Genomic DNA, 120,000 nt, shown 5'->3' on the forward strand with positions numbered 1-120,000 from the left:
GTTTTAGGAGACCTTTAGCATCAACCATCTGGACTTCACTCATCAGCACTCCCTTCAATCAGGAGGCAGAACTAATGAGGCAGTGGAGCTGGCTCTGTGCCCTGTGCCCTGTGCTCTGTGCTCTGTGCTCCCAGCCCTGTGCGCTGTGCTCTGTGCTCTGTGCTCCCAGCCCTGTGCGCTGTGCTCTCTGCTCTGTGCTCTGTGCTCTGTGCTCTGTGCTCTGCTCTGTGCTCTGTGCTCTGTGCCCTGTGCTCTGTGCCCTGTGCTCTGCTCTGTGCTCTGTGCTCTGTGCCCTGTGCTCTGTGCCCTGTGCTCTGTGCTCTGTGCCCTGTGCTCTGTGCTCTGTGCTCTGTGCTCTGGGCCCTGTGTGCTCTGTGCTCTGTGCCCTGTGCTCTGTGCCCTCTGCTCTGATCTCTGTGCTCTGTGCTCTGTGCTCTCTGCTCTGATCTCTGTGCTCCGTGCTCTGTGCTCTCTGCTCTGATCTCTGTGCTCTCTGCTCTGTGCTCTGTGCTCTGTGCTCTGTGCTCTGCTCTGTGCCCTGTGCTCTGTGCTCTGTGCCCTGTGCCCTGTGCTCTGTGCTCTGTGCTCTGTGCTCTGCTCTGTGCTCTGTGCCCTGTGCTCTGTGCTCTGCTCTGTACTCTGTGCTCTGTGCTCTGTGCTCTGTGCTCTGTGCTCTGCTCTGTGCCCTGTGCTCTGTGCTCTGTGCCCTGTGCTCTGTGCTCTGCTCTGTGTTCTGTGCTCTGTGCTCTGTGCTCTGTGCTCTGTGCTCTCTGCTCTCTGCTCTGTGCGCATGCTGATAGAGCAACTAAAAAGGAAGGTAGTGTGTTTATTTTAAGAAGAAAGAAAAATTCTCATCTCTGCTGATGATGTGTGAAAATACTCTTGGTGTAAAGACAACATTCCATTTCAGTTGCACACAAAGAAATATAGCTTTGTGTCAGTTCTCAGTTCTAGGAAGAGAACAAAACAGTAGAAAAACTATTTATACTGAAACATTTACTTGATGGCAGTGATGAACAGTTCCATTCAAAGCAACCTTCAGTAGCAAAGAGTCATTGTGTTGTTGCTGTGATGCCTGACCTTAGTGATGTCAGTGCTCCCACAGCATTAAAAGAGTGATATAAACTGCTGCAGTTGAGCAAAGGTCAAAGGTCACCTGGATTAGATTGATTTTCGAGAGAGGGTGGGGAGTGACGCGAGCTGTTTTATGTCTTAATGAGTTAACGTTAGACGTGGGGTAGGGAAAGTCTTTGGATGAGTCCCTGACACTCTAACTCCATGTTCAAACGTGGCCCCTGTGTGAGATTAATCTGATGGCAGGCATTATTGATGCAGCAAATCCCTTCAAGGCCTTCTCTGTGCCATCTTTTCACCCCCTCTTCCTGTGGGCCTTCCTGGTGGAATCAATGGGCCTTTGCTGGTGGTGAGCGTAGCTCAGAGCGGCGACACAAGGCCAACATGTGATCAGCACACTGGGGAGAGAAAGAGCCTTGCCTCTGGCTGAACCGTTTCACTTTCAGTCATGAGAGACACATGGAATGTGTGTGCAAAAACATACACACACACACGCGCACACGCGCACACACGCACACACGCACACACGCGCACACGCACACACACACACACACACACACACACACACGCACACACACACGCACACACACACACACACACACACACACACACACACACACACACACACACACACATACATTCACACACACTCACACACACTCACACACACATACATACACAAATAATGTTTTTCCTAAGAACTTCTGTAATCTTTTTTTAACTTGGCTTCATGTGGCCCATGATGTCATCCATTTATCATCTCATACTGTTGTAGTAATGAAACACACACACACACACACACACACACACACACACACACACACACGCACACACACACACACACTCACATACTCAGACAGTTACACCGATGTAATTAGAGTCAAGGAGTAGGCTTACAAGTAATTTTTTTAGCAGCTGTATTTCTTATATATGTTCTATGATGTCATACATTTATAACCACAAACATTACTTCAGTAGTCACACACAAACAGGCATGTGAACAAACACACACACACACACAAAGCCTCTTTGGAGGACTTAAAAGTATTTAAGTGTGATTTTACGTAGCTTTATTCACAGCCACAACTCAAGTTTGAAGACCGCAGCATGGGAGGGACAGATGTGTGAACGAAAGCTTATTTGTAAGTGCCACTTTGGTCCCCTTCTATCCTGTTTTCAAATGAGCCACAGCAAGCTCTCTTCGAGACGTATACCGTGTGCGTGTGTGAACACGTGAAATGGGAGTTCCCCTTTGCACACGGCCTGGCCACAAAAATCCTGCCTGGTACAGCATCAAAGAAGTGAGAAGTGACTAGAGGAAGATGACCAACCACTAAGAGATTGGAGCGTTTGCAGCCCTCTCATCTGTCTTGTTAGATCTCCAGCGCGCGGGCGCGGGGCGCGGGGCCTTTAAGAGCACGGGGCCCCCACAGGGCATCTCACTTACAGGAACACAGAACTTCACCAGTGATTTCATCGGTGGGGACCGTGTACAGTTTACAGTATTTTTAAGTGACCTTCAGTCTGTCTGCTATTTTGGCAGTGGCAAAAAATAACCATGATTTTCATTCTTCCCACTCCTCACCCCACACCCCCTCCACACACACACACACACACACTAGCCTATGTCCACTGGGGATCTCTGCCAAGTTACTGGACGGTAGACGGACAGACAGAGAGAGAGAGAGAGAGAGAGAGAGGAAAGGAGGCTGTGGTTTGGGAGATAGGATTACATGTTCCTGTCTGGCCTCACTGCTTTCCTGTCTTTTAGAGTGGTGATAAGTGAAGTCAACACAGTTGCTGTCTGAGCTGTTAAAAGGGCACAATGCATGGGCTTCTTTGTCTGTGAGGAATTTGTGTTTGTGTGTGTATGCATGCGGGAGGGGTATATGGCTGAGGTAAAATTGGGTTGTCTGTACTTGTTAACTTTAGTTTCCTGCCTGGAAGGGATGGCAGGTAAAGTACCCCAAAGTGTAATTCTTCTGGGCCAATTGAGGCCAGGTCAAGAGGATGGGGCAGTCTGGGTCTGACCTTTTTCCAGGTGTTGTGGAACATCTGGTTTAGATATGGTTTGGTTTATGTTTCAACCAAGATAGTAAAATCTCTGGAGGGACTTGCATGTTTAAACTGTCGGTGCATAATGGCCACAACCACCAGCTGAGAAGATAATAGAGTCTAGTAGATTCCGACAGTTACTGTGTAAACTAGGGTGCAGCCAAGCACTCCCATAATGACCTATTTTAGCAGGGGTTACTGTCCCAGGGTAGGAAAGTGCTGTAGACACAGGAAGTCATTGCAATTACAAATGCAAAAAATTCCCTTAACTTATATAAAGATAAAACAGAGATGATGGTATTAAGCGACAAAGAGGAATGGTAAGTTAGAGCTTATTTTAAGCTAAAACCCAAATATTTTAATAGGTTCATTCCCAGTGGCCTTGCTAAAGCATTGTTTGAGGAAGACAATAGAAGCCCATTTATGACCTGTCAACAGCAAAGTGAATCATTGCTACACAACATTACTCTATTTTCTCAGAGCCTACACTGGGAACTAGTTGTTTTCAGGACGGATCTTAACATGCTGCAAGTTGCTTATAAATAATTTTGTGGCTTATGGAATATATCTGCGGTCAACTTCACGAACACAAGCTTTATTATTGTTACTTTTGTATCCATTTCTTGTCAAAAGTGCTTAGACACACAGGAGACTTAAAGCATAGACTACAAACAGGAGCTTGCCATTTTTGTCTGCACATTAAGAGACCGTATCTTCTCACCAAAATCGCTGCATGACATGCAGCATTCCACCATTTCTTGTCTGAACAGCAGAAGACAACTCACATGTGTTTGGACTAGCTGCAGTAAAACATGCAAAGAGGCGTTTGTCCTCGCTCAACAGAATGAAAAGCAAATAAGTTCCAAAAAAAAAATGACCTGAGAAAGGGTGGGGCAGAGAAATGTCTATGTGTGTCTGTGTGTGTCTCTTCTCTTCTGTGTGTCTCTGTGTGTCTGTGCTCTTCTGTGTGTGTCTGTGTGTATGTGCTCTTCTGTGTGTGTCTGTGTGTCTGTGCTCTTCTCTGTGTGTGTCTGTGTGTGTCTCTTCTCTTCTGTGTGTGTCTGTGTGTCTGTGCTCTTCTCTGTGTGTGTCTGTGTGTGTCTCTTCTCTTCTGTGTGTGTCTGTGTGTCTGTGCTCTTCTCTGTGTGTGTCTGTGCTCTTCTGTGTGTGTTTGTGCTCTTCTGTGTGTGTTTGTGCTCTTCTCTGTGTGTGTCTCTTTGTGTCTGTTCTCTTCTCTCTGTGTGTCTGTTCTCTTCTCTGTGTGTCTGTTCTCTTCTCTCTGTGTGTCTGTTCTCTTCTCTGTGTGTGTCTGTTCTCTTCTTTGTGTGTCTGTTCTCTTCTTTGTGTGTCTGTTCTCTTTTGTGTGTGTCTGTGCTCTTCTGCATGCTCTTCTACAGACACCAGCATGGGGCTGAGTTAATTGACAAGAGTCTGAAATGGTAATTTGTGCTTAAAAGCTGCTGACCAGTTTGAATGAATAATTGAAGGGCTTTGAGGCTGGGGCTTGAGCCTGGCTTTGCCAGGGATCTGGGATGTCAGTAGTATTACACTGCTCCATCTCCCATAACCTCTTATGCCATGTAAGCATTTAGACGAATGCATCTGATAGCCTCCATATCCGGATGAGAGGCTCTTACAAACAACTCCTGTTTTATCCACTTATCTGTTTCATGTGCCAAGTATTATTTGTCATCATTATCTTCTAGTCCTAACTCCCTCTTTCCCTTTAGCAGAAGATTCACAGACAATAAAACCATTAAAATAGTCCATGAGTATGGCATGCTTTTGGAGCTGGAAGAAGCCAGAACTCCACAAAATGTCTGCTGCACGCAGACTGTAGGACTTACACATGCCACTGTGGGGTTGACCACAATGGTGATAACAGTCAGAGCTCATCTCCATGCTCTGGTGTCACATGGAAATTGTACCACAAACTATTTCCCTTTGGATCCCATTCATAGTCTACCGCAAAGTATCACTGCAAATACAGTATAGGTTCCTACTCTGTATGGGTGTTGGGGTTGAGCAGTTCAGGCAGAATGAGAATCAGAATGCAGTACACAAGCTGTCTTGCTAAATGACATGTTTAAAAGACTCGCCAGCCATCTATTATTCATCATATTTCCTCAATAAAGTGAGCTGGAAGGTTCAGGGTCACATGAAGGTCAATGGGCCGGGGATAAAGCAAGACTTGCTTTACTAATGAAGGTGGGCGAGGGCACAGCGGAGGAGAGGCTACCTGCTGAGAAGAGAACCCCTCCTTTATTTATTAACACGTTAACACTTTATTTATTTATTTGAGCTAAACCGTTCAAACTGATGCCATAGATCTTTGTGTGCACAATAATGGTGACGACTAGAAATGTTTTTTTTTTTTTTATCATGTCAGAAAAATTGTAATGTTTGGAAAGAGACATTCTGAATACATTCATAGATCTACTCTCCTTTAAATCAGGTGTGTGCCAGATATTAAAGATTGAGTTTCCTTTAGCTCCACACACAGAAACACTCATCACCATCAATACCCACACACACAGAATCAGTTAATGCTTCATTATAAACCCCAGTCCCTCACCCACTACTAAGGACCAACAACTGATCCATGAAATCCACGAGAGAGAGAGAGAGAGACCGAGAGAGACCGAGAGAGAGAGAGAGAGAGAGATAGAGAGATAGAGAGAGAGAGAGAGAGAGAGAGAGCGAGAGAGAGAGAGAGAGAGAGAGAGAGAGAGAGAGAGAGAAACAAGTCCTGGGTGTGCTCTTGCGTGGCGTGTTGAATATTTCATCGGCCTGAGACGACTGCGTAGGTGCAGGGCTGTGGAGTGCGGTGCGGGGCGATGACAGGATGTGGGGAGTTCTCCTGAGCCAGAGAGAGGGATTGCTGGGCCACGTCCAGGACGGGTTTGGCAGAGCGGGGAGCGAGCAGATGGGGGAGACAAGAGGGAGCCTCCACACCACTGGACCCCACAGGTTCAGAGTGAATCCATGCCTTTGTGGCCACCTTTGGGTGTGTGAGATTGTTTATGTGTGTGGGTGTCTTCACTTGTGGTTATGAAACAATTGTATTTATGTGTATGTACTGTATGTGCGTGCGAGAGGCCTTGTTTTTGAGAAAATATGTTGTGGTGACATAAGCACACATTTATGTTATATTTATTTACATTATTTTTGTGTGTATGTTAGAGTATGAATGTGTAAGTCTGTACGAGGCCTTGTGATGGATGAAATATGTCATATATATTGTATATATTTTGCATGGTATGCACTAGCGGTTTCACAGCTTTTTCTGTCTCTTTTGTGTACATTTGTTTTGCAAAGGAAGCTTTTAAAACCTTAACAGGCTAACAGAAAGTGGACATTGACAGAGCTGGAATGGAATGCAAAACGGCCATAACTAAAATATCTGAAAATACCGTTGTATTTTTTTTCATATGACTTTGAAATCCTGCCAAGCTTTGTGCTGACTACATAAGTGATCCTCAAAATGAGCGATGAGTCTATAGCCTGTCACCCTGTGGGATGATAAATGTGTGTGATTAATGTATCAGTAAGCATTATATATCAGAGCACTCTCCTGGTGGCTGTCCAAAAGATGGTGCTTTAGACTCTCATATACATTTGGGTTCTTGGAAACCCATCGTAAAATTGATGGGTGAGCCTTGTCCTCTCTCAAATTCAGATGAAGCCCTCCGACTTAATTAAAACTAAGAACACAACTAACAATAATAATTATAATAATGATAATGCATCTTATTTAAAAGCAACTCTCATGACACCCAAGGTCACTTCACATATACAACAAACTATAAAAAGTAATGTAACAATAATAATAATATTAGAGGAAAAACCAGTCAGACCTAAATCAGACCTTATATGCAGTCACTGCACGCTCTCAGCCCCAGACCTGCCACCGAGGTAAGATAAGTCACAGAGAGGCCCTAGCCTCTTGAAGCTAATGTGTCCATGGAGGCCTGCCGAAGAAGTGGAGTGATTCACATCTTCACCTGCGATCGCCTGGGAACTGCAGCTATGGCTAGAGCTTATCGTGCTAATGTGGTTATTTGTACATGTGGCAAATAATAATTTAAATTTAAATAATTTAAATTTGGCTCAGTCAACTGTCAGAAATAGGTCCATCCTCATGTCCCTTCCGCTGATTTACATGCACATGTGCTTTGTGATTTTTGTTGAGAAGCCTACTTCACTATCAGGCTCTTGCTGTGAGCAGTAGTCAATGTGTGTTTTACTAGCAGTAGGGATAGTGCCACCCTATTCCCCAAACATGAAGTTATTCCAGTTGCATCAAACCACAGGCCTGCATTTCCTCTCTAACAGTTTTCATCTCTCTGTCACTGATGAGTTTCTGTTTGGAGTGATTCTAGCTGATTCTCTGCACCTGACATGTGCAGCATCACAGATAATGAATCATGACTCACTTCTCTCCATGTAGCTCAGGCCTCCTCGGCTAATGGAAGGTGCCAGCACGGGGCATTGCTGACGTGAATGAGGAAATGAAAAAAAACGAACGCACGCCACTGGTGTTGCCTCAGCTGACTCCATCTTCAGCATTGTGCAATAATGGAACCAATAACGCACATGTCACAAATGATAACGAATCACAGTCATTCAAATGATGTCACGCAATTCATAAATCCTTTTCATCGACCAGCCTGATTGGTGTATTTCAGGACACATTAATTCCTACCTGAGAGCAAGAAAATGAAAATGTCGGCACAGGACTGACATCATTCCACGAGCCATTTTTCAGTCACTCTGAGAAGGGAGAGTTAAAGTTTCTCAGCCAAAACATGCTGTAAAGTTTCCTGCATGTAGGCCTGTCTGTAATCTCAACAGATGACAGAAAGTACGTCTTTCATTAAGCTACAGCTTAAAAATATAATCAAGTAATACATTAGTAAAAATATGCCCAATGACCATTTGACCTTTCCACATATAACCCTGAACACAGGCCAAATGTTGGCACTAATACCACACACAGATGTGAACTCTAAACCTCTGAAACACATCAGCATCACAGTTAAACAGGAGAGAAAGAGAGACGCGTGGAGCAGGGCGACAGACAGAATAGGGTCTGAGTAAGCCTTGTTTCTAGGCAATCTAAGGCCATCCAGACACCCAGGGGCTTTTCTCTGTCTTGCTGCCTCTCCCCACTCCTTCCTTTCACCCAAAAAAAGCATTACATAATCCTGCTTGACAGATCAGGCACTCTTACGCCATGCTGCCTGTCTGCTGTAGTTCATGGGTCCACTGTTCCTGGCTCCCGATGGAACTCATAGACCTGGCAGTCTCTCCTCTCCAAAGCGGTTCAGTTCCTCTCTCCATCCTAAGGTAGGTCACTTGATCTCACTCCTGGGGGCAACTCTGTGAAACGGTTAAGCTGTGCAGCTCTTATCCACTCCCATGCTGTTTGCTGTTCTTCTCACAGGGAGGGTTGTGAAGTGTATATAAGCTTTATGTACAGTGCCCCTAAATACATGGCACATACTGTGTCTCTGACATACTGAGCATTCGGGATCATTACGTTTACCATGCTGAGTTAAAGGAAATCATCTGTCGGAGAAAACATACAAAGCTCTGTGCAAGTAATGCTGAAACCATTTCACATACTATGACATGGTCCCATTCACAAGCACAACGTAAAAAGGTTAGGTGCAATTTTGCGGACAGTTTAAAGGTTAAAACACATCTTGCAAGTGCCAAGTGAACCGGATTTCAACGGCAAAATGAACAGTATTTGACAATAACAGACATACACGTTCTCGCTATTGCCAAAATAAAACGGTAACCAGGTGTGACCATGACCACCCTTAAAATGATCCAGGGAACCTCCCTGGCCAACCAACCAAGTCCTTAGCTTTTTTTTGTATGTATTTCTTATTCTCTGTAATCAGTTGTATGGTTCATTATGGTTATATTTAACTCTCCTAAATGTATTTGCTGTGATATGAATATAGCCTTAGGCACAGGTTTGCTAGCAGTGTCTGTTCTTTACACTAAACATGGGAAAGTCATTTATATCTGGCCGAAGCGAAAGACAAGTGACAGAGAAACACCTGTCTAACTGCTACATCACATGGCCACATTGCCAGTGTTCTACTGTAGTGACAGTTCTTGGTAAAGGCAACAAAAACAATTTCTTAAAGCCCCAAAGCACATGGGACAGACATTTTTAATAGGGGAGGTGTCTAGCTAGTATGTTTAATGGAATGTGATGTTTAAATGATGGAAAGCTACTTGAAATGCAATTTCAGTTGGGGGGGTTCTCAAAATCAGCAATTTGCCTTTATGCAGGAAGTGATCAAGGAGCCCCCCCCCCCCTCTCAAGCTGTCACAACTGTACTCTTGATAAGACTGGCATATCTCGAGTGATCCCTGTCTAATGATGGGGTTACGTGACACAGTGCTAAGGGGTCTGAGTACTGTCACCTACAGGGACTGACTGGTAGCCACAGGAGATGCTTGTATCCAGTCTGTTGTTTGTATGCTTGTTTTCAGCTCTCCTCATATAACATTCACATCAGTTTTACTGGATTTCAGTGAATTATATAGAAATGTACTATTTGCATTTAAATAACGCACTATTTGGTACTGATATCTATTACACTATCAACCTTTGCAGCGTGTATATTTCCTACTAAAATGTTTTAAGCAAACTGATGATTCATCAGATGGCTACACAAATGTCATCCTGGTGCATTAGTCAGCTTTTGAAAGGGCCATTAAAACATGGCATGGCAATCAATATTGCAATTTCCCTGTTTGAGAACAACATGTCTATCACCCAGCACAAGGTGAAATTAAAAGCTTAATGTGCATTGCAATCACAACATAAAGCAAACTCGACATGCAAACTGTCAGTGTCATTCAAATGTAATCTAGGGTTAAGGTATCCATGTCAGATATTTCCAAATACACCTTCAATGTTACACAAACATTTCCTTTAACATTGAAGCAGCAGTCTAGGAATTGAAAGAAAAACCAAACTGTCCCTTATTATGATAACAATAAAACTTGATGGCATCAATAGCACAGAGAAGGCCTAGGCATGTAGGCCTACAACATTTTATGGTTTCCTGTTTACAGGTCAATACCAGGCCAGGCTACTTCTACTACTACTACACAATTCAAAACACCCATGGTCAGTTCACTGCCCTTACCAGAACGGCATAATTACATTATACTTGTAGACCTGGGGTGAAAATGTCCAAGCCCCGAAAATGAAATTGGAGTTAAGAAAGAGAATTTCTAAACCCATAGAAAGCAGAAGATGTCCAAACCCGCCTTCGCTCACAGCGCTTGCGTAGGACTGGATGATATTTTGACGTACAACCGCTGGGTGGTGCAAAACATAACGCTCTCATTGGTCAACCTTTTACACGTTACGCCTTTATCGCTCAGTTGGTTGAGGGTTTTCCCCACATCTAAACGGATCCAGCCCTCTTGAAGCAAAAGGACTGAGCTTTGTACGGTTGGGTAAGTATTATGGCTTATAGTCTTTTACGAGTTTTAAATATCGCATCAAGGATAGGAAAGTTGAATATTATTCAAATTTCAGACAGAAAGAAACGTTAGTTTCTAAAATGTTGCAGGATAGGCATCTTTGGGTATCTTAGGATACGTCAGCTAACATTGGCTAGAATGATTAACCGACGATGCGTTAGCTGTTTGCATCAGCATTAGAGATGGCTGGACAATCTGCAGGACTATGATGGATTTTCTTAGCCACTCCAACAAAGCTCACGGTATTTGGTTGCTGCAAACTGTTTTAATTTACTTACATATATAAAAGTACCGTCGACCTAGTTAAATATCAGTCAGTGAATCATGCCTTTGGTGTATAACTCTAAAAGCAATCAGTTGGCCTGTCTGTCGCTCTGTTCGGGAGGTTAGCTAGCTAACGTCGGTGTTAAGCTAGGATAGCTATCATAGCTAGATAACGTAACCGAACGTGATTGGGTTGAACATTTTTTGATTTTATGGACGCAAAATGTACTGTCATTCTGACGGCAATCTTGACATGTTGGTGTTAGTTTAGACTGACGCCTCTATGGTAACCACATTCAGTTAAGCAACCAGCCAGCTGACGTTATACAAGATATGGTACGTTGGACTACGATTTATGAACGCAGTGTAGCCATAATTTGTCTAGATACATAGTGTCTCGAGGATGGAGTAAGTTATTGCGAGCCTGTCCTTAAGGTAGCTTGCTAGTTTCGCCTAATCCGTGCTTAATTGTGAACTCGTGGTTTAATTAGGATGGGCTCCTTAATTCAGTAGTTAACGCTAGCTGCCGCAGCTAAACAACGTTAGCTAGAGATGTCATCCTACTCATATTTTTTTTTCTTATCGGTCACTGACCGTTTTCAAGAAGCCCATTGTTTATGTCTTACAGCATCGTTATTATTTTCATTTACACTATTATAATGTGTAACGTCAATTGCTTCTGCGTCTATTGCATCGGATGTGTCAGCCAGGGTCCAAGCATTAACTCTTCATGATAACGTTAGCTTACGTGAGTTAGTCGAAAGCAGTACAGCCCACAAAGGTTGTAGATTATTGTAATGTAAGTTACGTGTTTCACAGACCTTGACTGCAATTATGTTTTCTTTACAGACACTCCAAGCATCTCAAGTCACACTCACGCCTTTCATGACAGCAAGCGCTAGCTAGCAACCACTTCTCTGGTTTGTGACACTCATTTGCACGCGTTCCCGTCATTCGCTTTGGACTTGTCAAAGCAGACTCGAAGACTCTAAAGGAGTAAGCCACTAAGGTAGCAACTTAGTTGAAAGCCATTCAACGATGGATAGGACGGAGCTGATTCAGAAGGCCAAACTGGCTGAGCAGGCAGAGCGCTACGACGACATGGCTGCATCCATGAAAGAGGTGACGGAGCTAGGAGTGGAACTGTCGAACGAGGAAAGAAATCTGCTTTCTGTCGCTTACAAGAACGTCGTCGGCGCGCGGAGATCGGCCTGGAGGGTAATTTCCAGCATCGAACAGAAGACCGAGGGCAACGAGAAGAAGCTACAGATGGTGAAGGAATACCGCGAGAAGGTGGAAACTGAGTTGAGAGATATTTGTAATGATGTGCTGGTAAGTAGTCGTCGCAACCCCCCCATTTTAGTTTTCAGAACTCTGTCTAGTGTTGAAATGCAGTTGCTGTTGGCTAGATGTTCTGTTGTGGTGTTATAGCTGCCGGAGCTGAGTAGTATATCTACACAGGGATTTGAACACAAATGAAGAGGGTCACAACCGGTTGTAAGTACGATTATAGGTCCTGTGAAATACACGGAAAATCAAACAAAGGAAATAGTCGTAGGACATGAGCAAAGGATGGAACAAACGAATTGCCGATTAAATGTAGAGGGAGGTGCTTAGCAGTAGATCACATAAGTGCTGTAGTCGGTAGCCTACTTCATACAACTGTAGGTCATGTGGGAGTGGTTGTCAGCAGAGTTGCTGAGGTGTTCCATTCAGGACTTTGACATTGCAGTGCTACTGGGCGTGATGCTTATCTGAAACCTGTGGAAGAGCTGCTGCCTCTATTGATTTTCCTCTCAGTGAGTGACGCAGTGGAATTACCAGCCCCCTTAACTGCTCTATCAATAACCTGCTGCAGCCAGGAAAACTACATTTCCCTTAACCTCTCTGGAAGAAGCTGGTGGCATCGCCTTTCCCTTCTGAGGAGGAAGATGTCGCGAAGTAGCTGATGAGACTCTACTCTCAGAGCCTGTGTGGTTCAACTTTGGATAACCTCTGAAAGCACACAATGACTGATAATAGAAAGGTGCATGGCACTGAAGCTAACGCGACTCTTGGCTGTTTAAATGCCATGTTTAATGAAGCTGAAGAAGCTGAGGGGCCCCACAGGGCGAGAGGACGAGAAGATTCGGTCAGCCGCCGCTCGTCTCCGAGGCAACGTTTTAATGAGTCACCCGTTGTTAATAGAACATGCTTAGTACCTAGGTGCTGCTTCCAAAATTCAGGATGTTTTGGGTGACTAACCCTGTATCTCTCCTGATGACGGAAAGCTTAGTGTCCCACTGTGTGATTTGCTTTGGTATTTGATGGAAGTCAGTGGGCTGCAAGAAACTGCTGTGTTGTGTTCTGAAGTCACACTCTCTTCTGTGGAGTCCCTGATCAGAAGATTACAGGTTTGATTGGTTACCAGCCTTGTTTACTGCAGGTTGCACCTTAACCAGTATGTAGGCTAACTAACACCTCTCCATATTATGTGACCTGACATGCACCCCCTATTGTCCACTCGCACACAAATATACTGTAATTCAGATATTGGAAGATGTATTGACAGGCTGTATAGATTGATCTTTCATGAATAGTATTGCACTCTAGTCTTTGGAGCCATCAGCTGTAGATTTCTTGTTGTGATCCTTGAATGAAGGTGTTTTCCATTGAAGCACACATCATGGCCGTTTAATGACGTGATCTATAATGCACAGCCACATGTTGGCAAGAACACTGCTGGAAATGGGTTGCTTCCTCACTTAAGCCCTACTTACAGCTGCTGCTGTGTGTGTGTCAAGATGGGGGAGGGTAGACCCACAGTCCTGATATCCTGTGTGTGTGTGTGTGTGTGTGTGCGCGCGCCTGTGTCTAAGACCGATATAGGGCATCTCGTTAGTCTCTTTCTCCTCATTCAGTATAGTCTAACTGGTGTTCAGCTGTGTTAGGATGGAGTACGTTTTGGCTGACCGATGACAAGCTAGCTAGAACTGACCAACAGACTGTCACATCATGCAAAGTGTTTGTGTTATGATGTTAAACAGACTAAATAGGCTAGATCCAACACTTGGTGATTTGTGTGTGGTTAAAAAAACCCATCTGTAAGCTTGACATGCTTTGGGAAGTTTGCATTGTAGTCTTAGTTCATTGCACTGTAACATAGCTGTGAGATGTAAAATTACAAACAGTGGTTTACGGCAATGTTAGAGGAAGGGTTTGGAATGCAATATATCAGATCAGGTGGCTAAATATGAGGCAGAGATAATTGATCTGTGAAGTGGCAACATGGCATTAAGTATCTTAGTACACCCCAGAAATGATCCAATAAAAGTCAAACCACCATTACTCTGAAAACTGGCACCCTCACATCATGCAAGGCAGGCGGCCCTCCTTTTGGACGAGACTCAATACTCCTATTGCTTGAGGTGCTGGTTTTGTGTGGCTCGTTTCTTCATGGTCGCTCATCCCTTTATGCTTTAGGAGAACTGGAATGTCACTCTGGGTTCGATTTCCCGCAGAGATGACTAGCGCTCCTGACAACGCTCCACACTTGTACACAGGGGAATCTCAGCTGCCATCTTGTGAGTTATTCCAGTACCTCAGAATAGCCCTCAGTTTCACCAAGTGGGCCAAATTTTGCACTCCACTTCCCAGTGTGCATTTCTGCTGTCTCAGACCACGCCCCCTACAGGCTGTCTGCAGCACTGTAGCCTATACACATAGGATGACCTAAAGGAGATCTTTGTTGTGTAACGAGGTTTTATACCTGCACATTTTTAACAGCTATTTCATAACTGCTGCAAATGTGTTCTCATCTAATGTACTGTATTGCACGGTACTGATGTCTTGTAATGGTCAACCTTCCAAAGGACTGAATGGGAGAGGTGAAACAGTAGTTGAGAAGTGTTGTGTACCAAATCCCTATTGGATAAAGCCAGACTGCTTGGAGAATAAATCACCAGACTGCTTGGAGAATAAAATCACTTTAGGATAGTATTATCAAACATCGAACTTTAATCTTTAATCTAAGCGATAGGCTAATATGTGATTCACTTTCAAGATGTTGGTGGTCAGCAAGTATACAGAAAATATGCTGTGAAAGCCAAGTAAACAAAACATGGAAAAACGTTTAAAAAAACATGCAATATACTTAATCAAGATAGCAATATTCAATATCTCAAAAAAAGCACCATCGCATCATGGCTCAATTGTCAGTACATGGTGGTGCATTTTTGATTTTCTGTTCCTTCTCAGCAGAAAGTCTGTGTGGGTGTTGGTGGCACAACTAAATGAACACACTGATTTCCACACTGAATCATATGGTCTGCCAAGGTCCTGGTCCTGGTGACTGTGATTGCACTTGTTAGAATACATTTCCCACAATACATTTGAAATGTAGTACATTCTGCAAAAATGTGCTATCTGTCTTCACCCTCAGTGATAAGTATCAAATCTGACTCTGAAGAAACCCCATCAATTGTCCACGAAGTGGGTTGAAAACTGCCAAATTTCTCAGCGAAATGCCTTTAGCCTGCTTGGGTTTGTGCGTGTTCGAGTGTGAACTTGAGGGCAGGATAAGACATGAATGACCGTGACCTGCATGAGCGCATGTGTGTTGCGTGGACCAAGAGTGAAAGAGCAGGTTGGGCTTTTGCGTCAGTGCTGCCCCTGGCAAGTGGGAACGGCCGTCACCTCCCTGCCCCAAGTTGCTAATCGGCATTAGCGGCAGAGGGCATGCGATCACACTGGCACTCACAGGATGTGCTCCCACACACACACACACACACACACACACACACACACACACACGTACTCACACACGGTCATCTGGGTTCAGTGCAGTACAACCGCGGAGCTCAGATTAAACTGGTGATGTCATCCCTCGCCCTCTCTCTCTCGTCTGTCACCCGCTCATATGGCAGCTCTTTCTTTTCCATCTCATCCTATCCTCCCTGCAGTTTATCTTCAGATATCCAGTTTGGTAGGACTTCATGATATTTAAGGCTCCTAAATAAACACGCTGGGTTACAGCTGAACAGTGTAGTGTAGGTTGGCAGCTGCAGGCTGCAGAAAAGTAGGTTAGACAGTGCAGGCAGGCTCTTGTCCCTCTGCAGCATAATTTCCACACCATCCTCTAAAAATGTGCCATGTAGTTACATTATCTTAGACTTGCCCCCACTGCGTTTGAATTTACTCATGGTGTGTTGTCATGGTATCCAAAAAAGGCACCCAGCGCAATGGGTGTTATTCCAACATGACATGTGATCCAGACAGACAGAGATTTGGAGAGGCGAGACCTTAAAACAACCTCTGGTCAAATCCTCGTTTTGTGTTACTATGGTTTGATGGAGGAGAGGAGATTAATGAGTGTGTGCTCAGCTCAAGTGAGGATGCAGAATGATGCACACTTCTGCTTTCTGGAATGGCTCAGGAAATGTGTTGATGGCGAGGTACAAACTGTCTGTTTCCCCTTTTCTCTTACAGGAGCTTTTGACCAAATTTTTGATTGAGAAATCCACAAATCCTGAGAGCAAAGTCTTCTATTTGAAGATGAAGGGAGACTACTACAGATATCTTGCTGAAGTTGCCACAGGAGATAACAGGAAGGGTGAGTTTACGCTCACAATCTAATGCTTGTTGTGCTACTTTAATCCATCATATATGAATATATATTTCGCATCTTATTTCTTTTACCATTTTCGTTTGAAATATTTGTTCTTGCATACTCAAAATAATATCAAGCTGTCTTCACACTGAGTAAGGAGTGTTTCTGACTCCCGAAGTGTCCTTCTAATAGCCCTCCTGGTTATTTTTCTGCATGTGTGAAGATGAATGTCTGGTTTCTGTCATTTCCTGTTTGTAATATACCGTACCTCATGTAATGTATTAACAGAAGATCTGTGATACTTTGTTGCAAAGCTGGTCATATTTGATCTCCATATCTGTAAATAAGTAACTTGTGACTCAAGTCTCAACATTGCCCTGTGGAAACCCTGGCTATATCCGCCCATCATAGAGGGGACTCCCCAAAGACTGCCCCACATCTTTAAAGTGACCTGTTCCTGCAGACACTCCCTCCCAAGCTATAATGGGAAACCTGTACTGTGTGTGTAATCTCTAAGTTTAAAGGCACACCCTGCCGTGTCTCTGTTTGTCCCCGCAGAGACGATAACCAACTCGCAGGGATCCTACCAGGACGCTTTTGACATCAGCAAGGGCGAGATGCAGCCCACACACCCCATCCGTCTGGGCCTGGCCCTCAACTTCTCCGTGTTCTACTACGAGATCCTCAATTCCCCAGAGCAAGCCTGCTCCCTGGCTAAGCAGGTGGGTGTCCCCGCTGAACGCAGGCCAAGTAGTTCAACAAAATGTTGGTACTCTGAGATTCTTCGGAATGAAGAGTGCGTTACAAATAAAATTAATTGTTATTATTAGTTGTTTTTTTTGGGTGAAGTAGTTTAGTGAGGTTAGTGTTTGCAGCTTTGGCTGTTGTAATGGAAGTGCTGGGATAGTTGTTAGAAATACTATTCTGGCGGCGATCACAAAAATAAATAACCTGTGATTTGAATTTCATTGTGACCGTTGCGCTGCATCAAGAAAATGTTCAAATTAAAATGTTCAGCATGGTCCGGATGTTTTAACCAATCGATACATTCTTATAAAGACTGGCATCCATCCCTTTCAATTATTTTGTGTGGCACATCGGAGCCTGGGGATGAACAAAGCCTGGCAAAGCCTGGTCTAACATGCATACAGAAGCTTTAAAATGTGACTAATGGGAGAATTATTCAGAGAAGTACAGTATGTGCTTTTCCATAGCTAAGTCTGGTTGAATATTGTATTTTCAGTTGCTTGAAATTGCCCTCATAGTGTATGTGTTCCAAACTGGCCCAAGCACACAAAGCCAATTAACCAGTGCTTATTCAGCTATGCAATCACATCACCCTTTTCTGATGTTGCTGAATAAAACCCTTTGAAAACAGTTGTGTTTCTATTCTAGCATAGGGAGTACGTCACGGCCCTAAGCCTACAGGCTTTTTCCATTTTCCTACGAACAATAACTTTGTTTGTGTGTTTGTTTGTTTTTCTGACACTCCTGGGTCCTCTGACTTGCCTGGCAAATGTTTCTTTGCAGGCATTTGATGAAGCCATCGCTGAGCTGGATACGCTGAATGAAGATTCCTACAAAGACAGCACACTCATCATGCAGCTACTGAGAGACAACCTCACAGTGAGTCCTCTGTTCTTCACCTTCTCTACTGGCTTAATGTTCTAGCGGAAATAAGGGACCCACACTATTTTCCCACAAACTATCTGGAATTAGGTTCAGGATAGGCATAGATTTCTTATACGGCTGAGTAGATGCTTATGCCTACACCACAACCAAATACTCACTTGGACTTCACAGCTTGGAGTTACGTTAAGTTTTGCCACTACAGGTGCCTTAGCGTGTACTCTAGCCCCACTACAGGTGTCTTAGCGTGTACTCTAGCCCCATTACAGGTGCCTTAGCGTGTACTCTAGCCCCACTACAGGTGCCTTAGCGTGTTATCTAGCAACTTCAAAAGATGCTGTGGTTGACTTGCCCCTCATAGCATCTTCCTCTAACTTCTTTAAAGAGACTAAGATTCACACACAGCTTTTTGTGACACTGGAAAGTGAGAAATACAAAATACACAAATACATCAGAAACGACTGATTTCTAATACAACGTCTGCATCACTCAATCACCCTTTAATTGCACTGCATACAGTCACTGTATTCTACTCAGTATACTAGCAACCTGGCTCACACATCTTTATATTGACTTGAGAGATTCCCCTCTAACAAGCAAACATAACATAACACTTGTGGTGTTAAAACAAGGTTGTATGCCTGTGAAAGTGTTAGGACTCAGTGTTAGGCCTCAGTGGGCCCATTCAGATGTAGTAACATTCAGGAAACTGAAGTAATCGTGGAGCCTGAGACTCCTGCAGCGGAGAAAATCCAACATGTTTGAGATTATCCGTCAGGTTGTTGAGTCAGAAGATGCATTATCACAGCATGGGGCTAAGTCTGTCCAAGTTTCCAGGGCCATTTGTGGCCGTCGTGGCTCAGTGCAACCAATTAAAATGCTCACTCGTTAAATTGTTTATTAAAGCAATGCTTTAAGATCCATGCTGATATCAGTTGAACAGTGCCATTAGGAGCTAGGGGGGTTTGGCGAAATAGTAGTTAATGTCAGGGTGTGATTGTGGGTTGATGACGAATTGGTGAAAGTTAGCGCTTTGGTGTGTAGAAAGTTGAATACTTGTTAAATAGTTTTCAGTACTTTGGATACATTGGAGCTATGAAAGTGTTTATGAACACATCTTTTGGTTGACTAATTTCCCCTGTGGATTGAACCCCCCCCCCACCCCCCCAGTCTCGTTCTGTTAATACGTGTCGACTCTAGTAAATGGCTCAAAATGTGTTTGTGACATGGTTTTAGAAGCTACCTGAATTTGTACTTTTATGTAATTACTTGTATTTGTTTGCTTGATCCATGTTTATGTTATGTGTTTTTTTTTTTTTTCAATTGTATTTGTTCATTGTTGTCCTCTTCCTGGTTAATATGCCTCCCTTTCTCTAGTTATGGACCTCTGACAACGCGGCTGACGAAGGTGAGGCCGGTGAGGCCGGAGAGGCAGGAGACGCAGGAGAGGCAGGAGAGGCAGCAGGAGACGGAGCCGATAACTAGGAGAACAAAACACCTCCACTAAAACCAGGAAAAAGAAGAAAAAAATAAACTTTTTACACATTCATCCCTTCATTCCTCGTTTCACTTAGGAATATTCTATCCATGGATACCCATAATTGAAGATGTGTTGGTGTGTGCTTGTGAGCATGCACAGTGCCTAGAAAAAGCAATCACCCCCCTTTTGAAAGTTTTCAACGTTCACTCAACAAAAAAAAAGTCTTTCTTGTCGAAGTGAAAACAGATCTCTGCAAAGTGATCTAAATGAATTACAAATATATTAAAAGGTTTGTTATTTTGGAAGTAATTACACCCTTTAATGAGTCACGTAAATTATGACTGGTTCAGCCAATTGGTTTTCGAAGTTATACAATTCAATAACCTCCTATTATATCACTTGTGTGCAGTCAATGTACTTCAAGGATTGTAGTATAAATACACCTGCATCTGGAAGGGCCAGCCACTGGTGAATTAGTATACTTGCAAAAAGACAAAAGAATGCGCCAAGCAACTTTGCAAAAAGGTTTTTGAAATGTGCAAGTTGGGGGAAAGAGACAAGAAAATGTCACTGAATATCTCTGTGAAGTACATTTAAATCCATTATGAGGAAATGGAAGGAATATGACCCAGCCGTAAATCTGTTTAGAACCGAAGCTCCTCAAAAAACTGCGTGGCTGTGCAAGAACTAGACTAGTGAGGGAAGCCACCAAGACAACTAGGATTTCTCTAATTGACTTACAAGCTTCTGTTGGGTGAGACTGGGCATAGAACCACTGCTGCCCTGGCTCTTTACCAGTCACAGCTTTATGAGTAGCCAAGAGAAAGCCACTGTTGGGGGAAAACGATCCTATGAAATCTTGACTAGTTTGCCAGAAGGGCATGTGGGAGATTCTGAAGTCAGGTGCAAGAAGGTTTTATGATCTGACGGAGTTACAGTTCGGTCTTGTAAAACAATAAAAGGCGAAAACTTTCAAGGGGGGGTGAATGCTTTCCATAGGCAATGTATGTGCATATTTGTGTGTATATGGAATTATTTTGTATGTTTTCCACCACTTGGCTTTTGTTATGATTATAAAACCTGAGTTAAATTGATATCTCCATTCCTTGAATTGTGTTTGCCCTGGCCCTCTTTATGTGCGGTCTTTGCTATAGAAAAGTATTATTAGATTTATGTAACGAAGATAATGACTCCATTTGATTTGAGGGCAGCAGGATGTGTGTGCATCATTTGAAATACCAATTGTTAAATGCAAGGTTGTGGCAGTCAATGGTGTGATATTGTAATTTGCCAACTTTTGTCCAGTCTTTCCATCGTCTTTTGAACTGTTGTTACATCAGGAGCTGAGACAAAGGTCTTCATAACTGTTATTGACCATTCATGCATCGGGTTTGAAACACTTGAGAAGCCTCTGTTCTTTGTGAGCTATAGTCTAACACAGTAGCAAGTCGCCAAGCCTTTCTCCGCCAAGCCAACATTCTTCATCCGCAGTAACAAGGTGCGTCCTTGAGGGACACAAGCACTCCTTTTGAGTAATGTTCACATCAATGTGTTTACATTGTCGCATGACTTAATAGAATTACATGATATGGTGGCGTTATATGCAGACCAAACTAAGATTAAATTAAACATATTTATATGACCTCATGCATGCTGGGTTTCAGTGTACACTGGAATGGGATCCAATTCTGCAATCACGAAATTCCCACTTTGGACTTAGTACTTTTCATCGCAGGTTTGTGCACTTGTACAAGGGTGTCTGGGTTGTCCAGTGCTTTGTCTATAGAGATTTGGACCACTATTGTGTATTTGCAAATCATTGATTGTAGTCCTTTTAAAGCCTTGTGGAAACGTAAATGCCCTACGCAAGTTATGTAACATACATAAAGATGACATTTTGTAAACCATGTCTTTGAAACACTTGTCATTTTTGGGTGGGTGGTCATGGAATTGTGCAAATGTCAATGGTGAGCTACTTACTAAGGGATCCAATAGCATAGGCTATAAATGGTCCCTCATTATAAGGTGTGATGACAGTTCAATATGTCTGTTGTCTCATCAGACTATCTTGGTTTAATTTATCACCTCAGCAAATAAATCTAGCGCAAATATCTGAAGGGTGAAATGGGTACAGGGCAACTATTAAAAATAGATGAACGAAGTACGAGGATTCGTTATGTACATACCCTCCTGTTTTAGGCGAGTTTACACTTATGTAAGCTTTGGTCACTCTGTCTGGCCCGATTTAAACAGCCAGAAAATTGGCTCAGCCTGCAAAAATACTTCTCACCCAGCACTATTGTGAGACACACTCGCCATAATGTTCTGAGATAAGATTATACAAACAGTTCATTTCCTATGAAGGGGGTTGGGTGCTCAAACTGACGCATGCCTAAACAGATTTTTTTTTTTTTAAAGTAGAGTAGTACTTCCGGGTGTGCAGTCGCTCGCGTCTGGGCTGACAACTTTGCCTGCATTTTCCCTAAGTTAATTCTTAAATTATTTATCAGCGAGGATTAATACATGCCAACAAAGCGTGTTTAATATATAATGTAGTTGGTTTCATTCTTCAAGTTCATTCATTGTTTTTTTTTTGCAAAACGTCGGCCCATGAGCGAACGAACTTTTTAGTTTGTATCAGGACGTCCAGATGTTGATGTTGATTGAAGCAGGCTGGTAATCCTGTGGACATCACGTAACAACTGCTCGGGATAAGCAAGCTGGGTACAAACATTATTCCGCAGCGCAAGCTTGGCCGCCATGGGTGTTTTTGTTTTTGTTGTATGTTATTTACTCTTTATGGGAGTGACTGCTCGAGGTGATGTTGAGGACCATGAACTAGGTGAGTTTGGATTAGCCGCTACGAAGTTGTTTTCATTGATTGTGAGCTAAATTACTCTAGTAACCCAGCCTATATTTAGATGATTTTGACATGATCAAGTAAGTTTACAGCTTTGCTTTATTCTATTTAATTATTTTTAACCTAAGAATGTACATCACATGGCTGGTAAAGTTGGACTTTTAACCTGTTGCTGTTATAGCAAACAGCTGCTGCTTTTTTTGTAACATTTAGCGTGTGGTCCTCCCCATCGCGTGTGCAATAGCTACTTCTTCACTGAAGAATAGACAAGAGATCTCAGTCAAATGTAGAACAGTGACTGTCCTTGACCACCTGTGTCACCTCCCCAGGCACCCTTAGTTCCCTGCTGTCCGACTTTGAGGTTCTGTCCATGTCTAGCCTCAAGCAACACTCGGTCCGAAAGCGAGATGTCCAGATGCACACCCATATGGAGAGGTTGCTCAGTTTCACGGCTTTGCAAAGGTTTGTCTTTTTGACCTAAATTTGAAAGCGAATTGGGCCAAGGACAGACAAAAGAAAAAAATCATCACTCAACCTTGGAGTGATGTCAAACACTCTAAGTTTTCTATGGATTTGTATCAGTCTCACTTGAGCAGACTGTAGCCTACTACTTCATTTTATTTTCCACCTTCATGATTCTATTTGGTGCAACACCATTTATTGTTTTTCCCTGTCTGCTTTTGTATTTAGGCACTTCAGGCTTTATCTGACAAGCAACACGGAGCTGTTTACTGCTGACTTCAGGGCTGTGGTTATGGATGAGAATGGGAATGAAGAACTTATCGAAGTGCAGAGACAGAACTTCTTCACCGGGCATGTAATCGGTGAATATCATACCTGTTCTATTTCTCTACAGCTATCTGCTGATTGTGAAAGCCTTCAAGCATGGTTCTTTAGGCTCGGCAAGTATTAACTCAGTAGGCAGTATGACCGTATAGACATTTTTGTGAACATGGGTCTATGGAAATCGTCTTGAGGTTGACTTGGTGACATTGTCTTTTGCTCCAACAAACTAAAAGAGAAGATGACCAGTTAACGTGTCTCTTACTCTTTTTTTTATACTTATTTTGACTTGTGACCACTGATCATTATGTCTGAATAAGAAGCAATTCAACAGAATATGCCTCAGTATACACAAGCCAACATTATATGTGTTACCACTTTCTGTAAATGGTGTTGTTTGCTTCATGCGTTAAATTAAGTACCTACTTCTCCAAAGGGGAGGAACACTCTCGAGTCCAGGCTCACATCGATGACAACGACTTCTCTGCCCATATCCTCACCCATGATGCCGAGTACAACATAGAGGTATGTCACCTATGTCAGCTTAGCCTCTTATTTAGTCTCTCAGGTTGACCTTCAGTAGACTTAGTGAACAGAAATGACATTGTTGTTGAAATTCCAACAAAATGTCAACAACAGTCAGGCCACTGATAAGATGCAAGAGAAATATATGCTGAGGATCAGATTAATGCCTATTATTAATATTGGATGCTAAGTGTGAAGAATAATTACAGGGCTCGACCATTTTGCAATTTGGGAAGGGTTGACACACTTCTTTTCATGGTCAGCTTGGTTTATTTTATGGCTATTATTTGTGCAGTTTTGGTCATGTTTCTGAATTAAAGTCATTTGATTCAGTGGTTGGGAAGACATGATAATACAATTTTAAAGTGAGAATTGTGGCCATGTTGTTGGAATTTTAAATACATCTATGAGTACATTGAAAGTCTCTCTCTCTTTATATATATATATACAGTATACAGCCGCGGAAAAAATTAAGAGACCACTTCAAAATTATCAGTTTCTCTGGTTTTACTATTTATTGGTATGTGTTAAAGTAAAATGTACATTTTAGTTTTATTCTATAACCTACTGGCAACATTCCTACCAAATTTCAAATAAAAATATTGTCATTTAGATCATTTATTTGCAGAAAAATGACAATTGGTCAAAATAGCAAAATTGATGCAGTGTCTTCAGATCTCGAATAATGCAAAGAAAACAAGCTCATTTTCATTTTTAAACTACACAATACTAATGCTTACACTTAGGAAGAGTTCAGAAATCAATATTTGGTGGAATAACCTTGATTTAAAATCACAACTTTCATGTGTCTTGGCATGCTCTCCACCAGTCTTTCACATTGCCGTTGGGAGACTTTATGCTACTCCTGGCGCAAGAATTCAAGCAGCTCGGCTTCTTTTCATGGCTTGTGACCATCCATCTTCCTCTTGATCACATTTCAGAGGTTTTTTTATGGGATTCAGGTCTCGAAATTGGGCTGGCCATGACAGGGTCCTGATCTGGTGGTACTCCATCCACACCTTTACTGGCCTGGCTGTGTGGCATGGAGCATTGCCCTGCTGGAAAAAACACTTCTCAGAGTTGGGGAACATTGTCAGAGCAAAAGGAAGCAAGTTTTTCTTCCGGGACAACGTTGTACTTTGCCTGGCTGAGGTTTGTAAAAGACCATAAGGATTGAAAAAGCGGACTGGAGGTTCTTCTAAGTTCGTCTTCTCTGATGAGTCCGATTTCACAGTAGGTGCAAGACTCTCTGGCTTGTAGGCCTCTCCAGGTCTCCGTCTAACCATCAGACGACCATGTGTTGGGCAAAGCTGAAAATTGGACTCATCAGAGAAGACGAACTAGAAGACCCTCCAGTCCGCTTTTTTCAATCCTTATGGTCTTTTACAAACCTCAGCCAGGCAAAGTACAACGTTGTCCCGGAAGAAAAACTTGCTTCCTTTAGCTCTGACAATGTTCCCCAACTCTGAGAAATGTTTTTTCCAGCAGGGCAATGCTCCATGCCACACAGCCAGGCCAGTAAAGGTGTGGATGGAGTACCACCAGATCAGGACCCTGTCATGGCCAGCCCAATTTCGAGACCTGAATCCCATCAAAAACCTCTGAAATGTGATCAAGAGGAAGATGGATGGTCACAAGCCATGATAAGAAGCCGAGCTGCTTGAATTCTTGCGCCAGGAGTAGCATAAAGTCACCCAACGGCAATGTGAAAGACTGGTGGAGAGCATGCCAAGACACATGAAAGTTGTGATTTTAAATCAAGGTTTTTCCACCAAATATTGATTTCTGAACTCTTCCTAAGTGTAAGCATTAGTATTGTGTAGTTTAAAAATGAATATGAGCTTGTTTTCTTTGCATTATTCGAGATCTGAAGACACTGCATCTTTTTTGCTATTTTGACCAATTGTCATTTTTCTGCAAATAAATGATCTAAATGACAATATTTTTATTTGAAATTTGGTAGGAATGTTGCCAGTAGGTTATAGAATAAAACAAAAATGTACATTTTACTTTTACACATACCAATAAATAGTAAAACCAGAGAAACTGATAATTTTGAAGTGGTCTCTTAATTTTTTCCGCGGCTGTAGATCAGCAATTTTGTGTTTATTGGGCAGTGAATGAGTGTTTAAACAGTCTGCTACTAGCTGCTAGTGTTTAAGAGTCATATACAACCTGTGGTTAGGCCTTGTTTGGTTTGGGGTAGTCCTAAAAATAATCAATATTATCAGTTAATAGGGCAAGTATTGCTTTGTGTGCCATCACATTGACATACTCAGGGGTTCAAATGTTGCCATTCCCAATCCGTATGTGACTTCCTCTTTTATTTCCCCCTTGCCTAAATGGCCTGTCACTGGTGTGGATACTATAAAATAATGCAAAGTGTGGAATGGAGAAGTGAAAGAAAAAGCTATCGGATTTCGTCAGATGCTGTATTAAAGAAAGACTGTTTCCTTGACGCCTAGTTCCTTTCTCTGTCCTCCCTCCCTGTTCTTTTTCCATCCTTTCACTGATTTCTGCTTTCTTTCATCCACTCTTTCATCCTCCTTTTCATCCACTCTTTCATCCACTCTTTCATTCACTCTTTCATCCACTCTTTCATCCACTCTTTCATCCACTCTTTCAACCACTCTTTCATCCGCTCATCCACGACTGTGTTGTCCCCTCCTTGACCCCCTCTCCCCCTTCAGCCCCTGTGGAGGTTCACTGCAGCGCCCGCTGATGACCGGCTGCTGGTCTACCGCTCGGAGGACATCCGCAACATTAGCCGGCTTGCCAATTCCAAAGTATGTGGCTACGTCAGCGGCAGCTCCCGCGACCTCCTTCCAGAGGGAGTACAGCTTCCCCACAGCAATGCAGCTGTAGAAGAGGAGGGTGAGAGACTGGCCATGAATCTAAATCTGCAGCCGATGGACAGAAGGAGTTTTCCAGCAGACTGTATTTAGTTTGGGCAAAATTGCAGTATGCATGATTTAGCAGGGAAAAGCACAGATGAATGTTGCAGGGTCAGGGATTTTGATAATGCAGTCCTATGGCACACAGTCGTACTTGCTAATGCCCCACCATTTTCTTATTAGCTGTTGTATGGTGAGTTAAGCTTGGCACCAACACTCCCTAAAGTTGCTAAACCACCACACTGTTTGATACTGTCTCAGAACACATTAGAAAAACACGGCAGGTGCATGACCACAACGTGAACACCTGTCCTCTTCTGCTGGTGGCCGACCACCGCTTCTTCAAGCACATGGGGCGGGGAGAGGAGAGCACCACCCTCAACTACCTGGTGAGAACAAGCTGACAGAAGGACACACAAGGCTGTCTTGTTCACAAATTGCACAATTAGGACTAATCATGTCACCTGAAATGAAAGTATAGACCTGATTAAAAAATGCCGGGATTATGACTTCTCCTGTGTTCTCTGTTCAGATTGAACTGATCGACCGTGTTGATGACATCTATAGGAACACATCTTGGGATGAGGAGTTCAAAGGTTATGGTGTTCAAATCCAACAGGTGAGGAGGACGGCTCAACCTTGGGCTTTGGCGTGCAAAACTAGATTTTAGATGAACACCTCTTCCTGTCAATATCTTCAATGTACCTTAATGTACCTCCACATCTATCATGCAAATGCTATGCTAATAATTCTCACTGTTGAGGTCCCTTTCATAACTGCTACTTACCTTCGGCCTTTACACACACACACACACACACACATCTTAGATCATTATCAACAAACAGCCGACCCCGGTAGCGGCGGGTGAATTCCACTTCAACATGGAAGGAAGTCCGGTGAAGGGCAAAGACGTGTGGGATGTGAAGAAACTCCTGGAGGTGAGTGTTGGGTGGAGGTTGAGGTTGTCAAATACATTTATAATCTTAAGTGTCCTTTACGTTTCTGTGAGGGAAAATGAGTGGAGAGAAGTTTGAACCTTGCGGATAGATCAACTATTCTAGAGCTCCAAGCGTTTTGACTGACCCAGTAGGTCCTTGTCATGCAACATTGTTGTATCACTGCTGTATTTAAAAATCGGGGCTCCAATAATCATCTCTCATCCTCTTTTATTTCTCTCTTGTTGTCTCACTCCAGCAATTCAGCAGAGACATTGCTGACAATGCGTCCCAGGTCTGTCTGGCACATCTCTTCACTTACCAGGACTTTGACGAGGGCACCCTGGGACTGGCATACGTGGCCCCCTCCAAACAGGGCTTTCCTGGGGGCTTGTGCTCTGAGAGTGAGCCCCCCTTTCTAACTTCTCACTTCGTGTCACTAATACACTTCCAGGAACTGCAACTGAATCCTGGATGTTTGTATTTGACTTGGATGGTTATATGTAGGATTGTTTGTGTCAGTGATACACTGAATCCTGGATGTTTGTATTTGACTTGGATGGTTATATGTAGGATTGTCCTTACTGCTATTTAATGTGCTGTTGGTAAGGTGTCAATTAAGAGATGATGTTAATGCTCATTAATATTTCCTGGAGTTTACATGATGCTATTTCATGTGACATGACGTTACTTTTTTTTATTCAGGAAGGCATTTCTGGCCTTGTGTTAAATCTTGTCTGTTATGCTTATGTTAACATTTTTTTTTTTATTGTATTGTATTATTATAGTTAGTTTCTTATATGTAGGCACTCTGAGATTCCTTTGAATGAAAAGTGCGTTAAAAATAAAATTAATTATTATTATTATTATGATTATTATTAATTGACTTAACTAAACAAGCCTCATGTGTTTTCAGAGTGCACTCCCTCATTAAGTGACCAGAAAGCCATATACCTCAACACTGGGCTGACTAGCACAAAGAACTATGGGAAAACTATACTGACGAAGGTAAGTTCATGAAATTCTTTCCGTACGTCTATGCTTCCACCGAGTCTGTAAACAGATGAGAGAAGCCACGTCTCGGCCGTAATGCATTTGATTACTCATTCGACTTGTTTACTCTAAACATTCCTCTCCCTCCTGCTTGCCTGAAGGAGGCTGACCTCGTCACCACTCACGAGCTGGGGCATAACTTTGGCGCGGTGCACGACCCAGACGACGTTCCATACTGCGCACCCCGTGATGACCAGGGAGGGAAATACGTCATGTACCCCATCGCTGTCAGCGGGGACCACTCCAACAACAAGGTGCTTCCCCCTGACGGCCAATGAATCCATCAGAAGCACTGCCAGCTGAATGTCGTATTTATATGCAGTCGTTAAGCAGATGTGTTTGTCCAAGTTTAATGTAGTCCAATTGGGGCATTAAGGGCTTCTGCTGGCCAATACCCTTGGAACTGGGCAACTAGGCTAGGCTTGGTTATATGCAGTGGTGTAGTGGTCCCTGGAGAAGTGGGTATACTCTTAATTGTTTTAAGCAGCCCATACAGCACAGGATAAACGCCCTGTTTTGAGAAGTGGGTATACTCAATGCTGACTGAAAAATAAGTGGGTATACTCCGTATACCTGCGTATATCCTGGACAACACCACTGGTTATATGAGGTTGAGGATGTTGGTGTCTTTAATGAATATTCTGCCTGTCCACAGCTCTTCTCCAACTGTAGCAAGATGTCCATCCTGAAACGACTCAGGGCAAAGGCGCCCTCTTGCTTTCGTGTGCGGAACAGCAGCGTGTGTGGTAACTCGCGCGTAGAGGATGGAGAGGAGTGTGACCCCGGACTTCTGCACCTCAGCAATGACCCCTGTTGCACTGCTAACTGCAAACTCCGGCCTGGGAAACAGTGCAGGTACTCTCAGCTTTGGTTTGCAATGATGCATGGAGTGCTTCACAGACACCACCATGTGGGACATTCCATTATTGTACTCACTCTCACTCTCTTTCTTTCTTTCCTTCTTTCTTTCTTTCTTTCGTTCTTTCTTTCTATCTTTCTATTTCTTTCTTTCTTTCTATCTTTCTCTCTATAACTCTCTCTTTCTGTTGCTCTCTCTGTCTGTCTCTCTTTCTTTCTTTCTTTCTCTCTGTAACCCTCTCTCTCTCTCTCTCTCTCTTCCTCTCTCCCCCTCAGTGACCGTAACAGTGCCTGCTGTAAAGACTGCGTGTACGAGAGAAAGGGGAAGGCCTGTCAGGAGCCCATCAATGCCACCTGTAAGGGGATGTCTTACTGCACAGGTAAGAGCCTCTCACCTCGCCCCGCAGACACAAACAGCATCTAGTCAATTCCAGGTTCAATATGTACTCGTGCCATTCTCACCCTCCAATCTACAGCTGGGGTGTAGCCCTGACCCTGGCACTTGTAGTGTGCTCACACACAATGTGGTTTGCCGGTAAGATGGATTAATACCATCAGTCGGTGCAGTATCATAACCGATAACTTGTCTGATTACTTTGGATTGGGCCCTCTAAGGCACCCAGTGCAACATTAGGGCATCAAAATGGAAATATTCTGGATAAGACAATCTTTATGATATTGACATGTACTTCACCATATTAGCACATTTGCATCATTATTTGATACTTTGGGAGTTAAAAAGAGCGCTGAAACTAGCCGCAAGAGCGTAGCCCTTTATTTATTGGTGCCACTAATAAATAAAGCAGGATTCCAGTCAATGGAAAAATGGCCTCTCCCCACCGGCGATTGTTGTTGTTTACGATTTTCTATCAGTTGTCACCACACAACGACGTCTCATCTTTGCTCCTTGAATGTCGATATGTAATGGAGTTATTGAAACTTACTACGTGTAAAAAAGACTAGAAATTGAATGTTTATTTTTCGAGTCTCAAGCCTATAAAGTTGCACTGGGTGCCTTTTAAGGGAACGACAGTGAGTGCCCTCCTCCAGAGAATGCTCCAGACGAGACGGTGTGCGTGGACAACGGCCAGTGTCTGAGCGGAGACTGCATCCCCTTCTGTGTGGCCTTCGCCAAGCTGGAGCCCTGTGCCTGCAATGGTATGCCTCTCCGACGATGACATTAGCTCATGACTGGGAGGAATCCTTAAATTGGTTTTTCCTATCATTTTGCGGTTATTTAATAGACCTCAAGAACAACACTCTTTTGTATTAAAGCCCACACACTTATCGTTATCATTAAGCTGCTATTGTAGGGTCAGATCTCATCCACTGACCTTTACTTAGTAATTCAGCTCTGTATCAATGTGATTCACTGTCTCCACCGCTTCCTTCCACTCTGTCAGCGACAAAGAGCTCCTGTAAGGTGTGCTGCCGGAATAAGAATGGGGTGTGCACCCCCTACCGCGATCAGAAGAGCCAGTTCCTGTTTCTGCGCAAAGGCAAACCCTGCACCGTGGGCTTCTGCGACGGGAACGTGAGTGACTTAGCTGCACTGGATTACACGTGTGAAATCTGGTCTGGTTTTCCTCACTGATAAACTGAGAGACGATGTTTGCCAAACGCCTTTCCTCAGAAGACGAACTTGCCAGGTCTTACAGCATTTCAAAGGGGGAGGCTGTTAGGGAAGGTATTTTGTGCGTGTTATTTGAAATGTTGTTGTTTGTTGTTTGTTGTTTTCCAGGGGAAATGCATGAAGCAGGTGCAGGATGTCATTGAGAGACTGTGGGATTTCATCGAAAAATTGGACATCAACACATTTGGTAGGTTTTGTGTTTAAATGGAAAGACTCACATTCAGGCCTACTTGTTCAATGTTTTAACTTTTTACTAATTCAAATCTGGTAATGATGACTAAAAAGAAAATCACCTTTAAGTGAATAAGCTTAATCTCACGATAATAAAATGAGAAAAATCCAGATTTTGATTTAAGGTGTCGTGGTATTTTTAATGCCATCCATTTCATGTACCCTAACGAGGTTTCCGAGGGATTTCTTTTGCCTCTCTCCACCTTCTTCGTTGTGCGTGGGGGCAAAATAAACTTAGGTCCTCTTCCAAGCAAGTTTGGAACAGTTCCAGTTGATTTTGAACTTTTTAACAAGAATGGGAGCATTCAGAGAATGCAAACCTCCGCCTTGTGACCTTGACCTTTGACCTTGACATCTGAAACTATAATCAATTATTGCTATTATATTAACCAATCTCCCCACAAAGTTTGATGGAAATCGGTCCATGCGTTTCTGCGTAATCCTGCTGACAAACAAACAAACAAACAAACAAACAAACAAACATACAGGGGCGAAAACATAACCTCCTTGGCGGAGGTAATAATTGCCTTAATGGTAGATATGGGCATTTTAGGGTGAGTAGCTATTTTTACTAGTTCACGAAGGTCAGCACACCTTTCCCTTTTGATTTGTGTGTTCTCGTATCTTTCTTATGTGGAAAACGAATTGGGGAATTTGGCCACTGTCTCGCTTCATATACCACAGTAAAAATGGAAGTCATGGATTACTGCTTGGAAGTTTCTGAACACTCTTGATCAACTTAAAAAGTCAAATATAAATGTTAGACTTTTGTTTATAAGAAACTCTAGGGGTGCCGATAATGGTTTTATAATAATTATTTGTTGATGAGGTATTTTTTTCTCAGTATAAATTGACTTAAAAGGTTGAATTTTCCCCATTTTTTCAGTCAGAGACTACGCTTATCTTTACCAATTGTGGAGGGGACTGTACGTCTACCGTAGTATCATGTAACAGTCTCATAACAGACTATTCCTTTTTTCTGTCTGTAGGGAAGTTCCTGGCAGACAACATCGTGGGTTCAGTGATCGCTTTCTCCCTGCTCATCTGGATCCCTCTCAGTATTCTGGTGCACTGTGTGGTGAGTCCAGAACATCAGAACCAGAACCTTCTCATGTACACATCTGTGACCGGTTACAGTGAGCTCATTCCAGGACTTAAAATACATTGTAATATTTATTCACTGAGACCAAACATTAGTTTGTAATTAGATTGATTAGTTAAATAGTACCTACCATCATGAAATAGTACTTACCATCACAGTTCATGTATCACAAGCTCTTGGCCTAAGCTCTGATCTGTGTGTTGTTTCACTTCCAGGACCGGAAACTAGACCAGCAGTATGAGCTGAAGACCAAGTCTCTGTTTTACCCCAGTGTAAGTGCCAAGTCTGTCTTTTCCCCCAGTGTAAAAATCACTCTGCACCTTGAAATGACTCATTGGACCAAGGATTTGAGCAAACATACTATAAGGTCAATGGGCAGTGGGTGTTCAGCTGGTCCTTATACATCTCTGTTCTCTCTCTGTCTTTTCTATCAGAATGCTGAGATTCTGAGCAGTCTGGATTCAGCCTCCTTGCGCATCTTCAAGCCTCCTCCCACCTTCCTGTCTGCCCCCCCCCGCTTCCAGGCCTCAGGGCCCCTGCAGACCAGCACCCCCCCGACCCTGAACCCGGCCCCCGTCCTGGGCCCATTTATCCCCGCGCCCGAGACCCCCCGCATGGCCACCATACAGGAGGACCCCAGCTACGACTCGCCGCTGGATGAGCAGGTCCTGGAGGAAGACTTCTCCTCTGGAAGCACGGCGGCGCGCTCCTTCGAGGACCTGACCGGGAGCTCTCCCGCCAGTGCTGTGCGCAGCGACAAATCCAAATCATTCCGGCTGCAGAGACAAGCACGCCTGAACAGCAAAGAGACAGTGTGCTAACAGGAGAGAGAGACAGAAAGAGGGAGCGACGGAGAGAAAGAGGGAGAGAGAAAGAGAGGTAGAGAGGAACAGCTGAGCTCCAGACTCAAAAGTACAAGTTAACTGCAACAGCCACAAGTAGAGACAGAGACAGCGACAGCTTAACTCTTAATAAGGTACATATTGTAGTGGAACAAGCGGGACTTGTGTCATAATGACGTTAGGGCTTAATACATACATCTGCTTAACAGTATACTTTGCCAGTCAGGCAATTCCAGCAGAATAGACATTTCATTTGTACCTAAATTGGAAACAGAGACTCATTTGGAATCATCCCACTCCCATATTGGAGATTATGTATTTACGTACTTTGAATTTTGAAACGTCATTTTGAAAATGCTGGTATTGCCAAATAGACTGTCTTGTAAAGCCACTCTGCTAAAGAAGGCCTTCAAGCACTGAGAAATGACATAGTATGAAAAATAACTGAGGGAATTTTATATTTTTTATATATATTTGTTTAAGACTGAACAATGGTTAAATGCTGTGTGTGAATTGCTGCTGCATTGAGTAGGTTGACTTTTGCTTTAACTCCAAAGCCATCCCAAGAGATGAAAAAACCCAGAAGCTGCTCTACATAGGGCTTTTTTAAACCGGTTTACAAGGACAGGTTCCATGGAATATCACTGGTTGCTCATTCTTAAAATAATATTGTGTTCACTGTCCCTACAATCCTGAACTTCTCCAAGTTGGACACAATGGTTACTGTGTCCTTTGTACTAGTAACAGTTAAGGTACTTTTGTTGTTCATTTTCATCTTAATATATCTAAAGTTATTTCAGCTTCGTCCAAAAATGATGGGTGTCTCTGTAGATATCAGTTCAAGCAGAGCCAAATAACCTTTATCCAATTGATTCAATATTCCAGTTGGTTTCAGTGCAGTTTGCCTCATCATGACAATGAAGGTGACATCAACCTGTATACGGTAATGTTTGTTAAATGTGGAGATGCTAGAACCCTGATACAGTTTCCTTTGATACGGTTTCTGAAGATATAGTTTCCTTTGATACAGTTTCTAAAGATATAGTTTCCTTTGAAACGGTTTCTGAAGATATACAGGTTCCTGTGATACACTTTCTGAAGATATACATGTTCATTTGATACACTTTCTGAAGATATACATGTTCATTTGATACACTTTCTGAAGATATACATGTTCATTTGATACACTTTATGAAGGTATACATGTTCATTTGATACTGTTTCTGAAGATATACAGGTTCCCATTGTAGTTTTCTCAGAAGATCTTAGGTATGTATTGATGGTGAGAACAAATTGACAATAGACACCCATTACCATTTTCCATCACAGCAGTAGAATACACTGTATATACATTTTTAATAGTTCTTTTTTTTTTTTTTAAGAAATCAGGGACCTGTCAAAACCTACCATCAGGACAGGCTAAAGCATTTTATATAGATATGACTTCAGGTATGAGTGCATTTTTAAGAATGTTACAATTTGTTTACTATGCTATATGAAAACACAAGTCATTGCCCTTCACAAAGATGTTTTGCACTTCAAGTGCTGCAATTTTCCCTTGAGGTTTTGAGGTTTATGATCAAAGTGCCTTATTTGTAAACGTATATAATCCAGTTCACAATATGCTTCATTTGTCCCCATGTGGAAACTTGTTTTGGACTCTGCACTGCCATATAACTATATTAATACGGGTGTATTTTGAAAGAGACAATCGCATTGCAACAAATCAAATGATTTGGATATAACTTTCTACTAGACAAAGACAAAGTGGCATTTACAGGTCAAACAATGGTCAAAGAAGGGCTAGACACATTTTGCAGGGTTATAAGTGCCTTATTAGAAACAACCCTATTGTCTGTGTACACTGCAGTTTTATGAAAGTTCCTAACACTTCAGAGGATCTGATAGTGAACCTTCACTGGTGTTATTCTCAATTGCTGATTCAGTTGTTTCAGAAAGTCGCAGACATCCCTTGTTTTGTAGGTTATATTTCTGCAAAACTGCTTTCACCGTTTCAAGTCTGTGACACAAGTAATGGAAATGCTTACATTCATGTGTTTCATATAACAGGTATGTGAATGTAGGAATAGACCACTTGTTTACTCCTAATTAGTCTCATTAGCAAAGCGGTTGAGAACCTTTAGTGGGGTCATATTTTTACACTTGGTTCCTTTCAAAACCCACTCATCACCAGCCGTTCAAGTGTTAGATACAGTGTTATGTGTGTGTGTGCACTGCCAGTAGATGTTCTTATAGCACCCGTGTGACTTTTCCAATAAAAAATGAATAACTCCTCATCTCCTTCTGGCTCACTGTGTGATGACGCAATAACAAATCCACCTGAATCCAAAAAAACGTAATATTTATTACACCAAAATAATCAATCATTTCACAATTTCAGTGTTTGAAAACCTACACAGTACAAAACAAATTTGAGTTGGAATGATTTCCAGTTCATACGGCCAGGCCATGCATTCAGAGCACGAGTTTATCACCACCTTATGTACTACATGCGCCTCCTCAGAAGACTCAATCATATTAACATCACCAAAGAGACTGCTTGGGCCCTATGCTTCCTTCAAGCTCAATAAGCTGGACATAAATGGCCACGTATACACGCTGAAATAAAAGGCAATAACCCTCCTCATGTACACCTACCATGATCTTTTACCATCAATTACAACAGTGCCCACGCTAGATGGGGTCAGCTGGTCCTTGGGTTGGTGTGTGTGTCTCTGTGTGTGTCTCTGTGTGTGTGTCTCTATGTGTGTGTCTCTGTGTGTGTGTGTCTCTGTGTGTGTGTCTCTGTGATAGCGTCCTTTCACATCGTTGGGTTCATGGCATCGTAGAGCCTTTGGACGGCCAGCTCCACCATCTCCTTGATAGACTCGTCGTCTGCACTGCCCTCCTCATAGTCTACCGTCTGCAGGTATGTGTGAGTGTGTTTGGGGAAGAGATGCATTATGAGACAATGGCAGAATTATTTGTTTGTTCACACAAAGGTACACGCACTAAGCCTAGCCAAAGCTAGCAAGATCCTCGTTTGCATTCACACTAGGGCTGAACGATTTGGGAAAATAATCATATTGCGATTTTTTCCCCCCGCCAAATAATGGATTGTGATTAAATATGTGATTTTTTAAATTTCATTCTCTTTTTCCCAACAGACCGTGATGAATGGTTTAAATATGACCAACACAATATAAGATACATTTAGTGTAAAATATTCTTTCCCACATTTTATATTTTTATTTAACTGCTCATTACAGAAACAAGAACAACAAATGAGTGGCTTTGCCACTGTGCATTTAAGTATTTTAACACAAGGCATGCACTGTGTGTAAAATGTAACATTTCATTTTTTTAGACAACGTTGTAATCACGGAAGTTGCGGTTAGAAAAATCGCGATTTTATCGCAAATGCAAATAATCGTTCAGCCCTAATTCACACACATCCCTGCATACACAAAACCAGAGAAACTAGCACATTCAGAGGCATACTATACAGACAACTTGGAGACTGGCATTTAAACTCAGGTGATTGGTTAAGCACTCGCATATCCTGTGAACACACACGTACATACATTTGTAGGAACACAAGTGAACAAAACCTTACCCGAGTCTCCAGGCTAATATAGGCCGTCTTCCCATCAACAGTCACTGATAAGTTTTTAGGGTCCTTGAAGTCCACACAGTCTTCTCCAAACATGTCCCTGAAGGGGAAACACGTTGGAAAATCACATCAGATTCCCATCATGGGTGTACAGGCCTGCTATTATCCAACAGCACTTAAATTACAAAAGAAAATGGTAATAAAATCCCCAAAAACTGTTTCTTGCATCATGATTTCACTTTTGTGACATCTGTTGTTGATCGTCTGCTTAATAAATGCTCGATTATGATCATGTGTTATCAATTAATTTTAAGCCAGAACTACATCACCAACTCTTTTAGAAATAAATAATCAACCAATCAAGGCCATAAATAGTAAATAAAAGGATCTATTATGCTTTTCCAGTTTTTCCCTTTCCCTCAGTGTTATATTATATTATATTTTTTTGTGCATGTTCACGGTCTGCAAAGTTACAAAAGCCAAAGTACACGCCAGAGGGACTCTCTCCCACAGACACACAATCTTTTCTTTGTTACAAGATGATTTTTCAGACAGAGAGTAGATAGAGATGTGCCGTATGAGGAAAACCATGTGTATGCATGTCAATTACGAACACTGAAAATGAGCATAATAGGTCCTTTTAACAAACAATAAAGCGACTAAACCCGGTCCTCGAAATTCATGTTGTTAGGGTAGATTGTCTCTTACTGGAACATAATCTCAAGCCTCCTCTGGTATTCTTCCACTTCCACAGCCTCTGGTTTGGACTCCATCACTGTGTTTGATTGACACATATTAGGGGACGTTTGCCAAAATGATCAAAGATGCTTGTAGAATAGGAGAGTACGAGTTTATAGGTCTGAAGTTTAGGGCAGTAACAGCGCCGTCTTTGAAAAGGCATGATCATCACACAGTCAACAACCAGCAGCTAGCAGTGGAGTGGCTAAAATGATTAATTACGACTCATATATCTTATAAAAAAAATAATCAACACTGACCTTTCTGTGCCTTGGGGTTGGACTGCACCTCCAGGACTACTGTAGTAACCGCATCAGCATACATGTCATTCAGGGGGTTGGCCACCCACTGTGGGACAGACAGATGGGGAATGAAGCTTAAGGCGGCTGCTTGGTTCTGCGTTGGTGTCACATTGTTGTGCAAAATGTACTCATAGCAATTCATGGTCCCTGAATGGTTGCCGGTGTTGCCAAGCAATTCACACCCAGAACAATAAGCTTGCGTAAAAAATGGCGCAAGTCTAGAAAAAGGGGCCGACGCATGCAAGACGTGAAAAGTCGCGCAAGGGGCTTGCGCGGCCTCTTGCGCTTGTGCTTACGTCTCTGACCATAAATCAGCCTTTACGGTGTCTGGGTGTAGCCTGCAGGGTTGTTAGAGAACATCCAAACCTTGCTCACCTCAAGTGTCACCATACCAGCTTCATGCAACAGTGTGATGTTCTTGAAAATTTTGAGTGTGGTCTTCTCGATCTTCTCCGTCTTCTCCTCAACCTCCTCCACATCTCCTAAAACACACCCACAGGCACACACATATAATGTGACATCTGCATTCACACAATTCAGGAGAACAACTTTGACATTGACCTTGACCTTGACCTTGAATAGCCTTGGCCTCTGTCATGTTAACGGATGCATGGTCGGCATCAGTGGTGTAGTCCAGGCTATACGCAGGTGTACGGAGTATACCCACTTATTTTCCAGTCAGCATTGAGTATACCCAATTCTCAAAACAGGGCGTTTATCCCGTGCTGTATGGGCCAGGCATGAAAACGGGTAAGGGGTGAAAAAGGTGAGGAGGATATTACCCCTCTGGGGGGGTCCGGGGGCGTGCCCCCCCTGTAAGTAAAATTTAAATATGCCATATTTTAAAGCGTCAATCTGATGCAGTTTGAGATGCTTTTTTTCCAACCTGGGGAGAGCTGGAGAAACTTAGCTTCAGCCATGAGTCAAAAAATATTTTGGCCTCCTTACTTAGTATTATGCAAGCCATTTCATGCTAGCCTGTCACTGGGTCTATCATTTACAGTATATGAGGCACAATGTGGTAAGGGCACCACAAATGGCTTAATGCATAGCCCCCATGAGAGATGCCGTAACTTAACTTGTCTACTCTTCCATCATGATTGACAGCCAATACAATGTTATGTAATTCAGATTTCAATACATTTTATTGGCGAGGCCCTTCGCGTTAATATTTCCATGCACTCGCATCATCCAGTTATTCAACATAATAAATCAGCGGCGAAAAAAACAATACAATCATATATTCTTTAGAAGTACTAAATGATGCAAAATGTAAGGATCTCTTTTCATTTATGGAATTCTTGTCAAGAAAATATGATTCTAATGTTTTTTTCGCCGCTGATTTATTATGTTGAATAACTGGATGTATATATTTAAATATATGTTAAGCTCCTATTAAAGTATCCATCTATCTACTTCCAGTGGCACTTGCTCTTGACTGCTTTGCCTCATAGCTTGGCGACTTGGCCTTTTTGAGCAGAGCATCACTGAAGCCTTCCATGTGACAAGAGTCCCCTTTGCAGCCATGCTCACCTTTCTTGTCACCAAAGTGCTTATCATGTCAGTGCTCAGGGTTGCACTGTATTGGGTCTTGTTTATGTTTTTTTTTAAATTATTTTTATTGATGCTTATTGACAAGACAACAACTTAAAGAATATCATACATTAAAATAATATAGCAGTACATTACAGCATTCATATACAAATGATAATGAACAATGACAACAGGAAAAAAAAATAAAAGCACATCACAAAACAAGGAGGAAAGAAATAATTATCCTTTAATAACCGTGTGGAGGAGACATAAGAGTCTATCATTTTTGTTGTTATTTTTGACCAAATGAAGAGATTTAAGAAGTGAATCCATTTCTAGCTTAAAGACATGGAAGGATTGGGTCTTGTTTATGGTAACGAGACTGAAAATGGTCATCTGACGTCATGATTGGTTTTATACCTGCAAGGCAGGTTGACTGGCTGAAATAGTAGGAATTATTTGCTACGTTAACAGTCTGTAGTCAAACACCTTTGCAATGGTCACTTTGCCCCAACAGAGCAATTCAAAGTTAGAACAGGGAGTCTCCGTGGCGTTTGAGTTAATGTAGCTAAATTATCTTACTCCATCAGTTATTCACACCGTAGCCGTCTCGTAACCAGGCTAATCACATCATTGCTAACTTTTTCATACTTGTATCTGAAGGTTATGCCCCTTGAAATGAATCTTCCCGTTAAGTTACCGAACACATGTTTTAACGTTTTATATGCTAACATTACGGTCACACACAAAAAATGCGTCCAGCAGGGATTCCAAAATTGTCCGGGATTTTGCCTCGTCGGATATTATTGTGTCTCTGGGTCTTTCACAAATGAGTTATTACGTCTTTACACGTTTTGGAAAGGGTATCACTTACGTTCCACCTTCTTGCGCGAGCTCTGTCATTGGTCAAACTTTCCCAGTGTTGACAGATATAATTCATTATCCTCCAAATACGATCATTTTGAGCCTTTGATATGATACGCAATTTACAATCTGGCAACACTGAGCACCTTGCCGCCGCCAGCACTAGTTCAGTACAAATGTACATGTCATCTGAATATGAAAAATATGTCCAACCCCCCCCCCCCCCCCCCCCCCACACACAAAAACAAAACTCATCGAATCTACACGATTCACGTAGGTCACCTATTTTGTTTTCAAAACGGCGAATTTCGCTGAAAGGTGAGTGATTCTCATGCCTGATGGGCTGCTTAAAAAAATTAAGAGTATACCCACTTCTCCAAGGACCACTACACCACTGGTCGGCATGATACGTTTTCTCACGACTTTAAACATCACTCTACTATTGGTGTCACCTCAGGTTTATGGTCCTATGCTGCTGCAGCTACTGTGCTGAAAGCGGCCTCGCTGCTTCATATTCTGTGTGTCTGGTGTGAAAGTACCTGCCAGATGACGCAGCTGGTTGACCAGGAGAGAGTAGGGGCCGGTGAAGGGGATGGCCTGGGTCTGCTTGACTGTGCTCATCGCCAGCTCTGTGTAGTCTGGGGAAAGAGACGGATAGAATGAACCAAAAGGTTTTCACGCACACCAAATTTTAGTGTTTTTTTTTAAACACACACACACACACACACACACACACACACACACACACACACACACACACACACACACACACACACACACACACACACACACACACACACACACTACACTTTCTCTCTCACACACACACACACACACACACACACACTCACTGGACAGGTCTGATGGTGCGAGGATGTGGTAGCTGAAGTTGCGTTTCACCAGAATGCCAGACACACGCTGGCCCTGTGCACACTTCTTATCAGCAAGGCAGCCCATCACCTGTGTAGCGACCAAGCATGGAGTCAGAAAACATGAGCACACACATGAGCGCGCACACACACACACACACACACAGTATCTCACAATTACACAAGCACACACACACACACACACACACACACACACACACACACACACACACACACAAACTCAGTATCTCACAATTACACAAGCACACAATTACACATTTACAGACCAACAAAGACAAACCAGATCTGAAGTCAGAATAGCCCAACACATATTCGTGACGGTTGCCATTCATACCATTCTCTCTTACAATAAAAAAAATGAAATGTAAATAAGAATGAAATCAACAGTTTGACCGTGTCCCTCACCTTGGCCAGCTTCTCTCCCCTGAAGTTCAGTGTGACAGCCTCTGTGTTGCGAGGGTTGTGCACCTCGATGTGCACCTCGTCGTTATCTTCATACTCTCTGATCAGAGCTGCTTTCAGACGAGCCATCTCATTCTGCTCCCCATGGACCAGGATCTGAACACACACAAAAATTCTTTCATTGCCGACCTCAAACAGCTGTTTACCCTGTTGTTAACAAAAAAATGTATGTCTTGACTACATAACCTTCTGTAAGCTCCCAGCACTTCAACATAGTCAGAGACCAAACCTTACCACATGTGGCGGTTTGAGGGCTCGGATGAACTCGCTGGTCTGCTGATAGTCTGTGTGAGCGGAGAAGGAGATGTAGTCCGTGGACATCTTCAGCTGGAGCTTCTGCCCTGACATGGTGGTGATCTCCTCTGGCTCCGACATGATGTGCTATAGGGGCCGGGGCCACAGTCACAGGGAAGGTCACATTTGGGTAATTTTCATCTGGTATTAAGCAAACACTAAGGAACTGAGGCGGTTGAGATGTAAACATCATGATGTATCATGAAGAATAAAAGATGTAAATAAAAGTTATCCGACACCCTGTCCCCTATGCAACCTGTGTCCCCCTGGTGGTGGTGCTGCATAAGCGTACGGTACCTTCGCCAGCGTTCCCTCCACACAGTAGCCAGCTATGATGACCCCGTTCCTCTTGTCCGTGCACCAGCTCTCAAACAGCTCCCTGGAGAGGCCACTCTGCATCATACCCGGGGACGCCATCACTACACTGGGCCCGATGTCATCAAAGTGATCCATACTCTACGGCAGCAAAGGAAAACGCAAAGAAAAATAAGACCGGACACGCATGATATATCAATTATGGTATGAACAACCAGGTATAGACACAGACATGTTTAGATTCAAATATGCCAATTAAACCTAGGCCTAACACTTACTTTCAGGTTGCTGATGTGTTTGAAGACAAAGGGGTTGTTAATGTTGATGGCCTTGCGGATCTTGTCGTTCATGGCGTTGACGTAGGTCTGGTACACAGCCATGCACTTCTTGGCCAGGGAAGAGGCGTAATAGATGGGGATGTCGTGCAGCTCCGGATGGTTCTGCCAATACTCATCTTGGGGCAGACAGATAAGAGCTTCAGCTGGGTTCTGTGTCTCAGTTAGCTCCGACACACAGTTTAGGCAGTTATTAAAGGCACCCAGTGCAACTTTATAGGCTTGAGACTCGAAAAATAAACATTCGATTTCTAGTCTTTTTCACACGTAGTAAGTTTCAATAGCTCCATACCATTACATATCGACATTCAAGGAGCAAAGATGAGACGTCGTTGTGTGGTGAGAACTGATAGAAAAATCGTAAACAAGAAACAATCGCCGGTGTGGAGAAGCCATTTTTCCATTGACTGGAATCCTGCTATAATTATTGGTGGCACCAATAAATAAAGGGTTACGCTCTTGGGGCTAGTTTTAGCACTCTTTTTAACGCCCAAAGTATCAAATAATGATGCAAATGTGCTAATATAGTGAAGTAAATGTCAATATCATAAAGATTGTCTTATCCAGAATATTTCCATTTTGATGCCCTAATGTTGCACTGGGTGCCTTTAAGGCTAATGTCATCTATCAAGTAAATTAGCAGAATTCTTTACAGCTACCTGTCTTAGATTTAACTTCTGACTGACAATCTCCATATATGTGCCTTATCACCATTAAAACAAAAGAAAAAACAAAACTACAGTTGGCCTGGCATGAGGATTCTTACCCAGAATGAGCAGGAGCTCCTGGGCTCGACCCAAGGCAAAGACGGGGATGAGGCAACGGCCTTCTCTGTTGACGATGTCATGGACAGTGTTGCAGAAGCGGGCCTCCCTCTCCTCCCTCTTCTCATGAATGTGTGTGCCATATGTGGATTCCTAAAGCGAGTGACAACCAAATCATTACTATAATGGGCTGCAGCATTAATAATTAATGTGCATTTAAGGCATAAATACTGGGGAAAAGAGGACATCCGTGGCAGGAAAAAAGATTAGTACTTTAAAATGCACAAACTGCAGATCAAACGATAGATCAGACTTACTGTAATGAGAATGTCAGGCTTTACGCTTGGAATCTCAGCTGCCATGAGATGCCGATCCTCCTGACGAGAGAAATCCCCTGTGTACAGTATCTGAGGAGAGGGACAAAGACAGTCAGTGAAAGAGAGACTGATATAAAGTAAACGTAAAAAAAGACCTATTGTTTTTTTTGTTATTATTAATTCAATTCAGTCTTCTGTACCTATATTTGTTTTGTGTGTAGTCAAGACCTTATTTGTAATCTAAGCCCATCTTGAACATCTATGGTAACATTTACATATATTCTACGGAAATAAAGTGTGAACGAAAATCTGTTTCAACTATGGGTTCTTGTGATTATGCTAAATAATGTCATATGATCTAGATGAGATTTTTTCCACTTCTCCCTGTAATAGGAAGCTGTCAGTAAGAACACGCACCTTCACACCAGCAATCTCAATCATGAACATGGCGGCTCCCAGGACGTGTCCTGCATGGTAGCACCAGAACTTAATGCCAGCCACTTCCTTCACCTCATGGAAGTTGATCGTCTCAATCTTATCCATGCTCTCCTCTAGGTCAGTCTCCGTATAGAGCATGTCATCAGCAGAGATATTGCTGCAGAATGGTCAGGATCAGTTAGGTGTACAGAATAGAGACACAAGCCATTTGCAAGCACTTATACAGCAACACTAACCCGTGCTGAAATGGTGTAATGAGCAGTCACTGAGCAAAAAGAGTTGGTCTCTGAACGTACGTCAGAAAGTTATTTTTTTATTCACAAGAGGGTTAAGTGTTAGTATGTTTATTATACAACACTGTTCTGCATGTACCTGACTTTGACATAATCTGACAGCAGCCAGCGATAAATGGCTTTGGTTGCATGGGTCATGAAGGTGCGTCCTTTGAAACTCGTCTTCTGTAAGAACCAGGGCAAAGCTCCACAGTGGTCCAAGTGGAAACTGTGAAACAAATATCGTGAGTCAAAACATTAGGGCGAACAACTGCACTTCCATGTGTATGTTTCACTCGTGTACACTTACTGACTGATGAGAAGCAAATCGATCTCGGCTGGATCAATCAGATCAATATACGGGAGGGCATCCATGCCTTCCAAACCAGGGTGGATACCACAATCCAGCTGTCAAGAGGAAAGAGCGTATGAATTAATTTCGGGTACTGAAAGCTAACGACAAGATAACAACTGCAAACATATGTATTAAGATCCTACCATAATCTTTCGTCCCTTAAATTCCAAGATAATACATGATCTGCCAACTTCTTGACCGGCCCCACTGTAAACAAAAGGCATGTTAACATTAAGGTTTTCACTGACGAGGGAAATTTCTGTCCAAAAGACAGACTTTTAAATAGAACCATAATTGAAATAGGTAGTTAAGATATGTGACAAGCTAATGATAACTAGCTAGCCAGCAAGGCTTAATCAAAGGTGAATCAATGAATAGGACATATTACAGAGGTCTTATAAGGAGCTGGTCGCTCTCCTCTGCAGGCACTGTGACATCGGATTTGCGTTTTGCTGCCATGCTTGTAATTAAATGAAAACTCCCTCTTTCTGAAACGTTTGATAATACTACTCATGAGATCTATACGCTCTCAAAACAAATTTCGAGCGGCATGATGCTCTCATAGACAGGATACTGCGATAACGGGCATCAACTTCCGGATCCTCGACTAAAAAGTACGTGTGAAACTAAGGCTACCGCACTAGTTCCACTAGAAGAAGAGCTCGGATTCAGCATTATGAACCCCTTTTTGCGCATAGGTTGTTCATTCATTCGTTTTTTTTCTTCGTTTTTTTCTTTTCGTTTCGCTTAAATAGTTTTTTCAAGGCCTAATTTGGAAATTCTGGAATGAACCGCTTGTGTCCTGCTAAATGTTAGCGCCACGGTAACGCCTGGTGGCGCTACAACACTCTTAAAAATACAAGATTGGACCTCTTCTATTTTCCCACGTTAATTTTATACAAGTAGCACTGTACTCCATTTTTTGGGGGGCTCATATCAGGGTCGTTGGATGGCCAGTTTTGTAGATAAGACATATTATGGTTTCAAAGAGGTCTTATCACCTAGCAGAATGCATTACAGAGTGGCAGGCTCAATACCACTATAAGGTGCCTTTGAGACCTACCCATTTCTAAAATAAAAAGTTGAGATTTTCCTTTGAACTTCATATTTATTTTATTAAGTAGATGTTATGTTGTAAGGAATGCATGTTGGTCAAGCTCCAACACTTTTTATAAATGATCTCTTAGCAGACACTGTACAATCAAATGGCAATATGTCCACCCTGTCATGGACAAATTCAATGGCTTGCTGACAGGGTGGACAATGATAGGGTGGACATTTTTGGCTAATGTAATATGGTGTACTGTTTTACAAATATATTTTGAATTTCTGAAAAGTTTTTATATTAATTGATATTTCACTATGACAGGGTGGACATGATAAGCTTGACAATGTCCGACTACACACATACTATGATGAAAATTAAGAAATATAAGTGTAAATACTTAATCTGCAACAAGCCACTGTTTCAGCCTTGATTGAAGAAAGACAAAATGATGGTAGTGATGTCACTGAAGACATCAGGTTTTTTTTTAAACAACATAATGACAGGGTGGACACCGACTTGAGGGACACGTATTAAATACTTAATATTTATATTAAATATCTGTTGAAAACAACTAGAAAATACCCATTTATGAAAGTTCTTGTCAATAATAATGAGACCATGAAAAAAGTATTTTAATTTTGTTTAATTTCATGACTTATTACACTCATAGTTGCTTCCACTATTGTGTGAGGGACATGGCAAAATCGCCTACGCACACTTAAAGAAAGTAGTACAAATTAAAAAAAATAACTCCTGGATGGTAAATATAGTATAGATGTATGTATTAATGGTTGTACATTTGTAATAAAAACTCAAAACATAATTATTTTACATTAAATTGAAAATAAATGTGTGATTCTGACTGGGACCTTGAAAGGCACTTTATAATGATAATGACCCGACTCACAGTTGCACTTAACCAAAAACTAAAAAAAAAGCACAGAATAAATCTACACATTGAGTTTACCAGGTGTTGTGTTTATTTGGAAAATAATATGAACTTACTAAGGACATGGATGTTCTGAAGTAATCAAGCGTTCTAGGGTAGGTCACGTGGAGTGATTCACTGACAGACAAAGTCATTACAAATTATATTGACTCACCTACGTCTGAGTGTGGAGTGAACTAAATTAGGAGCACACTTGATACACTACCTTGTCAGGTTGATGACAGTTGTTTCACCCAGGAGGCAGTCCCATTACTAGACCCACAAACAGTCCAATTAAAGTAAAATGAGGAGGCTGACACAAGTTTGTATGCATGTGTTTTAATGCTAGAATAAGAAATGGACTGAAATAAATGGAATAAAAATGGAATTACATAAAACACCACTGAGTCACAGATGATTATATTTGAATTTCTTTTACCTGCTAAAATAGATGAGGAGCTGCCTGAGAGCCATGTAGGGTCCAAACATCAGCGTTACAACTAAGTGACACACAAGACGCCTATCCCTCTAGCATAAATGCGACATTTAATTAGTTCGAAATTAATTTGAAATGTACCGTTTAAAAGGCTGCTCACTAAATGTAGATGATAATTAGCTTTGTAATGACATACACATTTCTTCATGCCCCTGGTGCTGAATGTAGGAAGGCTCATTTCATAAGGAGGTTCAATCAAATAATTTGCTTCAAAATTATTAAGCTGACATACAAAACCTCTGATGACGTGATATTTACCCTGATAAGATTGGTGTCTGACAACAGACTGCCTGTGATTTGGAAACACTCTGTTTATTTTGGGGGCAGCAGTGCCAGGCCAGGGTATGTAATGTATCTGTAAATGGATGAGAGCATGCCACCTGATACTCCATAATGTGTAATTAGAGACTGGCTGAAAGACAGTAGAGAGACAGATAGACCTGCCACACATTACCAGAAACTGGCTGAAAGACAGTAGAGAGACAGATAGACCTGCCACACATTACCAGAAACTGGCTGAAAGACAGTAGAGAGACAAATAGACCTGCCACACACTACCAGAAAGTTAGGCTTCCTCTTATTTGTACAGGAAGGGAGAAAAATACTTGAATGTATACACCAAACCTTTCAAATGAATACTGTTTGTCACTGAAGTTTCAAGATCCTTTGATTATAAAAAAGATATGCTGCAAGCTTTAGTGTGAGCACTGCCATTTACAGCAATAGCCAACATCAACATTCAAACAACACGAACAGTCTGTGGAATGAAGTCAAGACTGTTCTTGCCTTAAACAAATAGCTGTAACAAACCTGAAAGCATGTTGTATAATACACTGCTATTCATTTTTGGAATAATTTCTAGGATTGGGTTACAGTTGGGTTACAATTACCTCCCATTAAAAATGACCTCCCATCAAAAATCCTTCATCAAATCAATATGACAAATATGGTTTATTGAGTTCATTAATCTAAAATCTGGTTTAGGCATAAAACTCTTCCAGTGTCTCTGCGGCCCATCAGTGAGCTGTAGCTGTGGCTGTCGCCCCATCTGTCAGACAGAACTCCAGCTGCCCCAGAGAGAGACCAGAGTGGTGGAGTAAGCCACGAACACCACCAAGTAGAAGCGGAATAGGAATCGGTCCACTTTATAGCAGAGCGCCAGCCAGTCTGATTGTGCAGAGCCATCATCCTCCTCCTGCTGCAGGTAGGACCTAAGCACACATTTGACAGTTAAGAGCCTTTAAAAACTTAAAGTAATATTTTAATATGAGCCTTTAACAATCACAGGCCCCTAATTACACATTTGACAGTTAAGAGCCTTTAAAAACTTAAAATAATATTTTAATATGAGCCTTTAACAATCACAGGCCCCTGTAGAAAATGTTAATCCATGAAACAGAAGGTTTTATAGGTTTGTATATCTTGTGGATATTAACCGAATGCAGGAGATAATGAACATGCAAATGCAATGTTTTAGTGTTCGAGTTAGAGTTGGGAATGAGTTGAGAAATGTGAAATGATGGGTCAACAACATGTTTCATAGGTGGTGGTAAATATTTTGTGATCCAACCTGACAGTGGTTATTTGATTAAGCAGCCTCTCCAGACGTGGTGAGAACCTAGGGGGTTCGCTGAGAGACACGAGATCTTCGTCTGGTGGCAGATCAAACTCATAACCTGAAATTATATAGTCCTGTCAAATTTGACATAAAATAATCTACAAAGGCAATTTTATAATGAAGAAAATTAAAAAAAAAAATCAAATACAATTATACAAATACATACAAACATTATTTTCATGTTACCTTGAGTTAAGTATAATTTAGATGTATTGAATGACTATTATATATGGTATTTTATTAGTTAGTGCTGCATGAATCTCAAAGGTTCATACCACTGCTCTGGTCCATCTCGTCTAGTGTTCGCACCGATGTGAACATGCTCTCTCCAAAACTTTGACTGGAAGAGCCGTACTTGTCCAGCAGGCAGGCAGAGATGGACATTTCCTTCACCTCCTTGTCATTGTGATGAAGCAGCTTCACCACCAAAATGGACTTGGCCAGACTCAGAACCAGAAGGGCCATACACACAGCAAAGAAGACCCCTGCAATAATTCAATTCAATTCAATTCAATTCAATTTTATTTGTATAGCGCCATAACAATACAGTTGCCTCTAGGCGCTTAACAGAGCCCAGAACCTAAACCCCCTTAGTGCATGCACAATGGCAACAGGGGCAAGAAAAAACTCCCTGTTAGGCAGGAAGAAACCACGGCACATAAGGGGGGACCCATCTGCTTGAGGTCGGCCGGGTGGAGACAGGAAGGTGGGAAGGGGGGAAGGGGGGAAGGGGGGAAGGGGGAGGGATAAGACAGATGTTCCTTGTCTAACTGAGGGAGGGATCTGCGAAGCAGGCGCCTATGTAGCCAGCACAGTTCTCTGATGCACTAAGGCCAGCTAGTATCATTAATGAGGTGCAGACGGAAGAAAAATCCACAATCAGTAAGCTTCATAAGCATTCATGAAGGCATTGGGCCAACAAACAAACCAAAAAACAAACACAAAGACGTATGTGTTGTCTTCTCTTACCAATGAGGGGAGTGTTGAGAGCTGTTACAGGGATCTCATCCATGAGGTTGACCCTGAAGACAGTGTAGCCCAGGAGGATGCTGACTTTGAAAGATATCCGTGTCCCTGTGTTAGGTGGCAGGTAGAAGCTGATGACGTCCACTATCATGAGGAAGATGCTGGGGATGAGTAGACCCACTACATACTGCAGCGGCCGCCGCCGAATGAGCACCTAAATGGACACAAGACATGGAAAAACAAAGAAGCAATATATTAATTCAACATAAGAAAACAATTAAAAACAAAAACACATGAAGGCAATTATTTTGGTATATGGGCCATTCTACCGAATTCGTGTAATATGCAGTCCCTCAACAATAAAAACTATTTACAAAACAATTAGGTATCTAGGCATAGATATTTAATTAGAACATGTTATGGTCTATATAAACCCAATGCATTACATGAGATAGTGATAAGCTAAATGTATACAAAATTATCATTTATAGGGTACTTTCTATTGGGAAGTAGCTGTCCCCAACCCTGACATCTAAATTTCAATGCCTTTAAATAACACTTTTAAATTTTTTTAGATTTTTTTCAATTATTTAATGTCAAAGATCTTTATGATTGGGTTGAAACAGAACTTGGAATATTTAGATTTATTGTGGGTTTAATTTTTAAATCAATTTACTATACTCAAAAAATCATGTCCCTAGTTTTCATGTCACTACCGAAACACAAGAGTTTTAGTCAATTGGCTGAGCCTGTGTTTTAGCCACGACTCTGCATTTTTGACCATGCAGTGACACTGCATCTCTGTCCCTCATGGTTGAATGGTAAGTAGCTAAATCCCATAGTTTTTATATAAATGTGTTCCAAAGTCTGAAAATCGACGTGTAACCTTAAGAATTGTCACTACCGAAACGCATGTTTTCTTCAATTAAGTAAACCTTTTGGGGTTTCATGGAAAATCTTATGTTTGTATGTGTGTTCACCTCTTCAAAGATGTGTTTGAAAGCCATGTGCTTGCTAGAATTCTTTATGTATGCTTAAAGTTAGCTAGAATTGTCACTACCGAAACAGTCACTACCGAAACATATGGTAGTGACCAGATGATTTGGGTAGTGACAAAATGAAATGGTAAGTAGTTCAATCCCATAATTTTTAAATAAATGTGTTGTGTGGACTAAAGGGCGGCCCAGAGCACCTTTTGGATGATTTTGGGAGAAAAATGAACATCCATCCAACAGTGCAGTCACTACCGAAACAGTGCAGTCACTACCGAAACAGACAAATTGAACTTGAAAATTTGGTAAAAAATTCATTTCTATGGATTTCATTGTGAAAACCTTCAAGAAATATTTGTAAAAATACACTTTAGAAAAGGGAAGGAAACACAATCTGAACAGGTCAATAATAATACTTTTTTACTATAGTAAATGTGATGTTTCGGTAGTGACAATTTTTGGAAGAGGAAAAACATTCCGACACATTCTGAAAATACAATATAAAACTTGACTGTTCTTTTACTAGATATGTGTACTTTAGATATGGTACAATATACATACGGACAAAGTTTTGGGAATAAACCATAAAAAAATTCAAAATATATCCGACATGACTTTGCATCAATTCGGTAGAATGGCCCATATATATTTTACATATAATAGCAATGCACCTAATAGGCAATTCAAGTTTAGATACACTGAAATTTGTCAAATCACTCAATACATAAATATATTCCTATTCAAAACTTTCATGTGATATAGTGTCATAAGGGTACTGTGGTGATGGTAATACAACACACTCACATTGAACTGAATAAGGTGTAGTGCTAGAATAAGAAATGGACTGAAATAAATGGAATAAAAATGGAATTACATAAAAACACCACTGAGTCACAGATGATTATATTTTAATTACTTTTACCTGCTAAAATAGATGAGGAACTGCCTGAGAGCCATGTAGGGTCCAAACATCAGCGTTACAACTAAGTTACACACAAGATGCCTATCCCTCTAGCATAAATGCGACATTTAATTCGTGTGGCGATGGTAATCCAACACACTCACATTGAACTGAATGAGGGCATAGTCCTGGTCGTCGACATGAAGCCTCCAGTAACGTGACGGCACGGACAGCAGCTCCCACTCACCATCACTCATGAACCCACGCTTGTCACTGGCAATGTCTTTAGGGTCACGCCAGAAGGCCAAGTCAACCTCTTTCACTGTTGAAGAGAGAGACCACAAGCGGTCGAACATGCACTGGGTTCCACCCCACACCACAGAAAGATGAAGGGCTCTATTTTCCTTTCATATGGTTTTGTGGAATTACATTTTATGTGGAGTGGAATTGAAGAAGGTAATTGGAATATTAAATTAGAAGAAAATACTGCAATTGTATATTAACCAATAGTCTCAGCATCTGTATGTATCAACCAGCAATCTATGTGTCAGAGATTACATCTACCTGCAAAGCGTTATGATTCTACACCGACATTTAGGTGGTAATAACTTTTTTTAGTGGTCGGCTGTGGAGACGTGATTCAATCAGTGGGTTCTTTTATGAGAAGCGCTTAAAGGCTATTTGCTTTCATATAAGCAAAAATAGCAACTGCCCCAGGGCCATGCTGTCAGACCCATACCTTGTGATAAGATGTCCTGGTTGTGTTCGCATGCTACATGTCACATAATGAAGAAAGGATCCTTTATTTTCTGTGTAGTACAAGAACATTTTCTTGTGCTACGTCATCTTCAACTCCCCCTACTATAGCTAACTTCTACACTGTAGGATTGTGATTTTATAAACATCAACAATGTGTGTGAGTGTGTGTGTGTGTGTGTGTGTGTGTGTGTGTGTGTGTGTGTGTGTGTGTGTGTGTGTGTGTGTGTGTGTGTGTGTGTGTGTGTGTGTGTGTGTGTGTGTGTGTGTGCGTGTGTGTGTGTGTGTGTGTGTATTTGTGTGTGTGTGTGTGTGTGTGTGTGTGTGTGTTTGTGTGTGTGAGTGTGTGTGTGTCTGTTTGTGTGTGTAAGAGTGTGTGTGTGTGTGTTTACGCATGCTCATCTCACCAGAGTGCAGCCAGCTACGGAATGTTAAGGTGCAGTTTTGCTTGTCAAAAGGAAAAGCGTAGAGATGCAAGTCACAGGAAGCAACCACTTGGATGGGTTTGTAGTTCTTGATTGTTCCAGAGGAGTTGACATAGACATAAGGAACTCCAGAGGCTGGGCTAGAATCCACACTAACACAGGGCAAGACACATCAGATCATTGTCTGTTTATGTAGCATTATAGGACAATATCCATTATCCAGATAATCTTATTATCTTAATATAAATGGTTACAAGTTACACAACAGTGGTGAAACAAATAGATCATTGGTTGTTACAATTCGGTGATAATGACGTCAGGAACCCAAATAGCGTCAGATGACAGTGAGATTTCATTTATGCCATCAAACTCCTCAGGGTCCCACACTAGGAACTCATCCGTCCAGATCTGAAACAGAACCAAGAAGAACACTTTTCCCAGTCCGCATAAAGTTTTCATATTTCATATCTACTTCTTTTAGTTCCAGTCAGACACACAAATTGCAAAACATACGAAATAAAAGCATACTGAGTGAAATTGGAATGGACCCCAATTAAGGGAGGCAATGCTTCAGAATCACTTCAGTGACTTCCCACAGGCTACTCAGAGCCCAGTGCCACATCATTTAAAGGCACCCAGTGCAACTTTCGAGGCTTAAAAATAAACATTCAATTTCTAGTCTTTTTTACACGTAAGTTTCAATAACTCCATACCATTACATACCGACATTCAAGCAGCAAAGATGAGACGTCGTTGTGTGGTGAGAACTGATAGAAAATCGATAACAACAACAATCGCCGCCATTTTCTTTATTTTTTGGTAACCTACAATAAACAAAGCAGGTTCCAGTCAATGGAAAAATGGCTTCTCCCCACCGGCGATTGTTGTTGTTTACGATTTTCTATCAGTTCTCACCACACAACGACGTCTCATGTTTGCTCCTTGAATGTCGATATGTAATGGTATGGAGTTATTGAAACTTACTACGTGCAAAAAAGACTAGAAATTGAATGTTTATTTTTCATTGAATGTTTACATAAAGTTGCACTGGGTGCCTTTAATAAAAACGAATTTTTAGCATCATTTTCAGTCTGTAATATAAGGCACATGAACTTGATACCTACTTGCCGATACCAGATGCTTGTTGTTACCTTCTGGTTCTGTCCATCCTTGGAAGAAAGTATGATATCATTAACGTTTCTACAAAAATACTTTAAAACCAAATAAGTCCAAGGAGCTCACAAGTCCAGTTGCAACATTAGAAAATCATATAGATACAATGATTGCTACAAGAATGCCAGATTTCTTTAACACACTGCATATAAAGATATTAAGATAAAGTTGGAAAACTAAAACTGTGAGATAAAGAAGGTAAATATCAAAACAAGGACAGCTAAGGACAGAAAAAAAGCATAAAATGTCAAGAGTCAATCAAAGTTAAAACAAGGAATACATCTAAAAACAAAACAAATGGATTCTAAGCAAAAAAGGATTTAAAATAATCAATTGTTCTTTTCACTATAAATCTATACATTTGTACTATATTTGTACTGAAAAGCAGTGGCATATTGTTAACTTCTGAAATTCTTCACCATTGAATCTCTGGTATCTACATCACCGGACTTTTAAACTGGGGTGTTGGGTACAAAAATAAAAAGGATATTTTACCACATCCAGGATGGACTGTATGATGAAATCAATGTAAATCACAGTGGTGTCCGTCCAGTTGACGACAGGCCGGACTCCACAGTCATACTGCCGTAGGAGCATCCTAGTGAGCTGATTCAGCGTGGACCTCTTTGGTTTGTCCAGGATGAGCTGCACCGCTGGAGCTGCTCAGTGGAATTGGTTTGTAAAGCAAGAGCGAGAAATAAAAAAGAAGATATGACAAAGCTATTTTCAACTAATTGATAAGGAATACAATGTCAGATTCCAAAATATGGCCTTTCATACAAGACAGCTGATTTGCAGTCTGTAGAACTACACATCGTAATGGACCCGGATAGGAAAAAGATCTGCATTTGTTCAGATAGAAACGTAACTTTAATCTTGGAGATCACAATCTGAGAATTCCAAACATTGTTTTTTTTTTTTTATTAAAATCATCATCAAACATGTTGTTTGAGCAATTATGTATGCTAGTAATTGTTTGATTGGTCCTCACAATTATAAACAGTTCTCTAAACAACATTGTATATTTGAATTCGTTTGCCAGCAGTTTGGAAGCAATCTTGCTGATAACAATCTAACAATAAAACATGGAAAAGATACTTTCTTTTTTGAACCAAATTATGAATTAGGAACGCAATAAGATGGAAAATAATTCAATAATCAATGTAACTCAATAATTACACAGGATTATTAAATCACATCTGGAGTGAACAATAGACTTGCTGAACCATTTTATAATTTTTTTTCCACCTGTTTTATCAGAGCAGATTTGTTACCTCCAGTTTACAATTTGATTTAATTGTGCTCAGGTCAGAACTTACCTGAGAGGAGAATAAAGAACCAGATGACAGCAGCCATGATGCACTGAGAGCATGAGCTAACACTTCTCCACCCCGTTGTTCTCAATCAGATCCAATCACAGGTAAACGCAGTTTGACGACTGGTGTCAATTCAGACTTCCCATTTCCTTCATTAGTTTCTCCAAACAAGGAATTTTTAAAGTTTCTTCCTGCTCATTTTAAACAAAGACCATGCAGAATACATGCCTGAACCTTTACTGAATTGGCATGCCAGCCTGACTCGTGTCCAGTAAACTCATTTCTGTGGAGTTGATGAAGGTACATCGCTTCATGGACCATGACAACAGTGATCTATTTCATTATGACTGAGGTCTGTCAGTGGAGGCTCACATTTCCAAAGGCCGAACGGTAAATTCCATCTGAATTGATTATAATTGCGTTAGGGCCCAGATAAGCTCTCACATAGGGAAGAAGGGGGCTCTATTTCACATTTTGCATCCTGCCATCTTTACCCATAATTCAGTTTGCAAAGTAGAGTTTGATTTACAGTCAATGGTTGCCGTAAAACACCAAGCTTGCTTCAAAACTGAGACCTGGGGCACCAGGATGGCATTTGAAGAGAAAATAGTCTTTGACAGCCTGTTGGTCCGTTGGTTCCATTTGCACAGAACAATCAAAATCACTTGCAAGATCAGAACATTGAGAGATTTTGATTGATGGTACATCACTTTGAAATAGTATGTTTTTTCCTTGTCAAAATGCCAGGAAATGTTAAACATTGTTATTATGGTGCCATCACCTGGTGAACTGGTGTCATTGCTGTGGACTTTCTGAAATACGGGACTGACCTTCAGCTCTGGATGCCCTTGTATGTTTTCAAGAGGAATGGGCCAACTCTTTAAGTGAACGAAGTAACATGATGATTGCCTGGCACTGTTTATGGCTCAGTCCGCGCCTCTTTGTTTGTTTCCCATATACAGAGCCAGCCAGGGCTGTGAACGAACACAGGAGATTTTTTAAGCACACACATAGAACGCACAGCCAGACGACCTTAAGCAATTCACTGAATTTGCCAAACAGTGTACGTGATCATCAACACAGCCTCCACCTTTAATGTCTCTCCACAGGGGTTTTCATTCCTTCACAAACTTCAGCTGTATTATATTATATGTACTTATAATAATACATTTTATTTATAGGGCGCCTTTCAAGAAACCCAAGGTCGCCTTACAACAGTGAATAAAACATTGAATAATACATAAAACAGCAACAACTTCAGTTGGCAGGACCTTTACAGGTTATAGGCCTGCCTAAACAGGTGTGTTTTGATGTGTGTTTTAAAAAGAGCGATTGAGTTAGGTCAATGTTCCTGATGTCAGGGGGGAGGGAGTTCCAGAGGTGAGGGGCAAAGCGGCTGAAGGCTCTGAATCCCATGGTGGACAGATGGGCTCGGGGGACGGTCAGGGTGATGGAGGAGGCAGACCTGAGAGACCGGGTAGGGACATTGGAAAAGTCAAAGACAAAAGTTTGTCTTGTGTATGTACAGTGCTTTTTTTTTGTATGTACAGTGCATCATAACCTGACTGGTTTGTGGAAACTCGGTAAATACCACTCTAAAGTTGATGAATTTATTGTAATTCGTATGTTACATTGTGAAAGATTTTGTATAATTATTCATAGCCTATTATCTGGTTATAATGCATGATGGGATAATAAGGTCAATGGCTTCAATCACAGTTCTGAAGTGATTTTTAATATTTATTCATTCATTAATGGCTTTATGATATAGAATTGGAAGATGGAAATGGTCATATGGGCTAAGCAGATTGTATCAGCACTGAGTAAAATGATAAATGACATTGCTGTAAATATGTATATTTATCCTTGTCTGCCGCCACAGTAAATCAGTGCTCTCTGCACCCCACAGTCAACATACATACATCACATTTGAATTACTGTTCTACCACTAGGTGGAGCAATATCTTCTGTGCTTCCTCTTTATCATTCGCAAGGAGCAGAATTGGTGGAGAAAACAGATCCCCATGGCAGGTGATCTCTTAACATGACGTCTCAAGATACGCAGGATGTTGCCTTTATTTTCCTCCACATTGAAACCAACCACGTCCTGAAAATGACTCAAGTTGCCCATGGCCAATGAATCTCCAACAGAGAGAAGACGTGATGATGCTACAGCTCGCTCAGACGTAGGCCGGCGCAAAAAGGCCAGCTAGGCTGATTCATTTCCTCATGTGTGCAAGTTATGAGTCACTGCCTTTGGCTGCACATAACACACTCTGAGGTAGCACTAATCACAGCCTTACAAATAAGCAGTCAACGACAAGAGTAGCTTGTTAAACGTGTTTTCCCAGATCTTCTCATGCCATGCAACATACATAGTGAAACTCTGAAGCTACTCTTGCTCTCTGTGACTTGTTATTAAGACAGACCAGTTTTTGACAGGTTCCGCTTAGGGTCTTTGCTGCTATGGCATATTCTTTCAAATTTACGGAACACACTGGTTTCAATAACTCTCTAAATTGTTCTGGATTAACACTAGACGTATATGGGAATTCTGTTGATCTACAGCACATGAATGTTTTAAATGTCCTATAATCTATCATTACTGCCCTTTTGCATCTAACTTTTTACAATGACTGAGGTACTATACTTCCTCATTCACTGCTAGTATTATGCTACCAAGAAAAAACATTTTGTGACAATATGAACTGAAATTACTTGTTGTATTCAAGAGTTAAAATGAAACCAGCACCCAATATCTTCATATCCCAAAGATCTATCATTACTTGCTACACATTTTTAAAATACGTATTGTGGTTAAACTGTCAGATGCTCTCTCATTGGATGGGTTGGAGGTTCAAGATGCCACAGGTTTACATTTTTTTCCTTATGTTGTAGGAATCAGTCCTGACAGTCGGTGAATTAACTTCATCCATTGATTGTAATCAAACGCACAGTGTGTGCTTGTTTAAATTTTCCTTTCTTATATCTCTCACATATCTTGGGTATGTTTCACCATGTTCCTATCATTAGCAACTTTTAGACACATGTTACGGAACCAATTCTTCCTATTCTGGTTAAAGAATGCGATGCATTTGTTTCAACGTTGCATTTTACTTCACTCTGAAACTGTCTGTTCATGTCTGAAATAATATCACTTTCACTCTCACTTTATGTCATCAGCCTAGTTCATCAGTGAATAAGGAAGTGTGTTAGTCATTGCAATAAGGGTAGAAGCACCATATACTAAAACCACTATTATTTTAGTTAGATGTCATGTATGACACCTGAATTTCCCTTACGGGATTAATACAAGTTTATCTAATCTTATATTTACAAAGTGTTCAGTCAACTTTACATTTTAGCTGTCCAGCAGGTAAAAGTTGAGATGGCCTAATCTAGATCTCCATTAATATTTGGGCACAAGCTTCAGCTCTCTGTCAATCTACCAAAGAAAATGGCCACCACCAAACCAAAGAAAAAAATACATACCAAAAACAAAAAACAAAATAATTCATTATTGGACCTCATTACAACATGGTTCACTAGAAAATATAGGGTTAAAACAGAACCTCTAAAAATAATGAATTCCAAAAATATCATATTATTGATGGTATGTTATTACATTATTGGGTTTATTACAGTTTTAATGGAGTGAAGTGGAAAACGTTATTACATTATTGGGAGGTTTTAACGTTATTATGATCTGCAAAAACAAGGTTTATCCAATAATGTAATAACTTCCAATAGTGTATTCATTTATAACATTATTGTTAATAATATTCCTACATTATTGGCTTACACATTTTATAACATTACTGGGTTTATTTTTGATGTCGACAATTATTACATTATTGGAAATGATTACATTACATTTTCCTTCGTACTATGGCCATGTTCCTTAGCACTGGTACACAAATGAATCACCTGTCTCTTTTCTGGCTACATTAACCCATCCTTATCTTACGACAAGCAAAAGAAGCATTCAAATCTGCATACCGCCATTCCAACAAATGACAACAGAGTGTGTGCGTCTGTGCTCAGAAGATGTCAGCTGATCTACTGAGAAGGTTAACAAAGCAATTAATCAAGCTAATTGGCTTCATTCAGGGGAAATTACATCTGGTGATAAAGACCTATACAGGTAGGCCATTGAACATTCAACAAGAAGGCATAGAAAAGAACATGTTGACTGATCAACACAAGGGGGGTCACTTAAGTTGATTAGTAGCAGTAGCCTTATTATGGGTAATGTGTAACATTTTGGTGTCAAAGTTCTTATGTGAAAGAAATCTTCAAAACAAAAACTGTAATTCGATTGTCTAACCTAATCTTGTGACTAGCTCCCTCAAGAAAAGCTTTTAAGCATTTTCAGTAGGCTACAAAATATTAAGAAAGCCCTTTCATACACAAAATGACCTCCAGTCTCTTTCATTGTGTGCTATGGATGAATATCCATACTAAGTTGTTTTACTTAAGTTATGTGAATGACTTGCCTGCATTACAGATGTCTGATATGGGAGGGAATTCTCAAAGTCATATAACATGTCTATGATGCAACCCATCTGTTAGACAGTAATAGGGGTCAGAGAGGTAGCCTACAAAAAATGTGTCTGTATCAAATGCTTATTTTTAGAAGAACTGTAGAACTGTATCATAGATTGTTATCAACTATATTACTGATTGTGGTCTGGTATGGGAAATTGCATGGGCTACATTTACAAACACAACAACAGTAACAACCAAAAAAGACATGGAGTTTGTATATCAACACAGACTGTTTTGTTAGTTTCATTCATCTGGGACATAGGCCTATTTAAAGCTAGGTAAAGCCCACTTATACAAGGCTAATAAGTGTCATTTAAGGTTGTGTTTTGAGCTCAATTTAAAACAAAAGAATGGTGACCGTATTATGGCCTATTTAGATAGGCTTACGGGTTCATAGGAGAATCTCACTCTGGCTTTTGTTCGCTTTTCCCCGACTCAAGCCATGCCCTGTCGATCAAGATGCAAGTGTCCGCCCACATCACCCTTTCCCTGTGCCGCAGCTGGCCGTCCAGCAGCCCAACTACTCTCTACAATCAGTGTCGGGGAAAGCCAAGAGAGCAGCACCTTATATCGCCTTTCACTCCGCAAACGCAGGAAGTCTATGAGTGTCTACGCTGAAGAGTAAAATCCTACAAAGGTATGTTGAACGTTTGAGGTCGTGTGTTATGCAATGCATTGATCTGGGCATTTAAATTTTAATTTAGTTGCCATTTTAGAAAATAAAAGCCCCCGTGAGCTATAAGTAAATGCGCGGTCGATTTCGAACGCAAGCGTATTTGCGGAAGTGCTTGATTATTGCTATCAACCTACCCCTTACTTTTTTCGAGAAAGTTTTAAGAAAGTATCTAGATGTATGCAGTCGTTGAGTCCAGCGATTGCCTACTGGCGAATGACGACTATGTGAATTTTTTAACATATGCTTGAAATACATTTAGGGGAGAAGTTGTTATGAGGGTAGACCGACTAGGAAATTCAAAATGGCTACCATCATTGTCGTCCCAGCTGCTACATGCTTGCTGTTCAATGACTGCCTGTGCAGCGAAACACTTATGCTTATGGTTCGTCCTAAATTTGGGGCACTGAGTGTAAGAGTGCCTTTTATGTCTGCCAATTTTACGCGTTTATCTAAAGCGGCATTATGGAAAAAATATGAAATAACGTGGTTTCCGAGTTACTGGCATTTGTTTCGGTAGAGATTGTTAGCCGGTAGCACAGCGCCCGTGACCACGTCAGTACGGTGGGGGAGGGTAAAGTATGCCTGGCTGGGTGGAGCTAGTCTACTAGCTGGCAAGCGAATGTGTCTCGGCGAAAGTGTTTTTATAACGTTGTTTGTTTTGCAATGCTGTCGCTTTAATTGGAGACCGTATTTGAAACCATTAGAGGTGGGAATTTTAAATCGTAAAGCATATGTGTCAGGCTGTCACCCATGGTTAAATATCGACACTCGCCACACACAAGGCAATTACATTTCTTTTCAGACACATTACACAATCAGAGATTCTAAAACAACTCCGCTACGCTCTGTTGCACGTAAATACAAATAACGGTAATCTCTGTGTGTTTACTATGGTGTAATTATAGTTAATGTCGGTCATATTAAGTGGATTTATGAATTACTTTTCACATACATATCTCTTCTACCCAATCCATACCTTATAATAAATATATTCAACCTGTTATTTAAGCTTTGTGAGATTGCATTGGTATATAACTCAGACTGTCCAAACATGGAATCTCTGAGTGCTGTGATAAGTATGGGCTTTATTTCTTTTAATATATTGGTTGAAGCCTTGCAATGGAATTACTGTCAGCTTTTCCATTCTGGTCTCTGTCTCTACAGTTCTGGGATGTCACTGATTGGTCAGGTAGGCCAAATGTCCATATTTTAGTTAAACCATGATTTAGCCTTTTCCCCATTCCCTCCCCCCACCGGTTCCCACATCTTCAATGTTAAGTCAGGTTTAATATTCATTTTACTCGGATCCCAGTCACGTCTTTTGTGGTCTCTTGAAGAAATCATCTCCATTGAATGAAATCACAACCCACACCAGATTATGGACTGATTTCTGGTCTTTCAGAATGCATTGATGTTCTTATGTGTTTGGTGGTGTTTCTGTATGCCTGCAACTAATGGGTTTGTTGGTTTGGAAAAGATAAGGATGTGCTTGCAAGTTATGAAAGAATAGATTCTTATTCAGCCCAGTAGGAGAGATGTAATTTTATCGTTGCTTAGGGCTTTTTCCTCGTCCAAAATCCCCACATCCCTCCAACCCAACACTGCCTGATGTAGATAGCTAATTAATTAGAATATTCCCTTCTCAAACATACATTCACATGAGTCACACACTGAAGCAGAAGTAAAAGTTAATGTACTCCATGACCAAGGCCTAATATTCACGGTAGTGTGCAATACATTCACATGAGTCACACACTGAAGCAGAAGTAAAAGTTAATGTACTCTATGACCAAGGCCTAATATTTACGGTAGTGTGCAATACATTTTTTGGCCTGTGTCATTTGTACGTCCTTACTTTAGGGCATGTGTGTCACTTTAAAGGCTCACCTTGCCCTGGTTGGCTGCTCATCGCCACTGGAGACAAGTGACCTGCAGCCTTCATCTTGATTCTAGATGTAGCCTGTGAGCTGTGCCAGTCAAACTACTATTAGCCATTTTACCAGTGTTTTGCTTGTTTGTCATTACTTTCTGGTGTGTGTGTGTGTGTGTGTGTGTTCTTCGGCTCAATTCTAATGCTTGCTGTGGGAGTTGGGTCAGAATTACCTCTTGTGGAACACAATGCTTGTTTTTTATTTAAATTTTACTAACATCTGTGCAGTTTTTGTTGAAAGTGTCAAACATCATGTGAATACAGTTTGTGTTCAGATGGGTATGTATATGACCATGCCGAATATGTTGGGAAAATAAGGTACTCGACATGGCAATATGTGTGCCACGTGTCAAATAATGAAGGACTAATGTGGTTGCAGGAATAATAGTTTTTTATACTTAGGTTATATTTGTTAAAAATGTGTATATTTATTTGTATGTCCCTTTGGACAAAAGGGTCTGCTAAATGTAAATATTCAGATGTATTTCAAAAATAGTACTAAAGCCATATTCTATCAATGGAGGCTGCTATTACTTGATGTGTAATCACTTTTTCTTATAGCAACCACGATAGAGACAAATTACAATGAATTATTGTAGCTGCCGGGCAAGTATGAAACAGAATTTGTTACCATCCAGTTTGTGTTTGCTTCTACACATGGGTCATTGTCAAATTGCGATATTAACCTCTCTTCTTCTTCTTCTCCTCCTCCTCCATCACAGCAGAGCCATGTTCTCCAAAGGGACCAAGCGCAAGTTTTCAGACGGAGGAGAGGAGCTGCCTGAGGAGGGCCCTCCAGGCTCCAACGAAGAGCTTTCCTCCGTGTCCTATAGCCTTCAGAGGCAGTCCCTCCTGGACATGTCCCTCATCAAGTTGCAGCTGTGCCACATGCTGGTGGAGCCAAACCTGTGCCGCTCCGTCCTCATCGCCAACACGGTTCGGCAGATCCAGGAGGAGATGACCCATGATGGTAGCTGGCAGGCAGCCACCATGATGGAGGCCTTCGCTGCAGCAAGTGCTGCCGGTTCTGGTGCTGCCGGCCCACCGGAACGTCTGGTGGCTACCGAGGTGCTGTGCCGGCCTGGGAGGGAGATGAATGGAAGCCCCGATGCGGAGCCAAAGCTGTTTTCGGTGATGGGGTACGAGGAGGAGGTGGTAGCGGTGGAGGAGGACTCGATCTGCTCTGAGGCGGCCTCGAATGTCTGCCTGTCGGGCAGCATGGGCCACTGTTGGGAGAGAGGGATGCTGAGGGGCGAAAGGGAGCTTGACTCTCGGCTGGGTGCCCCTGACGAGGATGTGGACGTGGAAGAGGAGGTTGAGGAGGAGGAGGACGATAATGAGCTGGAGGGTTGCAGAGAAGAAGGGGAGGCAAAAGCCATGAGGCAGGTCTTCGGCACATTTGAGATCAAGAACAGCCACCCAGGCCCCGAGTCCGCCTTGGAGGAGCTGTTCTCGGATGTAGACGCGTCCTACTACGACCTGGACACCATGCTCACAGGCATGCAGGCTGCCCCCAAGATAGGCCCGTATGACCTCTTGGACAGTCTCAGCCAGTCCCACACTCCCTCATCCTTAAGTTCAGCCTCAAACTGTCGTTCCGACCTCAATGAGCTGGACCACATAATGGAGATCATTGTGGGCTCCTAGGCAAAGGCCTCCCAGAGACCCGTACTCGTCTTTTGCCTTTTTATGTCTCCTATGGTAGGCTGGCGGAATGAGACGCACTGTTAAGGAAAAGGACTTTCTGCCCCTGGTGTCAGTGTGATTTTTTTACGAGCTGACCATGACATACTTAATGTATGTTTTTTTTAATGAGGCTGTTTCCTTTCATCCTTCTTTTGTGTCTGTCTTGTTTTAATTTATTCCTGTAAAAATTACACTACAAGAATGGAGAACAGAACAAGATATATACAAATCTGTAAAGTTTGTCTTATTTTCATAAAAAAAGAAATTGATTGAAATATGTATGTAAATATATATATATATATTTTTACAACAGATACATCTTGGGAACTGTTACTGTACATTTTATATGAGATTGCACAGTGTAATGTGCCATGGACTGACATGTCTTCCAAATCCTAAAGCTGATTAAACATTGGCTGATGCAGAGTTAACACACATTTTTCTGACAACCCTGTTTCTGTCCACAGTTTGGTGCACACAGTACCATGTACAGTATTGCTCAATATCACGTTGTCTGAGGTCACAGGAATGCCTTATCGCTTGCCACAACCTTCGGTATGCCATTAGAAGTTAACAGTTATATTTGACTCTTTAGAAATGAAGAATAATGGCACAAGCCAATTTTATGTGAATTCCTTTTAATTTATTTTATTTATTCACATCAAATATGTCAGGTGATTATTGGTCAAGTTGAATCCAAGTTGCTCTTTGACTTTGGTGAACTTGCTGACTTTTTAGTGTGAAACAGCATTTCTCAAATTTCTATGCATCAAGTGTCCATATACACTTTCTATGCATCAAGTGTTCTACTACAACTTTACACATAGTATTTAAACGTTTTTTTTTTTAATTTTTATGTTGGGTCAGAAATGGCATAAGTTATTGTTTATGAACGCGAATGCTTTTTTTCATATAGCAAAATGTCAAGTGAAAGAGTTCAAAATCGCTTGAAAGTATCATTTGAACATGGATGAACTGAGAGGCAAATGGTATCTATGTAATAAATCTAGAGTAGATTAGAACCATTTTATATGAACATTGTAGCATTTTTTTATAACATTTCTAATAAAAGGTACAATTTATAAATGGTGCATGTTGTTTTCCTTTACTCCTATTATATAAATTCAGGGCTTTTCCTTAATAAGTTCATGACTGCAGAAGGATTTTCTCATCAACTGCAAATGGCCGCATAATGGTTGTGGACAAAACTTGAAATTTACTCACCACTACAGTACAGGTAGAGCGTAGTAAAACAGACAACCTGTAAAACAAAAACAAGAAAAACATGGATTTGTTTAGCCTTTTCTCCACTTCAAACATAATCTTCATGTACATGTTGTATGAGAAACAGTAACAGGGTTTGATACATTTTTTGTCCACTTGTGTCAAGGTTAGAGCATAATGTGGTAAAATGGAAGATGACAACTAGCTAACTACATAAGGATGAGTACCTATTTACTTAGTTTTGTCAATACATTGAAGGTAAGGGAATTGATGAATGCACTCTAGTTTTCCTGTGAGTAAATTCGGTTTAAACAAAATGGAGTTTTCAAAACACTGTGAACATGACTTGTGGATGTTTTGTTAAACACGGAATGGGATATGGAGATGGAAAGTAGTTCAGCATCCCTGAAAGAAACTGGTGCTGAAACGCGAATGTACAAAAGCTTTTTTTTTTTAAATCACACTTACGTACTTTCCAATATTCGTGTGTATCTTACTGCCCTTTTTTTATATAAGGGCATTTGACTTGTTGTAAGAATACTTTTAACAACTCAAAAATCATTGTCGTGTACTGTGAAGTATTTACCCATTTAATTTTTTTTTTTTTGTAATGACGGCATTGGAGCGCAAAGGTCCTAGTATTGGTTGCAAGTGCAGACGTCACTCAAAATGTAACGTCACAGTTTAAATCCCCAGTTGCTCATGCCGCGCACGACCTCTGTGCACGCAGACGAATTTGGTATAACTGCAGTTGAAACCCACATGCTTTTATGGCAACGCAGCATTGTTCTTTGTTGTTGTTAATGTAATGCATGCAAGCACATGAGACTTTTCTACAATAGACTGCTACATAGAGCCTTAGAGTTGCCCTTTACAATCACTTTTCTCACACGTAATTTCTGTTCTCTGCTCTACCGTATCCTTAGTACAGTTTTCTACAGTATTTCCTCTGGTCACGTTTTGTGTCTGTGAGCGCCTTATTAGAACGAATGAAAGACAGGGATAGGAAGAAGGAGAGAACTGGCTCAGCCAACCAGATGTGGTTACTAGGCGGGCTTGACATTTCATTGGACCAACCCAGGCTCTCCCACCTGACGACCGTCAATCAGCTGAGCCTCTTTCTGCCCCTTTCCTGTAGCTTCTATGTTGTAGAAGTAGAGTTTAGCTCGGCAGGCAGCTTGGTAGAAGCCGTCGTCCACATCAGTCTTGCATGCTAGTTAACCCAGGAACGTGTAGACTTTAGACAGGCGAACACTTAGTTGAACCGTCAAAACTAATACATTTGCTCATTATCAGACAGCGAATGTAGCAAACGGTTGATGGAATATTGTCTGCCTCTTAGTCATTTTGTGTAACCTGAATGCAAACATTTAGCCAGTAAACAGTTTAGCCAGCTCACCACCGTTAGCCAACTTAGCTAATTCATTGCGCATCAATTGGCTGGCCATGCCAGTCAGTGATAGGTCGCTATTATTGTAGAAGTTGTATTTTGCAGAGATTCTGTTCTTTCAATTTCAGCAGACTAGCAAGAACGCTAGTTTAGTGATACAGTATGGTATGGGTCAAAGGGATATTGTGTCTTACGAGACTTCGATGAAGAGGAAAAACAGAATTCGAACAGCTATGTGTCGCCTAGATGTGGACTCCGCTGTGAAGGAAGTTGACCAACCGAGAGATGCCCTTTCCTCGTCAAGGTAACGCAACTTACTAGTACTAGCTTGTTAGCTAGCCATGCTGTCCCGGTTCTCTGGTTGCTTGATCACCACTGACTGTATTGTCAATTGTATGAATGTATTCCCCCTGGGAATGGAGGTTGTTACGACATACTTCTTTTAGTTTAAAAGTTAAATGTTAACGTTTACCTGCCAGATGGCTAGCTAAGTTAATGATAACTTTTGTCGCAGTAGATACTAACGGTAACTTAGCTACCGGTAGCTATGTTGCTTAACGTTACTCGGTCATGAAAGTGATTCCTTACTCGCCAAGCTACCCTCACACTAGTAGACATCTTTAGCTGTTGAGCTTTTCAGTGATATACCGCTAGCCAGCATTCCGATAGTTGGTAACGTTTTTAGTTCCGATGAGCTGTGAAGCGAAAGTAAGAGTTGAACAGACCGAGCCCTTTAAACGTTGTTGAACAGCTATAACGTTAACGGTGCATTCCTACGAGAACGTTTGATTATGATTGTTTACTTGGTTTTCTAATTTCACAGTCCCAATGAATCATTTTCCAGTTAGCATACTTGTTACAGAACAGTTTCTATGTTCACATTAGGTTTAAATTCCACTTTGCTAACTTTCAGCTTCTACTTTTAATGTCGCTAGCGACTAGCTTGGAAGCTAGGTAGCTAGGCGGTGAGCGTTTGCGTAACGTTCAATGGCGAGTTCAAGTGGCTGCTCCGTGCCCCAGTACTGTTGCGTAATGGAATCAATCCATTGCTAACTAACCATCATGCACTCCGCTTTACTACTTGCTAAAGAAGAAGCATCACAACCACCCTCAGTCAAACACCAAATCGAGGGAAGTCCAAGGTTAATTGTGGCCAGATATGCCAGCTCGTGATTTTTGAGTAACTTTCACGATGCATTGCTCATGTGTGCAGAATCTGTCAAATTAAAATTGAGATTAATCGCTCATTGACCTAACATTGAGTCAGTGTGAAGTTGTTCATTTAAATGAGCCATGCCAGCAACCAGGCTTGCGCTGTAGATCTCAAGGTTTATCATCAGGCAGCAGCATGGCCGTCTCCCCGAAGTAGGCTGTTATATAGATAATGTGAACCGATGCAGAAAGAATAATGTCATGTTTGTGAGTTTATTTTTTTTTCTCATGGTAACGTAACTCAAACATTAAAAGTTACTATGTTTATGGCTGCAGAAATAACGGTCTTCGAATGTAGTTAAGCTGTGGGCACGGGAGCCATAGTACCCATCATTACATTTTTAGTTGGAGTTTTTTGCGATTAATTCAAAGACTTTGCCTATTGTTTACGCTCGAGTTAGCCGAATCCTTCCCCTTCCAGCCCCTTTCATGTAAACCACGCTCAGATATGTTGATACATGGTTCAACATGCTATCGTACAGTCGACGTGGTTGTCAGAAACCCATGGATTTAAACCGCTACTACTAATGGTAGATAGTACAGTGTTTTCCAGCATGTGCAAAATAATATACGTTTGACACATATTACATGTTGGAATGAGGTTTAGCAAGTAAAAGTAAAAAAAATATCAGGTATTGGATCACTGGAGGTTGATGTGCTTGCATTCTGAACTAGTGGAGGATGCAGTGTAGCAGTCCTCAGCGCTTAGGACAGCAGGGGTGCAATAAGCCTAGCCCTTTAAAATAAATTGGGGGTGGGGCCCACGGTCTGTTATTGCATCTCTATGACTTAGTTGATCTCGGGAATACCTATGATAACCCATCCCATCACGACCCATGACATGAGCCATAGGTCCGCTCACGTCTCCCTCAGTGACTAACCGCCACGGATGTGACTCATGATGGTGAGGGTGGTTCCGTGGTCTGAGTGACAAAGTGGCCCATATACGGACATCCTCTTTCCCAGCCCCCTCCGCCCCAGTTCATTACCAGCACAGCTTTGAGTGCTCATCAATGACTGGCCCCACCCCCCACTGCTTGCTGCCTACTCGTGGTTAATCCTTGCTGCCTCTTCCTGTTCATCTCTCTCTTTTGCTCACTCTTCTGTTGCGCTATGCTCCACCCACAACTCTGTCTTTGTGTCTCTCTTTCTTTCTCTCTCTCTCTCTCTCTCCCTCTCTCTCTCTCTTTCTTTCTTTCTTTCTTTCTCTCTCTCCCTCTCCCGCTGTACTGGAGCGAGTGGCTCCCTCCAGGGCAGGGAGAAGAGTGGGGAGATGGAGGAGGGAAAGAGACGAGTGCAGTGCTGTTCTTCATTGTAACTTCAGCATTAGTATTCTTCCTGGACAGGGACACATTTAGAACAATCTTCAATGACTCCAGTCCAGATCAAGCAGAACTAAGCATGTAGAAAGCCTTGAGAAACACTGACCTGCGAATCTTTGTGTGAATTGGGTTTTCTGGCCATGTACATTTACCTAATTGTGACAGATGGACCGTGGCTAGCACTCACTACTTCACAAGTAGGCTAAGATGGTCAACTGTGTCTGAATATTTCAGTTGTCGCCATATGACGGAAAATATTTCTACAGGTTTGCCACAAGAGGTTTGCCATAGCTACAAAACTAGAAAAAGGATGCAAAATGATGGACTGTAGTGTAGGGCATCTTGTGCCAAATCCAAGAGAAACACTGACCTTTCAGCTAAATGAGAACAAGTAATAAGTGTCACTCTAGAGAAGCTGTTTAATCTCTGGCTAGGAGCATCTCACTATTTCCCAGACAGTCCCAGATACAGCATGTCACTCGAGACCTGAACATCTCACCCACCGCCGTTTCCATGGTAAATGGTTGGGTGGGTAGGGGGGTGGGAGGTAGGCGGAGTATAATGAGGATGACGTGGTTTTGAAGCACGACCTGATGCCTCCCTAACTGTCAGAACAGGGAGCAAAAGATCACGATTTCAGACGCCCCAGCTAACACACACACACACACACACACACACACACACACACACACACACACACACACACACACACACACACACGCACACACACACTCTTTTTCTCAGAGCCTCCAGTCTTACCAGCACCTACATCTTTAAAGATCAGTTTGGGTTTACTGTGTGGATAGCAAGATTAGCCTATGTGTAAGGTGGATGGAATGTATTTTTAAAAGCATTGTGTTTTCACAATGAAGAGTATAGGAGTATAGAAGACGCATATGTCTATTTTGTGTTGAATCTCAGTTTTATATTTCTGTTGTCGTCCCTCCTATGCGGACCTCCCACTCTGACAAGAGGCACTGTTGTTACCTTTCAGTTGGTATTCTATTAATAGATCACATCGTAAGACTCCTTGTGCCACCTATCTCCTTCCTTTGGATGCAAATGTGGGCATCATTGCTGGCTTCATGTAGACCTGTGTTGGCTTCTACAGAGCTGCCCTTTCCCCAACCATGGCACCTCTTGGCATGCGCTGGCAGAGATGTGCTGGCGTTTAAGAGCAGCCGGGTGGGCTGTTATATAACTGCCAGTCTCAGATGTTCATGAGGGCTGTTCAGCCTCAGAGAGAGAGAGTGAGGTGAGTGAGTGAGCCAGTGAGTGAGCCAGTGAGTGAGCCAGTGAGTGAGCCAGTGAGTGAGCCAGTGAGTGAGCCAGTGAGTGAGCCAGTGAGTGAGCCAGTGAGTGAGCCAGTGAGTGAGCCAGTGAGTGAGCCAGTGAGTGAGCCAGTGAGTGAGCCAGTGAGTGAGCCAGTGAGTGAGCCAGTGAGTGAGCCAGTGAGTGAGCCAGTGAGAGAGCCAGTGAGAGAGCCAGTGAGAGAGCCAGTGAGAGAGCCAGTGAGAGAGCCAGTGAGAGAGCCAGTGAGAGAGCCAGTGAGAGAGCCAGTGAGAGAGCCAGTGAGAGAGCCAGTGAGCGAGCCAGAGAGCGAGTGAGCGAGTGAGAGAGCCAGTGAGCGAGTGAGTGAGCACAGCCATCAGCCTCAGAGTGCATCAGAGAGCCAGTGAGTGAGTGAGTGGAGGACCACACTGCAGTGTGGGGAGAAGTGGCCTCTGTGGACAGCCAGCCCACTCCTACTGCAGTCAAGGCTACAAAAGCCGCAGTTTGAGCTCCTGATTCAGGATGTGTGTGTGAAGTCTAAAGCGTACTTTCATTTGCCCTCGTCTCAGGAGGTATATCAGATTCACGTGATGAGGTCTTCTGCCTCAGTGGTTCCAGAGCTCAGAGCAGAAAACATCCCTATGGATGGCTCTGAGCTGCTGCTGCCAAGTAAGCTCTACTGCTGCTCCCTCCTTCTTACAGTTAACATGGTTTCCTGATTCGTAAAAAAAAACACATGGCCAGGCAGGTAGCTTCCTGTGACTTGTCCTGTGAGCCTTTCTGTGCTGTGCTACAAAGGTGCTACCCCACTAAATCTATTGCAATTCTCTTATTATCGTATGCACAGTTTGGTGTAAGATGCAGTCAAGCACACGACGACGAGGCTTTCCTGCCGGCCCCAGAACAGACAGTAGATCGCTGTAGCGCGTTGTTCCCGTGGGGTGGTGTGGCGTGCTTCTCATCCTGGCTCCACTGGTGCCTGCCCTGCCGTAACGCAAGCAGGGGTGCTGCTGGCTCTGCAGTGGAGAGGAGGGGAGAGCGGAGCGGAGTACAGAAGTCTGCCGCATGTGCCTCGGACCTGCGGGGGATGTCTGCTCGCATGGAGCAGCGTGATGGATGAAGTGTGGACACACAGGCGCCTGCAGAACAGAGAGGAGGAGGAGGAAGGAGGGGTTGGAGAGGGAAGAGAGGGAAGAGGAGGAAGGAAAATAGGAGTTAGAGGGTGGAAGAAAGGACTGTATGGGTGACAGAGGGAGAGAAGAGTAGGAGTAGGAGCACGAGTGGAGTGGGGAGGTGTCAGAGGGGGAGAAGAGCAGGAGCACGAGTGGAGTGGGGAGGTAGCAGCCATCTACAGAGCAGGAGGTTGGTGGGAGTCTGAGAAAGAGACTGAGTGAGGTGAGGAAGAGAAGGAAGGAGAGAGACAGGCAGGTTGGTGTGACTAGACACCCATATTGGGGACCTGTTATGTTCTTATAGTTTGGTATCTTTCAGACCTCTATTCTGTGCAGTGTTTCGGAAACGGCATGCGTAGCTAGAACAGAGCATGTTTGACTCAAGCTTCTCAAGCCGGATGATCTTGGGAAGCCATACTAAGTATTCCTTGAGGTGCGAAGAGGAGCACATAAGCTCCCATGTCCTTTTGCCTTACTAGTGCAACCCCCCGCCATTGCTCTTTCCTCTCCAGACTGGATGTCTTTCTACCCCTTGAGCTTGTGTCTTTGTGTGTCTGTGTGTGTCTCTGTGGCTGTGTGTGTGTGTGTGTGTGGTGGGGGATTTAGCACCTCCAGCCAGCCTCTCTGCGCTGTACACCATCTCTCCAGGGACCGTCTGTAATGCTGCCATCCAGCAGAAAGATGGATGAGGATCACCATGGTGACCAGCAGAGCGTTCTCCAAACCCATGACCCATCAGCTTATCCCCTGGAGGGAAAAGAGTGCGTGCGTGTGACGCGCCGCACATGACCAGCCCCCCTCTAGTCCATGCTGCAGTGACGACATGGCCGTCCATAACAGGCACCACGCAGCCCCTCACATGGCAGCACTGGAAGTCCTTTCATAACACCAGTGCCTGCCTGGCCTCCTCTTCCATTGAGTCAGTCACATCAGTCAGATTCAGGCATTCCCAGATAGCCTCCCTGCCATGGAGTGTGTTCTCAGACTGAGAGTTGGACCTTCATTCTTCAGGCCAGTGCAGAGCATGTGTTTATATGGTCCACACACTGGGGTTGTTTTCTGTCACTTGAGCAACACAATATTAGTTTTATGATCCCAATAGTCCCAAGGTCATGTGAGCCTCACGTCGAGCCTGAACACTCAAGGAAGTGTGAATAATAATCCAAACATTTTATCATTGATAAAACATTTGATAAAACATTTACATTTACAAACATTTACATTTACAAGTGAGAAGCCCAGGATTGTAAATGTATATATGAAGAAAATGAAATGCATGTGAAGTGTAGTGTGTTGTTTATGGCAAACATGCATGGTGTTGTCTACATTTTTTCCTGGAAATGTACATGGAATTCTGGTGGCTTCAGTGCATGGAATTGTGTAAATTTTTCTGGAAATGTACATGGAATTCTGGTTGCTTCCGTGCATCTTGGCATTCAGCGCTTGCTCTGGATTTAGATCTCAAGGAAGTTTCTGGAGTGTATCTTTCCTACAGGAATCTCTGCCAAGTGTATTTGGCTTGTTATCAAACCCCCCCCCCCTTTTTCTGACTCTTTTTTTTACCTTAACTGTTTTTCTTTTCTCTCCCTCTCCCCCCATTCCTGGTTCTCTGCAGGTATCTGCTGGGCCGCGGCGTGAAGCGCAAGCTGAGCGAGTGTGACGACGGTGACTCGGCCTCTCTGGGCTTGCCCTATCCTCAGCAGCGCCAGATGGTTCTGGACCTGTGTCTGGACAAGCTGCAGAGCTGTCAGCGCCGGGCCGAGCCCAGCCTGCACCGCTCCGTGCTGCTGGCCAACACGCTCCGCCACCTCCAGCAGGAGATGAGGCAGGAGGGCTTCGTCTCCATCCCGCCGGCCCCGTCGCTGTCCCCCGTGCACGCGCTCACCCCGCGGCACGCCCCGGACCTGCCGCCCGTGCCCTCGGACCTGCATCTGCCCTCCGCTGGCCCAGACGTCGGCGCGCAGACGGCCGAGGGGGCCGGCCCCCACTCGCCGCCTCCCCAGGACTCGCTGTTCGGCTCGTTCGAGATCACGAGCTCCGCCAGCTGCTACCTGTCCGACCTGCCGCTGGACGACATCTTTGAGGACATCGACACGTCCATGTACGACGGGTCGGACGTCGCCGCCGCCCTGGCCCTGGCCCCGGCACAGAGAGCGGGCGCAGCCGCGGCCGACGACGGCGGCGGACTCAAGGGGTTCCCCTCTTCTGGCTGCACCCCCTCAGCCCTCCAGTTCTGCTTCAACGACCTCAACGACCTGGACCACCTCATGGAGATCCTGGTGCACTCCTGAGCTGAACCCCCACCACCACTGCTCTCCGTCTTTACAGACGCTTCAATCATGATCCTGAGCTGAACCCCCACCACCACTGCTCTCTGTCTTTACAGACGCTTCAATCATGAACCTTTTTCTGGTATGTTTTAGTTTTTTTTAAAACATCAAATGGTAAATGTAAATCTATTTTTATACGGATAAACTATCCCAAATATATTTATATGAAAAAGATGGATGTCGACCTGCCTGATTCACACATGTTCGCTGTAAGGGTGAATGCACACATACCCTGTCTGTCTCCAGATTGGCCCCAACTAAAGCCATCCCCTCCTGCAGACGCTGCATCTGTCTGCAGGGCCCTCAGTGACAAACTAGTACTAGTACTAGTGTTAACGAGACTTATCTGCATGACGCGGCCATTCAGGACAGCCTGCAATCTCACCAGGAGCAAAGCCAGGGGTGCAAAACGGAAGGGTTTTTAGCATTTAAAAAAAAAAACGAGACTTATTTTTGTGGACCGAACTTTGCCCCCAACCCACCACTAAGTATTTTGTGGAGCATTACATTTGCTATCAATAATTCTACCGTCGGATCATGACGTGCACATCCAACAACACTCACACTACCTCTCAGCAACCAAGAGCTCACTATCGATGTTTTTACTATACAAAAGTCAATGTTAACGTTTTAGCCGCCTCGTGTTCTCCTTTCTGGTATATTCCTTTCTTGAAAATAACAACAACAACAACAACAACAACAAATATTCTGGTGATTGTCAGCCTTGCTCTCCTTGAACTGAGGCTGCGAGGTTTCTCACATTGTGACCTAAAGCTACTGCGCTGTTTGTTTCTGCCAACATTCTCCTCTGGCAGGCCTTGTTTGAACTTGTCACTCTGGCCATGTGTTTAGCACCTCAGGTCTGAGGTGTATTTGGGACACAGAGTTTGCGCAGGAGGACGATGCCATTTGCTGTCTGACGGAGATCAGGCTTGTAGATACTGCTGAAGAGAGGAGGGGAGATCCTTCCCACAGCTACACATGTTTTGTCTCTCTTCTTTTTTTTAAAATAAATTGTATTAAGATGAAATCTGTATTTATACATTTTTGGCTTTAATGATTGTGGCGAGGACAGACACACCCTAGCATCCTGCTGAATGAACTTGAGTGCCTAGAAACGGAGGATATGAAGACTGGGAATGGTGGAACTGCACACTGTGCCCCCCCCCCCCCCCCACTACCCCTCCCCCCCATTTGATGGACCCTTTCTACTAGAGAGCAACAGTGTGTGTGTCTCCTGTCCAACGTCCAGCCCACTGTTCCGGAATTGAAACACTATAATGTCAGACCTTTTGGCTACTTTCAGACTTTCTTTTTCTAAAATTAATATTATGTAGTTTTAAAGCTCCAAAAATAAGCCATTTGACTATGATATTGATCCACACTCCGGAACCATCTGTTTCTTCCCTTTGGCAATCCTCACCACAAAGATTTTTTGCAACTCTTCAGAACGTCAGTGATGTCCGTGAAGTCCTACACTTGGGGCAGGACAGACACAAGTATACCCGCCACCAGGCTGCTGTCTTCAAACACAAGAACGCACACACATACACTACCCCCTTTTTTGTTGCTTCCTCCTTGCCCATTGAACCATTTGTCTCTACGAGGAGTTGCGTAATAACCAGTAGCAGCCAATCAGGGTCTTGGCCACCAGGAAGTTGTTTCACAAAGAGAGATGCCCCTGGAATGTGTGTGTGTGTGTGTGTGTGTGTGTGGAGCTGGCTGGGGCTGCAGGTGGGGTGTTAGTCAGACTGGCTGGCTGACTGGGGCATCGGGCGGGGGAAGGGGTACTGTGGCTCAGAGCTTCAGTCATGTGGACTAGCTTGAGGAAAAGGCTTCACTGAGAATTTCCCAACAGCTGGTGTGTGTGTGTGTGTGTGTGTGTGTGTGTGACCAAGCCACACCCCAGATGGGGCCCCTCTCTCTCAGTGGCCAATCAGGAAGCAGGGGGAAGGAGTAGCCCTTTTGTTTGTGTGGAGCTGGATGACAAAACGCCAGCAACTTTTTTTTTTTTTTTTTTTTCTCAGAAAAGCAATGTATTCCTTAGTCGCAGGGCTCCCTAACTATCAAGACAAGAAAAGCTCACCGAACTCCTCAACCCTCCAAGTGCAAAGAAACTGAAAAATCCCTGAAAATTGTAATCTCATTGCCCATGCTGTTAGTCTGTGAGAAGCCGAGGGGTTTCTATGTACACATGAAGGCACACCTCTGGACTCAATTTTGGGGTGCTCAGAGAACCCCGGCCCCACCCATCTGGCCCGTGGGGGATGTTTACAGCGGTGTCCGTGGAGACGGCCCTCTTTGAATATGGCAGATGGATCCCTCCACCGACACTGTCCACGGACTTCTCTCTCTCCCTGTTCTATCTCCCTGTGAGAGCTGTGCATCAAGTAGGCCTTGGGCTCTGTCAGCTTAGTAAACTTTGTTTTAATTTCTAATATTCTTTTGTGTGTTTCTGTATATATTTGTATTTCTTTCATTTTCTCTGTGGTTAAGTTAATGAGATAATATATTGAATTTTATTTAAATGTGTGAAAATGGTCTGCTTTAAAGAAGAAAAAGGCCTTTGGCCCTTACTGGATTAGAAAGGAGCGTTTGTAAATATTTTGTTGCAAATTGTGAGATTTTTATTATGGAAATAATTTTTTTTGTAAAATTGCAAATTCTGTCAATGTTAGTACAGAAATATCTATTGAAATTTGTTGTGTTTTTTCTTTCTTTTTTATCTTTGTATTTATAAAAATTCACATGTGCAAACTAAAGAGATTTCAATCAACCAGGCAGTCTATTTGGCAGCTCTACATGATAATGTCACCCCTGAGTTTTGAGTGCTTGTTTTTGTTTGTTTCGGCTCCTTTGATTACACAAAAATGTGCTGGCCATTGTCAGGTGTACTGAAGGATGTCTCATCGTCTATCAGTATGTCAACATCGATCTTTTGTAGATGGTCTTGGCGAGCCTTTCTTCACCGTGAAAGCCACGCCAGTCCAAGGGTACCCAATTGTTCTTAATTTCACAATACATGTGACTCCAAGAATCAAGCCCTTCACAAGTATATGGGTATGCCAGGGTAGGGTTGCACCTCAACCCTACAGCAGGATGCCCTGGCTGTACTCCCTTTTATTAGGATCATTTCTACATAAATGGCACAATTTTCTAAATTCAAGGGAACTTCACAAAGTGAGACTTCTATCGTTGTTTGTCCCATCTTTATTGTAGTAGCATTTCCCTTTGAACCACCGCAGTAGTCTAGAGGGCTGTGATATTATTTCTTACTTCATGTAACGCCACTCCGCATTGAATCATGTGGAATATAAGCTTATTGTTCATGTTTCCCTGAAAAGTAATAATAATTAAATGTCTGCAAAATGAAGTTAGAAGTCACATACATCGTGAGAGAGTCTTTTACAAAGATGCAAAGAAAGATTGCCTCATCTGCCTTCAGTGAAAACAGCGGTGGCTGACTTCAAAACGGTCTGTTCCAGTCCACTTTGGTCTTGAGTGTCTGAAGAGGCCTGGAAGAAGCTTTAATGCGCGCACACACACACGCACTGAACATCTGCATCCACTCTGTCTTTTGATTGAGCCACTTCTTACTCATCCCTGTCTGTTTAGATGTACGTGCTGGAGAACCTTGTAAAGGTTTAACTTCTGTCCCAAGTGCAATATGAACTCCTCGCACAATGACAAAAAAAATAGCCTGACCGCTCTGGTCCAAAGAGACCAAAAGTATGTATTTTTAATGTTTTTCTTTGAAAATGTATATTTATGTATAAAGAAAGCATTTACATTTTTTGAACAGAATGAATATGCCCCCCCCCCCCCCCCCCCCCTCCTGTTCTCACATGGTGTTGTTCTTTTCCTGTTATGCCCCTGTCATACTCTATGCAACACTATTGTAGCAGGTCAGTACATGTAAATAAAGTTGAAAGCTGAAAAAAAGAGGTGTATGGTCATTCACATTGTTGTTTGTCTGTCCAGTAAAAAAAAAAAAAGAAGCACTTTGAGGTGCAATGAATGTAGAATTGTTGCAGGCCAAATTGATATAAATACAAACATTGAATTAATTTAAATGTACCTTACAAATAATATTGATTAACATCATTTTACTACACGTTAGCAGCTATAAAATAAAAAAATAGTGAGTATAGAACCCCATTTTAGCACAAAGAACCCTGACCAATTAACTTGGGCTTTGCTAATTTTCATTCAAGTTCTTGGCAGAACATGGTGCAGTGAACGACACCGCAAATCCCGCTTGCGTTTGTCGCCCCCTCGAGGCCTAATTGTGCACATGTGTGTTGTGATGCAGTGCCTTTGTGCACTGATATTTCCTCGTGAAAAGCGGTTAGCAGCCTACCACCAACCAAGAACAACTATAGCAATACAAATCCGGACATGTCTTCTTTTCGAGACCTAAAAATGCGTCAGGCAGGGATTCCAAAATTGTCAGGGATTTTGCCTCGTCGGATATTTGTGTTTCTCTGGATCTTTCACAAACTCGTTTTTTTTCGCCCTTAAAAGTTTTGGAGAGGGTATCTCCCTTACGTTCCACCTACTTGCGCGAGCTCTGACTGTAGAGAGAACTGTCATAGGTCTACCGCCTTCTCAGTGTTGCCAGATGCACGATAATTAGCCTCCAAAGAGGATAGTTTTGAGCATTTGGTACGATACTTCGCCATTTCCAATCTGGCAACACTGAGCACCTTGCCGCTTCTACTAGAAACTTGTATCTTTTCCACATGTCATGAGCTGTTGATCGCAACAAAAATGAGCATGACAAATGGATACCCCCTTCTAGAAGCTTTTGAAAATACACAACCAGAACATTTTCTTGTCTCGAAAATCAAAACACCCCGAATTATCTTGTTGTGTGATTACAAACTGTCTTCATATCCAGTCATCAGCCTTTAATTGCAAGAGTAGGCTACACTAAGCATTAATATTCTGTGATCTGACTTTTAAAGCAGCGGCAATACATGTTCTTTCTTTGTCTTTGATGTTGGTCTTTCGGTTTTATTTGCCACCCCTGCCTTCTCTTGTAGTCAGTGGGGTGAGTCTGATCGACCCTGAGAGAGCTGGAGAAGTCACTCGCTTCCTGCACAAGCATTAATAATGCAGTAGCATGTAGCAGAGAGCTGTGTTTGTATTCCATCGCTGTCAACTCAGCCTCACAAAGGGTTCTCATATCAGTTCAACCTTACGGAGTACATGACAAAATGTGCATTCAATTGCAAAGTGTTTCGAATAAAAAGAACAAGGACCAAAATAAGATTTCTCACATACACACACGCGACACGCATACATCTTCTTTCTTTCGATCCTTCTCTCTCTCTCTCTTTCTCTGTCTCTCTGTCTCTCTCTATCTCACACACACACACACACACACACACACACACACACACACACACACACACACACACACACACACACACACACACACACACACACACACACACACACACACTAACCAGAATTCTCAAACTAATAAGGGGGAGCTCACTGTTTGAAGTGCCAGTCTTTGCCTCATATATGTGGTACTATCTGCCCCCCTCCTTCTCCCTCTTTCAGTTTTTGGGAGGCCCTGCTGTTTTCCTGAGGGCTTGGCACAGCAGTCAGCCAGGCCTCATAGAAAGATAAGTAGCATCAACTCTGACGCTGGAGGGCCAGGATACACATAGAGAGGGAACATTCGTGCTTCTGCATGCTGCCCCTGAGAGAGAGAGAGAGAGAAGGAGAGAGAGAGAGAGAGAGAGAGAGAGAGAGAGAGAGAAAGAGAAGGAGAGAGAGAATATTCCTGCTACACCATGGCAACAATGAAATCATGGCACAACCGAATCACTTGATTGATTCCGAGGAAGTTCTGTGGTTTCTCCGTCGAAGGTATGCAAATATATAGTATTTTTATACCAGCATCAGAACTGTGAACCAAACATACGCATACACCGTAAAAAGAACAATACAAAAAAATTGAATAAACAGATTTGATCAATTCTGTCTATGCTATTCTAAAATACTACACCTTTTTTGGATTTGACCTTCCTAAAATAATGTATCCACTGCCCTCTGGATGCTCTGCAGCTGAGTGAACAATGCCCAGAGATTATGTTTACTCTGACATCACCAGTTTTTGGCCATGGTCCATCATATCTATAATATCTCTCTTTAATATGATGTGTAAGACATATATAATATGTAAAACAGTCGTACTTGTATGCGCAAAAGAAATAGAAGGACAAATACATAGACTGATGGACAGTTCCCGTTGCTCTCCAAACCTGCAGGTGGCGACGATGCATTCTTTTTCTTCAAATCTCTCTCCAAAGGAAGAAGAAGATGAATCTACTTTGTGCTTTCTTGTCGGTGGACTGACATCAGCTTTGCCGTTGCTCTGTTGTATTAACTCCTTTATTTTCGCCCATCCGACATTAAAACAGTTGTTGGCAAGCGATTACAGAACACTTTATACTAAACAATTAAACAAAGTACGTTTTCATACGTGATTACGTGACCGACAGACCAGCCTGCTAGCTAGCTTGCTAACGTTACTTAGCGGTGAACACTCGAGATTTTTCTAGAACTTTCTAGTTAAGTAATAGCAGCATTTAGCGAGCTGTCTAGCTGTCAGATGAGATAGTACCAGTAGTAGTAGCTACCTGGCTTGACAACGTGAACTAAACAACTATTCTGCGACAAAATGGCCAAATGGGGAGAAGGCGACCCACGCTGGATCGTGGAAGAGAGAGCTGATGCTACCAACGTCAACAATTGGCACTGGTAAGATGTGACAGAAGCTACCGCAGCTCAGTGGCTCGCATATCTGTCCTGTCCTTGTTGGTGTTCTGAGTTACAGATTAGGTCGAATAAGCGCCAACACATGGCTGAAGTCTAACTTTGACTTGAACCAAATGAAAGTCAAATTAAGTAACATTAATGTGACTATTGTTGGTAGGCTATATTATACAACATTCTGGAGAAATCGTAGAGGTACAGTTCTCTTTATCTACAATGGCGACTTACCTTCGTGAATACATTTTTTTGCTAACGTAGCTAAGTAATCACTATTTTTAGACCGCCTTGTTCAGCCAGATGGGGGGTGTATATATACACACCAAAGAACAGCTGTCACGCTCACTTCTCACACTTCTCACAACTCTGATGTGGTCAATGCAGAAGGAGAGTAATACTTCCGTTCTGCCATCGCCACTGAAACTACGACTTTGTCAAACAAACTTTCGTATTGATTTCAACTACTTCTGTTTTAGACCACCGTGCGGCTTCTGTTCCTTCAGGGGTGAAGTTGTGTTTAATGAGGATGTCCAGAATGCAGCGACAGTGTGATCTAGAGATGATCCACATGTCTATTTTTTTACATTTAGCACATGCTTATCCTCATGTCATATAAGCCCACTGTTAGCATTCGATTGGAACCCTCAATATTGTCCTTCTGGCTTATCAGTCATGTGCTATTCTTCCCTAATACTAAATCAAGCAGTTTGATGTAGAATCATAACTGAATTTAGATGGGAAGTCAGTGACCCTCTCACCCTTTCTTCAGTCCCTTTCTCCCTGTCATTGTTTCCTTGGTGACTAACTATGGGATCCTGCCATCGTAGGACAGAGCGGGACGTGACCGACTGGTCCACCAACAAGCTGAAGGGACTTCTGATGGGGGTACGTGTGGAGGGGGACCAAGGGACCTGTGAGGTCACGGCCGTCGACTCTCTGGAGGGGGAGGCCTCCATCAACAACCGCAAGGGCAAGCTCATTCACTTCTATGAGTGGCACGTCAAAGCCACATGGACTGGTGAGTGTCAGACCAGGGATGCACATGTAAAGACACTGGTGGTGTGAGATGAAGGTTTACATAATAATAATAATAATAATAATTCATTTTATTTTTAACGCACTTTTCATTCCAAAGAATCTCAGAGTGCCTACATATTAGAAATTAACTATAATAATACAATAAAATTAAAAACAAATGTATATAGTAGCATAAGCATAACAGAAAAGATTTAACACAAGGCCAGAAATGCCTTCCTGAATAAAAAAGTTAAAAGTCCAGCTTTAAAGGAGTCCAGCGTCTGCGTTGCCCTTAGGTGGTCAGGGAGGCTGTTCCATAAATGTGGCGCTGACAAGCAAAAGACCCGGTCGCCCATGGTGCGGAGCATGCATTTCCAACTATCTATCACAACATTCTCAGTGTCCAAATGTTACCTCTGTGATTTTGCACTGCAGCTCAAACAAGTTAGCAGATGTCAGTTTAACATTAGGGCCCCTACCATGGATGATGGCATACGTATGATTGGCATGAGTCTTTCATGAAAGGCTAGTTTTACTGTTTTACTGAGTAGCCTATCCCATGTCCTGTCGATATTTTTGTTGTCTTTTCAGTGACATTATATCAGCCTTCCAGTCAAGAGTAGCATATGTGCATCCGCATCCATTTCATTTGTTGTCCATTCTAATCTTGACCCTTTCATTTTGCATCACTCTCACCTCCGAGGGTTAAGGACTAGGGCTGGGAAACGATTAAAAGTTTTAATCGTGATTGATCGCATGATTTCCCTGATTAATCACGATTAATCGCATTTATACATGCAAACTCTAATTCAAAAGTAGTGTTTAGCCCACTTTTATTTTAAATGTTCTGCCATATGAATGAAAGTGCCATAACATTTGTTGTGCAAACACTTTTAACATTTTAATACAGTATATTCAGTGTAAATCTCAATTTAAACAATGTTATCAAAGCAAATACCAAATTAAAGCTCATTTCCACTGCCAGGGCATTCATTTTATCCTGTCCATATGAAAAAGAAAAAAAAATCCTGAGCCACAATCATACCATTAAAACAGGCAATTTCTGAGGGTAACAGCAGAAACATTTTACCTTCATCAGGAGGCAGCATAACCAGTCTATGTTTAGTACCAAATGTCCCTGTTAGAGTGATAAACCAGAAAACACTTTCAGTGTTTCCCCTAGGTTTACAGCTTGGGGGGGGGGGGGGGGGGGGGGAACAGCGGCAGGGGTGCGGCGCGGTGCGGCGCGGCGGCGGACACAAACACTTAAATGAATTATGATGTTCATGTGTTTCTTTTAATGACAGCAGTCAATATAACATCTTACAGTAACAGTATGCAACAATTATACTTCAGGATTAGGGGTTAGGATAAGCAGTTTAACTTAAAAAATAAGTATAATTTTACATGTTTTATGGTAAAGGTAACCTTAAATGACTTATTTTGCTGTATTTTATGACAATTGTCATTTCGGCTGTTTTGTTTTTTGAAGTGGCACATTTGCTATAGAATCTTTGCAAAAGAATGAAGGAGTGACGTTTGGTGTTGTAGTTCGGTTTGCCTGCACCTCACAGACATATCAGAGCATGTTGCATAACAGAAAATTGAAGAACAAAAAGAAACAAGATGGTCAAATCACCTTTAGAACAATCAACCTTCACAGCCTTTGGAGCCTTCACTTGTCCTGATGATCATGTGATTACCTCCAGCAAGGAGGTTATGCGATAGGGTCCGTTCATTTATTTATTTATTTATTTATTTGTCCGTTTGTCTGTCTGTGGACAAGATTTCTCAGAAACTACTGGGCGGATCTTTTTGAAATTGGGACATCCCCATTAAAATTTCAGGATGATCCGGATCTGGATCCGGATTCTGGATTCGGATTTGTGTACCTCCTTGCTGGAGGTCAGAAATCTCGGATTGCTCTTGTTGTTAACTCTTTTCCTAATTTACACTCGACATTTGTGTTGTTTTCTCTCACAGGAAAAACAAAAAGTGGAATCAAGTACAAGGGGAACATTGAAGTTCCAAACCTGTCTGATGAGAATGACATGGATGACCTGGATGTGAGTAACGGTCAAAATGAAAGCAGCATTTTGTGTGAAAGCATGATCAATATCAAGGAACAGATCAGGCAGATTTTTCCACGCTGTCATCTATTGTTAAACCTGTGTAAATACAAGTCAAATAATCCAGTTACATAATTAATAAGGGTGTGTTTCACAAAATCATTTCAGAAACTTCTATGACCTATATAAGCAATTTTAGTAGGTTATAGGGTGCATTGAACACCTTATGCAGTTTTGTCTAAATGCGATTAGTGTCGTTTATTCATATGTCTGTTCTCCTTACATGTCTCCTTCTTATCTTCATATCATAGATCAGTGTTGGCCTGAATAAAGATGAGCCCCAAACACCACTGGCGGACCTCATGAAGAAAGAGGGAGCGAGGGCGATCCGCCTCGCACTGGGCAGCTACATCAGCCTTCTGAAAACGGGTGAAGGCTTTGTCTTGAACACTTGCTTTGGTGCCACAGTTTAAAGTGCTTCAGTCAGTCAAACAGTTACAAAAGTAGGGGGAAGCATTTTATCCCTTCAAAAACTTGTGCATGGACTTAATTCAGCAAGGTTTCAGTGTGAACTGTGCTAAGCTATGCCTGTTGATCATGGTTCTTAATTACCACAACGATTATGTCTCGACTTTAACAAGTATCTCAAAATTTTTTAGAGTTCTCGCAAGGCATGATTCTTCCTACGGTAAATGGCGTGCCCAGCGCTAAGCAAGAGCAGCCAGCACCCCCCAAAGCCAAGACGGACAAGACCCAGGTCAGTGGAGTCTCATATTGCAGCTCACACTTAGGCTAGTTGTGACCATTCAGTAGGTTTCAACTGGGTGTAACAGTTTCCTTTTGTGGTCTTGGCTTGGAGTGATTTCAGCTACTATATTAAGCTCAAAGAGACTTCATCCCTCTGGTGAATCAGGTCTTGCTATGGCTGCTGTTAAAATTTTAGAACCTGTGTTTAGAATTGCCTGTCTTTCATTTTCAAGGTATTGATTTAGTGGATTAAACAACTTCCTTCAGGATTTAGGGAAGGGGTATTTGGCCTCTCTGCCCTGTCAAATCATCTGATCAGCTGTACCTTTCCATTCTTCAGGCTGGCTCCTCTGCCTCGGCTTCTTCAAAGAGTGCCGCTGGAGTGAAGATTCCTACTTGCAAATTCAGCCTGAAAGATACTTTCCTCACAGCACCAGAGGAACTCTTCAGAGTCTTTGTCAATCATGAGGTGAGGATGACCATGACTGTGATACTTCTGAGATGAACTGTGATCATGTATGTATCATGATATGTTGGGGTAGGTGGCAATATCCAGCCCTATTGTCTTCAGCCAGGTTAAAGATGGCCATTATTTTGCTGTCACAGATGGTCCGGGCCTTTACACATGCTGATGCAGTCGTGGAAAACCAGAAAGGGGGAAAGTTCCGGCTCCTAGATGGAAATGTGTCTGGAGAGTTTGTGGATCTGGTAAGGAAAAGAAAGGAGATGGATTCTCAAGGGGGGCCAGGCACATGTGCTGCTGGTTCACAGTGAGCCGTTCTAGCCAAACCGGTTCTCTCATTTATAAGCAGAAGGTGTTCCAGATATGGGCTCGTTTGGAAAGGCAGTTCCTGTTTGTCTCATACCGGTGTCAGTCAAATTTGTACTCCTTTTATTTCGATTTTAGTAATTTCTAGACATTGTTGTTCTCTTCCCCCAGGTACAGGATGAAAAGATCGTCATGAAATGGAGATTTAAGACATGGCCTTGTGGTAGGTTACAGCTCTGCACTGGTCAGACTTATTTTTTGATCATACAGATCAAATAGTGAGTTGAATGTGCTAATGTTATTTCCCTGCTCTCTACAATCCATGGTTGTATCTATAATTTCCCTGTATGTTTCAAAAAAAACACTGTGGAAGAACGTTGCATTACTGAAACACACTACCATAGCTCTGTAACTGGCCCCAAGTACAAGGCATGTAGGACGCATAGATTACATTTTCCTTCTGCCCTGTGGGCTTCATTATATTTAATCTGGATGATTTTAGATTTCCAGGCCTTAGTCCTCCATGAATGGTCATGTTAATGGCTGTTCCTCTCATCCATTCCCAGAGCACTATGCCACCGTGACCTTGACCCTGAAGGACAAAGGGGACGAGACCGATCTGCACCTGGAGGCCAGGGGCGTCCCCACCAACGAGGAGGAGCGGACCAAAGAGGGCTGGCAGAGATACTACTTCGAGGGCATTAAGCAGACGTTTGGTTTTGGAGCACGACTCTACTGATCCAACTAGCGCACACGCACACACTCTTACCACCCATAGACAGAAGAACACACACATTCTGAGTTATACTCTTCAAGCAGCATACACAGAACAGGGACTACGCTCACTCATGAGGAGGATTATGGTGGTAGCCATAGCTGTCTGTTGTGACGGCCATTGTTCCAGCACCAGCTTGTGTATGTGTAGGATTACCCTGTAACGAGTTAACCTTTTCTTGCCTAAGATGGAAGCGAGGTTTGCTTCTAATACAAAAAAAAGCTTTTAAGGGTCAGCAATTTCATGCATTTCAAAAAAGTACACCATTTTTTTGACGTTAAACTGTTTAAATGTGACCTCTTGCAGTGAATTTTACCCATTCGGAGTATTTTCAATGTCATTTTAAGTTTTTGTGTGTTTGCATCGTGTGGAGATCAGGGGTCTTTCATGTGACCGTTCTTTTGACAGAATGAGCCTACTTTTGAGAACAAATGCTAAATTAACAGCAGATTGTTTATAAAACATCTGTATTGATACTTGTCACATTGAGATGCAATTGGTCACCAAGGTGCAGAATATGGAAACTATGACCCTGTAAAAAAAAGATTTAATAAGCGAGAAATGTGTTGATGAAATAAATGTATTGCATAAATTATTTTGATGAATTTTGTATGATTTAATGTTTTGACTAATCACTAGAGGTTCCCTGATACTTGAAATTGTAAATAACCCTTAAATTCAGACAGCAATCGTGCACATCTAAGGCAATCATCTCCAGTACTGCTGCTCAATAAAGTAATCAATCTGCTGGATGTGTGTATTGTACTTGCGAACAGGAACTACCTATCTGAATGAAATACAGTGACTTTGAAAAGTATTCAACCCCCCTGAAAATCATCACCATTTTCCCAACTTCAAAAGATAATTTCTCTGATCAGTAATTCAATTGTTAACATTTATACTGATGTATATTTTTAAAGGCTTAACAAGTGATTTGCCTGCTAATGTTTGAGTTCCAGATTAAAGGTACAGTGTAGTTTTTTAGGGCTATCTGCTGGTAGAAATGGGTAGTTTTCATTGATATGTTTTCATTAGTGTATTATATTACCTGTAACTATGAATTGTGTTTTCGTTAGTTTAGAATGAGCCCTTCATATCTACACAGGGAGCAGGTCCTCTACCACGGAGTCCGCAACAACAATTGCAACAACAATTGCAATCGGGCTCACTCCCAGCACAAGGATGTAAGTGAAGCCAGGATAAACACATTGCACAAGGTTTATATAGACAGAAGTTTAGTTTTCTGTAGGGATAACCACGTGGTCGATCTCTGACGTCCGAGCTCCCTATATTGCAAGGATGGCAGTTTTGCACAAGGTCGGAAGAAGCTTATCAACTCTGGTCTAAACATGCTCTTGTAGATATGCAGACTAAGTGGCACCTAATAATTAATAAGTAACACACACGCAGAAACACAGGAAAGCCATGTTCCTGCTTTCATAAGTACATGATTCATATAAGGTAATTATTAATGCAAGGCACTTGATTTTTATATTCTTAAGTCATTAAAAGGGTTTGGAAAATATCTCCATCAGTCCCTCCTTTTATCCGTTTCAATGGGTAATTCAAAATTACAATCACAATCAAAATCCCAAATCATCTTTCTTAATTCGTCAATTATCAATTTCAATAGATAACCTCAAAATCATCACTCTGAGCTTCATCACACGGATTTTCGGAACAGAGATCATTACTGAGCATCACTCCATATCATCAAAAGTCAATAATTTTTAATGGCATCATATTTCTCATCACACATTTGAATACTTTGCATTTGAAGGCTAACATAAATTATAAATGTCTGTGGCTGGAATTGGGTTGTAGGAGTCCATAATCTTAAAACAAATCCATTAAAATAGACTATTGGCAAAAAAAAAAATATCCCTTTAGAAACTCCACAATAAAGCATGTTTGGAGTCATAAGGGCCAAAATAGGGCTTTTTGGCCCTTCACAAAGCGCCAATGTGGGGTAAATATACTGCCAATGCCTCAAGAAACACCATCCCAATAGTGAGATTGGTGGCAACCTCATGCAGTGGGGATATCTCTTGACTGCAGGAACTGGGAAGGCTGAAGCAAAGGGGTTCTCTAGCAAGTAATAATATATCGCAGTTATGCAAGCAGAATATTTAATTTTAAGTAGATGAAGAACTTAGCCTTTAAGAATATATTATAGCATAAGTGTAGGCTACAAACAATGTCAGAACTGAAAATATGTATATGTTTCTTTCGTAAAACAGAAAAATGGTGATGACTTTCAGGGGGTTTCACACCTTTGCAAGCCACAGTATCATCTTCATGTAGCAGGTAGACAGTTCCATGCAATCTATCATAATCTTTGCTATTCCAGCAGCTGGTTTACAGGTGGAAAAGTGGAATCTTTATAGTATATTTGAAAGAAACGAGAGATAGGATAGTATATCGAAATAGGTTCTACTCCTGCGCTATTGTTTCACTGATTAATATAGTAGGCTAGGGATATTTATTTTACTTTTCCATCTTGGCAAATCGTTCGAGAATATGATTGTCTTGTGTACAATACTGCGTTTCCTGTTTGAAGAGTTTTTTTTGTCATGTTTGTTTTTCAGTAGGCTACGAACCTAACTGGTGTCAAACATGGGCCATACATGGGTATGAACGTGTCCATCAAAGTTTGTCCGCCTGTATTTCTCGCTGTCCAGAACGTTTATGTAAATGTCGTTTTTAGGGGTAACAGATAATGTTTTGGAAGGCGTTTCCTTCACTTCAAAGGAGCTGTCGTGTACACTGTAACGCGTTTGCAGGTATGTATCATAACTCAATTGTGTGTGCATACGCCATTGGACAAGAGGCCTTTAACCGCCTACGATTGGCTGCTGTCTGTCATCGCGCATCGCGATTGGTCTTTCGAAGGATTAGGAAATGGTGTGTGAAAGGGTTAGTGGCTGGTCATCTATTAGGAACTAGAGCAAGACCTTTCGTTTCTGTAGGTGTTGTTTATTTAAGTTTCACAGACAGTGCCGAGCCGAGGTATCTTTTGGTTTTATCTGTTCAAACCCACACATTGAGCCACGTCATCTTTAGAGAGAGAGCTTTTGTTTGTGAAACGATAAATGCTAACTAGCTAACTCGCTAGCTTGCTCACTGTCTTGAGTCGTGAGGAGCGTTGTGTTGGCTCTTACTAGCCAGCTACCGTGTGGATTAGTTCAGTGGTCTCATGCTCAACATTTTACCAACGACGATGTCTTTGACATAGCCAACTGACATTACCTTAATGCGTGTAGAGACACTTGTGATGCAGGTTGTATGTGGTCACTGGAACGTCAGGTATAGCTACTACCTCATGCGGAATAACTGTCGTAGCTAGCTAGCGATAGCTAACTACTCCAATGGAATAGGATATAAAAGTGAATGATCAGCTGATTGAGCCAAACAGCTAATCTGTTTAGCTAGCTATAGTTGTCCTCATTGATTAAGGGCTGAGTGGATGTTTCGCAATGAAGGCGATGAGGATCTGTCAACTTCTAATTGTTGCTCTATTTATGTCACTGGGAACAACAGCTGGTAAGTCAAAGCGATTATCAATAAGACTGTGCAGATCAGCTTTCTTTGTACCTAGACAATAGTTATCCAGATGTCTTGTAGGCTCTCATAATGCTTGAATATAAACTAGTCGATTTGTATGTGTTGTAAGTGGGCTGTAAATCTGTTTCCTCGTTATTTCAGTTATCCAAGTAATCTCAACAGTGCCAACAAAGCACAGTAGTTGCCCGGAACGCTAACTTTAGACTTTAAACCTTAAACCTTGTAGACTCGCAACATTGCAAACACTGAATGAACTCGGTTGATGTTGAAAATCGCTTCTTCCCGTGACTGTTCTCTGTCTTTGCAGATTTGCAAGCGGAAGAGAACGAAGTGGCAGACGTCAAAGTAAGCAACCCTAGTTTGAGAGCTCAGTAACACACCTAAATATTTAGCGATGTTATTTACTATGTGTATTGCTTGTGACCGACCGGACACTTTCACCTGTACTTGACTGTCGTCTTGATATCAAATACTTTGACTCTGACTACAGCAGAACATAGAGGAGGAGGAACAGGTCCCAGTAGGGGCCCGTGTGGTAGCCGGGCAGTCGGTTTACCAACAGGAGGCCCCCCCAACGGAGGAGCAGCCCCAGGTGGAGCAGGACCATGGAGGCAGAGTGCCGGAGATGGAGATAGAAGGGGAAGACAAGGAAGACCTCCCTGACCAGCCCCCCCCTATCAAAGAAAAGCCCAAAGAGAGTAAGAACCCCTTGGAGTACATCTAGTCCAGCCTGGCTGTATATTTTGGTTGGATTATTTCCTCTGGTGTCCGTGGAACAGATGGTGATCGAGTTGTTTCATGTCATTTGGAATTTGATCTCATGACCTTATGAAAGTGGGGAAGAAGTGCTGGTCATTCTGTGGTATATTTGTGAGTGGAGAAATGACACTGATACAGGTTCATAGAGGATAATCAGATTTCACTGTGTGTCGATGATTGAGAGATGCTTATGAAAATGATAATCACAGTGTCCTTTTACACTCCTTAGTACCATTTTAGGTTTATGCCTTTTAAGTTGTCATTTTTCACCAATTTACTGTACCTATCAGCAAAGCTCAGCACAATACACACAATATACTGTCATGTAGCGTAAGATCGGGTTAGTTGTCATTAGTGTCAGGTCATACGTGTCACAGTCTCCCTTCTTTTTCTAGAGTGTCAGGTCATACGTGTCACAGTCTCCCTTCTTTTTCTAGAGTGTCAGGTCATACGTGTCACAGTCTCCCTTCTTTTTCTGTGAACGTTGTGCTTGGATTGGTTCCGAGTGCCTTTCTCTGGTATCCGTTATATGAGTGTTTAGTTAGGTTTCGTTTGGTGTCACTTGCGCGCACTTGGGCCTCACCTCTGCCTTTTTTCTCTCCTTTGCTGCAGTTCCTGTGGTGAATGGGGGCACAGCCTCAGGGGAGCCCTGTCTGTTCCCGTTCCTCTTCATGGGTAAGGTGTACACCGACTGCACTACAGAGGGCCGCCGGGACGGCAGGCTTTGGTGTGCCACCACCTACGACTACGACGGGGAAAAGAAATGGGGCTTCTGTGAAAGTGAGTGCACAGTGTTTATTGTGTGTGTGTGTGTGTGTGTGTGTGTGTGTGTGTGTGTGTGTGTGTGTGTGTGTGTGTGTGTGTGTGTGTGTGTGTGTGTGTGTGTGTGTGTGTGTGTGTGTGTGTGTGTGTGTGTGTGTGTGTGTGTGTGTGTGTGTAGATGGTCTTGTTTGTGAGTGAGAGCAAGCTGTTAAAATTCAAAATAGTGCCTTAATTTACCAGTACCAGCCACTAGAAATGGACTGTAAGGGTAATTTGGGTACAAATTGCAGTGTTGTTGTTGAAATCATTCGATTTTCTTAAACAAGATTTGATATCAGACGCACTGTTGATGCCAGTATTGTGCCCGTTGTTATCGTTGATCATATATTGTGCTATTGCTACACAATTTTGTCAACTTTCTCTCCTCACGGTACATAGGTTGGTTTTAATAAATCCAACAGTTCTGGTTTATATAATAAAAGCCCTAGAATTTGTTCTTGCTTTTTGAGAATTTGCTTTGAGCTGATTGGCTACAGCTTGGGGTTGGTGACTGGTGTTGTGAAACCTTTTGTGGTTTCATAAACCTAATCTTCTCCAGGTGTGATCTGGTAGCAACTTCACAGCTCACTCAAGGACCTGGGAACAATATTATGTAACAAGCCACCGACAGACACCCCTCTCTTGTTTTAAGCTCAACCACTGCCATCCACTCACTCATGCTCTACCTCAGTCCGTCTCTGTAAGTGAGTAACACACATGGAGTTGACCTTGCCCATTAACGCGTGACCCCTGACCCCTTGTAGCGGAGGAGCAGGCCGATCAGAGGCGGGAGGCTGAGGAGGCCGAGGAACACTACCAGTCTGCCATCCGGATGATCAACAGCACTAACCGAAAGAGCCAGAAGAAAGAGTAAGGGCCTCCCTCTCCCTCTCTCTCTCTCTCTCTCTCTCTCTCTCTCTCTCTCTCTCTCTCTCTCTCTCTCTCTCTCTCTCTCTTTCCCCGTGTCCAGCCTGCCATAATCCCTACTTCTCCCTGTGATCCCTTTTGCGATGTTGTACTGGGAGCTCAGAGGTCTTACTCACGCCAGGCTCAGGGTCACTGTATGCTGGGTCTGCTGAAGGATACTTAGGCCAGGCTCAGACGGCAGTTTTAACAGGATCTGTGCAGTGTTTGTCCTTAAGACTTCTGATGTCCTCTAAGGACAATGTAATGTATCTAAAAGGCAGGTGCTAATGTGACCTGCCGCAGGTTTGGCAGTGCTTTTCTTTAATTGTGCTGTTCTTTAGCTGAACCTCTCAAGATGCAGGTGTATTTAATTGATTGGGTATTTGCTGGTTTAGCACAACTGAGAAGCAGTAATGAATTATGAGATGTTGTAGGGTACGTTTCTGATTCAAATCAGTGATCGCATAGTTTTATTGACACACGAGAATGTAGGCAGGTTATACAATTTTAGTTGTCTTGCTGGTGAGTGGGAGGACCTAAGCACTGGTTGTCATAAGATTTTAAATATCACCTGTTAGTTGTCATGGGATTTTAAATATCACCTGTTGGATGTCCTGTCTTCCCTTCCTCCTGTTTTTCCCCACTATGTTTTTGCTCATCTGGTCTGGTCTGGTCTGGTCTGGTCTCCAGGGCGTATGCAAGGCTGCTGGAGATCTCCAAGAGAGGCCACACCAAAGCCACAGAGAAGGTGGCTTATGCTATGCTGTTTGGGGACTACATGACCCAGAACGTCTCTCACGCCAAGGGTCTGTTTGAGAAGCTTGCACTTGATGGATCCCCCAAAGCCCAAATGGTATGTCCCTTCAGTTCATCCACTCTATGTGAGACTAAACTTCAGCTAACCTGGTAGGACAAGTGTCGACAGACTAGAGGTTGGGTTGTTTGTGTGGGGCTTTAGCCTCTGTAGGTTGCACAATACAAAAATAGGCTTGTTTATCAATAAATTATTAGTCAATACATGTTATCCAAGAGGAACCCTGAAAGGTACCATATATAACTATTTGGTAAAGGTTTTGTAAAAAAAAATGTTAAGGCTCTTAATAAACCTTTACGGCTTTACGCCCACATCCAAGTTGATTTTCTTAAAATGTATGCAAATTTCTGTGGTTGAAGGTGTTTTCAGTAGAATATTAAGCATGCATCCTGTGCAATGTCTGAAATGTAGCCCATATTGCTATTGTTTTAGTATCTCACTTACATTTTTGATGTCCCATAAGGCTCTTGGCTTCCTGTATGCGGCAGGTCTGGGAGTAAACTCCAGTCAAGCGAAGGTAATTGCCCTCTCTGTTCTAATAGCAAATAGCAGTGTCTGGACACTGGACTTGTTTCATCATGAGCGCATTGTGGTGGATAAAGTGAATGCACTTTCCATTACCAAGCCCAAAATAGTAACACTGGACATTTAAATATCCTTCAACTAACATCAGTTTTTGCAAATAGAGAATGTTCACTGCACCACCTCATATAGCCCAATGGTGGTTGATAGATTTCAGGTTATATGTTCAATGTTATGTCAATAACACACTTTTGAGTGCTGTTTGTGATTATGTAATTTGCTGTAATGTAATGTAATCACTTATGTGAAGTGTTGATGGAAATGATATGCTGAGACCTACACTGAGTGCTAATACTGATAGCAGTGTAGTCCTTGTAGTCATACGTGTACCTTTTTCTTCTTCTTTTTCTTCTTTAAACGCCGTGTTAGGCATCCTTAACAGTTCTGTTATGTTCTTTTTAACAGGCTTTGGTTTACTACACCTTTGGTGCCTTGGGGGGTAACCTGGTTGCCCATATGATTCTGGTATGTATGAAATGGCTTTCTCACAGTCTCTATTCAATCAAATCTGGGACTCATCTGACATATATGTGCACCCTGATTATGGACTGCCTCATTTAAATACCTACCAGGGGCCCAGCTAAAATATGGGATATGTATAGAATATATAGGCTTGTATGTGTTCACATATGCCCTGCAAGCTCTTGTTAATCTATTAGCAACCAGCATAAAGTCATAAGCATGAATGTGTCTCATACAGTGTACTGGCATTAGTGTCACGTGACGCTTGCTGCTGCTGCTGAGTGAATGGTCTGTGTATATGTTATATGTAAACACCCCTACCCCTTTGTACATGTTCTCCCTATGTGTATTGTTATTGTTTTTGTATTTATTGTGATTTTTGTATTTATTGTGATTCATGTATGTATGTAAGTTAAGCTACTGGATGACCTTAATTTCCCTCGGGATCAATAAAGTATCTATCTATCTATCTATCTGGTCATGTGATACCCCTCTTTTTGTTCCGCCACAGGGCTACAGATACTGGGGTGGAGTCGGTGTGCCTCAGAGCTGCGAATCAGCTCTCACCCACTACAGGCTCGTGGCCAATCACGGTAAAAAGGAGCCTTCCTGTTATTTACTGTTCCTCAAATCAGGCTGTCTGTGTGCGAGCCAGCGAGCATTGTCAATTGCTGATACCTGTATCAGACCAAGTAAAACTTAACCTTTTATAATAGAAGCGGCGACAGTGGTATAGGAGGTAGCAAAGTCGTTAAGTAATCAGAAGGTTGCTAGTTTGATTCCCTGTCGAAGTGTCCTTGAGCAAGCCACTGAACCCCTAATTGCTCCTGATGTGCAGTGTGCCATCAGTGTAAATGTAAGTAATGTGTATACATCATTGTAGGTCGCTTTGAATAAAAGCGTCTGCTAAATGACTTAATGTAAATGTAAATGTAAGAAGGTAGGTCAACTTCTAGTTACAAGCAGTCTAATGAACCACAACAAACACACAGCATGTTGTCCTGTCTCTTCTGTTGTGAAGCCTGATGTGTTGTGTTGTTTTTGTTCTTCCTCAGTGGCCAATGACGTCTCCCTGACCGGAGGGAGTGCCGTGCAGAGGATCCGACTGCTGGACGAGGTGGAGAACCCGGGTTCGACCAGCGGGATGCTGGAGGAGGACCTCATTCAGTACTACCAGTTCCTGGCGGAGAAGGGAGACGTCCAGGCACAGGTGTGCACAGCTGATCTATGGCCGAACTATTGGGTCTACTCTGGTCACGCATTGTATCCATATAGGATAATATTTGTGATGCTAAGCATACCATGCATCTCTGGAAAAATATTCCGCAATGTGTAACAGTTAGTGTGGGCAGAACAACCAGTCTTAGTTTGCACTGTGTCTGTGTGAGATAAGAAAGTGAGACATTGGTATGGTATTGGGTCTTAAGACAAACATATTTAGTTTGATCAGCCAGAGTGCAAACAACTTTGAATATTTCTGTTGTTGATTTGTCGGTTTGCGTTTCCAGGTTGGACTGGGCCAGCTGCATCTTCACGGTGGCCGAGGAGTCGAACAGAATCACCAGGTGTGCTTTGAACTTCTAGTTACTCAGTGCCCCGTGTTTTCATCACTACCACCTGTAGTATTTAGGGCTCGACTCCTTGTAGTGTAAACTGTTTATCTGTTGAACTTGAGACCTTCTTCTGTTACCATAGTAACTATCAGGCGCTTGCAAGATCTCGAGGCACTTTTCCCTTATGACACATAATGAAAGTCAAAGTCAAAGTCAAAGTGTGTTTATTTTTGCATGTACCAAATTGCTTCAGCACAGCAAAATTCTTACGACTTGGCCAGCATCATTCATCTACGCAGTAGACGTCATACATATAACATATACCAAAAAAATAACATAAAACTCTATAACACTATGACAATAAACATATAGCATGTAACATTAACATACAACAATTAAATGAACTAGTCTGTCTCCCACCTCTCTCTCTCTTCAGCGTGCCTATGATTACTTCAACCAAGCTGCCAACGCGGGCAACACCCATGCCATGGCCTTTTTAGGAAAGGTAAGGGAATACCTCCTCCCCTCACCTGCACCATACACTGTTCAAACCTGTCCCCATCTGTCATAGTGTTTGCCTTGTTTCTTGTACATATTTTTTACGCTCATTGTTTCCTTGTGTTCAAATCCTCCTGTGTCCCACCTCATCTTGGTCATGTTGCTGCGTGAGGTGTCTCCATTTCACAACGTCTGTCTGCTATATGCCTTTAAGAGCTGTCTAGTATCACCAGCATGTCTCAATGGTCTGCCTGTGTCTTCAGATGTACTCTGAGGGGAGTGACTCTGTGCCCCAGAACAACGACACAGCCCTGCAGTACTTCAAAAAAGCCTCCGATATGGTGAGTTTGCTGCCCTACCCCCGCTTCAGGCCTTCCTCTCGCCATAAGGCAGCTGACAGCTGGAGTTCTTATCTGTCTTAACTTTATCTCCCTTTGCTCTTTCCTTCTCTCTTTCTCTTTCTCTCTCTCTCTCTTTCTCTCTCTTTCTCTCTCTCTCGCTTTCTCTCTCTCTCTCTCTCTCTCTCTTTCTCTTTCTCTCTCTGACTCACACGCTCTCTCTCTCTCTCTCTCTGACTCACTCTCTCTCTCTCTCTCTCTCTCTCACTCTGTTTCACTCTGTTTCACTCTCTATTTCTCTCTCTCTCTCTCTCTCTCTCTCTCTCTCTCTCCTAGGGGAACCCAGTGGGCCAGAGTGGTCTGGGAATGGCCTACCTGTATGGAAGAGGAGTCCCTGTGGTGAGCCAACATTTCACTCTTATTTGCATACAACACTACCTAGTTTATCTTTGTATACATTGTACACACAGTCCATAAAAGCCATAAAATGGTGCAGCATTGACAGAATGTGATAGACAAAGGTTTACCAAGAGACAAAAGTGTTATTTTTTTTGCTTCCATTCCAAAAGTTGATTTGCATAGGCTGTGAGGCATACTAAAGTTCAGGTCTGGTCCACTTTGACCTACAGTCACATACGCTTCACATGTGGCGAGTAAATTAGTGATAACATTTTTGAATTAGAGGAATGCCTCCTATCTGTGTTCTCATCTTTACAATACTAACATTGCATTTCATTATGAGAGAACCCATTTATTGGTGACTCATTGTGAGCTAGCAAGTGCACATATATTGACAGTTTGGGAAAGAAATCGTCATGCGAGAGAGAGAACTTCATTTCACAGAAAAATGACAATGTCAGGATGAAGCAGCCAATCGTGTTGGGCGCTCCTGGGCCTGAAGCAGGAAGTTTCTCCACGCGCAGTGGGTGTTGATGTGTGTAAAGTGTGACTTTTTTTTTTTTTAATGTCCATCCAGAACTATGAGTTGGCACTCAAGTACTTCCAGAAGGCTGCTGAACAAGGTTGGGTGGACGGCCAGCTTCAACTAGGAACCATGTACTACAGTAAGTTTGTGTTTGTTTCAGTTTGTGCCTATGTGTGTGGTCTTTGAATGATGCTCTGTCATTGTTTAATCATCCCTCTCACCTTACTTTGGCTCCATTTTGTCCATGTTGTTAGTCTGTCTATTAGCCTGAAATTCATAGATGCATCAAGCGTTTGATTCTCTGGTTGCCAAGGAGATTGTTGCTCTGTGAAACACCCACCAGTGTTCTGTTCTGAAACAGAAGGAAAACAACAGAATATGTGCACACTTCTGTGAATTGCTACCTGGCATTTTAGCTGTTGAGATGTAGCTATGATTGGAATGTTCCACTTCAAGTCAAGTCAAGTCAAGAATATAATCTGATCTGCAGTGTTGGAAGCTAGTCTAGTCTATCTTGCATTTGTACAGTGCCCTCCACAATTATTGGCACCCTTAGTGAATATGAGCAAAACAGGCTATGAAAAAATATGTCTTTGCTGTTTATCCCCTTGGTCGTACACTCAAATTATTCAAAAAAATCTAACCTTTTCATTGAGGTAAAAGTATTCATAATTTTTTAATATAAATATTATTCTCCAGAACATGTGTGCCACAATTATTGGCACACCTCAATTCAAGGTTTTGTGCAGACTCTCTTTGCCAAGATGGGGTTTAGGTCGGGGGACTGTGATGGCCATGGCAAAACCTGTGAACCATTTTTGTGATGATTTTGAGGTGTGCTTCGGATTATTGTCCTGCTTGAAGGTCCAACCACGGCCCATTTTAAGCTTACTGGAGGTGGCTGTTAGGTTTTTATTTAATATCTGCTGGTATTTGATGGAGTCCAAGATTTTCTGGAAGAAAAACAGCCCCACAACATCAAAGATCAGTCACCATACTTTATAGTGGGTATGAGGTGCTTTTCTGTATGAATATCTTTCTGTCTACGCCAAACACACCTTCGATGTTTGCTACCAAAAAGCTTTATTTTGGTCTCATCTGACCATATAACTCGGTCCCATTGAAAGTCTTGACTTACATTTGGCAAACTGTAGGTGCTTTAGTTTGTTGTTGATTGACAGCAGAGACCTTTTTTTCTGGCAACTCTCCAAAACAATATGTGGTGATGTAGGTGGCATCTGATGGTAGTTTTGGAGACTTTCTGACCCCAAGACTCAAAAAACCTCTGCAATTCTCAAGCTGTGATCCTTGGAGATTCTTTTGTCAGTCGAACCATCCTCCTCACTGTGCGTGGGGTCAATGTACACACACGTCCTCTTCCAGGCTAATTCTTAACATCTCCGGTCGCTTTAAACTTCTTAATTTTTTCCATGATAATGGAAATGGGTATTTTCAACTGTTTAGGGATTTTCTTCAGTCCATTTCTTGATTTGTGCAGCTCAACAACTTTTCGTCGCACATCGTCACTGTGTTCTTGGGTCTTTCCCATAGTTATGACTGACTCATGGAATTTGGCCTGTGTCATCTCATATTTGTAGGCCAGTGGAACAGGAAGTCATGGTTGACCTCTTAAGAGTTCCTAATCAAACAGGTGAACTTAAAAAAGTAAAACATGACTGGAAATATACTTCAGTTAGATTTTAATTATAAGATTTTTCTATGGGTGCCAATAATTGTGGCACACATGTTTTGGGGAAAAATATTAATTTAATGTAAGCAGTTTTTTTTCTTCAATAATTTTACTTCAATGAAAAGGTAAGATTTTTGTAAATATTTTGAGTGAAAGACCAAAAGGATAAACGGCAAAGACATATTTTTTGCATAGCCTGTTTTGCTCATATTGACTTAGGGTGCCAATAATTGTGGAGGGCACTGTAGTGTGATGTAATAAGATTGCTGTGGTCTGATAATACCTTCTCTGCTTTCAAGAAGCTCTTGAAGACCCAACTCCTCAGAGAGCACCTCCCTTCCTAACTGGCACCTTGGCTTAACTTGCACTTAAGCAGTGACAGTCCCTCACTTCTTTTTCTTTCTATGTCGTTTTCTATTTCTTGAAAAAAAAAAAAAAAGCACTATTTATTGTTACACCAGGTTTTATTGCTCTTAGCTTGACTGTTCTCTCCCTTGTACGTCGCTTTGGACTAAAGCGTCTGCTAAATGACTAAATGTAAATGTAAATGTAAATATTAACGCCTTGTGGAAACAGAATGAGTTAGAGGGCAGTGGAAGCCCCTATTCCACCTCTTTTACACACTCGCCTTTTTTCTTCTCCTCCCTCACTTTCTCTTCCTCTCCTCCATCTTCTCTTCCATCTCTCCATCTCTCTGTTTACCCCCAGATGGCATCGGGGTAAAGCGAGACTACAAGCAGGCTCTAAAATACTTTAACCTGGCCTCCCAGGCCGGCCACATCCTGGCCTTCTACAACCTGGCACAGATGCACGCCACTGGCACAGGGGTCATGAGGTCATGCCATACTGCCGTGGAGGTAAGAAATGTGTGCAGTGCACTCATCAATGCATGCCACACACACTCACACACATTCTCTCACAAACATACACATTCATTTCCAACACATATACACAGATACATGCCACAAACCATGGAGGTAGAATAGAACATTTCCATATACAGACATATCCAGATGCACTTTTTTATAGTCACAACACTCACTCACAGTCCCTCACTCAACGGTGCACACTAACTATTGTCTTTTCTATGTACATTTTGTTAGTTAAATATAACGCTTTACACTTTGTACTCTGTAACTCATTAAAACATGTTCTCTTACTGTGTGTGTGTGTGTGTGTGTGTCTGTGTGTGTGTAGCTCTTTAAGAATGTGTGTGAACGCGGGCGCTGGTCTGAGCGCCTGATGACAGCTTACGGCAGTTATAAGGACGGGGACATGGACTCCGCTATGGTGCAGTACCTGCTGCTGGCCGAGCAGGGCTACGAGGTCGCCCAGAGCAACGTGGCCTTCATCCTGGACCAGAGTTAGTCACCTCCACCTTCCTCCTCTCTGCCTCTCCTCTTTATAAATAAAAAAAAAAATAATAATTCATTTTATTTAAAGCGCCTTTCATGACACACAAGGTCGCTTCACAAACAATCATCTCATTACAATTACAATCATCTCATAGAAATAAATAAAAAAAAGAAAAAGAAAAGTCAGTCAGTCAGTCCATAAGCTATCTTGATGGCTTTATGGCTCCTTATCATTCCCTCTGTCCTCCACTAGAGGGAGCTCACAGTAAGGGGTATACAGTCAGGGCCTCCCAGATACCTGTTTCTCTTCTCACTATTGTATCAGTGAGAATGATTATCATAACAATGAAAAATAATTAAAATATATAAATTATTATCCTTTTGGTTGCAGTTATAAAATCTTTGATTCCAGTAGTCATATTTTTCTGAAACTGATGTCTTCTTCTGATGCAATCTTCCATATGGACAACAACTGAGTATTAAATGTGTGTTGAATTATACTGCAACTGATGACTTTAAAGGGAACACCATCTCGCTTTTCTGTGTGTGTGTGTGTTGTGTGTTGTGTGTTGTGTGTTGTTTGTTGTGTGTGTGTGTGTGTGTGGTGTGTCGCTTCAGCAGCAGATGGATCTCACATCTTCAGTGAAAATGAGACGTATCCACGCGCACTGCTCCACTGGACCAGAGCTGCTGCCCAGGGTCAGTACTCAATCACGCCCCCCTTAGGCCAAAACATGCATTGCGCTCCCCAGCACTATGGCACCAATCTGAGGATGAATGCTACCAGTCTGTTCATGACAGTGGACCTGTCCCTGGTGGCACAGCTTTCAGTAGTTGTCTTGACAAATAGATGAGTGAAGCAAGATTCGTTTACCTACAGAACATACACCTATCCGAGACCTTTAAGCCTGTAATGCTTAAGCGTGAATATGTTAGCGATTTTGTGAATCATCACCAAGGTTACTAAATATTGACGTGAATTTTGGTCTGACAAGGTGATGTATAGGTGTAGGATTAGAGGTACAGTCGTTTAGGACCTCTGTTTTGACATTTTTGTGTGTGTGTGTGTGTGTATGTGTGTGTGTGTGTGTGTGTGTTTGTGTGTGTGTGTGTGTGTGTGCGTGTGCGTGTGTAGGCTACACAGTAGCCCGCATCAAACTGGGCGACTACCATTTCTATGGCTACGGCACAGACGTGGACTATGAGACCGCCGTCATTCACTATCGGCTCGCTTCCGAACAGCAGCACAGCGCCCAGGCCATGTTCAACCTGGGCTACATGCACGAGAAAGGCCTGGGCATCAAACAGGTGACGGAGAATGACACTGATGCACACACACACACACACACACACACAAACATACTAACACACGCACACACTTCAAGAATAAACTGAAGTCTGCTGAAGCCTCCATGTCCTTTTTGTATACTTCTGACTTGTGCGTGTCAGTTCTCATCTGTAAATGTGTCTCCGTCTTGAAAGACCGAAAAAATGTGCTAGTTCTACTTTGGTTTGGTGTGTCCTCCCTTGCAGGATATCCACCTGGCCAAGCGCTTCTATGATATGGCAGCCGAGGCCAGTCCTGATGCCCAGGTGCCCGTGTTCCTGGCGCTGTGCAAGCTGGGAGTCGTCTACGCACTTCAGTACCTGCAGGATGTCAATGTACGCCTCACACAAATACACCCCACACAGAATGCGTTAGCGTTAACAAGATTGTGGGATTTTTTTTTATGCAGGAGAATTTGAATCGATATGAAATGTGTAAAAATAGAAAGAACATGTCTTGAACAACACTGAGTTACATTTCCTCTCTCTCTCTTTCTTTCTCTCTCTCTTTCTTTCTTTCTTGCTTCTCTCTCTTTCTATCTTTCATTCTTTCTTCTCTCTCTCTCTCCCTCTCTCTCCCTCTCTCTCTCTCTTTCTCTCTCTCAGATGACTGATATGGTCTCTCAGGTGGACCTAGACCAGCTGCTGGGTCCTGAGTGGGATCTGTACCTGATGACGGTCATCGCCCTGCTGCTGGGCACAGTCATCGCCTACCGCCAGCGGCAGCACCAGGCCCCCCTGCGCCCCCCTCCCGTGCCCCCGAGGGCCCCCGCTGAGCAGCCCGAGCACCCGGGGCCCGCCATGCCTGAGGAGCAGTGAGACCATCCCTGCCCAGACGTTGCCACCAGGAGGGGGAGGAGAGAGCGGGTTAGGGAGGGGGGGGGTGGTATGAGGAGCGCTAAGAGACTCAAATCAGAACGTCTTTTCTCTCAGTACCCTCTCACCCTCCCTAGGAACCTGCCCAAAGCCAATGGAAGAGACCATCATTCAACCTCCCCCTTCTCTCTTTTTCTTCTCAAGCTGATCCACCGAGGCTTCAGTCTTCTCTAACACTCACCTCCAGCCTCCCTTTTACATAGGGTTAGCCCCCCCCCACCACCCCCTTACATTTCAGTTCAGTGGACAAAAGAAGACACTGAGCGACAAAATAGAAATGAGAGTCCCTTTAAGACATTGAGTTGTCCCCAGCCATGTCTCCCATCTCCCACGTGGGGTCAAGAGGTCATGCCGTGATCCTTCCAAGGGTGACGCCTGGCAACACCACAAACCCTTCTGGACCCGCCTCAATAAGGAACGCCGTCAATGAGAGGAAGCGGGAGACAGAAAGAAAGAAAGAAAGAAAGACAGATAACAAAAATGTCCTTTTTTCTACAACCCTTGTGGACTGCTAGAGGGTGCAGATATGACAGACTGCTGAGAGTGGCGAGGGACACTGAGTAGTGTTTGCTTGACACTTGGAACACATAGAGGAAAATGAATGCTAATGAATGAAACGTTTTAAAGTCAGTTTTGCTTGCCTGTTGATGTTCTTTTCCATTTCTTTTCTGTAGCAACTGTAGCTCTCTTGGCTAGCAATATGAGTTGTCAGGACGTCTTCTGCCATGAGGGTCAAATGTGGAGGATGTCATTGCTGTTGTGTATTTTCTTAAAAAACAAACAAATGTTTCAGGAATGTTGACAGGCATATTCTGGTATGTTCTGTTCTGGTGGAGAACATGTTCTTCAGGCACGTATGTCATATGCAGGAGAACTGCCAGAGGAACACGCTTGGCCAGGGATGTTTGGCAGTAGAGTGTTTTTGTTGATGTAAAATAAATCTCACAAGGTTAATACTTAAGATTACAATGGGTTTTTTTTTTTTTGGTATGTGATGGTTTACACTCTTAAATCTTCACGTTGTCCACCCTCTGAGACCTTTCCTTAAAGCGTAATGACTGAATAGCCACCCTGAGAAGGCAGGATGGAGCACGGAGTGGTTGAGTCCTGACGTCTGAGCGTTCCCACAGAGGCTAGTTATGCTACTTCAGCCACAGAGGCTAGTTATGCCACTTCAGCCACAGAGGCTAGTAATGCTACTTCAGCTTGATCCTGTGGAAAAAAAACTCAACCCCAACTACATACTTTCAATGCACCCTGAGAAGGCAGGATGGAGCACGGAGTGGTTGAGTCCTGACGTCTGAGCGTTCCCACAGAGGCTAGTTATGCTACTTCAGCCACTGAGGCTAGTTATGCCACTTCAGCCACAGAGGCTAGTAATGCTACTTCAGCTTGATCCTGTGGGGAAAAAAACTCAACCCCAACTACATACTTTCAATGCACCTGGTCTGCCGGCTTCCTTTAAAAATGTAGTGTTTGACAGCTATTCTGAGAGGCAATACCCTAGTGGAGAGCACTAGGTGAAATCTATTTTTATTTATATTTCAATGCTTTGCAATAACCAGCAAAAAGTACAAAAAGTATAGACATATTCAAACAAACAAAACAAAAAGTATAGACGTATTCAGATTCAGTGGTTGATATTCATTTGTGGGGGAGTTGTGAGCATGCTTGGGCTCACTCAACTGGACAGGAGAAGGAACACGGAAATATAATTTAAATGTGTGTTGAGATGTTGGGCGTAGCTTGTTTATTTTCCCTTTTGTGCCATTTTTTTGTGAGAGGGGTTCATGTCCCTTCACAGCAATATTCAATGTATGGACTCTTGAAAAGGAGGTAAAGACTTTTGTTCATTCAGTGCAACAAGGACTGAGATTGGTCTTACACAGTGAATGGCTTAGAGGGAAATGGTTGTTGTTTAACCCGGCCATCTCTATCCAGCACGGGATAGGAGCGATGACTTCCACATGACAAACTTCATTCCTACCCTTCATCAAGCTAAACAACTTTAGACAAAGTGACATTGGTAGAAAACCGCACATTCTGTGGCTTAAGTATTTCTTTTTGACCATGTCAAGTTTGTAAGAAATTAATTAAAAATGACCCCTGGCCACACAACGGACCCATCAGTGTCTGCTTTTTTAATCCTTTCAGCCATTTCCCAACTCCTAAAACTCATTTTGTATTTGTTGGGGACGCAACTCCCAAACTATAACCACTGCCATACTGTGAGAACAAAATATGATAAAGCTCTTCCAGGATGGAATATATAAACTTCTAATGATTTTCAGATTATTTTTCCAGGTTAGACAGCTGTTGTGTCTTAGTGGCTTGTTTGTCCATAACTATTAAAGATGCAAGCAAATGTTTTTTTTTTTTTTCAAGTCACCTTTGAATCCAAACCTTGCATTGAAAAAAAATGTAAGTAGCTAAGCTACAAAGTGGCAAAAACTGATAAATGTTCAAAAATAGTTTATTTTTCTGAGAAACAGAATAGTTTAATTCAGAATTGAAAGGCACAGTGACTATCAAATTGGCCTATGGTGCCCTCTATGACCTGTTGTCATTTATGCATTAATTTGTAGTGAGTATGTGTCATATATGTTTTTAAAGTCATATTTTTTTTCTCTTTGTGCACCTTGATTGAGTTGGCGGTTTCCTGGACGTTAGGGGAAATGGTCTCCGCCACACTCTGCTCCCGTGCACGCGGAGCTCTTGTTCAGTGGCGCACGGCTGGACTTTGTCACAGTTCTTTTGGGTGGGGGAGAGCAGGGGGTCCTGTGAATATAATGGCCCGGCTCGACCTCGCGTGTCACATTGTGCTCTACGCCAGCAACGCTGGACCATGGAGTGGCTTTTGATCGCCGTGGTAACATGCGTGCTAGCCCCCTTCCCTGGCAAAGGTAAAAGCGCTGGAACCAGCTGGAGCCTGTCAGGACTCAGTCACATATTTGGTATTGCGCTTGCAGTGTGTGTGTGTGCATGTGTGTGAGCTTGTGTTTTTTTTTTTTTTTTAACCACATATGGAGTCGAGGGGGGTTTTTGACAAAATGCAGTCGTGTGCTCCCGTACGCTTGTGTGTGTGAGCCTGTACCGTTGTGTGCACCTGCATTTTTGGAGCTTTGTGGGACCAATAGAATCTAAACAAAAACCCCTCTCCAAACATGGCCCCTAGAAGCGAACCAGAGGATTATGGGTGTCAGTATGGATGAAGGAAGCCATGTTTGAAAGACCTCATTCTCTGCCACTGAGGCCATCAACTGTGCTCAGTGTCATGGGAAGCGTTGGCTCCTGCCATGTTGGCATGTGTTTGTTGGAATACACAGGGATGAAGAGGAATTAAGGATGCCTTTCCCTTTTTTCTAAGGCAGCGATTGGATGTGGGAGTACGAAGAAGGACTGAGGCACAACACCGAAGAGGCTCTTAAAAGGGTACTATCGGCCAGTTTTGGTCATGCTCACTGGTAAAGGGAAGGTGGTAAAATCAGGTAGATGACTTTGATGTCTTGGATGTAGAGGACACAGTTATGACACAGACCGTATCTACTCTGCTCAGATTTGATTCATGTAGTATTCCGTTGGCATTCCGATATCTTGCTTGAGATAACATACAGAGGTGTGGGGGTGGATGTGATGTTTACAGTGAGATTGCTACTTAACATTTGTTAGGTGAGCTGTTCAGACTCAAAAGAGTGGCACATAAACCTTTGCTGTCCGTGTCCTGTCCTGTGGCTGTGCCTTCTCCAGGACTTTCCGGAGAAAACTAGGCCTGTGAACTTCAAACATCCTCAGTTCCAGTGCACCGACATGAATCCCTCCCCGTCTGTCCCTACCTCAGGTGAGGCTCACAGCTCGGACAGGTCTCATCCACCTTATTCATCTAAGTTTAGAATAATGGCAGTTCAGCACAGGCAGTTTTACAGATTCATTCTTCAAAACATCCCTTATGGGCAGGAAGTGACATGATTACTCTTTCAGTCCCTCACCAGTCTTATTAAAGGAGTCACTCGTGTCACACCGCTGGTATACATCTAGCTCTCATTAGCAATTTCTACTCAACTCTCAAAAGAATTCAAAAATAGGCCAGGCAGCTTTAAAGAGCCTTAGGAAGTGTCACATCCCTGCCTGAATGACTCTCTCTCTCTGTTTGTTGCAGTGGAATTGGTGAAGGCTGCAGACATCAAAGTGATTGCGGCACTCGGTGACTCGTTGACTGTGAGTTTGTCGGCTGATATTCCTGATCTTGCATTAGTAAAACTCGCTGATGCTTTTTGCGCGTGATTTTGATGTGTTTTGATGGTGTGCCTCTGCTTGTTCACATCACATACATGCCTTGCTTTTCCCACAAGTTTGTGGGCGCTTTGACTCTCCAGCACTCTTATCACTGGCATCTTTGTTTCCTGTTGTCAACTTGCCGAGTTATAATTATGACCATAATCTGTGTCGGGCCATCTGTTGTGCTGGAAGCACAGAACACTGCTGTGAACATTTTGGAGAGGATGCTCTCTCTACCAGCCCTCAAAATGACTTCCCACTAAAGTAATGGATGGATTGTTTTCCAAGGTTACCGGTTTAATAAACAGGTTACACATAATAATATACAGTGGTATACTGTAGGTTGGCGTAACTATGGAGATATATTTAAGTCCATTTTACTTGATATATTTTGTTGCCATATCTAGCTGAGAAGGCAGTGTTTTCATATGAACACAGAAACTGAATTTGAGATGGATCTAAATCTACTGGCCTCTGTGACTTTGCAGACAGCCATTGGTGCCAATGCGACTAACGTCCTCGGAATACCTATAGAATTCCGTCATGTGTCATGGAGGTGAGCACTTTCAATTTACTCCCCGAATAACATCATCACAGTAACATACTTTCCTTAGGTCTTTCCATAATCTTCCCTGGTTTCGATGAAAGTTTCCTACGTTTATTTGTATTCCACTGGCGCTCTGTAGGCCTGTCTTAAACTGGGTTTGGTGACGGGGTTAATTTGGTTTGTGGTTTTACGTTTGTTCATGGCTGTTCATTTGCACCTCTTTGAGAGCCTGTCCAAGCAGGTCCAGTAATCATTGTCTATTGGATCTAACAGCATTGGAGGTCATGGTACATTTGAGGACGTCATCACGCTTGCAAGTGAGTTCCACCTTGTAAGTCTTGTATTACACGTGCGTTCACAGACTGCAAAGCCACTGTCAAAGGCTGACGCATCCATTCAGAGAGCTGTCTCCAGCCCAACCTGGTACATTTTAAATATGCAGTATTCCTGATTGTGACAGAGGAGAAAAGCATTTGTTTTGCTCTGCGCACACAGAGTGCATGACAATGCATAGTGTTAGCAGTGAAGAGTATACTTTTTTCTTTTAGCTCTGAAGGAATATTGTTTACTCTGTGGATGGGATTGCTTCCATGAGATACACAAAGGGGAATTTGAAGCTGATTTTTTCCCCTTTATGTGACAACTAAATCCATGTTTGATGATGAAATGAATACTCTTCTAAAATGTCTTTGTAATTGTCTAAAATGTTTACTTAGCATTACTGGTGGTGACTGACAAAGGCAAAAGTAGGCAAAGCTTTACATTTCTAAAAGGAGACATGACCTTTAACTTGTTTTTGACAAAAGGCATTACATTTACTTAACTAATTGACAAATGCATTTGTTTACATTTCTGTTTGCATTGATTCTGCATTGAAGGCTTTGACAAAATTAAGGTTTATCGGTATCAGTAACACTATAGTAACGGTGTTAATTATTGGACGGCGTAAGTTATCGGCAAACGTTCGCGTTGACATGTTAATCCATTATTAAACTGAAGTTATAGAGTGTTTATCCATTATTAAACTTAGTATTTTGATTGTTTAACAGAATGGCTGATGTTTGACACTGTCGGATAACTGACATAACTTTGTAACAATTTCACACTTTTTGAGGTATGGTTTCATAGGCAACTAGTTTTGGTACCATCCTCAAATTAATTTTGATAGCAAATGGTCATGTTAAGGACAGATAAACACCTGTGTCTTTCCCACTAGCCATCCACAATATGACCTATGTAGTTCTGTGTACTGGGCTGGACTGGGCTGAAAAATGGAAGAAAAGCTTTCACGGCATGACCTTGCCAGCTATGCCGCCAAAAGTGTTGGCGAGCTTCTATTAGTGTCAGCTGGGCTGTTGGTGGTGTTTGCAAGATTTTTGCATACTTTTTAGGTAGTTGGCTTGCTAGTTTTGGAACAGAACTCCTTATTCCTGCTTTAAGGCTTTTACATTTGAGTAATACAAGAAGGGTACCTGCTTGTCTGATATGAGAAGGGTGAGTCATATTTTTTCCTCCCCAGACATCATCAAGCTCTTCAACCCTCACCTGATTGGTGCAGCTCCAACTAAGACAGTCCACGGAACCCCAGCACCCCTTAGTGAGACTGGCTTTAACCTGGCTGTGACTGGACACAACACATTGTGAGTGTTGTCATGGCAACCAGCTAGTCTGCAGATTTCCTCGTCCAGTGTGCCCTCATCAGATTTTCCCTGTAGTCTTCAGAAAGGAATGCTAAAAATGAAAATCATGTGCCATGTAAAATATGATAATCATTTGAATACATAATCTTGTTTCAGGACACACTCAAATATTTAAATGATATGTCGGTGAAGTGCCCATTCCTTGTGAAGTTTAATGTGATATCTAAATTTTTCATTGAAAAACACTTGCATGAAATATATTGAGTTAAGGTTATGTAATAAATGTAAATCAGTTTTTCGCTTTTGCATTTAAACTTTAATGAATGCTTCCCCTTCAGTAATCTCCCCGGACAGGTCAGACATCTTATTGACACACTGAAAACTTACCAGGTAAGGACATTTGGCCATGGCTATGGTGCATTTTCTGATTTGTTTTGTAAAATTTTGGTAGTTGGAATGGTAGAATAACAATCAATAAGGAGTTCTTTGAAGCTCTAACCCGAGCCTCTCTGACGCTGTAGGGTGTAGATTTTGATGAAGACTGGAAGCTTCTGACCATCCTCATTGGTATGAACGACATCTGTGATTACTGCAAAGACAAGGTATGGTATCATGCGGGAGATTCCATGACGTTTTCTGTTTAGAGACCAAATCATCGCACATGCTGTAGGTTCAGCTCAGGTTCACTGCGTGATGAATGAATGATGAGTCTCCTTAAGCCAACTCCTGATTAATGAATGCTGAGTCACCTCAAGCCCACTGCGTAATGAATGAATGCTGAATCACAGCATCCAGTGTGCCAGGAGCTCCTCGGTTGGGATAGCCTTCAGAAGATTTCCCAGTCTCAATTGTTTTATATATCAACCGCCAGACAAAAAGCTTCAAGAAACCTTTACTACTGCAAGAGTAACTTTGCCAGCAGCTAAAGTATACAGCAATATTCCTTGGCCTAGGCTGACTGGAAAGGCACATTTAATTTCTCTTCTTTATTCCCTCAGTCCCTCTTTTCAGTGGAAAACTTCATCTACTACATGACTGTGTCCTTGGAGATGTTGATGAATGAGGTGAGAACATTTCTTTAGGTCCTGCCAGATCGACTCTACCGTTGTTATTTAAAATATATGTAAATATACACATATATATATATATATATATATATATATATATATATCCTGCCTTGTTTTTTTTGTCTAAGTTTTTTTTAACTTTGCCTGATACTGTTTTGATGTTGAAAGAAGATAGATGTGTGAAACAAAGGAAGCCTGAATGAAAAACACTGTTTTGTCTAATGTCTGAGGATTTACACAGTGGTCTGAAGATGTCCTAAAATGTGCACAATTATTAAGTATTCATGATGTACCACAATTTATATTGAGTAAGGTAGATATATACCTGAAATACACATACATGTGTACTTAACACATCACAGGAAATATACCAGATGTTGCATAGTTCCAAATTCATCATACAAAACTAAATATGAAAGACAGAAGCAGATAGAGGACTCAGGGTGGAAATGCATATTGAGCTGTGTGTTCCCGTAGGTTCCACGGATGATCGTGAATGTGGCGCAGATCCTGCCCATGGAGACCCTGAGAGAGGTGCAGAAGCCCACCCCAGGCTGCCTGCTCCAGAGGTATGTGACCTTTCACCCCAGGTCATGTGACAGGGACTAGGCTGGCCGGCCAAAACAATCACTGTTGGTCAAATCTGACCTTTCTACAAGCTTGACTCAGGCACCCTGAATGACAAACACTTTTCATTGAGTAGCGGCCCCTCACACACAGAGGCGTCAGTGCTAACTTGGCAAGTAAGAGAATGAAAAAAAGCCATTTTGTATGATTGATGATCTTTAACCTCAAGTGTGAAGTGTAATGATCACTGTTCAGGCCAGTGCACACTGATGTCTCTGTCCTTGTCAGCAGTTTCATGCACTTTTACACTTTACCAACCACCGTAGAATATAATGTCCACAATTGGGGAGAATGCCAAGGTTTTTATGACTGTTTTAGTGCTCTATTCCTCTGGGAGCTGATCTTGCCTGTGGGCAATGACTAACCTGGAAAGGGAACTGTAAAATGTCTGGTCACTGGAATATGACAAAGCAGCCTTTCTGTCCTTATGTATGTTTTAACACACTTAGATAATTATTATGTGTTGCTTAGGATGTATATGATTTTTATATTAATTAATTTATATGTATAGGAAATGTATGCCACCCTACCAACAATCATGTAATTTTCTTAGTGCATCACAAAAAACAAAGATAGTAATCTATTTATGTAATAATTTTATTTGAGTTTAATTTCCACATTATGTGATTTACAAATCGTGTTTGGAAATTCATTTTTTGCTACGGTTCTTTTTTTGGTGCAGGTCTTTCTGCTCTTGTTTAGTGAAGCCAGCTACAGGCTCAGATGATCTGAAGGAACTGGTGGCGGTCAATCTGGAGTTCCAGGTATGTCAGGGGCAACTCCATACTCAGAAGAAGCAATTGGAGACTTTTTAATGCATTCATTTAGCTGGGAGTAGAAGTGCCCCAAGACAAGTACTGACTTAGAGACATGCACGGCAAAATACCAAGTCAGTTACTCTACCAGGTTTGGCAAATCAAACAAAAAGAGTGAATACGATTAAGATCGACATTGACGAAGAACTGTCTAAATAAACCCCATAATAGTTATGTACCATGGACCTTTGATGGCATGATCACTATGACATACTTCATTTATTCTTTCCACATACTTACCAGCACATTAAACTTCTGTTAGCTCTTACTGGAGAAGGTTATGAAAGCTCTGGTGAATCAATCTCCGCCTGCATGTCCCCCGTCCCCCGTCCCCCCAGAGACGCCTGGAGCAGCTGCTCTACACGGAACGCTTCTTCAAGAGTGACTTCGCTGTGGTCCTTCAACCCTTCCTCAAATTTGCTGATCCTCCTCGGCTTCCGGTACAAAGAACAGCACACGGTTTACATTAATAACGGCCATTTACCACCTTTCATACAAAAGGCATGGCAGCACTGTACATAACACATGAAGTCAGACATTACACTAGCATCAATTCAAAATCAATCATTATTAGATTGTCATTATTTTCAGCATGTCCTATCTATTAACATGTAGAAACCTGAGTTTTCTGCCTTCTTTGTTTCTCACTTGTGTTGACATAATCATTAAATGTGAACTAGCCTCAGGCAAATTAAATTATTTTGAGATAAACCATATAAATATTCATATAATACTTTGAGGCTATGGTGTCAGGTTTACAAAGTCACTTGATATCAAACTGTAACAACCTTTCTTGGAGCAGTAATGGCAACCTTTTCCCTCCTCTTGCTGTCTAAACATCCAAACTCAGAATGGGAAGATTGACATGAGCTTCTTCACTCCAGACTGTTTCCACTTCACCATGAAAGGACACGAGGAGCTGGCCAAGGCCCTCTGGAACAACATGGTGGGTGAGAAACACCCGTGTCTATGAGTCACACTCATTTACTGAGGTCACCACAAGTTAGCTATAGCATAGCTTTCTTACACTGTTAAGGAGGAATGGCTCTCTGTAAACAGAACATTACTTAAAAATTATACAGTTATGGTTTGATTGGATAGTTGTCACGGTTGGTTAATTATATATATATATGTATATAAATATATATATATATATATAGAGAGAGAGAGAGAGAGAGAGAGAGAGAGAGAGAGAGAGAGAGAGAGAGAGAGAGAGAGAGAGAAAGAAAGAAAGAAAGAAAAAAACAAAGAGATTCAACTGCCATTTGCTAAAAATTGGGCAATTTCATTTGCACAGTTCCAAGCTGAGGGAGAAAAGTTCATTGTGGAGAGTTTTTCCAACCCCATTCAGCTCAGATGCCCTCCCCCGGTGAGCACAGTCTCTGTTCACCCACAGCACATAGCACAATCTACAGTCTCACACTCATTAACCGAGCTCATACTAACCTGTTTGAGATGTTTCTGCCCTCTCCTACGTGAAGGATCACCCTTACATCTTCACGAAACCCAGTGCCGTGGAGAATGGGCAGACCACCCCATCGGAAGACATTACAACCTCCGGTGCACAGAAGGCTTCCATCCTCAGCCATCTCCTGCCCCTCACCTACCTCCTCCACCAGGCCATCGTGGCCCTGACATGTCTCTAACGCTTTGGAGACAAACCAGAGCTGGACACATTCTAATTGACTGTCGTCTGACTGTTTTTGAAGTGCTTTCCGAAACGAGGCTTTGACTGTTTGATGTTAAATATTTCTGTCAAGGTCTTTTTTTTCCACTCCGTACAACCGTCATATCTGTGGTGACCACTAGAGGTCGATTTTGCATTTCGGATGTCATTGCCATTGATTTTACCCCACAAATGGCGAATATTGTCACGTGGTGAGATGTCGCTAGTTTAGGGAAGCCGTCTGGTCTAACATACATATAAAATGTGATGTGCGTTTGATTTTGCAAGTTTGGAAACTGTTCCTTTTTCATATCATATCTATGCAGTAAATCTCAGCGAAGGGTCATCAGCAGGTGCGTCGCTAGGCCTACTTTGGGTGTTTTAGCCCCCCTTAAAGTAGTGTCTAGCCCCCCCCCCCCCAAAAAAAAATTAAATAAAAATGCTTCATTTAATTAAAGCTATCAGATATCATTGTCATTCAAGAAACAATTCGCGACTTCGAACTGTAGTGTTACCATGGCTTGCAACACGCTCTGCAAGGAGTAGCCTAGTCTCTCATCTTAGAATTACTAGCAACACCAAACTGCAACTGTCTGTGTCATCATCCATTTTTTTACGTCACCTATAGCGAGTAGGCCTACTTGAAGTAAAAAAGTCTACCTAAAAATAAAAATGATGGTGATATGATCAGCTCTCATTTTTGGATGTTCATTATTACGAGTCGAATAGCGAAGTTACAATGTACGTTGAGTTTAATGTGGGCCATCGTTTACAGGATTTTTATAGATCCCCCGGTCACACCCCACTGATTACTTAGCCCCCCTAAACATGAATATCTAGTGGCGTCCCTGCACTTCAGGTAGGCTACAATCGAACCCATAGATCTATGTTCGAACCATCCCAATCATCAGAAATTGGACCAGGCAAGGACCAGGTGCTCGTTAGATTTAGCCCGATGTAGTCTTAATTTGTTTAGCCATGAAAAGTAATTACGCAAGCTTTTTCTGGCGCCAGGGGGCAAGGCTTTCAAACTCATGAAGCACTGGATGTAGAAGGTAGTCAATATCTATTAGGAGGACAATAGTGTGGCTTTTAAATGCAATGTTTGTGCAAAGGTAAACTGGTCTGAGGGCACGCTGTGCCCCGACTAATGGGATAACCGGATTTGGAAAATGCAACCTGAGATGTGCTTTCAGGCTTTCTTTTACAGAAAACTTGTCCCTCAGCTCCGGTGGCATTTCACGTCAAAAAACACGAGGGCCTGCAACCACTTCCAACAGACTGCACCGGAAATATAAGAACAACTGAAAGAATAAAACAAAAATATTTCTTACGTCTCTGCCTCAATGAAGAATTCATGTTTGATATCTGTAAGGTTTGTGACACCATTGGGACATTTCTTACCTGTGCTAAGTTGGCTTCTGGAGATTCTATTCAAGTCCTCTGTCTTGCCTTCTGGTTAGGTATAGGCTACACCTGCTTGAAACTAGGTTTTCTAGCTGGCCTAGGTCTGTATTCTAAACTATGCAGTTCTCTGTATTTAAAATTAAACTGCATAAAACACTCAGGTAAGCACGGAATCATGAAGTCAGTACATAATAAAACAACAACAATAATTATAAATGTATTGTATTATTATCATTATTATTATTATTATAATGACAATGAAAACCTATTTTGGAATGATCCACATTAAAAGCCTGTCCTGCACATTGACTTACCCTTAGCCTACAGAAAATTGGGACCATACTGTAAAGTAACACTATACAACAATTTGACACTTTTTGAGGTATGGTTTTATAGGCAGCTTCGGTACCATCCTCAAATTAATTTTGATAGCATATGTGAAGGACAGATAAACACCTGTGTCTTTCCCACTAGTCATCCAGGATATGCCCTATGTAGTTCTGTGTTACGGGCTGCACACCCTGCAAAAGTGGAAGAAAAGCTTTCACAGCATGACATTGCCAGTTATACTGCCAAAATACACCAGTTAGTGTGTGGGCACGCTTCTATCAGTGCCAACTGAGCTATTGATGGTGTTTACAAGGTTTTTGCATGGGTTTTTAGGTAGTTATCTTTCTAGTTTTGGAATAAACCAACGTATTGCTGCTTTAAACCCTTGATGGAAGCATGGGTCCTGTTTGATATGTGAACAGAAAATACCTAAATATGTCTTGTTAGGCAATCAAAGACAACAAGGTACTTCACAGTACTACAGTAAATCTGTCTGACGGAGACCAGTTCATTGTTTATAGAATCGAGCATTCATGAAGATTATAGAAGATTATACATGGACATTGTGAGGCTACAAGTCTGCAAACAAGCACCTAAACACAGTTATATTGTAAAAGAAAAGTTGTTTGCATGAAGCTAGTAAATACAAATCACTGGAATCACAGGAACCTTTTTGGTGAAACAGAACGAAAGAGAGACCTCAAGAGTTAATGTATAAATGGAATTCAGCCTTAACTGACCGACGATTGCGCTTTTGAAATATTCTATTCACAGCTTGCTGATAAGCTGCAGTTAGGGTGCATACGTTCTGGATAATTCATGCCAGGACTGCCCATGCCGTCTAATTCTAGAGTCAAGTCAACCAGTACTACCACTTCTTACGGAAATAGATGACTCACTGATGGACACTTATAGATGTGTCTTTATCATGTGATAAATGAATGAGCGTTTAGCATGCTACTTTGTGTAAAGCCAGGACAATGTGAAAGCCCTGGTTTCAAGCAGGTGTGCTCAGATTTTTTGCCTCTCTGTATATGCAGGTGCCTTCTATATTTAGCAGGGACATTTGCACTATTGTCTTTCTTTTGAAAGCCCTGCTTTAGCAAACAGCTCCATAGCCACATTTGATACCAGGCAAACAGCACTCTTGGGTGATGGCGTATCCCCTTTATTGTAACAGCGATTATAATCTTTGCTGATAGAGAAATAGGAAATTTGATACAGGGGGGGAAAACGTCACACAAACTACTGTCTGGCCTGCTTCTCTTTTAAGCTTTTTAATTAGAGCCAATGTCCGTGCAAGACTGATTTAATTTAGTCGTTAGAGCATGTGAACCCATTTGTGATAACACAGAAACAGTGAACAGTTGATATTTAGAGTTGCATGACGTACTGCTTTTGTTACTGGAGAAATCATAATGGAACCTCTAGCAAATACGCCACCAGTAATCAATCACTGAGTAGAGTTACTGTGGTGTATGATTTCAAAGTGATGCTGGTGTCACCTTCAAATGATTGGAACAGTAGAATGTGAGAGAGTGTTATAGAATGTGAGACAATGGTGAGAGAAAGAAATAAACTATGTATGCAAAATTATGAAAAAACACAGCAGGCCATTGATATGATTCTCTGTTCAAGAAAGCCAACTGCATTTCAGAAAGTCTGCAATGAACCACAGATTTACTTCCTGCAAAGAACTGAAGTGACTCACTGATCCTTCTGCAGAGGCGCAGATTGCGGAATGACTCTTTGACACATCCTGCATTTAAAGGCCAAGATCAGCTGGACTATATAGTCGAATCACCCACTCAACAACTAACCACATTTGAATATGTGTTACATCACCCATGAAGCGTGTGATAAGCCCCTGGTATAAATTAGACATGAAAGCGATAAAATCTTGTGTGGAAATGAAACGATGTCCAAGAGTGCATTATCATCCAGTGACAGGTAGAGGACATGTGATTTTATGAGAAACCTCAACTGGGTTATGAACTCAGTCCTCAGTTCAGTGACCATTAATCATCATGCGTTATCACCTGTCCACTGGTTGGGTGCACTTAACAAGTGTGGGCCTTCCGTGTGCTTGGATGTCATGTCCGATTGCAAAGGAAATCATTATCATTATTACAGCCCTTATTACCCTCTGTTTACACTTTCATCACACATACAGGTGTTGAAGATGATGTTTTTATGGATTTTCACTTGGTTATTTGACAGAGGGAGAAAAAGATAAAGACAACTAATAGTAATCTATCTGTCTATCCATCCATCCATCCATCCATTCATCCATTTATCATCTGTCGTCACTCTACCTACTCATCTGGCTATCCTATACAGTACATAATGCACACAGACAATAAGGTACCCTATTAAGTCACGCAACATTTTTCCATCATGTCCATAAGTGACATTTTTCTATTTGTTTAGGAAACAGAGCGGAGGGAGGCTAGTATTGCTGAGGTAATATCCTACGTTTTAACAAGCGGTGTCCTAGCAACCCATTCTTTTCAGACAATAGATACTATTTGTAGTCTACAGAGGACCGTACATGCTCTTTGTCTCCTTTAGACCTCCAAGCACAGAGACAGGCTTGAGTACGTGTGTGAGTGCATGTACAATGGTCTGGTTACTGATGCAAGGCTATTTGGCTCAAAAAAAAGGGGGAGGGGGATTTTTCCTATCACAACACAATTGCCTTCTCACTATGATAACGTGGTAGTCCTTCCAAATTTCAGCAGGAATGTGAGATGTTTTGTCATATCAGAGCAGCCGGCGTGATGTTACTCCCTTCCTGTGTCTGTGTCTACAATACCCAGAGTGTTTTAGATTTTAGATTAAAGATTAGATTCTACTGTGTCTATACATTTTCACAACTGCCATAAACGCACATGGCCCCCCTGTGTACTATCGATCACAGCACTGATTGAATCCAGTGACGCTGTAATATAATGAAGTCTAAGTAGCAGCAGTCATGCCTTATAGAAGGTCCTGCAGATCCTGTGGACACAAACTGAAAGACTGGATAGAACCCTCATGTGGACACAAACTAAAAGACTGGACAGTTGGGCGAACACTCCTGTGGTACTATGTGCTTATCAAAACCATTTAACAATTTAGAATACAGTTTTTGTTAAGTTATATTCATTAAACAAGGTTACATAATACGTATAATGTCAACTTATACAAGTTAAAATAAACGTAACCTTTACTGGCAGTCTAGAAGTCTGTGTTTTAATCACAGCTATAAGTTTTTGTTGTTAATTTTACAGTAGATGTTCGCCATCGCCGTCCAACTCAGGTACACTCAGGCCACGTACCTCATGAGGAAAAGCAGGTCACTATATAAGGTAAATATAAAGAGGACGGAGGTGAACAGTGATGCAGTCTCTTTACTGGTGGAGTTCTTCACACATAGTTTAAGTTCAACCCCGAAATGAAATTTGCAGAGGGGATTTGCCTCCTCTGGAAGAATTGGGAAACAGCAACTCTATGTTTGTTTTATAGAGGCACTACCCTTCACACACACACACACACACACACACACACACACACAGACACACACGCACGCGCGCACACACTCGTACCTTAATCTGTATCTCAAGCAAAGGTGTTCTGCTAGCACTCTGGCAGAGGTGATGTCATTTCCTTTCCCCCGGTAGCAACACATCCTATAAAATGCAGGTGTTGTTGCAGTAAGTAGCTTGTAGAGCACCGGCAGAGTAGCTTCACGTTATTCCTGCACTGGAAGACCCTGTGCCTCAGAACCAACCAGAACACCCAAGTTCCGTAGAGAATGCGTCCATGATACATTCCCTTGTTCACTCGCTCAGTTCCATCATAGCAAAGTTAGAGGTAGTCACGCTTCACAGCTCATCGGTGACTGCAGCGTATTGTCAACGCTACAATGATAAGGACGGTATTCCTTGTGTTGATGGCCATGGTGAATTACGGTAAGAGATAGACATTTCGAAAGATTTGCCTTGACAATTTTGTCAATTATCATACTCGTTAGCATCACTTGTGAAGACGCAAAGCGCTGCTTTTGGCTCAGCACCAAGGACAGCTCCAGGTGCAGCGTTAATATAATAATCCAAAAAGCTGGGTGCCACAAATAATGTTTTTACAGAGAATTCATTTTAACTATAAATAGGGCTATGTAATTTTCCAAAATGTTTTTATATATATTTCGAAGTATTCGGCTCTCTGGGAATGCGTGGAAATATCTACGCTCAGGTTTTGAACATCTAATTGTATATCTGTATCTGAATTAGACCTTTTAGATTTTTGACTTGTACATATACCATTATATAAAGCCTCTTCAGCTTTCTGTGTTTAATGTAGCCTAAATGTACAGCACTTTGCCCCTCCACAGTGTCACCAATACCAGTGCCTAAAGGGGAGAATGAGGACATCGAGGTAAGACAGACCATTCCTTGAAGTTTGCGGTCATACCTCGACCCAAAAACAGCACGGGTTTATTTTCTCAGTTTGACTTGAAACGTCTCACACTTATGAAAACGTATTAGAACTGGGGCTTTAACTCAGTATAGTTTGATTCAGTTTTGGTACATTAAAAGGGTTAAAGCCGTAGTCTACATCAAACGCGAGAATAAATGTATGAAACACGAGCAGTAGTCGAGTCCACAGGACCGATATAACAGCTCGTCTCAAGGGTGCGCGTTCTCGTGCTGTTTTTGCTTCAACTCGCGAGCGTGATAGAATGACAAGCCTCTAGCTCTAGCGCTTTTCATCTATTCAAGGTCCTTTCAACACTGCAACGAAAACGAACAATACAGAAATATAAAAAAC

The 120,000-nt window shown here is 42.2% G+C and overlaps 9 protein-coding genes across 13 annotated transcripts in view; 7 read left to right on the forward strand and 2 right to left on the reverse strand.

Annotated features, from left to right (window-relative positions):
* Nucleotides 1–10,558: 10,558 nt before the first annotated feature.
* Nucleotides 10,559–21,517, forward strand: ywhaqa (tyrosine 3-monooxygenase/tryptophan 5-monooxygenase activation protein, theta polypeptide a). The gene is made up of 6 exons (XM_080832507.1): nt 10,559–10,623; nt 11,764–12,246; nt 16,381–16,504; nt 17,060–17,223; nt 18,032–18,127; nt 19,508–21,517. Exons 2-6 carry the CDS (start codon nt 11,953–11,955, stop codon nt 19,613–19,615), a joined length of 786 nt encoding a protein of 261 aa, XP_080688633.1. The 5' UTR covers nt 10,559–10,623; nt 11,764–11,952; the 3' UTR covers nt 19,616–21,517.
* An 853-nt stretch (nt 21,518–22,370) lies between these two features.
* Nucleotides 22,371–33,718, forward strand: adam17b (ADAM metallopeptidase domain 17b; the record flags this gene model as incomplete). The annotated part of the gene is made up of 19 exons (XM_080833010.1): nt 22,371–22,452; nt 22,800–22,932; nt 23,161–23,294; nt 23,690–23,778; nt 26,469–26,652; nt 26,934–27,061; nt 27,205–27,291; nt 27,500–27,610; nt 27,867–28,011; nt 28,524–28,615; nt 28,762–28,914; nt 29,316–29,515; nt 29,795–29,898; nt 30,542–30,676; nt 30,922–31,052; nt 31,260–31,338; nt 32,372–32,460; nt 32,700–32,756; nt 32,919–33,718. The coding sequence occupies 19 exons, from the start codon at nt 22,371–22,373 to the stop codon at nt 33,303–33,305; spliced, it is 2,520 nt and encodes an 839-aa protein (XP_080689136.1). The 3' UTR covers nt 33,306–33,718.
* Nucleotides 33,719–35,671: 1,953 nt separating this feature from the next.
* cpsf3 (cleavage and polyadenylation specific factor 3) lies at nt 35,672–45,375 on the reverse strand. The gene is made up of 18 exons (XM_080833159.1): nt 45,207–45,375; nt 44,962–45,025; nt 44,774–44,871; nt 44,564–44,692; nt 44,171–44,348; nt 43,754–43,843; nt 43,439–43,589; nt 42,616–42,791; nt 42,320–42,478; nt 41,963–42,109; nt 41,672–41,824; nt 41,228–41,336; nt 40,916–41,014; nt 38,355–38,461; nt 37,938–38,025; nt 37,648–37,714; nt 36,943–37,039; nt 35,672–36,249 (listed from the first exon to the last, which is right to left on the reverse strand). Exons 1-18 carry the CDS (start codon nt 45,275–45,277, stop codon nt 36,148–36,150), a joined length of 2,085 nt encoding a protein of 694 aa, XP_080689285.1. The 5' UTR covers nt 45,278–45,375; the 3' UTR covers nt 35,672–36,147.
* Nucleotides 45,376–48,341: 2,966 nt separating this feature from the next.
* htr3b (5-hydroxytryptamine (serotonin) receptor 3B) lies at nt 48,342–55,477 on the reverse strand (the record flags this gene model as incomplete). Its single annotated transcript, XM_080860364.1, has 10 exons — nt 48,342–48,501; nt 48,861–48,966; nt 49,187–49,393; nt 49,878–50,088; nt 51,932–52,089; nt 52,931–53,100; nt 53,247–53,356; nt 54,073–54,117; nt 54,617–54,780; nt 55,441–55,477. 10 exons carry the CDS (start codon nt 55,475–55,477, stop codon nt 48,342–48,344), a joined length of 1,368 nt encoding a protein of 455 aa, XP_080716490.1.
* A 5,050-nt stretch (nt 55,478–60,527) lies between these two features.
* cdca4 (cell division cycle associated 4) lies at nt 60,528–64,542 on the forward strand. 4 transcript variants are annotated; one of them, XM_080860669.1, is made up of 3 exons: nt 60,589–60,622; nt 61,826–61,850; nt 63,314–64,542. In XM_080860669.1, exon 3 carries the CDS (start codon nt 63,321–63,323, stop codon nt 64,236–64,238), a length of 918 nt encoding a protein of 305 aa, XP_080716795.1. In that variant the 5' UTR covers nt 60,589–60,622; nt 61,826–61,850; nt 63,314–63,320; the 3' UTR covers nt 64,239–64,542. The 4 variants fall into 4 exon arrangements, with proteins under 4 accessions (XP_080716793.1, XP_080716794.1, XP_080716796.1 ...); XM_080860667.1 differs by having other exon boundaries at nt 60,528–60,622; nt 61,826–64,542; XM_080860668.1 differs by lacking the exon at nt 61,826–61,850 and having other exon boundaries at nt 60,529–60,622.
* Nucleotides 64,543–66,667: 2,125 nt separating this feature from the next.
* On the forward strand, nt 66,668–74,310 carry LOC308382809 (cell division cycle-associated protein 4). The gene is made up of 2 exons (XM_080860331.1): nt 66,668–67,195; nt 73,485–74,310. Exons 1-2 carry the CDS (start codon nt 67,059–67,061, stop codon nt 74,158–74,160), a joined length of 813 nt encoding a protein of 270 aa, XP_080716457.1. The 5' UTR covers nt 66,668–67,058; the 3' UTR covers nt 74,161–74,310.
* Nucleotides 74,311–80,540: 6,230 nt separating this feature from the next.
* ahsa1a (AHA1, activator of heat shock protein ATPase homolog 1a) lies at nt 80,541–87,113 on the forward strand. Its single transcript, XM_080860733.1, has 9 exons — nt 80,541–80,976; nt 81,816–82,006; nt 83,989–84,071; nt 84,386–84,503; nt 84,734–84,831; nt 85,162–85,290; nt 85,428–85,529; nt 85,762–85,813; nt 86,157–87,113. The coding sequence occupies exons 1-9, from the start codon at nt 80,897–80,899 to the stop codon at nt 86,327–86,329; spliced, it is 1,026 nt and encodes a 341-aa protein (XP_080716859.1). The 5' UTR covers nt 80,541–80,896; the 3' UTR covers nt 86,330–87,113.
* Nucleotides 87,114–89,268: 2,155 nt separating this feature from the next.
* sel1l (SEL1L adaptor subunit of SYVN1 ubiquitin ligase) lies at nt 89,269–104,789 on the forward strand. Of its 2 annotated transcripts, none has more exons than XM_080833024.1 (21): nt 89,269–89,908; nt 90,237–90,274; nt 90,420–90,627; nt 91,301–91,468; nt 92,254–92,359; nt 93,086–93,248; nt 93,673–93,726; nt 94,197–94,256; nt 94,765–94,846; nt 95,309–95,463; nt 95,762–95,818; nt 96,243–96,311; nt 96,568–96,645; nt 96,979–97,041; nt 97,619–97,706; nt 99,966–100,114; nt 100,455–100,620; nt 101,231–101,311; nt 101,748–101,920; nt 102,146–102,274; nt 102,545–104,789. In XM_080833024.1, the coding sequence occupies exons 1-21, from the start codon at nt 89,842–89,844 to the stop codon at nt 102,755–102,757; spliced, it is 2,367 nt and encodes a 788-aa protein (XP_080689150.1). In that variant the 5' UTR covers nt 89,269–89,841; the 3' UTR covers nt 102,758–104,789. The 2 variants fall into 2 exon arrangements, with proteins under 2 accessions (XP_080689150.1, XP_080689151.1); XM_080833025.1 differs by having other exon boundaries at nt 101,234–101,311.
* Nucleotides 104,790–119,095: 14,306 nt separating this feature from the next.
* The window catches only part of chga (chromogranin A), a gene marked incomplete at its 5' end in the record, with an annotated part of 12,008 nt that continues 11,103 nt past the window's right edge, over nt 119,096–120,000 (forward strand). The window contains 2 exons of the mRNA XM_080832385.1: nt 119,096–119,141; nt 119,564–119,607. Coding sequence (XP_080688511.1) covers nt 119,096–119,141; nt 119,564–119,607 — 90 coding nt within the window. The remainder of the gene's footprint in view (nt 119,142–119,563; nt 119,608–120,000) is intronic.

The sequence above is a fragment of the Sprattus sprattus genome, assembly GCF_963457725.1.
Source record: "Sprattus sprattus genome assembly, chromosome: 2".
Lineage (NCBI taxonomy): Eukaryota > Metazoa > Chordata > Actinopteri > Clupeiformes > Clupeidae > Sprattus > Sprattus sprattus.

Bases quoted from the DNA above. Each gene is read 5' to 3' on its own strand.
- ywhaqa (XM_080832507.1), top strand. From the start codon at position 11,953: ATGGATAGGACGGAGCTGATTCAGAAGGCCAAACTGGCTGAGCAGGCA. The intron at 12,247-16,380 runs GTAAGTAGTCGT...TTTCTCTTACAG, and splicing joins ATATTTGTAATGATGTGCTG to GAGCTTTTGACCAAATTTTT. The intron at 17,224-18,031 runs GTGGGTGTCCCC...GTTTCTTTGCAG, and splicing joins CCTGCTCCCTGGCTAAGCAG to GCATTTGATGAAGCCATCGC.
- cpsf3 (XM_080833159.1), bottom strand. From the start codon at position 45,277: ATGGCAGCAAAACGCAAATCCGATGTCACAGTGCCTGCAGAGGAGAGC. The intron at 45,026-45,206 runs GTAATATGTCCT...TTTTGTTTACAG, and splicing joins CAGCTCCTTATAAGACCTCT to TGGGGCCGGTCAAGAAGTTG. The intron at 44,349-44,563 runs GTACATGCAGAA...ACCATTCTGCAG, and splicing joins TCAGATTATGTCAAAGTCAG to CAATATCTCTGCTGATGACA.
- cdca4 (XM_080860667.1), top strand. From the start codon at position 63,177: ATGAATTATTGTAGCTGCCGGGCAAGTATGAAACAGAATTTGTTACCA.
- LOC308382809 (XM_080860331.1), top strand. From the start codon at position 67,059: ATGGGTCAAAGGGATATTGTGTCTTACGAGACTTCGATGAAGAGGAAA. The intron at 67,196-73,484 runs GTAACGCAACTT...GGTTCTCTGCAG, and splicing joins GATGCCCTTTCCTCGTCAAG to GTATCTGCTGGGCCGCGGCG.
- ahsa1a (XM_080860733.1), top strand. From the start codon at position 80,897: ATGGCCAAATGGGGAGAAGGCGACCCACGCTGGATCGTGGAAGAGAGA. The intron at 84,832-85,161 runs GTCAGTGGAGTC...TCCATTCTTCAG, and splicing joins CCAAGACGGACAAGACCCAG to GCTGGCTCCTCTGCCTCGGC. The intron at 85,814-86,156 runs GTAGGTTACAGC...ATCCATTCCCAG, and splicing joins ATTTAAGACATGGCCTTGTG to AGCACTATGCCACCGTGACC.
- sel1l (XM_080833024.1), top strand. From the start codon at position 89,842: ATGAAGGCGATGAGGATCTGTCAACTTCTAATTGTTGCTCTATTTATG. The intron at 94,257-94,764 runs GTATGTATGAAA...GTTCCGCCACAG, and splicing joins TGGTTGCCCATATGATTCTG to GGCTACAGATACTGGGGTGG. The intron at 101,312-101,747 runs GTCAGTACTCAA...GTGCGTGTGTAG, and splicing joins GACCAGAGCTGCTGCCCAGG to GCTACACAGTAGCCCGCATC.